Source organism: Adiantum capillus-veneris, chromosome 22, assembly GCF_014529385.1.
Source record: "Adiantum capillus-veneris isolate H3 chromosome 22, ASM1452938v2, whole genome shotgun sequence".
Taxonomy (NCBI): domain Eukaryota; kingdom Viridiplantae; phylum Streptophyta; class Polypodiopsida; order Polypodiales; family Pteridaceae; genus Adiantum; species Adiantum capillus-veneris.
In genome coordinates, this window is record NC_140952.1 from 143,023,345 (window position 1) to 143,167,523 (window position 144,179).

A 144,179-nucleotide genomic window follows, 5' to 3' on the forward strand; every position below is an offset into this window, starting at 1 on the left:
TTTTGTGCTTTGGATACTTAGTATGTGGTAGTTTTCTTGTTTGAAACTTTTCATATTGATTATTTTGTACTATTTACTGTGTATTAGACTGTTGTGTTCTGGTAGGAGCATGATATACTTAACAAGTACTTTAGGTATTGTTTGCTAGTTTTGCTACTTACTATATTGGTTATTGTTTTCTATTGGGTACTATTCAATGCTTATTAGATTATTGTCCTTTGGTACTAGTTGGTCCTTTATGTACTCTGGAAATTTGGTATAGTTTACTATTTGTTACATTTGGTACTGTGTGCTATTTAGTACTAATAATTGTCATGACATTTACATTTGCTTTTGTTTATTTTTCTCTAGGATATTACTTTGGTAATATTCACTATCATGAAGTTTCCATATGTGATGTGCAGAGGGAATGTGATGTCCTTGAGACTGAGTGTGAAGAGGCTCAGATCTAGAGTGAATTTGTTAGAATGATGATTGCAAAATTCAACAAACGAAGAAGATTCACATTATTTCCAAGGTCCCATGTCATGGATGAAGACAACACAATCTATGCTTTAGGATCTTGTGTTGCTTGTGGGGAGTGCTTAGGCTCCGCCCATGTGGTTGGTTCTTTCATGCTGGCCTGCAAGCACCAGTACCACCCTCTCTATTTTGCTGCCACTCTAATGAACAAATACATTTGTGCGAAAGTTGGATACATCCAAGCTCATCTCCGAAGTGGCCAAGACTTGGGCTCACAAGGGACATGTTCAGAAGAGTAAGCAACTGTTCTGCTTCTTTTTTTTAGCACAATTCTGGTTTTCCTTATCATAAAATGTCTTTTTGTTGTTGAACTATGTAGAATACGAGGTCAAAGAGGAGTATATGGACAACCATGTTGCAGACAAGCACTCCAAGACTGGACATATGTTTGATGAGGAAATGGTAGATGGTGGTAAGTTCTGCTATGTGGAGATGCACGAGGTAGCTACACGCACATTTCAAGGCATGTCTAATGAAGTGCAATCAGACAAGCTAGATGAAGACAAGGACACCACCACAGGGGCCTATGAGGGAGTAAATGACCGCAAGGAAGATCCGGACCATGAGGTGCTACCAAACCATCAGGATGTAGACAAGGACCAGCAAGATATAGATAGGGACCGGCAGGTTGGAGCCAAGGACCAACAAGATGGGGGCAAGGACCAGAAGGGGGAAGTAGATGATGACAAATCGCTATTAGAGAAGAAGGATTGAGACAAGGATCCCATTATAGAGGACCCAAAGGTGGACACGGTGGGAATAAAGTGTTAATTAAAGGAAGAGGACCCAAAGGTGGATGATACTGGTGTGAGCAAGGAGCTGCTTGAGGAATGCTTACCTCTTGATGATGCAATGCACAAGGCCCAATTTTTGGGAGACAAGGACCTCCCTATAGGGGTTGATGTTAATGAGCATATAATAGGTGATGATGACGCTCCTCTAGCAGATATATTTTGTATAAAAAAGAAGCTCTCTTGAGTGCATGTGCCTAAGACACGTGCGTGCAAGATGTAATGCATGTGTTGTGCCACATTGTATTACCAACCTTATTTCAGCCATTTGTTCTAAGCCAAATATGCCTATTACTTTCTAGTGTTTAATGAGCAATTATATGTTTTTTGTCGCTTTGCCTATTCTTGTTTGTTAGGGTTCAAAGCTTGGTGGTTAGATGAGCCTATATGTTATAGAGTGTAATGCTCCAAGGGATCTTCCTGCATCAAAGGGCAGACTGATTATTCTTGATGTCAATGGGGTGGTCTTGAAGAGTTGCTCTAGGTTACCAAAAGATGAATGGGAATTCGAGCAAGAATTACAAGGAATACGTGTCAATAATTTATGTTTTTGTAAGTTGAGGCCAGGTGCACAAGATTTCTTGGAAGTACTGGCAACTCGAGCAAGCATTATGATTTGGAGTTGTTGCATGAAGCCTAAGCTAATGAAAATCTTGAATATTTGCTTCCCAAAAGTTATGAAGAAACCAAAATTCATAAAAGGTAATGTAACTTGGAGTAAGTCAGTAATAAGCTGATGTGAAGCCTTGTTTTGATTAAGTGTAATATGATTTCTTTTGTATGAGCATACATATTTTCTTAGGAGGATTGTGAGATTTGGTAGGATAGTTTTAAATGTGTTCCATATGTTGACAAGAAATTTTGGTAGAAGACTATTTTCCTAAAGAAGTTGCGAGCAGTGTGGAAAAAACACCCACAATTCAATGCGACAAGTCTTTGAACAATGATTATGAAAATTTCTTGTCGATCCATTCTTTTGATCCAGGAGTGGAGCCTGAGGGTTCATCATATCTCATCGATATAGTACAACCTTGGTTAGTTGAGTGGATTAGAGATCCCTACCCACTTGCCTATTGTAGGAAACACCCATTGTTTGATGTTGAAGATGATTTGTCCCCACTGGTTGCTGATTATTTTGTAGAGATGGAAGGCTATTTGTATCGGTTTGACCCCCCAAATATATGATGTATCTCAATTGGCTACGAACATACACAACATTGTCACTACTTTCACCTACTAACTAATTTTTAGTATCCAACTGTTAATGTTACTACCATTTATAGTGATTTTGTTATTTCCAACCACTTGTAATGTGTATTTTTTAACTTGTTAACTTCAATTTGGTCTTCTTGGGTACTATTTTGGTACTATACATGTTAGGCCCTGCAATATTTTGTTCTGTAACTATTTGGTACTATACAATAGCAATATACAACACCAATTTTGAACTTCATAGTACCAATTTTGGTACTATGGACATTAGCCATCAAGAGTGGATGCACTAAAATATCATGCGGGTAGGTTACAGTTGGTGCAGTACTAGTTTGGTACTAGGTACTATTCATCTTTGGTACTACAACATTTGGTTTGGTAACTATTTGGGATTGTACAGTACCAATTTGGGTACTATACAGTGTCATGTTTGAAACTATATATTAGGCAATGAAAAGAACATGGTTGGTTTTTTGGTAATTATTCTAAGTTATTGGGATAGGGTGATTAATCCAAGTTATTCTTTGGTACCTGCTATCAGAACATAAGAAAAGAAAGAGAGGAAACTCAGAGAGAAACAAAAAGACATTATTAGGCTATCAAAAGAAGTACATGGTTGAATTTTTGGTAATTAACCCAAGTACTGTCAAGCATCGTAATAGAAATCTATTGGTACTTTCTGCCTCTGTGTTTGGTATTGTTTGTTACATGATTATTGCATCTTGATCACTCTCATCATCATATGGCATGCTATTGTATATGTTTTCATAAGTTTCAATAGATAACCTGAATCTATTCTAGCATTCAGGGATAGGCTCCATGGAAAACCGTATTGCTCTTACAAGGTGTGAGTAGATCATAACTAGAGGTGTATGATCTAGAAGGTTGTATGTATCAAAACTGCCTAGTACAAGCCTTCAACTACTTTCTCCCCTCTAACAATTTTTTTGTGCCATGCATCCTTTTGTGCCTTCACTGTCTGGTACATCTTTTTGGTGCATTTGATCAGATACAAATCATGTCCTTTCTCTATTGCCTTGACTGCAAAGTTGTCATCAATTGACAACAATTCACACAAACAGTCAGGGTTCCCTTCATACATGGGGAGGTCAGAGACATTATGCATTGGCAAATTGAAATCAGAACTGTTATTTTCTTCAGCATCATCATCTTCATCACTGCAAGGATTATTTGATTCCAGTAATGGTTGGACTATCAAATATTTCCATTCTTCTATATGTTGTTTGCTCTTGCATCTTCTCCATTGCCCACAAATACATGAATAACAAAAACACGAGTGTCCGATATCGTAGAGTGTATGGATTATACTGTGAATATCCATCAATGCAATGAAATGATCATGAGCCTGTAATACACTGACAATCACATTGGAAATTGCGTCATACATCATCCTTGGAAACTAGCTAAAAAACTCTTTGTGTATTGGATCTATGCTGAAATGTTTCATTTAAATAGTTGACTACATCAGCTACAGACTTCATAGGCCAGCCATCTAGTTTCAACTCCTCATGAGTGAGGGTTCTCTTTATGACTACCCCTGCTCCATCATGCTCACCTTTTCCATGTCATGATGTTGAAAAGTTATGCATCAATCTGCAGATCTATCAACCGATAATATCTAGCCACAAAGTAGAAAGGTCTTCATGCTTTAAACTGAGATGCTGCACCATCTGACCACGCCCAATGGCGTCATAAAGAATGGCCTTTCTATTTTAACCGCTTGTCATGAAGAAGAAAACAATGATGTACAAATAGAGTGTCATGCAACATATTGTCAAATACGTAAAAATGGAGTGTCTTTTCAACACCACCTCCTGAGTTTCTCACATAAGTCCTGATTAGACCACCAAATCATGGACTGTATCTCATTTTGTAATTTAAATCGATAATTCTCGGTAAAGTCGATGACCGAAACAACAACATCTGATGGAAAGTTGAGAGCACTCTTTAAATTGTTGTTCCTGCCCACTGAAAAATGTAGTTATGCTTGATGAAGCTCTTAAGGTGAGATGAGAATAGGTCAATAAAAGTAGAGCTTCTTATTTATTGCACTACCAAGTTCTTTCTTTTCTTCTTAGACCCACTCGCATCAACTTGCCCAGTTGAAACATCTGTGAAGATCTTCACAGTGACCTCCCCACTATCCACCACTGAAATCTCATCAGGACACAATGTCAACCTGTTTATGCCACATCTAAAGCAATCCCCAAGCAAGGATTTTTTTGCATAGTATTCTTATTGGTTTGCAGTACCTGAATCATCATTGCAGCAAATGGAACATGTGCAGGCATGATCCTTTCCATCATGCCCAAACTTGTTTTGTCACATCTGATTAAAATACCTCTTTAAAATATATCATTTGGACATGGTATACACAGCAACACGTATATCGCTCCTTCAATTTTTGGACAAAGTAGATGGGCCTCAAAACATCTAAGAGAAATTTGCCCTCTTGAATCTTTGGTACAACTCAACCTGTGACATTAAAACAAAATAGCTTATGAGAGTAAAATATTAGCCATTTTGTATAGTACCATTTGGTACAGTATAATAGCAAATGTGGGGCTATAAAATATTAGCCATTTTTAACAATACCATTTGGTATAGTACATAACCATTTGGTCCTATATAGTACCAATTTTGGTACATTTGGTAGAGTATAGTAGTAAGTGGATTTTGCACATTACTAGATTTAGTATAGTAAGACATTAGCTATTTAGTACTTTACCATTTGGTGCAGTAGAGTACCAATTTGATATTGTTCAGTACCAAGTTTGAAACTAGTTTGGAAATGTATTATAGAGTACGTTAAATGGTGGTACAGGGTGGTTGTCATAAAGTACCAATTTTGGTACTCCAAGACTTTATCAATGAGAGATGTTTTTGTTTTGTACTAGGAAATGTACTGTAGAGTACCTTGACTAATGATATAGAGTGGATGGGGATATTATGTAGCATATAACATGGAATTATAGGGTACATTTTAGGGTGCTTTATATAACATGCTATTATATGGTATATAAATGTACTTTGGCTACATCACAAGGTTTTATAGTGTACTCCAATCAGATGGAATGTACTATAGTTTACCTTATATGGTATTATAGGGTAGATGAAGGACCTATGAACATTATTATAGGGTACTCCAATCACATGAAAAATGCTATTGAGTACCTAGCATGGAAGCATAGGGCATTTAAGGTATAACAATGGAGTACCTTCATATTAATATAGCTACTATTATACCTTAGGCTGCTACATGTATCAAATGATATACCTCCAGCAAGTTACTAGAAGTATTATATGAGGTAAAAGAAATGGAATACCTTCAAGTACTATAAGTAGAGTACATTACACCTAAGAAAATAGAGAGGCACAAAAGAAATTAGCAACGGTTTGAATTTACCTAAGAGTCATTGAGAAGATGCATCGGATGTTTGACAACACTTTTTTTTTTCCAATCCTCTTCCGCCGACATATGTCCTTTTTGTTGGGCAAAACTCGAGTCTGTGAGCTCCAAAAAACATAAACTAGATCTCTTACTTCACCTGTGTCAATGTTACCTTGAGGCAATTGTCTTTGACAAGCACTCAATGGCAAAACTTTCTCATCATCTTTAATCTCAAGACGATAACTGACTGCAGCAATGTTTCTCCAATAACACCCAAAATACCTGCTATCCTTGTATGGTTCATTTGTGTTGTGCCATCAAAACTATTCATTACCATCCTCAAAGAAGATCTCTTCAAGAAGAGCTCATGTGTTGAGCGGGGCACCTTGAGCTTGCTGAGGGTGTTACGGATGTTAGATAGAAGAGTGCTTTCAACAGTAGCTGTTGATGTTTGCAGATTCTTAAAAGTAGGATGAAGCAAAATTGTTGGAATAACTATGTCTGGATACTTCTTGTAAGCCCTAGTGTCTACGTGCACCAAAACTTTTTCAGATAGCTGAACAAATCTACTTTCTTGATTTGGCTTCATCCATTATAGATGGATCTTGCAACCTGCTGCTTTCTTTTTCTTTCCTTCTCTGTTCTCATTTCTTAACAGCCCAATACTCATGCATAGAAGAGGTGTCGATGCTGTGAACACTTGCATTTCTCTCCATAGTCCAATCCCTATTTAGGCAACCTTGCAGAGTAGTCCAATCCCTATTTGGACAGCCTTGCTCAGGATTATCCATGTTTACGCAGCCTTGCATATTCTCCATGCTAGGAAAACCAGTTGTATTCTTTGGCCAATCTTTGAATTCCATGCTAGAAAGAGTGTGGGTAGTGTAGAGAGGTAAAGAGCTACAACTACAGAATCGGCTATGTCGTGAACACAGAGGAAGAAAGACAGAAAGACACACACACACACACACACACACACACACACACACACACACACACACAGGGAGAGAGAGAGACCACGACTCATCTATAATTATTACATAGAACTATGTTGTTACAAACCAAACGTTTCTTTTTACATAAAAGAGTTCCCCAATAAAAGATATAAAAAAATTCCAAATAAATTGGATAAAAAAGACTTCCCCAAAAACGTTAATATTCTACCCAAAAAAAGTAGTGTTCTCGACAATGCTGTACCACTAGACCATGCTTTCAGCCTATTACATTATCTGCATTCAATGGTCTTTCCTTTTGTACTGGCCTCTCCATTACAATTTCAATTATGACTTCTATTTCTTGTGTAGAATTTGGCATTGAAGTAGTGATTTCCTTCAGTTTAATTGTTTTGGAGTTCCAACTCCAATTCAAGGAAGTCCTCAGGAAAGTTGACATCCAAAGAAGTGTTTTGGGCTAATATCCTCCAGCCTATCCATGCTGGCTAGGAGAGGTGGGGCTTCTTCTACTGGTCTTGAACGGTCCTGGCGATGCTTTGTCTGAAGCTCGCTTGCCACTTTCTTTCCCATGCTGTAAAGCTTTGAAAGCTGAGTATAAGCATCCATAGTTTTCTCTTTTCAATCTTCATGCAGTCTTCTTTGAGTCCTCTTCTCATTAATCAATTCTTTAGTCCTTTGATAATCCTCTTCTCTTGATCTTTGACTTGCTATCTTTAATCTATTCTTTTTAGGAGTTCCTGCAGTTGACACAATTGGGACTTTCATTAAGCCAACCAAGACTATTTCTTGTGTCCTTGTGGCTTGCAGTCGCTCATCTTTTTCCTCCATAGGCATGGTCTCCTACTCTTCACCTTCTTCAGGTACACTTGAACTTGTGGCCTTGCTTCTGCCATGGAGTTCGGCTCTATTGTCTCCTTTCACCCAAGGCTTCTAGAATATCTTGGTCAAAAGGAATCTCCTTGAGATCCTCCCTCATTCTAAGCACCCTGTATGTTATGTGGGTTAGAATAGCCCCATTTTTTATGTAGCCTGATTTTTTGTAAGACTTTAAGTGAGCAGACATTTTAATTACCTTAAGTACCTGTATGTTATGTGGGTTAGAATAGCCCCATTTTTTATGTAGCCTGATTTTTTGTAAGACTTTAAGTGAGCAGACATTTTAATTACCTTAAGTACCTTGTTTCTCCAATCTCCCTTCATGGCTTTCTTTCTCTTATGAGCTAGGGTGATTACATAATGGAAGGTTGCGCGCTCATGGGTACATTGCTCTCTCTAAAGCTCGTAAGTCACAATGACTTGATTTTTCCTATACCCTCATTTTGATTTTCCTAACCACTCGTGGACACTTACCAGTGAGTTAGTTAGTTCTTGAAACCCATAATTGACTGGTTGCATGATTATCTTTGCAATCCATCCTTACCTGATTGAATCTTCTTAACTACCCTTGATTCCCATTAAATACGCTTCTCGTTGATCTGTTCTCGTTTCCTTCCAGACTTTTTTTGTAGCTCCACCATCAGTTGATATTTAGCCATTTTGTTCCTATTCTTGAAGCCAAGCTTGAATGTAATTTTTCTGATTTTTAAAAGAAAATTTGTAAAATAAATAAAAATAAGAGAAAAATTCAAAAAATAACCCAAAAATACTAGAAATATATTACTAGGTTACTAATTATATACTCAATCTCATGGCTTGAATTGATGATCAATGAGCCTTGTTATTAGCATTCTTCCCAAATGCTCATTACATGTATCTCATACACCAAGTTTCATGCAATTTGGATAATTTGAAGCCACCAGATGGAGCAAAATTGCACAGTTAGAGTCTTCTGACAAGATTTGGCCTCACCTATAGAAAATGGATTTTAAACCCAGAGAAAACTCACATATGGCATGTCCAAGGCATCTACTTGATACCCAAATGCTTAAAAGCCCATTTTCTCATCTTAAACATCATAGGTGTATAATGTCTAAACATGTCAAACTAGAGTGTTGTCAGCATATTGAGCATCCAGATTTGTTGTGCACCTCATGAAAGCCACCTCACCAAGTTTGGATACATTTGGTCAAGATTTGCCTACAATTCACATCATTTTTCAAAACTTTGAGTCTGAAACACCATCTTTGATCTTGGGCACATGCACTCTCAATCAATTCCGCTTTTGAGCACATCAGAGCATTATACACACCATGGGGAAGCTACTCCCCAAGTTTGGGCCAAAAAGAGTCACAGTAGACATCATATACGTATGATGTCTACTCTTCATAAATTGACTTTCTGCTGTGAATTTGAAGTAACCAACACCTTGTTCACATCCTCATAAGCTTTTAGGAGAGATTTCAGGCCCGAGTTTTCCTTACTAGAATACATGAATCGGATCTCTCGCCGCCAGGAGTCCATGAATGGAGACTGGCTCTGTCATTACCTTAAGGGAGATCACTTGAAAGTCCATGGCAACCTTTGCCAGCAGGTATCTTGCTAAGCACGGGCCACCAAATCCCTTTGGTCGGACCTGTGCAAAAGTCCACAACAAGGAGCATAGTGGCTGAAAATGAAGATGATATGCGAGGTGGCACACTAACTCCTTGACAGAGTTCAAACCTGAATTCTCACTCTAGCAGAAGAAAATAGTATACTCCGCACAAGAGAAGAAAATTTAACCAGAGAGCATGACACCCTGCAAAGAAAATTACAAAGATATATGCACTAAGCTAAAGCTGCTAAGAAGGAACAAGAAAGTCAATGAAAAGCGTGGCAAGAAGTCGAGGCAGAGACAGACAACCTCACTCTACATATATTTGAGATCTCTAAAGACATAAAAACTCTGCAAGCAAGCAAGGAGCAAACTGAAGAAGATCTAGAGTTGGCTTGTGATGAGATAATGGAGCTCAAAGATAAATTAGTGCTCCAAGAGATTACCATATAGAGACTGCGAGGAACTCCAAGAGCGGTGAGAGCCAGCACAAGAACGAAAAGCGAGGCTACACAAGCCTTGGAAGATCAAATAGTAGCACTTCAACGAGAGTTGAGGCTGGAGCAGAGACAGAGAGTGCATATGGTTGAAGGCTCCCTAGCAGTAGAGAAAAGGTTGAGTAAACAGCAGCAAGTGCCGTAAAAGGAGAATGAGGAATTGACCAAGCAACTAGAAGCACTACAAGAGCTTTTGTTGAGCAATGTTGAAGAAGCAACACAAAGAAAGAATGAAGTGCAGAGGCAGTTTGAAAGCCTTGGGCAACAAGTAGAGCAAATTGGGGGCCGACTAACAGATCTGGGCCCAAGTGACATTGGAGTCAATGCTCACAGTAGGAGCCATTCGAACTCCCAGAAGGAGGCAAAGAGCCGATGCTGTTGGATGTTCCCCCACAACCTCGAGAAGCAGAGCCTACACTCAGAGCTGAAGAAGAGGGCAGATTAAGACACTTAATAGAAAAAGCAACACAAGATAGTGCCCGGACAGCCATCGAATGGGAAAAGAGAATGCTCTGTTCCGTAGGAATCGTGAAAATCGACATAAACGTGATTAGGGAGGAACGAATGCAACCATCCCTGCCATACCCACTATTGCGATTTGAAGTGTTAGCAACGAAGAAAAGGATACAAACAAAGGAGATGACGTCAGTCTTCGATGACGATATTAAAGATGAATTAGTTTCTAAAAAGATAATCGACTCACAACCGAGGTGGAGAAAAGGATGGTTAACAAAGTTCCGATCATACCTCGTATGTCTGGTTGAAGTGCCAAAGACTATCAGAGATGATATCTCTTTTTGCCCTGTACCTAGAATGAGACAATGTTCAAAACATGCCAGGCTAATACAAAAACATCCTACATGGCTAAATTACTCTTAACTTCCAGTACCTAAGGCAAGAGAGAGAATAAGTGGCACTTATATGATGAAAACCCTAATGAGCACCATTAAGCTTTTCACTGACTCTCCTGACCTGACATGTGTGATGCTCAAAAAAATCTTCAAGACCTTATTAGCTTGCATCAAAGTGTTCGCACCTTATAAAGCCACAGACTCTAGTATGCTTTCAACGGACGACACTATCACCAAGCTCTCTTATGATCTATCCACTCAACCATTACCACAAGTGTTACATCATTTTTACCAGCGAGTGATATTTTTGCCAAGTTATCACATGCAAGCTTTCGAGGAAGCTCTTTCTGCACTGGTTTTTTTACCTATGACAGTAAAATTTTTGGTCCAACACTCAATATTGACAATATTAGGTATAGAATCACACTTAAAGATAATTACACCACCTAGTTTTCACTAGAGATAGACGGCCTACGAGAAGAGGAACCGTCATGTCAGGGATGACATGGACGCGGAGGGGGGAGCGTTGACGGTTGAACATAGAAGAAGCGTTTTCCAATTTTTTATTTTTTGTATCACTTATTTTAGAAGCAACATGACATTTTGTAATGGGTTAAGCGGCCAATATTCTTTGTGAGAACAAGCCTGCAAGGAGGAATTGTATATAAGCCAATTTTTGTAACACTAAGGGAGACTTTTGAATTTTCCGTTTACGATACGCTATGTCTGAGAGTGAAAGAGAGAGAGAGAGAGAGTGAGGTTCTTCTCTTCTTTACACCCTCTACGGAGCTTCCATTGTAAAAGTGACACCACCAATGCTTAGCAACAACGGGGGCTTCAATCCAATGCCAAGCTTGCACGATTTCGGTGTCATCGCAAAGCAAGCTCGTACGAATTTTCGAGTGAGTTTTCTTGCAAACCGTGTGTCCGGTTGGTGATTTCTTTATACCTGTGGGCTCACGGCGAGTAGAGCTACACATTACGATCATACGTACCGAAAAGTGGTGTCTGTATTGTAGACATGTAGTAGTGTTAGTGTGTATACGCGCTTCACCAGGGGCACTTTTCTCCCACTGGGTTTTTCCCCCTAGACATCCGGTGTGAAAGGACACCTTATCTCTTAGGGTTTCATATAAGCTTTGTTGCTCTGAGTTTGTACATATATTATTATTCCAATACAGAGAGAGAGACTACAGAGATCTCGTACACAAGCTCTGTGTCTTCTCCTTCTCCATCTTCTTCCTACTATGAGTTGCTGTCTTCCTTCTGTTTCCTGTTTCATCATCTTCAACAATTGGTATCAGAGCGAGGTGATTTCCAGAGCCTCTACTTGCGTTTTCGCGTCCGCGCGCGCAATCGCAGTTTTCAGGCAGTTTTCGGAAAATTTGCTCGTGAGAGCATCCTCGACGTTCCGGGAGTATTCTGATAGCTGACCTGGGGTTTTACCCCCCTTTCGAAGCCGTTCGAGCCCTCAGAATTTCGTTCTGAGCAGCGTAGTAGAAGTTACTTTTTGGAGGCGTTTAGATCAAGAGGGTGTGCTTTTTGACAGATTTTCTTCAGGTAAACAGTTCTTTTGGGAAGCAGCTTGTCTTAGCTTTGTGCTGAGATTTTGTGTAGAGTTTTGCTTGGATTGGAGAGGAGATTTGTGAATCTCTTGGAGGTTCTTTTGCTCTCTTGTGTGCATCTACAGTATGGCTCAATCTACGGAGAAAGAGATTTTTGGTGCGTTTACATCCGAAGACAAATTGGATGGTACCAACTATTCTCTTTGGTCTTTTATGGCCAAAAATGTTTTGGTTGGTAAAGGATTGTGGGATTATGTATCTGGAGATGAAGTTCGTCCAGGTAGCATTGCACCTGCCACGCCTAGTCGTGGTGTAGCTGTTGGTGCAGGACCCTCACAAGTCACTCCAGAGCAAAAGAGATGGGATACTAAAGATGCACAGGCTATGGCTGTGATTGCCTTAACCATAAAGAGGACAATCACACCACATATCAGATCTTGCAGAACTTCTGAGGATGCTTGGAACACTCTGCAAGCTATGTTTGGAGGAAGAAACGCTGCCAGAATAGAGTTTTTGAAGAAACAACTTGACAAAATACAGATGGACGAAGGTGACGATATTGTCGAGCATCTTACAAAAATCAGGGATCTTAAAGAGCAATTGCTTAGCATTGATGAAGTGATTCCAGAGAAGGACTTGGTTTCCAAAACACTCAATTCACTACCACCATCTTATTTGACTTTTCAGACTTCTTTGACTCTGTCTTTGCAAGCTAATTCTGACCCTCTTCATTTTGAAGAGTTAGTGGCTTTGCTATTGCAGGAAGATCAATCACGTAAGAACAAGTCTTTACAGGTGGATGGTATGGATCATGCTCTTGTTGTACAGAACAAAAACAGGGGTAAAGAGAGTGCTCATCACTCCAAGTCTAGTGCAGGACAATCTTCAGAGAAGTCTAAAGGTGATTCCGACAAGTCCAAGAAGAAAGGTAAATGTCACTACTGCAAGAAACCTGGTCACTACATTAGTGAGTGTAAAAAGCGAATTGCTAAAGAAAAGAAGAAAGAGTCAAGTTTGGTTGTTTCAGCTTCTGGTGATTCTTCTACAGCTAAAGAAGAGTCTGCAAACTTTGTGCAGGATTCTTATGCTTTCGTAGTATGTTCAGATTTTTCTGCTTACAGTGTTGACAAGACACAAATGATTTGGTACTTTGATAGTGGTGCATCCAGGCATATTACTTCAAGGAAGGATTTGTTTTGTTCATTGGATGCAGGTCCAGCAGGAAAGAAGGTGACATGTGCAAATAATGCTTCTTATCCAATCAAAGGCGTTGGTAAGATTTTGATTACCATTTCAGATGGTTCAGATTTATGATTGCCAGATGTCTTATATGTTCCAGGGATCAAGAAGAATTTGTTGTCTGTATCCTCTCTTGCAAAAAATGGTCTTCGGGTCATTTTGAGGATGACAGATGTGTTGTACGAGATCGAGAGAATGGTTATTCTCTTATCACTACAGGTACGCTGGACAATGGACTATTTGTGCTAGATCGTTATGAAAAGCAGATTCAGGTATGTATTGCAGAAACAAAGACTCAGGCCATGCAGGATGCTGAGTTGTGGCATGCTAGATTTGGGCATGTTGGTTATGGCAGTTTGATGACTTTACAACGTCATAATATGGTGCATGATTTGTCTTTATTGGAGATGCCACCAAGACATGTATGTGAAGGTTGCGTTCTTGCAAAGATGCACAGATTTACATTTTCGTAGGATGGTTCAGTTAGAGCGACACAAAAGTTGTAGCTTGTACACAGTGATGTATGTGGTCCTATGAGGACGCCATCTATAGGAAATAGCCTTTATTTTGTGACCTTCATTGATGACTTTTCCAGGTTTTTTTGGGTGTATCCACTCAAAGCAAAGTCAGATGTGTTTGCAGTTTTTCAACATTATGTCGCCATGGTTGAAAATGAAACAAGTTGCAAAGTACAGACTCTTCGTACCGATCGAGGAGGTGAATACATGTCAGGTGCATTTAAGGATTTTTTGGGAAAGAAAGGCATTAAACACCAATGCACTATGCCATACACACCACAACAGAATGGTGTTGCAGAAAGGAAGAACAGGTCTTTAATAGAGACAGATAGATGTATGCTCAAGGCTAAGAGTTTGCCTCATAAGCTATGGATGGAGGCAGTTGCTTGTGCAGCACATCTTTTGAACAGGTGTCCTACTCGTGCCTTGAAGACCATTACTGCATATGAAGCTTGGTATGACAAAAAACCTTCAGTCAGTTATCTTCGTGTTTTTGGTTGTCTTGCTTATGCTCACATCCCTCAGCAGTTACGTGGAAAGCTTGATGATAAGGCAATCAAATGTATATTTGTGGGGTACAGTAGTGGAAGTAAAGGTTATAGACTTTACAATCCTGCTACAAACAAGATTTTTGAAAGTCGTGATGTAATTTTTGCAGAAACTACTGCTCAACCTATGGTTGCTTTTGATGTACCTCATATGCAGACACATGATGTATTTGAAGGTTTGCTTCCTTCTTTTGTGGAGAATCAAGAATCACAACAGGTTGATAATCCTGATCAATCTTTTGATCAGCATGTGACACCTCATGATGTAGAGGAAATTGTGCGTGAAGAGCAAGAAGTTCTCAGGGAAGAAAGAACCTTGCCTAAATGGGTTCAGAAAACTTTGCAGGATAGCAAGTTGGATGCACCGTTGCCACGAAAAACACGTGTTGGTACTACTTTTGGTAGAGAGCAAGTAGATTTGGCTTGCTTTAGCACTCTTTGTGATGCAGATGAGCCTAATTCATTTGAACAAGCTTTAGAGTGTGTTCAGTGGAAAGATGCTATGCAGCAAGAAATTGATTCTATTCATAAGAATCATACATGGGATCTAGTGGACTTGCCTACAGGTAAAAAGCCTATTGGTACAAAGTGGGTTTTTAAGGTAAAAAGGAAACAAGATGGTACTGTTGACAGGTACAAAGCAAGGCTTGTGGCAAAAGGCTATGCGCAACAGAAAGGCATAGATTATGATGAAACCTTTGCTCCTACTTCTCGTGCGTCCACAGTTAGATCACTAGTTGCAATTGCTGCTCATCATGGTTGGAAAGTGCATCAGTTGGATATCAAAACTGCTTTTTTGAATGGTGATTTGCAGGAAGAAGTTTATGTAAGTCAACCAAGTGGTTTTGTTGTAAAAGGTCAAGAGCAAAAGGTATGTAGATTGCGTAAAGCTTTGTATGGTCTCAAACAGGCTCCAAGAGCATGGTATGAGAAGATACATACTTATTTGATTGGCCAGGGATTTCAGAATAGTCCAACAAAAAGTACTTTGTATGTCAAAAAGAGAGATGGAGTTCTCATTATGCTAACACTTTATGTGGATGATATGCTTCTTACAGGCAATACTGCAGATGAAATTGAAACGTTTAAAGATGCTTTGAGAAAAACCTTTGAGATGTCTGATCTTGGTTTGCTACATTATTACTTGGGTATTCAGTTTGTGCAATCAGAGGATGGCATATACATGTTGCAGGCAAAATATTTGCATAAAATTTTGGACAAGTTTGGTATGCAAAATTGTAAACCAATCTCTACACCCGTAGAAACTGGATCAAAGTTGAGCATGCACGATGCTGGAGAACCTTTTGATGTACATACTTATGCAGCAGCGGTTGGTTGCTTGATATATTTGGCAGGCAACACTCGTCCAGACATTCAATTTGGGGTTTCACAAGCAAGCAGATTTATGCACAGCCCAGGTATGCATCATTGGCAGGCTGTGAAGCGCATACTTCGTTACCTTTGAGGTACCCCTAATCTTGCCATGTTCTTTCCAAGGGGGGATATGTATGGAAAGCACAGTTCTATGCAGCTTCTTGGTTACAGTGATTCAGATTGGGCTGGTGATTTTGACACACAACATTCCACAAGTGGCAATTGTTTTTTCTTGGGAAATGCATGTATATCTTGGCTAAGCAAGAAGCAACCCACAGTGGCTACATCAACTTGTGAAGCTGAGTACAGGGCAGCTTTCACGCAGGTTATTGGCAGATCTTTGTGAGTGTCAACAGGCACCCACTACCATTTTCACTGACAGTCAGAGTGCTATGGCAGTTGCAAGGAATCCAGTATTTCATGCAAGAACAAAGCACATAGAGGTTCACTACCACTATGTCAGGGAAAGGCTACATGCAGGGGAGATCACACTAACTTACTGTCCTACACAGGATAACATTGCAGATCTATTTACGAAGGCGTTATCACGAGGAAAGTTTGAAGCTTTCCGAAAAGCTTTGGGCTTACTCTCATACACATGATGATCTACTACCTTGTACGGATTCACACTATCACTACAGGGGGGATTTGTAGACATGTAGTAGTGTTAGTGTGTATACGCGCTTCACCAGGGGCACTTTTCTCCCACTGGGTTTTTCCCCCTGGACATCCGATGTGAAAGGACACCTTATCTCTTAGGGTTTCATATAAGCTTTGTTGCTCTGAGTTTGTACATATATTATTATTCCAATACAGAGAGAGAGACTACAGAGATCTCGTACACAAGCTCTGTGTCTTCTCCTTCTCCATCTTCTTCCTACTATGAGTTGCTGTCTTCCTTCTGTTTCCTGTTTCATCATCTTCAACATGTATGTCTGTCTTCATATGCGATTGTCGCACGGGGTGGTTCTAAGTAGGATATCAAATTAGAGTCCATAGAGTAATAACATCTCGATGAGAAGACTATTTTCTATGAGTTTCATGACTTTTCGTATGCGTTTGGTCTAGTTTCGGATAGCATGAGCATTATAGGTTGAGTTGCATTCACAAGCACATAGGACGTGTAGATTTGGTTTCCTTGAGTAAAGATTATCTTAAAAGGTTAAATAGGTGATTGACACCCATCTCCTTGTTTCCATATTCCTACGGGTTGAATTTCGTCCTTGGCTGACATAGAGGGCCAAAAAGGAGTACAAGAGGCAAGTAGAGACATGCAAATAACGATGGGGGGAAGCAATGAGGCAATGCAAAGAATTGCTCCTCTTTTTTATTTGAAACCAAACAATTCTTGCTACAAAGGGGGCTCTAATCTCTAATTCATGATGCTTTGATTTAAAATAGTCAAAATATTCGCCCAAATCCTATCTAATCATGTAGCTTGGAATATTCTTGATTGACATTTGCAAGAAAGTCATACGCACGAGGTAATACCATCTAACATGTACGGAGACAAGATGATTCTTAAGTCCTCACCACCCTTTGACACAAGAGTTAAGAAGCCATGGAGAAACTAATATATTATTAATCTGAGATTAACCAATTGACAACCAAAGCTTATCCAATCACTTGCAAATTTCACACACTCATCCCAAAGCACTATTAGAAGCAAGGTGTGCAATCAAACTATTTTAAATTCCACTAAACTATGAATTAATCATTAATTAAAGAACTAATTAAAGTCTCAAAATTAATGTTTAAATCAAATAGTTAGCTATTGGGGCACAAGAGCTTGAACTTTGTTTCACAAAAACCTCACAAAATCAAAGATTACAAGCCTAATTAAGCCACTTTTGGTCGTGGCACTAATTACTCAAAATCACAAAAATTAATCATAGAATAAAAGAGCATGAAAATGTGAATTGAATGCAATGTTTGAATTGGACATACAATTGATGAGTAGCGATCAGTAGAAGTTATCTCCACTCTCTTCTTCTCACGTTTTGTATTTCTTCTCAAAATAATGGCCCTTACACTTACTAAAATCACTTATACCCCTTCTTGGGCGGTCGGACATTTCCATTTGGTTGTGACTTAACTCTAACTGACTTAGATACAACTTGGAGGCAATTAAATCCTAGATAGGCATTATTAGAGTTAGATACAACTTGGAGGTAATTAAACCCTAGATAGGATTTGTTAGAGTTAGATTACATCATCCTTTATGATCTAGATGGGATTTTTAAAAAAAAATGTAGTACAAATTCCTATCCTGTAAAAATTAAAAAAGATGGTCCCGTGGGTTCTTCTTCAGCTCTTGTTGATCATGCATCCTGCTTTACCTCAAACATTCCCCCCTCATCGACTTTGTTGCATGTCCTTGTGCAAGTTACTGTTGAGGAGCCCGGTCACGTCTATTAAGTAGCACATGTCGGTATTCTTGGACTCTTTGCTCTAGATCTTCATCTTTGAGATCTTTTCTTATAATATTTAATTAGACAAAATAAAAAACATACAGTAAATAATGCCACAAATAGCAAAACTAACTCAAACAAATAAAAACAAATAAGTTAGTGGCTTCGTAATTAGTGTTTTTTATGGCCTTTCACCCATCACTTTTGGTTCTTTTCTCATCTTTTTGAGTCTGAATTTGTCAAAATTACGTAGTGTATGTACATACAGACTATGTTTAGCCTAAGAGGAGTTAAAAATTGAAAAAAATTATTTGTAATAGACTCCTCCTATCATTCTCTGCTCACCATGTATCCCTTACCATGTGCACGCAATCTCCCCCCCCCCCCCCCCCCCCACCCACCTACCTTATTCAAGTACAGGGGTTGTGCCTAGGATTGAAAGAATTGTGTTTGTGCATGGTCATGTATTTGGCCTTATCATATGCTTGAATGCATGGGTACATGTCATGCAAGAGTGGTTCCTAGGCCCTTAGCTTGTCATTTTTTTGCAGACCCTTACTATGGTGTGATAATATTTGAAGTCCTAAAGCTTTTAGTAGATGTGATATGGCTTGTCTGTATCGGTCTTGACTGCTTGTGATCTGTATGTTGTTTGCAGTGGTTATTGTGGATTTATTTGTCGTTGTGGACTGTGAAAAGTTGCCACCTACTCAGAGATTATCTTTCTAATTGGATGTGCTTTTGTTGGACTTAGTAGTGGTTTTTTGTCTTGACGGAAACATTCTTTGGTACCCACTTGTATGTAGTGTTCCATTTTTCTGGATTGTATCTTATTGAGTCTTCCTTTTTTGGTTGAGCTCCTTTCTACGACTTTTTTGGAAGAGATGTCTTTGTTGACCTTAACATCCTTGTTGAGCTTTGGTTTTGGTGTTGTTAAGGTTCCTTGATTGCCTCAGTCTTGTTGGGGCTAATGGGTGTGTGTGTGTGTGTGTGTGTGTGTGTGTGTGTGTGTGTGTGTGTGTGTGTGTGTGTGTGTGTGTGTGTGTGCAGACATAGCTTACACAGCTAGAGAGAGAGAGAGAGTACTCGTGATTTTGACTCAAAAGTGTTACATTAAAAGTACACACCATAGCATAAAAATATGTATATAGAGGGATTTATAAGCCTGTAGTAGATATCTAGCTGGAGCTCCTTCCTTTCTACTTATCTTACATATAGCCTTACAGCACATAGGCCAAATGCCAATAGCAAATGGTATACACATGTAGAGGTGTTTCCCTTAGTCGCTGAAGAAGGACATGCCTATCTCAACAATGCTTCCCTTAGGCATGGACTACACTGAATGAAGCTGGATCGAGACCTAAAGCCACAATAGTCACACAGACGGAGGTAGTCACACAGATTAAAGTCACACATACTGAGTGGTCTCAGTATATGGTGTCACATAGACTAAGAAATCCTCCCCTTAAACAAATAAGGTGGAAGACCATTTACAGTACATCAGTATACTCGCAAAAGTAGTTGGAGGTGGCACACACATGGAGACAATTCTCTGCCTATTGAGCTGCATCTCCGTCCTCTTCTTCTGCAAGATTGACTCTTCTTTTGTCTTTGTTGTTGCTTCCTTGGCATTTTGATGGGGGATGACCTTTGATGTTGCAATTGCTACAATACTTGTTCTTGTAATAGTCCTTGCCACACTCATAAAACTTCTTGTTATTTAATATAGGTGTGTGTGTGTGTGTGTGTGTGTGTGTGTGTGTGTGTGTGTGTGTGTGCCCCTGTAACATATTGTAGAGAAGGTATGGGTTCCTTTTGCTCTAAGACTATGACTATGTTGTCAAAACTTTCATGTAGAGCATTCAGGAGCACAACGACTTGATCTTCTTTTGGGACTTGGCATTGAATGTAGGTGAGCTACGTGATATGCTCATTAGTCTGTTAACAAGGCTTGAAAGTACTCTCACAAAAATGCTCACTTTAATTCTCCTCATTTCACTATTCTCAAAGTTCATAGGCCATTTTCATTACAGTTATTGGTTTCTCTTTTCTTACTAAAGAAGAGAGGTCCTTAAGTTTTTCATGAAAGGTTGGACATGTTTATTGCAAGAGGGTAAGTGGGGTAGGGATCTATTATCTTGGTTGAGAAGGAATTATTTTGAGGTACATTGTTATGAACTATAGTCTCAATAACGGAGCCTCTCGGGGCTTGCCTTTGGCTTAACCATTATTGAGCTTCGAACAAGCTCAACAGGAACCATAATCAACCGAGCAATGTTACACCCTCTCCCCACTAGCATTTGCAATCAACAATGTCTAAACCATAGGTGTGGCTGCTTGAGAACTAATTATCAAAGGTGAGGAAGAGTAGCAACTAAGGTTTTAGAGGGTACCAAAGCACAAAGTATAATTAGCATGATTGACAATAACCAAGAGAGTAGAATGAACATTAATAACTTTGATTTTGCACATGAAGGTGCTAATGATGATGCCCCCATGTTTGTCAATTATCTTGTTTCTAGGTTGCAGGAAGCTATGGGCAACCCTACTTTGCAAGCTAAAGTTACCCAACAGCTTTGTACTTATGCAATTTTCCTTCCTTTCCAAGAGGAGAGAGAGCTTAGGAGGCCTCTTGATGAGACCCCCAAAAGAAAACTCTCTGCCATAAGAGAGGAGGAATCCAAAGAACGAGAAAGAAAGTGAATCCCTAATTTCCTTTGAAGATGTGGCTCCACAAAGATGGCGGTCTAAATGATCGCCAACTCCTCCCAAGAGGAAACGGTTGACCCACATTCCTTCTCCTCATAACATTGAAAGGGAAGAGAGGAAACATAGGAAGAAAGGGAAAGTAAGACGTCACCCTCTTCTCCCTCTTCTTCACCTTCCTCCTCTTTCAAAAAAAGCTACAACTTTTCATTCTCTGAGAGAATACAAGAGGGGAGGACATTACTAATCTTACCCTGCATGGCGAAGGTCCCAAAAGCTCAAGAAGCTCAAAGAGAGACGAAAGAGTATCTCTTTTCTCACCTATGATGGCACCTTTGGTACCACTAAAAAAGTATTGGCCTTCATCCAGCAATTTGATGCGGCCTTTGGAAACAAGGGCTTCACAGAGTCCTCCAAGCTACACCATGTAGCTATGCACGTTCAAAAGTCTAGTCGCCAATGGTGGCTAGCCTTTGTGGCAACAGAAAATCCCCAAAGACATGGAAAACTCTACAAGTTTCCATTATGAAGCAATTCCTTGCAAGCGATACAAAGAATAAAGTTCTTGCTGAATGGCGGAGTTCGAAGCTTCTCTCCCATGAGTCTATCCACAAACATGTGGACAAGTTTTGGAATTTACATTACAATGCTACTACTGTCTTTCTAAAGATAGACATCGTCGAGCAAAAGCAACAATTCTCTGTGGGATTACCTGAAGAGATAGCCGAGTATGTCAACTCCCAACAGCCTGGTTCTATCACCGAAGTAATCCACCACACTATGGTTGCTTTGTGTATCAATTTCCACAACAAGGAGCTAGAAGGAATGTCAAGCCCATGGAAAGCAAAGTCAAAAGTGATGTAAAGGAGAAAACCAATGCCCAAAATTCTTCCCAAGGCAATTCCAATAACAACAACAACAATCAGTCCAAGGAGAAGGGAGTTTACAAAGGTACAAATAAACTCTCTCCTAAAGAGCTTGAAGCTTTTTGCAAGGACCACAAATGTTTTAACAAAGAAGAACGTTAAGTACTCATGGACTACTAAGGAGAAAAATGCTTTTGACAAGCTCAAAAAGAAGCTTACCTCCCAACCAGTCCTTATGCTTTCGGGTCTCTCAAAGCCATTTGAGGTCCAATGTGATGTTTGTGGTGATTTTCTTGGAGCAGTCTTACTTCAAGAAGGACATGCCATGGCATATGAGAATCGAAGGCTCAATACGGATGAACGTGTCTTGGGCATTTTAGATGTTCTACATGCCCTAGACACATGGAAGCACTATCTATTAGGGATTCCATTTATTTTGCGAACAACCACCAAAATATTAAGTACTTCATGACACAAACCAAACTTTTTGACAAACAAATGAGGTGGGAAATTTTTCTTTTGCAATTTGATTTTCATATTGCTCACATTGCTAGTAAGCACAATCAAGTGGCTGATGCACTTTCACGAGACGACCAAAAGTTAATGTGGTGTGTAAAGCAACTCACAATGATCTATCTTCTAAGATAGAGGAGCATGCTACTGACCTCGACTTCAAAGACATAATACCAGCCCTTGCTTTGGGGAAGGAAGAAGAACCATTCACCTTGAAGCATGGTTATCTTCTCCATGGCAATAGGCTATGTGTTACCCACTCCTTTCGTGAGAAAGTCATGTATGAATCTCATGCTCCTCCCTATGTGGGGCATAGAGGCATTCAACCTACGCTTTGAGGAGCAGATACATACTTCTATTGACCTACCATGAAAGTGGACATACAAGAGTATGTTTCAAAATGTGTGGTATGCCAAAAGACTAAGTATGATAGAGGGAAGCAACCTTGATTACTCTAGCCATTGCCAATCCCTAATTCACCATGGGAGAGTATATCCATGGATTTTATCTTTGGATTACCCAAGTCTATCTATGGGAATATGTGAATATGGATAATAATCGAGAGGTTTAGCAAGCAAGCACACTTTATTCCTGTCAAAAAGACTATGAAGGCACACCAAATGGCAACTCTCTTCATATCTCAAATTTTCAAACACCATGGATTGCCAACATCCATCGTGTCAGATAGAGATCCTAGAAAGATCAGTAATTTCTAGAAAGGTCTCTTTGAAAACTTGGGTACAATATTGAATTTTTGTTCAGCTTATCACCCACAAATAGATGGCCAAAGTGAGATAGCACGATGACTCAATCCTCCACTTGATTGTGTTGTTCTATCCACACTGGTTACGATGGACACAATCCGATCTAGAGAACTCAAGGCTTGAGATTTTTCGATCTCTTGAGTGCATTGCGGAGGGACTTCTTGCGACGTAGTACCATAAACCTCATCCACGGCACCATTATTTTTGGATTGATTTCTTGTTCTCATACTTGGGCTAAAGAATTAAGGAAGATAGATATAAGTTTGGCTTATGAGTATAGCTAAGAGTTTGAGAAAGAAAAGTGAGCAAAAAAGAACTTGACAGAGAGAAATCTGTGTAATACAAGAAAGTAGAGATGAGGAAAGATAGAGAAATGAAAAGAGTTTGTCAATGCTCTTTATAAAGCTTTTAAATTCTATTAATTAAATTCTTATGAGTATAGCTAAGAGTTTGAGAAAGAAAAGTGAGCAAAAAAGAACTTGACAGAGAGAAATCTGTGTAATACAAGAAAGTAGAGATGAGAAAAGATAGAGAAATGAAAAGAGTTTGTCAATGCTCTTTATAAAGCTTTTAAATTCTATTAATTAAAATTATTTTTTAATTTAATTTAATTGAAATGAGTGTGTGAGAGAGGTGGGTGAGTGTGTGTGTGTGTGTGTGTGTGTGTGTGTGTGTGTGTGTATGCGTGTGCATATGTGTGCATGTGCGTGTACGTGTGCGTGTGCGTGTGTGTGTGTACACGCACATGCAGGCCTCTGTGTGTGTGTGTGTGTGTGTGTGTGTGTGTGTGTGTTTACACACACACACGTTGCACACACACGCCAACGCGTATGTGTGTGTGTATACATACACACACACGTGACAGTCCACGTGGCCACGGAGCGGCCACAGAGGCCGCCTCGTGGCCACGTGGATTTGCCACGTATACTGTTGCCCAACGACGGTACACATGGCACGCCACATGGCTTGCACATTGTCTATGTGGTAGTCCGCTTGGCCACGTGGCATGCCGACAATAACGTGGCAAATCCACGTGGCCACGAGGCGGCCTGCGTGGCCGCTCCGTGGCCACATGGACTGTCGTGTGTGTTCACACACACGCGCGCGTTGGCGTACGCGCGTGTGTGTGTGGACTATCGTTGGCCACGCGTTGGCCAGGGGCAGACGCACGCCTTCGCGTGGGGACGTGTGGCCATCCATGGCCAACGCGCTGGCCAGGGACGCGTGGCCGCCCACACACACAGGAACCCCCCCCTTTACAGGCCGCCTGCACACAGACCCCCCACCCTTATCGGGCCTCGCACACAAGCCCCCGTCCTCGGTAGCACCCGTACACATGGCCCCACCCCCGATAGCCCCCGCACACATGCCCGCCCCCCCCCCCCCCCCTTCCCCTTCTTCCTCATCGCCCGCATGGGGGGAGACGGGGTGTACATTTCACCGCTCACATGCCCCTGCCTCCCGGTAGCCCGCCCACACACGCCCCCCCCCCCCCCCCCCCCCCCCCCCCCCCCCCCCCCCCCCCCCCCCCCAAACGGTCGTTAGCACACCCGACCGCTCACACGTCCCCTCTACAAACGTTCAAAAGAAAAGTTTTAAAGAATTATTCGGACAAAATTTTTCCTTTTATCCATTGCACTAGACTAATATTCACGTGCTCACACAGTCACACACAAATATTTTTTAAATTAAATATTTTGTATATTTTTTACATAAATTTATTAAAATAATAAAATATTATTAACTTTAAATTTATAACGGCTATATTATTAGACGTGAGTATATAAACAATTTGTTAGTTTATATAATGTGATCTTGTGCTTAATTATTTGTTCAGCTTATTATTATGGCTTGCTCTTTATTTTTCCTGGGTAAAGAGCTTTCTTATTCTTTTTACAATGGTAAATTTATAATATCAGAATCATTCCTTTTAGAATTAATTTCTCCAATGCAATTTACAACTTTAGTTGCAGTCATCAAAGTTAGTGATATTGAAATGAATTTGCCTATTGAAAGGACGCTCAACAATTTGGGTGAATTCATCTATGTATTGGATGAACATCCTTCACGTAAATACAAAGTCAACGCATCCCATCAAACACAAAATGTAGGCTCACCTAGCACGACTCCCATTGCCATTGTGGATAGTCCGTCGCAGGTGCAATTCACCCAAAAGGAGTTAATAGATCTATGCACCACCCCACCTCGAGTTTTTCTCTCAAATAGCTTCAAAAGGAGTACAAGACAAAAAGTCCTATAGGCCGAAAAGAAGGGCACATTGACAAAGCTTTTATGCAAATACAACAAGTGGAACAAGTTACAGAGATTCCAAGGTCTTACATTGGTGATCTTGTTTTAGAATTTCCACCTATCATGGGAAAGTTGCACCACATGGATGCAATGGAGCATAACTATGATCCTCATTTGTGGTCGAAGCCACAAACATCCAATATAGTTTTTCCAGGTGTAGTGCATCTTAGTCATTGCATAGGATCTCTCAAGTGCATGAATGAACAATGTGTCTGCTTGGTTAATTATCGTATTCCCAATACAAGTCATTTCAACGGGTACATACAAAAGGCAACTGCACCCGGACAATATTGTAAGATTGGAGATAAGAGCCTTACATGCCACTTTTGTAAGGCAATTGCTTTCTGTATTGCAACATGTGATTGTGTAGTATACTATGTCATTCCATCTGATGAGACCGCCACTAGAGTCATGATTCATCGTGGCACACATAGACATGATGTGCGTAGCGGCACATCTAAAACACTAACGGACAACACCAAGGTGATGGTGCAAAGGATTTTGACTGTTGACCCACACGCAGGAGCCAGGAGGTTCAAATGTGTTTGGCAAAAGAAATTATAAGTACAACACTTCTTTGCAACAACACCAACGAAGGAATTGTAGGCGAGCAACAACTATTTGCAATCGCTGAGGAGTTGGGGCCATTGGTGCGAGATAATTGGTATGAGCATTTCTTAGATTCTTATTTCGATGCAAAACTCTATGCTAAATTATTTTTTCTCTAAACACTTTGAACATTGTTAGGTTTCGAAGGTCAGTATCTATTTTACAAAGAGGGGTTGACAAAGAATCTTTCGGCGTTGATGCACTCCTAAAGCTGAAACGAGACAGCACATTTGACTTTTTCCATGGAAGCCGGTTTCCTAGTCAAGGTACAGAGGGGGAGAAATGTTATGTCTTCAAAATGTCCACAATTGGTCCAGCATCCGTGGTCCAGCATCCGGTGTGAACCTGGTGAACCGAATGAGACAAGATCGGGATGGCGATCTTCGACGTGCGTGGATCCAGTTTGATCACACCAGACATGTTGACGAATGGGTGACTATGGCCTGTCATGTTTATGATCCAAGGTACATGGTGCACCTTAACAGCTTTGTGGGTTTCCTTTGACTCTCTCTAAAACAATTTGTTTGCAGCATGTAGGACCTTTTGACTATTGCAACTTGTGAAATGAAACAAGAAGACATGGAAACACAATGTTTGTTTTGGGAGTGCCTCAATGATGTAATGATATCATGTGGGTGTGACAGAGCTAATTTCTTTGGCTTCATGGTGGATGAAGCTCAAGCAAATTGGAATGCAGTTCAAATTGTTTTCAAGGGTGGTGACAAGACCAATACAATGAGCGATCGAGAGCGTCGTCTTTTCCATTGGAAGCAAAGCTTGAATCAACACACAATGAAGTCTGTGGTGCAAGTTTCTCAACACACACACAAAGAAATGTGTGAGAAGTGGAGGCAAGCACCAACAAAAGAGGCTGCAATAGCAAAGGCTCGTCTGATACGCCAATGGTGGCATAACGGTCATTGCATAGACCGTAACATTCCATACATGGATTCATGGCTTAGTTGGTGGGAAATTCGTATTGCACATTAGGGTGGCATTATGACATGCGTAGAAAGTAGCTCTGTTGGACCAAACACTCCACGCACAAACCTTGCGGAGAGCAAGCATGGCAGCTGGCTATCAGGGGAGGGTTTTCGTAAATGCATTTCATTATATGATGCTTGTACAACCGACCTTGTAAATTCCATCTTACAGAGCACAAAGGCCATTTCATACAGCCATGGAAAACACATTGGGAAGGGTCCATCAATACAAAAGCTTGCTGAACGCCATGAAAAACGTCCCAGCCAAGTGATAACAGTGAATGAGGCTACTGAGGGCACTCCAATGTATAAACAACCAGCTTCATTGACAGGAGATAAGGAGACAACAAGGCAAAAACGCAAGCCAAATGAGGTTATCAATGTGGAAGATGATGCATCGCATAGGCCTGAGTACAACTCGGTCACCAAACATCGTAAGAAGTGTGGAAGACCACGTAAGATCAACCTTGCAGAAGAAGGGATATCACAAACTCCAAAATGAAGTATAGGTTCGGGTGGGCAGTATGTAGTTGAGTGCAAGGTCAATGAGGCAATGTGGGCCATACGCCGAACTCCACAAGGTAGTAAAGTCACATGTAGCGGCACGCCAAGAGGACGACGAAGGTGTGGATGCAATATTGCAGGTTCTAGCATTGGTATACCGGCCCCATCTTTTGAAGGATATCGAAAGCATCCGAATGGTGTGGTGCGTCAATGGTTTTGCTTTTGTCCGGATCATGTCTTGCATTGCCATATAGTAGACCAGAACATTGAGCCGCAGCCTCAGCATCCACCACACACTTGGCCCGTGCATGTGGGCACCAACCTATCAGAGGATGAGGTGCAAATATTGCATGAAGGAGCCCTATCAAGTGGAGCTCAGGAAAGAAGGAATATCTAATGTAACACCGGTTGTTCCTGCACAAAATATGACCAACTCTCCTTTCAAGTCAAAAGATACATCCACTCCTGAAGGCAGTGCACGAGCCACAGTGCGAGGTGGTGTGTGTGTACAGTATCGGACTTCCATTTTCGAGGACACTGCTCGCAAGATTAGTTTAGCACTAGCGCTGAGAGTGAAGGTCGTAGAAGAGATATGTGCAGCAGATGGTGTTAATGAGGTCTTCAAAGTAGAGACCAAAAGTGAAGATGGTCACGTCGGGCTGTACAAAGTTTGTATTTGCAACCAGCCATCATGCACATGTCCAGACTTCATGGAACGGGTGTCAAAGAAAAAACCATATCTTGCATGTAAACATTTGTATTTTATTTATTTGTGTGTGCTAGGGTTAAGCCAAAATGAGAACATGTTTATCCATCAACCAATTCTGGTAGATGCTGATATCTTCAGGGCACTGAGCCGAAGCCGGACCTATCCACGCATGGATGCATAGCATTTTTCGTTTCTCACTTTTTGTTTGTATGCTTCACAAAATGGACAACTGTACCAGTTTCTAATTTTATCTTATGATGGCCACATTTTGGTACATTGATTTGCAAATTTTTTTCAAATTTGGGAAATGGTTGTTTATTTGTCAAATCGTAATGTAATATTTGCACAATGGCTATAAATTACCATTGCTTGAATTATTTTTGTGAAAGCGTCCAGTAGCTTCCGTAGCACACCTCTATTACTTTTCACGATGTCCGACGGTCTTGAATAAAATCAAGTGTGTGTGGGATGCCATGGAAGCCATTCCCAACGGAGAGGAGTTTAGGGAGGCTCTAAAGGCAACAGTCAATGTGTATCGCCTCTATCATTGCCGCACGTAACTCAATATGCGGACCTTACTCAGCTTGAACGAGAAGGGACAATTCGCTTTCTCTTGCTGGAAGAAGATCGGGTTCATCACAAAGGAGGATGAGGAGGAAATGACACAGCATCTAGGGAACGTGGTGAATCTTCTTTTGCCACTTGAAGGCGTGCTACATCTACTCCTAAAACCGGGTCTTCTAGAAGATGAACGCTTCTTGCTTATGTAATGCAAGTGCAATAAAATGTAACTTTCTATTATTTGTTTAGCTCGCATATCTTTGTCTATGTCTCAACCTCCCTAATACCTCTCTCTCTCTCTCTCTCTCTCTCTCTCTCTCTCTCTCTCTCTCTCTGAGAGATAGAGATCTGAAAAAGGCGAAAGAGTCGACAAGGAGGAAGAGAGAATCTTTTTAGGAATACACTCACCTGATTCCTAAAAAGCGCTCACCAAAAATTGATCGCCTGGAAATATCCCCCCCTTGCTATGGCCATCACATACATAACCCAAAACATACATATACATAAACCGCACACATTTCCAAACACATACTCTTTTTTCGAGCACCACACACATTCCATCCAAGCGACCGGATCCTCGTATTCATTGCATATTTTGGAAGGCTCTACATGGTGGTGGCGATGATCTCTCTTAGCTTGCTGTTAAGAGATGTTGAGGAAGGATCACAATAAAGAATCTCTTCTTTAGAGCACTCTGCAATAGTGGCAGGACTCTCCCACTACGTACGACACAAAACATTGGCTCCACTTGGATCCATAACTCTGGAGAGAGGTAGATACCTAATCATCCCCCTCTCTACCTACACCTAATTATCCCTCTCTCTATATCGATGAAAAGAGGGGTAAGTTGAGCGCAATATGATAAAGAGAGAGGGTAGAAACTAGAGAGATAGGGTAGAGAGAGCAATAGGAGATTTATCTACTATTACTCTCTCTAGTCTCTATCTTCTTTGTCTATATTCTATCTAATTTTAAAGCCTACATATACATATAACCCTATATCTAAACCTTGATCCTAACCTTAGATTTAAACCATATTTTTGAAGCTAAGCTTAAATATAAAAACTAAATCCTAATTGAAACCCTAATCCAAAAGCTATATATATCCTAAATCCTAATCCTAATCCTAATCTTAGAATTAAACGCTAATCCAAAAAGCTATATATATCCTAAATCCTAATCCTAACCCTAGTCCTAAATCCTATTCCTAATTAATTCTCTGCCTCACGGACATTGATAATGATCATGATGATGATTTTAGTCTTTCACTTTACTTCTTTTTTTTTAATGCCGAGACATTATTTTAGATCCACCGAGATTGTATCAGTTTGGTCTCATAGGTCATTTTGGCCTTTTGATCTCTCTCTCTCTCTCTCTCTCTCTCTCTCTCTCTCTCTCTCTCTCTCTCTCTCTCTCTCTCTCAATGTGTGTGTGTGTGTGTGTGTGTGTGTGTGTGTGTGTGAGAGAGAGAGAGAGAGAGAGAGAGAGAGAGAGAGAGAAGGTGAGGGCATTACCTTCGTCATCGTCGCTTGCCTGAGAGCGCCAAAACCCATATCTAGATCTGTGTTTTGGCGTTCTCGAGTAATTTTTACCCCCCACTGTCGGTGTTGATATATATAGAGACGCTCATAGCGACGTTGCTAGTTTTGAGCGTCGTTAATCTTAAGAGGCTCTTATAGTGATTAAACTTAAAATAATTCGTGAAATTCGGATCATTCAACTTATATATTCTGTAATTATTTAAAACCTTCCCTTCTACAGAAAACCTCAGTGCAAAATGTGACAAGCTAGTGATATGAAGCAAAGACAACTTTTTCTACTCCAAGCAAGAATGCTCGATTCTCGCTTCTCAAGCTTTGCTTTGCCTGAAGAAACCAAAGCAGCTTTCAAAAGCTTCTTGTTTTCACATAAAATTTAAACCCAAAAAATTTCACTCCATAAGCTTTAATTGCTTACAACCTTTCACAATCATATGGATAATAACCTCGCTAGCAGCTACGAATAAAATAAAACTCACTATCACCACGCTTTTTAGATTCCACAGCCATACTTGAAATAGCATCGGCACATTCAATCCGTTTTCTTGTTTTTGAAAATAAGCAAGAATACACCCCTTGGAAATTATTAAACAACAGTTTAAACTCACCCATTTATGATGAAAAGTTCAAAATTTGATATTAGCACAAGGCTTAAAAAAGATGAATTAGAGAAAGAAGCAGAGAACATAATCACTATGTGTGGATATTTTAAAAATGGTTAGCTTTGTTAGAAAATTGAAAGGTTTCAAATGATTCAAACCTCACAAGATGTCTAGGACCAACACATTTAGCATGCATGCAAATCACCACAGAAATCACACTAGCTCTGATTGAGAGAACCTTTGAATTTACTGACAGATGGGTGGGATGCAAAGGAGTAGTAACTTGGTAAACACACATATAAATGAGTCAAGTGTTTTATTTTGAGAAGTTGTGTACTAAAATGGATGAATTCAAACAACTTGAGATAAAGCAAATGCAAGCATAATTTCTAAATCGGAGTTTGTTTGATAGCCAAGCGTGGTAGTGGTATGATTTTACTAAAATTCTTTTCGGGTGCAAGGAAAAGCCACGAATAGAGCACGTGGAGGTGAAATTTTTGTTTATGGCAAGAAAGCTTTGCGCCATTATGACCAAATACAAAGTTAGGTTTTCTTGCTAGACGATGTCTTTTGACCTTCTTTGGAAAAAAAAAACTATTTTTGTTGGACGCAACACGAGGGCATCCCACCAATTGCAATTGCTTTTCTTAGTGTGCTCAAGATCTACTAGATGAGGATTAAATGCTTTTTTATAGTATGAAGGGATTGCAATCACTACATTTTACTAGACAAAGAGCACTACACTAGCATGGTTAACCTTTTCGAGTGGACAAGGTATTTTCACAAAGTTGTGATAGTAATCAAGATTATAAAATCATATGACTATCCTCGAATTTTAGTGGTTCTATTCTGTTCTTGTAGAAGTGTATCTATTGCTCGGGCCAACAGAGATAACGTTGCCTTGAACTATAATGGTGAGTAGTTCCAAATGAAAAACTCTACTTTCATTTGATTGACAATCTACCTTGGAATGATGATTCTATTTTGAGCTCTGGTGAACCAACCTATGGTTATTGTAGATGTTTGTTCTATTGTTGATCCTTACATATTGTTGGTTATGGCCATCATCACAGACAATGGCTATGATTGACCCTTGGCCATTGGAACTAGCAGCTTGTTTACATGATTGTGCTCGATATGTGTGACCACATGGACACAAGGTAGCGTATTTGTTGCTGAATATGCTATCCTTGATTGTTTTCTGGATGCCTATAAAGTTTTTATCATAGGTTGTACACATCATAACCACCAATTCTTGCTCTGCCTCAATGGCCATGAGGAAAGGAGCACCTATGTTTAATTTGTGTGCTCATATTGCTATAGCTCTGCCCTTGAGCATTCAAGCGACCTGTCCTTCTTGCTTAAGGAAAAAAGACTTGTTCATATGTATCTTTTTCTCTAGCATACGTCTATAAAAATGGTCATGTGGGATATGCTCAATATAGAATATGCATTTGTGGTAATGTAAAAGAAGAGCACTTTTGTTTTCAACTCTAATGCTTCTATAAGTAACAACTTATCAATGTAGTTTTTCTTCAAACAACATTAAGTTTGAGAAGCCTAATGATAAAGGAAAGAAGAAGCTAAAATGCAATTATTGTAAAGCAAATAATTACCTCATGAAAAAATGCCATAAGCTGAAGGCTAAAGAGGCTCGTAAGAATGAGACAACTATAGAAATGGCCTTCGAGAAGCAGTGTCTATGTGGCCCATACATCTATGTGGCCCATACATCCATAATACATCTATTGCAAAGTCTGTGGATCATGTTTATTACTTGACAATGATGCAACCAAGCACATATATATATCATCATGATTTTTTCACTTGTTTTGAGATTATCCCTAGTGGAAATAATGTCACAAGTGCCAATCCTTCTTATGTGTCAACAATGTTTCATATACAATTACGGGGCTAGAAAGATTGTGATTACTACTACATGTGGCAATTATTTCACAATTGATGCTTTGTATGTACATGGATCAAGAGGACCCTTTTTGTTGGTACCTACACTTTCAAAACTTGGTCAATGTAGTCAAGTTTGTGGATGACATATATCGTGCACAAGATTTAGTTTTGGCGATACTAATACGACATGCTCAATGCTTATTGTTGTTTATAAGTTCGATGCTTACGAGAAATGGGGGGAAAATTTAGCATGCATGGTTTTTTATTCTAAGGCTTTTTTAGATACAAAACTTTGGAAGTACATTTTGGCCATCTAAACGCACTGTGCCAATTTGTCTAGACTTATATAACTTCAAAGACAAAGTGAAATCATAGAAGGCACACAATCAACCAAAACAACTGAGCCCTCCCTCAAAACTTATCTTATTCATGGGAGAATTGTGTATAGTACCACGAGCAATCCAATGCAAAACTTCCATACTTGCGCAAGTGAAAATTCAGCATTGCTACAGCAATCCAACAGGACACTATACCTTCTCTCGACTCCCTCCTACATCTCTCTCCATTTGCTTACAATTATCTTCCCAACAAAGACATCACTAACTATGCAACCACATAGGACCAAGTCTTCCGTGATGAAAATTCTTGGATGGCTAAAATCTTCCATTCTTATAAGACTCTCCCCGATGAAAGCCTTCACTGATGACTTATGACTCTCCTCGGTGAAAGCCTTCACTGATGACATAAGTCACTGCTTCCCCAAGATCTAGACCAAAGAGGGAGGCCTAAAATTGAAAGAGAGCTGAAAATTAAAGAATTATGTAAGGTAATAGACTGGATTGATTAAAAAAATAACCACATTTAGTGAGGAAAGTGGAGAATGATGGAAAGAGACGAGGCTGCTTATGGCTATGTGAAGCTTCAAAATGAAGAAAAATGATGCAAAACCAGAGTTTCGGGCCCCAAAAGTGCCCTAAAACTCAACCTCCAAAGTTTTCAAGTCAAGTCATCTTAGACTACCCACTTGTCACAATCCAACTTTTAGTTCCCACTACTGTTGCTTTCTAGTCCAGGCAATATTTGTTTAGGAAAATTACAAAAATACCCCTCAAATTTGTGGAAATTACCAAAATACCCTTGCGTTAGCTCCAATTTCCCTAAAGAGTATACAACAGCATAACCACATAATCAAAAAGTTGTTAGCCAAAGATATACCCAGCATTTGCATATGTTAATATTGAGCTATTTAATCTGGAGTCCATAAACCATCAAGAATGCTCTAGAGCCCATAATACCATCGAGAACACACATTTTGACATGCTCAACCTGTTGAATAGAGTGCTTTGTGTAGAAACATATAAAAGATTGCCGTTTTTGCCATGTTTTCTATAATCATAAGGGGTAACAAACAAAAACTTGAAATCCGTTCGTAGTCATCATGGATAACAGCCTTAAGATTTGAGTTCAGTCTAATGAGCTGAACCACAGGGCTTGCTTTAGTAGGGAGCTCAGGCTCTAAGCTCAATTTCTGTTTCTTGTTCCTCAAATCCTTCCCAGTATGCATTTGTTTTAATTGTAGCTTTAGTAGGGATCCTAGGCTCTCAACCCAATTTCCATTTCTTATCACTCAATCCATCAGGAGTTGCTGGCAACAAATGCAAAAAGACATCAAGGGAAAGCTTTCCGCCCACCTTTGCTGTTCTCACTTGCATTTGCATTACCTCCAGCCAACTGTCTCCTACCAAATCCAAGAAAATTGCCCAACTCCAAAAAAGGCTGGCTTTCTCAAAACATCTGTACAGGCTGTCTTAGTAGGACCCAAACGTGCTATTTCAATACTTTTGATGCTCTAGAGGCACCTGGTGCACCAGGTTTTCCTTCAAACCAACCTTCCTTTCCCAGAAACTAGTTCACTCTGCAATATGGAGTTTCCTGTGAACCAAGTCGAAAACTTCACCAGATAACAACAAAACCACTCACTTTTTTTAGCATCTTGCACTAACACACTCCAGATTAACATGCCCTGGTACAACATCAGAAGTCTAGACAAGGGGCTTTCTGGCTGACAACTGCCCGTAGTGGCAGCCCTTTCCTTCAAGACCAGACAGAGCACACTTAAAGGTTATTCCCACTTCTTGTAATTTACTCTGCAATGTGACTGAAGTTGTCTCTCAAAGACCTCGCACATGAACGCAAACGAAAGCAATGCCTTTGCTTGCCTCTTGGCAATAATTCTGGAGGAGCTAAAAACAGTGGAAAGCGAAAAAAAAATTATGCTCCATAGTCGAAGACACTACCCTTTTCCCAACAGCAAAGCAAAATAGTATATCCATAAAAATTAGGAAAGAGAAATACCATTGAGGCACAGTTTGGAAGGCCGAGTTTCAAACAAAAGGGGTTGCCTCTGCATCAGCCAAAACTCTGTGCACAGGGCTTCAGATAGTATAATCTGACTAAATACAAGTTGCCACAATCTCAGTATTATAAAGTTCTTTACTTTAGCATATGATTGCATCAGTATTAGCAATGCTGTCATTTAATACGACTTGCCTCCCCCATGTTTGCAATTGACATGACAGAAGCCAACCGCAGTATATGAGATGTCGCTGATATTACAACCAACAAAGAGGGCGGTGCGCTCCACCAAAACAAAGTGTAGTGGGAGGCACTCTTTTGGCAATATAACGAAAAGGAAGTGTGTTGCCTTAAACCTACAGCTGAGTGGGAGTATATACAAGAATTACTGGAGGTAAAGGAGCACAATGTCATGAGACTGAAATAGCAGCTGCAAGTGTGGAAGTAGGTATCACAAGTAGATCCTTTCGATTCGCTACTGGCACAACAGGACCAGGGGCAGGCAAGGCTACATGGCCACCTTTATGCTTTGCAACAGCCGCTCTGAGTTTGTTGATCTGCTGAGTGAGAAAATTGTCAATTAGCTTTACAATCCTTTACAACAAAACCGACAACCATGCAGAACAGTACAAAGTCACCTGGCATACAACTATTGATCCTATCTTTTTAACATTCATCCATGTGTGCAAACACTACCAACCTTTGTCAAAGAGCAGGAAAATGCATCAATGCGGCCCTCCTGTCCTCGATAGAAGTGGAAGAATGGTAGAATGTTCACATTTAAACTTCTGCACAAGGCATTGTTTTCATGAAAGTTCACCTTCAAGACCTCCAAGTCGGGATTATCTTCTGCAATCTGGCAGATCTGCATTAAACAATAAAATGCTGTAAATTTCAGGCGCAGCAACTGCAACAAGGGTATTACAAAAGTAATTTCACAAGAGGAAAATGACCTTGGGGTGCAGTGCTTTGCAAGACCGGCACCCCGTCGAATAGAAATCCACTAGAACCAGCTTTTCACCAGCTTTTGAGATGGCATCAACAAACTCCTGTGCTGAATTTATATCCCGCATGTTTCGTTGGTTTCCTTTCTTCCACCACGCCATAGATGCTGGATAACCCACAACTGCTGTCACCTATGGTACACATGCTTGTCAGAGCAGAGAAAAAGGCATTGAGAAGCTGTATTACTGGAGCGAGCTCCTAACTCATCATGCAGGACATGCTAGAAGCTGGAAGAGAGGGATGGCACACCTTGCCAGCCCGGGGGGGGGGGGGGGGGGGGGGGGGGGGGGGGGGGGGAAGATCACCGACAGAAATTCCACACACGGCATCACATACAAGTCATTCCAGATCCTGGAAACAGAAACTTGTGAAGAGATCACCTTGAGAGAAGCGTATCGAGGATGAGAAATATGTAGTGATAGGAGCGGCGCACAACTTGACAGGGACTTTTGGAAGGAGAGAGATGACTTCAGAACGCGCTGTCCACGCAAGCAAGCCTTATTAGCAGCTTCACCAATACTGGATGATGATACACCCAATTTTGCGCACACAGCCTCGGCCATACCTTTGACCCTCCCTTCAGAAAAAGGCACCCTCCTCTGCGACCAAGCACAGAAGGGAAGGAAGCCAGCAAAGAACAAAGGCGAAGGGGGGTGGCTGCAGAGTATCAGCAAACGCAACAACAGAAAACCCAGGACAGCACGCACGCGTGGACCTTGTTGCTCCGCGAGAACCTAATAATAAGATGTGTCAAGCGCTCTTCATAATGCACAGCACTTACCAACGTGTCAACTATAGATTCAGGGCAGCAACAAGGTGAGTAATTAGAATGCTATGCTATTCTCACGAGAGCCTGCCATAGAAGGGGGGGGGGGGGCTGTTGTGTTAGATTGCGCACACCAAAGGATTTATGGCTTCCTGCAGTTCGGGGAGAGCCTGCCATAGAAGGAGGGGTTTAGATTGCGCACACCAAAAGATTTGGGAGGGACGTAATGCCTACATGGCTTCCTGCAATTCGGACAACGCCTCCCCCCTTGAAAATCTATAAGAGCCGGGTTGCGCTCGTGCCAGTGGGGGGAGGGGGATGCACAGGGTCGCACCCCGTTTCATTTCAGCGCAGAGAAGGTTATTGCACATGCCTTGCTCTCATTGGCTCCTGCAACTCTACGATGAAGGTGGAAGCAGAGCTTCCATAACCTTCGCTTAGCCCCCCCTTTTTCAAAGTGGTAGTAGGGTTACTGCTCCTTTCGGGTTTCGTGCAAATATTTGCGGATTTTCTTAAAATGGTAAACAACCTCCCCCTACTCCCCCTGGGCACTACCGTTCCACACCTTTTTCAGCACAAAAAGCGAAGAGCCGTTGAGTTGTTGGCGCTTACATAGGAACAATGAATGGTCGTCGTAGATCATCAAGACTTTAGCTCTTTTTATGTGCTAGTTCAATGCAGTGTGAATGAAGGACGAAAGCAAAGCTCTTTGTGTCATGTGTTCAATGTGAATGTAAAGAGTGAGACAGAGGAGCCAATTATGAGACATGCATAAGCCTCTACCCACCCCCCAATTTAGAGGCAGTATTAAAAATATTATGGGAATTTTTCTTAGGTGTCACTTTGTGATTTGCTAAAAAAAAGGTAGTAGGTCTCGATTGTCTCTAATGCCTCGAGAACCCTCAAACGTTGAATTTCCTAAAGTAGAGCAAGTCCAAAAAATGTCAATCTTGGGATTATTCAATTTGCCTTTTCACGACGGGTCTAACATAATTTTCACATTTCAAAATGACCATGTTTTCAAAATCCCCCCTAAAATTACTAGACCTTAGTCAATCACATGTACACATAAATGGATCCATGAAGAACTCATCCTAAGAACTAATAATGACTAGCTAGTCCTTAGTCAATCACAGGTGCACATAAATGGAACCATGAAACACCTAGATCCAAATCTAAAGGAAAATGCAAGCCATATACGACCAAAAATGACTAGATATACTCATCCACAATTAACATAAATACCCTCTAATACTTCGACATTCCAACTAATGTTGTTAGTGCTCAATAAACGATGTAAAACTTGGTATCCATGTATACACTCCCCCACACACAACACACATGCAACCACAATAGAAAGATCTTTGTACCAAGTTCTTGTCACAAATGTAGAGCTGCATTAGAGAGTCCACAGTCTTACCGCTATCCACAAAGGGCATCCATAGCCTTAAGCATGGGATTGACCTTGTGAGAGGGGACCAAGTTTAGAGAGAAACTTGCAACAATAAAGAGACAAACAACTTTACACACAACAATTTTCTCAAAAAAAACTACATAAACATCTATCTATTGTAACCCAAAAATTAGGGGTGGAATGTGCATCAATAGGCAAGGTTATCCCTTTGTCACCTTTTGGCCGCTTAAATGGTAATTGCAATCCAAATGTTATGCTTGCAATGATATTTTCTCATGGGTTGACATCGTTAGGTATTGAACTTTTTGAGTTGATGCACAAAACTATGGGACTTGGCTTTCTAACAAGATTTGTGTTCACATGCACATCCCCTCTCATATTAAACTGATCACTTAATGTGGGAGAATAAATGGGAACAATGGTTAAGATACAGATATGCTTATAGATCTATTTCAACACGGGGCCAATGGCAAAGGGGCCCAAATGAGAGATGGTCTATCAAAGAGCAAGGTTAACAAATGGAGCAAAAGACCTTAGGGTTGGCTTCATTAAAGCCTCCAAAGGTAAGTGTTGAAAGCCTTAGGACATAGTCTTCAAATTTTAAACTTTAGTCGAGTATAGTCCAAGCAGGTAAGGGGGCATCTTGCTTAAGCAAGGGTTGTGCTTAAGCAGGGGCTTGCCTGCTTACCAAGATCAAATATCTTGCTACAAAGAGGGGGGGCGAGCCCTACAAAGGAGGGATGTGTGTAGTAAGTATGCACCTTACCAAGGACCCATACTCTTATGAAAGGAAAGGGGCCACATGTCAAGTGTAGAGACACATTGCTCAAGCAGGCAAGGGCTGTGCTTAAGCAAGGGTTGTGCTTAAGCAAGGGAGGTGCTAGCTTAACCTCACAAGAGGGAAAGAAGGACGGTTGTCAAGAGACTACACATCTTGCCCCAAAGGAAACCAAGCCCTCATTGGCTAGAGGGCTACATGGACCAACGAGCTTCAAGGAAAGCCTAAGGAAGGGGTTCGACCTAGCTACCTCTCTCTCTCTCTCTCTCTCTCTCTCTCTCTCTCTCTCTCTCTCTCATTTGAGCATCCCACGAGATCTCTCTCTCTCATTCTTCTCTTCACACACTCTTGTGAAGCAAGGACTCCATCTCCTTTTCCAAGCTTGAGAAGTTGAGCGCCTACTACCACAAGCTCTTGGCTATGGATGCAAATCCACACAAGAGAATATTCACTTATGCTTGCTATCAATCTCTCTAATCTCCATTAACACTATGCTAATCTATGCTACAAGAGCTATGAGAGATTATGTGCAAGGGGTTATTGCTTTTTCATAGATCTACTTCTACTTCTCTCTTCTTCCTCACTCCTTGCTAGCTCTCCTCACCTTTCATGGTGTTTGAGGTCTTGGGATTGAGGCTGGGCATTCTTCAAGTTCATGCTAATCATGTTTATTGTTGTTACCAAGCTAATGCTTGGTGAGTGAAGTTTACCATCTTCACCTCATCAAGAAGATTTCAAGGAAACACAATAAGTTGTATTGTAAACAAGTCTTCCGTCATGGAAGAATCTATAATACAAATGCCTATTGAAGGGGGAACCAGCTCCAACTAATCCGGTCCTCTATTGGTGTCAATTTCTCTAAACTCTCACTCTCTTTACAAGTATTTTCATGCCATGTTAATGAAGTAATGTGTTAGTGTTGTGCTCTCTCTATCCAAGTACTTTCTTTCTCACTCTACTTGTACACACAAAGGAATGCTCAAGGAAAATCCCAATATGTTATTCACTTTCCGCTCCAACTCAAGTTCAAAGGCTAATTCCATTACATTGGTATCAGAGCATTTGGTTTCTCTTTTCTTGCTTAAGAAGAGAGGTCTTTAAGTAGCCTATAAATGGTTGATGTTGTTAATTATATTAGGGTAAGTGGAGCTGGGATCTATTGTCGGTTTTGTTGAGCCCACTATGTGGGGTATGGTGCACACCTCAGGAGCTTTGGACTTAATAATGGAGTCTTTTTAGACTTGCCTACGGCTTTACCATTATTGAGCCATAAGAAGTCCGAAAGGAGCTAGCCCTCGGCAACTCTGCTATGTTAGACCTACTCCTCTACTCTCTATAATTAACCACTTCGAGCCGTGGGTGTAGATACTTAAGAGACGATTTTCAAAGGCTAAGAGGAGTGGCAACTAAGATTTTGAATTGCCAAAGCATACACTAAGTACATACATAAATTTTGTTAACATGGTTGACAATAATCAAGAGAGTAGAATGAACATTGATAGCTTTGATTTTGCACATGAAGGTGCTAATGATGATGCTCCCATGTTTGTGAATTATCTCGTCACTAGGTTGTAGCAAGCTATGGGACACCCTGCTTTGCAAGCCGAAGTTACTCAACAACTTCGTGCTTATGGAATTTCCCTTCCTCTCCAAGAGGAGAGAGAGCTTCGGAGGCCTCTTGAAGAGACCCCTAAAAGAAGACTCTCTCCCATACGAGAGGAGGAATCCAAAGAACAAGAAAGCAATGAAAATTTCAGTTCCTCTGACGATGTGGCTCCACGAAGACAGCGGTCTAGACGATCGCCTACTCCTCCCAAGAGGTAAAGATCAACACACAGTCCTCATCCTTGTCATTCCGAAAGAGAAGAGAGGAAACAAAGGAAGAAAAGGGCTAGGAAGAGGTCACCCTCTTCACCTTCCTCCTCTTCCGATGAAAGCTATGGTTATTCTCCTAGAGAATACTAGAGGGGAGGACATCGCAAATCATTCCCTGCATGGAGAAGGTCCCAAAAGTTAAAAAATTTCAAGGAGGGAGGAAAGAGTATCTCTTTTCTTACTTATGATGGCACCTTTGGTGCTACCGACAAAGTGTTGGCCTTCATCCTGCAATTTGATGCGGCTTTTGGAGAGACGAGGGCTTTACGGAGTCCTCCAAGCTACGCCATGTAGCTATGCACTTTCAAAAATCAGCTCGTCAATGGTGGGCTAGCCTTCATGGCAACGATGAAGCCCCAAAGACATAGAAGACTCTACGAGTTTCCATCATGAAGCAATTCCTTGCAAGCGATGCAAAGGACAAAGTGCTTACCGAATGGTGCAATTTGAAGCTTCTCTCTCATGATTCTATCCACAAGTATGTAGACAAGTTTTGGGATTTACATCTCAAGGCTAATGTCTTTCAAAAGATAGACTTTGCCGAGCAAAGACAGCAATTCTGTGTGGGATTACCTGAAGAGATGGCCGAATACATCAACTCTCAACGGCTTGGTGCTATTAGCGAAGTAATCCATCACACCATGGTTGCTTCGCATATCAATTTCCATCAAGGGGCTGGACCTAATGTCAAACCCATGGACAACAAAGGAAAAAATGATGCAAAGGGGAAGACCAATGCTCAAAATTCTTCTCAAGGCGCTTCCAACAACAACAACAACAACAACAACAATCGGTCCAAGGAGAAGTGAGTTTACAACTCTTTCCTGAAGAGCTTGAAGATTTTTGAAAGGATCATAAGTGTTTCAAGTGTGGGGAGCAAGGACACGGCTATCGTTCTTGTCCCATCTCGAAAGCTTGAATGCCCAACTTGGTGATGATTGATGCAGCTTTCAAGGGACAGCAATTTTTCGTTACTCCCTTGATTGGGAAGTTGAGGCATCATGTCCAAAGCTATGTCGACAAAGAAGACTTCTTCATCTCTCCTCTCCAACATGAGGATGCTATCCTAGGGGCACCATGGTTTGATCGCATGGCTGTCAATATGAAGTTCCCTGAAAGGAGAATCTACTTCACCTACAGAGGAAAGAATATGTATATAGATGTTAGTGAGCGTGGTCGCACTATTCCACTTGTAAATTCTCCTACTTTTGATAAATCAATGAAGAGCTCAGTTTCTGCGTACATGATTTTTGTCAAAGAGTCTCTAAAAGATCTTAATGTTTCATTAAATGTAGATGGGAGGAATCAAGAAGAGTTAGACTTGTCTAATTTTCTAAAAGGATTCCAAGATGTGTTCATCGATGATATCCCTATGGACTTACCTCCAAAACGAGGGATGATGACCATCGTATTGAGCTCCTTCCAGGAAGCTCACCGCCTAACAAGCCTCCTTATCGAGTCTCTCAAGCTCAACAAGAGGAGATCATGAAGCAAGTACAGGAATTGGTAGACAAAGGGATGGTGAGGCCTAGTTCCTCTCCCTTTTATTCTCCAGTCCTTTTAGTGCAAAAGAAAGATGGTACATATCGTATGTGTGTGGACTATCGAGCACTAAACCATATCATTATCAAAATCAGATTGCGCGTACCTTGGGTAGAAGATCTGTTTGATAAGCTACAAGGCTCTACCTACTTCAGTAGGATTGACCTTAAGAGGGCTATCATCAAATAAGGATAGTGGATGAAGATATCCTAAAGACCGTGTTTCGCACAACGTTTGGTCTTTATGAATATTTAGTCATGCCTTTTGGTTTGACTAATGCACTAGCTACATTCAATTGTCTAATGGAGAAAATTTTTAGACCTTACTGCAAATTCGCTGGAGTGTTCTTTGATGATATCATCATCTACTCCAAGTCTTTGGAAGAACATAAGCAGCATCTCCAAGAGGTTTTTCAAGCATTGAGGGAGAATAAGCTTTTCCTCAATCAAAAGAAAAGCGAATTTTTCCTTCAAGAGATTCAATACCTAGGTCATATTATCTCTCAAGATGGTATCCGTATGGATCCATCAAAGTTAGAGGTAATAAAAGCATGGCCTAACCCAAAGAATCTACATGAGCTAAGAAGCTTTATTGGTATGTGCGCATACTATAGATGTTTCACAGCAAAGTTCTCTCAAATAGCAGGACCACACATGACTTGACTAAGAAGAACATTAAGTATGTATGGACTGCTAAAGAGCAAAATGCTTTTGATAAGCTCAAGGGGAAGCTTACCTCCCAACCAATCCTCATGCTTTTGGATCTCTCAAAACCATTTGAGGTCCAATGTGATGCTTGTGGTGATTGCCTTGGAGCAGTTTTGCTTCAAGAAGGGCATGCCATAGCATATGAGAGCCGCAGGCTTAATACCGATGAACGAGTCTCTGGTATTTATGAGAAAGAGCTTTTAGTTGTTCTACATGCCCTAGACACATGGAAGCACTACTTATTGAGGACTCCATTCATTCTACGAACTGATCACCAAAGTCTCAAGTATTTCATGACGCAAACCAAGCTCTCTGACAAACAAATGAGGTGGGAAAATTTCTTTTCACAATTTAATTTCCATATTGCTCACATTGCCGGTAAGCACAATCAAGTGGCCGATGCACTTTCACGATGACCAAAAGTTAATGCGATGTCTATAGCTACTCACAATGATCTATCTTCTATGATAGATGAGTATGCTATTGACCCTGACTTTAAAGACATAATGTCAACCCTTGCTTTGGGGAAGAAAGAGGAACCATTCACCTTGCAGGATGGTTATCTTCTCCACGGCAATAGGCTACGTGTTACCCAATCCCTTCGTGAGAAAGTGATGTATGAATCCCATGCTCCTCCCTATGCGGGGCATAGAGGTATTCAACCTACTCTTCGAGGAGTAGAGACGTATTTCTATTGGCCTACCTTGAAAGTGGACATACAAGAGTATGTTTCAAAATGCATAGTATGCCAAAAGACCAAATATGATAGAGGGAAGCAACTTGGTTTACTCCAGCCATTGCCTATTCCAAATTCACCATGGGAGAAGTATATCCATGGATTTAATCTTTGGATTACCCAAGTCTATCCATGGGAATACGGGAATATGGACAGGTTTAGCAAACAAGCACACTTTATTTCTGTCAAAAAGACTATTAAGACACACCAAATGGCAACTCTCTCCATATCTCAGATTTTCAAACACCATGGATTACCAACATCCATCGTGTCAGATAGAGATCCTAGAATGACCAGTAATTTCTGGAAAGGTCTCTTTGAAAATCTAGGAACAAGATTGAATTTCTCTTCGGCCTATCAACCATAAACGGATGGCCAAAGTGAGATAGCCAATCTTACGATACTCGATCTACTCAAGACTTATGTTACCGAAGTATATCAACGCTCACAATGGAAAAAATACTTACCTCTTGTAGAGTATGCTTACAATAATATTGTACATATTTCTACGGAAAAAGCATCTTTTGAGATCATTGAGGAAAGACCTAAAAGTCCCTTGCTAACTGGAAGTACATGGGAAGATCTTCGCCCCGCCGATGAGTATAGCCATGACCTCAAAGAATCTTTTCAAAAGATTAAGGAGGCTATATCCATCTCTCAACAACGGCAAAAAACTGCACTAACAAGCACAGAAGGGCCTTAACATTCAAAGAAAATGATTGGGTCTTACTCAAGTTTGCTAAGGCTCGATTAAGGCAAACGACGGGTAAAAATCGTACGGGCCATCAAAAGTATTATGCTAAACTAGCAAAAAGATACTATGGTCCTTTCCAAATCTTGAAGCCCATTAATGAGACGGCCTATCAACTCAAGTTGCCCAACCATTGGCTCATACACAATGCTTTTCATGTGAGCCTACTCAAGCCCTACAAAGGAGGGCCACCAAGTGAACCAATTATTGAAGACCCTCCCGAAGTTCAAGACCAAGAAGAAGTGCTACAACACGAAGCTATCCTTCGGTATAAAGACAAGGTACTACGCCATGGTAAGATTATCCGATGGTATCTTATTAAATTCAAAAATCATCCTTTTGAAGATACAAGATGGATGTAAGGAATACAGCTTAAGGATAGTGTGAACCATGTCAATGCTTACAATACTACATTAGAATAAGCAAATGTACAAATTTCCTTTAAATGATCCATGTTTTGTGTCATAAAATCTAATATCTAATATCTAACCAACCCAAATGATTTTCTCATATTAAATTGATCACTTAATGTGGGAGAATAAACGGGAACAAGTGTTAAGATATAGACATGTGCTTATAGATCTATCTCAACACAGGCCAATGGTAAAGGGGCCCAAATGAGAGATGGTCTATCAAAGAGCAAGGCTAACAAATGGAGCATAAGACCTTAGGGTTAGCTTCATTGAAGACCTCCAATAATGTGTGTAAAAGGCCTTTGACCTTAGGTAAGCTAGGGCTGAGCTTGTTGAGGCGCGGGAACCCGACCCAGCTCGAGGTGCTTGTCCTGCTTGTCATGCTTGATGACTAAGGTTCTTGAGGTGCTTGATGATTGAGGTGCTTGAGGTGCTTAATTATTGAGATGCTTGAGGTGCTTGACATGCTTGAGATGCTAGGGTTGCACTTGAGATGAGAACCCAGCCCAAGCTTAAAGTGCTTTATGAGCCAAGCTTGTGGTGGGAACTAGGCCTATGCATGAGGGGCTTGAGGTGTCAAAAAGTCAAAGATTCAATGCGAGCCCTACATGAGGGGGGATGAGAGAGAACACCCACACACTCACACAAGGCATGCATGGTACAAAGAAAGCAAAAGGGACACTTGTCAAGTTCCTCCTCATGTTGCCCTCATGGTGTGCCTGAAGCCTATTGGTTGACCACCCAAGGGGTCCAATAATAATTTAAGAGATTTAATTTATTGATTTAGCATTTATCTAGCCCTCTCTCTCAAAGGGGAAAGGGGGACACTTGTCTCAAGGCTACCCTTGCTGCTTGTAATGCCTCCTGCTTGTGATTGGCTAGGCCTGGAGGGGTCCAATGAGCTTCAAGCATGAGCTACAAGGGGGGGTCGACCCAAGCAAGCTAGGGGGTTGCTTAGGGGGTATACTCACCCACACACACTCATAAACACTCTCATGGTGTGCTATGCAAGGTGCAAGAGCCCCCTCTCCTTCTCCAAGCAAGTAGAGGTTGACAGCCTACACCAACACTCTTGGATATGGAGTGCAAATCCAACCAAGAGCCATGCTTCAATGCTTAAGCTTGCCATATTCTTCTTCTTCATTACTATGCTATTATGTATGCTAGCAACAAGAGTTATGATAAGTGAGGAACTAATTCTTTCTCCTACGAAATGTTTCTTCTTCCTCTTTCCCTACCCTCATTCCCTGCTAGCTCTCTCCACCTTCGAAGGTGTTTGAGGTCTTGGGACTGAGGCTTGGGATAGTTAAATCTTTCTTCAAGTTTATGTTATGTTTTTGATGCATGAAGCTTTCCATCTTCATTGCATCACCTAGGTCACAAGGAACACAAAGATTGTATTGTAACAAGTCTCTCTTAATGGGAGAAATCATAATACAAATGCCTATTGGAGGGGGGACTGGCTCCACATAAATCCGGTCCTCAACTATTGTCATGTTCTCTAAATTCTCTCTCTTGCAAAAGTATTGTTCATGCCAAGTTAACTAATTGCTATGATTATGTTGCTTCAATTATGTTCACCCCTTATGCTCACAAAGTCATTTCTCAAAAGTACTCTCATTAATTTTCGCTACTCTCAAATTAAATAGGCCAATTTCATTACATTGGTATCAGAGCATTTGGTTTCTCTTTTCTTGCTTAATAAGAGAGGTCCTTAAGTAACCTATAAATGGTTGATTTTGTTAAGTATATTAGGGTAAGTGGAACTGGGATCTATTATCGGTTTTGTTGAGCCCACTATGTGGGGGATGGTGCACACCTCGGGAGCTTTGGACTTAATAATGGAGTCTTTTTTTAGACTTGCCTACGGCTTTACCATTATTGAGCCATAATAAGTCCGAAAGGAGCTAGCCCTTGGCAACTCTGCTATGTTAGACCTACTCCTCTACTCTCTATAATTAACCACTTTGAGCCGTGGATGTAGATACTTAAGAGCCGATTTTCAAAGGCTAAGAGGAGTGGCAACTAAGGTTTTGAATTGCCAAAGCATACACTAAGTACATACATAAATTTTGTTAATATGGCTGATAATAATCAAGAGAGTAGAATGAACATTGATAGCTTTGATTTTGCACATGAAGGTGCTAATGATGATGCTCCCATGTTTGTGAATTATCTCGTCACTAGGTTGCAGCAAGCTATGGGCAACCCTGCTTTGCAAGCCGAAGTTACTCAACAACTTTGTGCTTATTGAATTTCTCTTCCTCTCCAAGAGGAGAGAGAGCTTAGGAGGCGTCTTGAAGAGACCCCCAAAAGAAGACTCTCTCCAATTCGAGAGGAGGAATCCAAAGAGCAAGAAAGCAATGAAAGTTTAAGTTCCTCTGAAGATGTGGTTCCACGAAGACGGCGGTCTAGACGATCGCCCACTCCTCCCAAGAGAAAAAGATCAACACATAGTCCTTCTCCTCATCACTCTGAAAGGCAAGAGAGAAACAAAGGAAGAAAAGGGCACCCTCTTCTCCTTCTTCTTCACCTTCCTCCTCTTCCGACGAAAGTTATGGCTATTCACCTAGAGAATACAAGAGGGGAGGACATCGCAAATCATTTCCTGCATGGCGAAGGTCACAAAAGCTAAAGAAGTTCAAGGAGGGAGGAAAGAGTATCTCTTTTCTCACCTTTGGTGCTACCGACAAAGTGTTGGCCTTCATCCAAAATTTTAAGGGGCCTTTGGAGACGAGGGCTTCACAGAGTCCTCCAAGCTATGCCATGTAGCTATGCACTTCCAAAAATCAGCTCGTCAATGGTGGGCTAGCCTTCGTGGAAATGGTGAAGCCCCAAAGACATGGAAAACTCTACGAGTTTCCATCATGAAGCAATTCCTTGCAAGCGATGTAAAAGACAAAGTGCTTACTGAATGGCGCAGCTTGAAGCTTCTCTCTCATGAGTCTATCCACAAGTACGTAGAAAAGTTTTGGGATTTACATCTCAAGGCTACTGTCTTTCAAAAGATAGACTTTGCCGAGCAAAGGCAACAATTCTGTGCGGGATTACCTGAAGAGATGGCCAAATACATCAACTCTCAATGGCCTGGTACTATTAGCGAAGTAATCCATCACACCATGGTTGCTTCACGCATCAATTTCCATCAAGGGGCTAGACGTAATGTCAAGCCCATGGAAAACAAAGACAAAAATGATGCAAAGGGGAAAACCAATGTTCAAAATACTTCCCAAGTCACTTCCAGCAACAACAACAATCGGTCCAAGGAGAAGGGAGTTTACAAAGGTAAAAACAAACTCTCTCCTGAAGAGCTTGAAGCTTTTTGCAAGGACCATAAGTGTTTCAAGTGTGGGGAGCAAGGACATGGCTATTGTTCTTGCCCCAAGAAGAATACTCGCAATGAGACTCCTAGGGCTTCCACCATCGAAGCTCCAAAAGAGAATGATCATTGCAAAGGATCATCACTTTTCTATGCTTGGGGAAAGGCAAGAGAGCATGATGCCTTCATCTTGTTTGACCCTGGCTCTACTCTTAACTTCATATCAACGGAGTTGGCCACCAAGTTGGGCATTCAAGCTTTTGAGATGGGAGATATAGTAGTGGCTGATGCAGCTTTCAAGGGACAACAAGCTTCCGTTACTGCCTTGATTGGGAAGTTGAGGCTTCATGTCCAAAGCTATGTCGACAAAGAAGACTTCTTCATCTCTCCTCTCCAACATGAGGATGTTATCCTAGGGGCACCATGGTTTGATCGCATGGCTGCCAACATGAAGTTCCTTGAAAGGAAAATCTACTTCACCTATAGGGGAAAGAACATGTATATAGATTCTAGTGAGCGTGGTTGCACTGTTCCACTCGTAACTCCTCTTGCTTTTGATAAGTCAATCAAGAGCTCAGTTTCTGCGTACATGATTTTTTTCAAAGAGTCTCTAAAAGATATTAATGTTTCATCAAATGTAAATGGTAGGAATCAAGAAGAGTTAGACTTGTCTAATTTTCTAAAAGGATTCCAAGATGTGTTCATCGATGATATCCCTATGGACTTACCTCCAAAACGAGGGGATGATGACCATCACATTGAGCTCCTTCCTGGAAGCTCACGACCTAACAAGCCTCCTTATCGAGTCTCACAAGCTCAACAAGAGGAGATCATGAGGCAAGTACAAGAGCTGGTAGACAAAGGGATGGTGAGGCCTAGTTTCTCTCCCTTTTGTTCTCCAGTCCTCTTAGTGCAAAAGAAAGATGGTACATACCGTATGTGTGTGGACTATCGAGCACTAAACCATATCACTATCAAAAACAGATTTCCCGTACCTCGGGTAGAAGATCTGTTTGATAAGCTACAAGGCTCTTTCTACTTCAGTAGGATTGACCTTAAGAGTGGCTATCATCAAATAAGGATAGTGGATGAAGATATCTTAAAGACCGTGTTTCGCACAACGTTTGGTCTTTATGAATATCTAGTCATGCCTTTTGGCTTGACTAATGCACCAGCTACGTTCAATCGTTTGATGGAGAAAATTTTTAGACCATACCGCAAATTCACTGAAGTGTTCTTTGATGATATCATCATCTACTCCAAGTCTTTGGAGGAACATAAGCAACATCTCCAAGCGATTTTTCAAACATTGAGGGAAAACAAGCTTTTTCTCAACCAAAAGAAAAGCAAATTCTTCCTTCAAAAGATTCAATACCTAGGTCATATTATCTCTAAAGATGGTATCCGAATGGATCCATCAAAGTTAGTGTCATAAAATCTAATATCTAACCAACCCAAATGATTTTCTCATATTAAATTGATCACTTAGTGTGGGAGAATAAACGGGAACAAGTGTTAAGATATAGATATGTGCTTATAGATCTATCTCAACACGGGGCCAATGGTAAAGGGGCCCAAATGAGAGATGGTCTATCAAAGAGCAAGGCTAACCAATGGAGCATAAGACCTTAGGGTTAGCTTCATTGAAGACCTCCAATGTGTGTAAAAGTCCTTTGACCTTAGGTAAGCTAGGGCTGAGCTTGAGGCGGGAACCCGGCCCAAGCTCGAGGTGCTTGTCGTGCTTGAGGTGCTTGTCATGCTTGAGGTGCTTGACCTGCTACATGCTTGAGGTGCTTGACTTGCTACTTGATTAAGGTGCTCGAGGTGCTTTAACATGCTTGCCTGATATTCTTGTGGAAACACCCCTAGTTCAAGTGCATTGTCATGCTTGATGACTAAGGTGCTTGAGCACCAAAAGTCAAAAGTATCCCTACAAGAGGGGGGGCGAGCCCTTTTCCTAGGGGATAGAGAGAGAACACATACTCACACACACAAGGAAGGCCCAAGCTTGAAGAGGCAACAAGGACACATGTCAGACCCCTACCTATGTTACCTTCATGAGATGCCTGAAGCCCATTGGTTGGCCACCCAAGGGGTCCAATAGTAAATTAGGAGATTTAATTAATTGATTTAGCATTTATCTAGCCCTCTCTCTCAAAGGGGAAAGGGGGACAGTGGGTCGACCCAAGCAAGCTAGGGGGTTGCTTAGGGGGTATACTCACCCACACACACTCACAATCACTCTCATTGTGTACTATGCAAAGTGCAAGAGCTCCCTCTCCTTCCCCAAGCAAGTAGAGGTTGAGAGCCTACACCAACACTCTTGGCTATGGAGTGCAAATCCAACCAAGATCCATGCTTCAATGCTTAAGCTTGCCATCTCCTTCTTCTTCATTACTAAGCTATTATGTATGCTAGCAACAAGAGTATGATAAGTGAGGAACTAATTCTTTCTCCTACGAAATGTTTCTTCTTCCTCTACCCTACCCTCATTCCCTGCTAGCTCTCTCCACCTTCGAAGGTGTTTGAGGTCTTGGGACTGAGGCTTGGGATAGTTAAAGCTTTCTTCAAGTTTATGTTATGTTTGTGATGCATGAAGCTTTCCATCTTCATTGCATCACCTAGGTCACAAGGAACACAAAGATTGTATTGTAACAAGTCTCTCTTAATGGGAGAAATCATAATACAAATGCCTATTGGAGGGGGGACCGGCTCCACATAAATCCGGTCCTCAATTGTTGTCATGTTCTCTAAATTCTCTCTCTTGCAAAAGTATTGTTCATGCCAAGTTAACTAATTGCTATGATTATGTTCCTATCTTCAATTATGTTCACCCCTTATGCTCACAAAGTTATTTCTCAAAAGTACTCTCATTAATTTCCGCTACTCTCAAGTTAAATAGGCCAATTCCATTACAGTTAGAGGTAATAAAAGCATGGCCTAACCCATGAAATCTACATGAGCTAAGAAGCTTTGTTGGTATGTGCGCATACTATAGACGCTTCATAGCAAAATTCTCTCAAGTTAGCAGGACCACTACACGACTTAACTAAGAAGAACGTTAAGTTTGCATGGAGTGCTAAGGAGCAGAATGCTTTTGAAAAGCTCAAAGAGAAGCTTACTTCCCAACCCGTCCTCGTGCTTCCGGATCTCTCAAAGCCATTTGAGTCCAATATGATGCTTGTGGTGATTGCCTTGGAGCAGTTTTGCTTCAAGAAGGGCATGCCATAGCATATGAGAGCCGAGGGCTAAATAATGATGAACGAGTCTTGGGCATTTATGAGAAAGAGCTTTTAGCTGTTCTACATGCCCTAGACACATGGAAGCACTACCTATGGGGGGACCGGCTCCAACTAATCCGGTCCTCTATTGGTGTCAATTTCTCTAAACTCTCACTCTCTTTTATAAGTATTGTTTATGCCATGTTAATGAAGTAATGTGTTAGTGTTGCTCTCTCTCTCTCTCTCTCTCCATCCAAGCACTTTCTTTCTCACTCTACTTCTACACACAAAGGAATGCTCAAGGAAATGCCCAATATGTTATTCACTTTTCGCTCCAACTCCAGTTAAAAGGATAATTCCATTACACTCCAGCCATAGGCTCATGAACATACATGGCACACTACAGTAGGGCTAGAAGACCACAAAATCAACCATTGAAATCCTTTGTGGTGCTAAAAAGGTGAATGTAAAAGAGACGTTGAATGCAAAGCTCTTGTGATAGTTTTTGCGAGAAGGGGCAAATGAGCATGGAGATGAAGGAAAAAAGTGTGTGGAATACTTTCCTCTTGTGACAATAATTGTGCTTAGACCTTAGGTGTCTCTCAAAATTCATACAACCCAAACCAACCCCCCCCCCCCCCCCCCCCCCCCCCCAAAAAAAAACAAAAAAAAACAAAACAAAAAAAGAGAGACAAAGAAAGAATCAACTTGTTGATAGCCCATAGAAAATAATCAATATCAATAAAAAACGCTTTATAATTAGCTATCATTTTTTAGTGAGGATGTAGGATGTGAAGGTGAGAATGTAATTGTGGCAGTAAAGTCATTGCAAATAAAATGGTCATGTTTGGTAAGAGGATATTATTCAAATATGTGATTAAGTCAATGAATTTTCTTTCATCCATGCCACCCACTTATTAGATGCATGGAGCCCACTTTCCTCTTTGACATTGGCCATGCATTGGGTTTATGTATTATTGAGAAAATCCATGTGCACTTGTTGAGCCCTATGTTTTTTTCCTAGGACACTTTCAGAAATGCAAAGATAAGACCATTACAACCCATATGGATGTATGTGTGTGTGTACACACACACACACACACACATATGGGTGAAAGTGTCATAATTACTAATATCTAATTCTCCTAAATGATTTTCTCATGTTAAATTGATCATTTAATAGGGAAGAAAAGGTAGAATATTGATTAAGCTGGCAAACCGGCCACAGTAGGGATCCAAAGGAGGAAAAATAGGGATCCAAAGGGAGGGCCATCTGCAAAAGAGCAATGTGCAACAATGGGTTTCAAAGACCCTAAGGTTCAACCCATTAAGACTTCCAAACTGCTAAGGTTCCAAAATCCAAAGGTTAAGTTCAATGGTCAAAACCTAGGAAAGATTGGATGCTTGTGGGAAGACTCAAAAGTCTTCCCACATCCCTATCTTGGAGGGGGCGAGCCCTTTTATTAGGGGATGAGAGAGAAACACACACACACACACACACACACACTCTAGCAGGCTGCCTTTACACAAAGGGAATAGGGGACGCATGTCAGGTCCCTAGGCCAGTTGCCCCCAAGATGCATTCGATTACTATTGGATGGCCATAGAGGTGGACCAATGAGAATTAGGCTAGAGTGCATTTAGTCTAATTCATTTTAAAACACTTGATAAAATAACCAATAGAAATTAAGCTCTCTAGAAGACTATTGGGCAGTCTCCCAAGGGGTCCAATGAGCATTCAACAGCCCAATGGCTTACATGATTCCTATTGGCTAGAAGACTAAGGGGTCCAATGAGAGTTTAATTGCTCTTACAAAAAAGGAAAGAGGGACACATGCACAAGGCTATCACTTATGCTTCTTAATTATCATTGGGTAAGCTTTGTAGGGTCCAATGGGGTGCCAACATGAGTAAAGTTCAAGAGGGGTCGACCAAGAGAGAGAGAGAGAGAGAGAGAGAGAGAGAGAGAGAGAGAGAGAGAGAGGGATGATTTTGGCAAGGCATTATCACACACACACTGACACAATCTCATGTGTGAAGCAAAGAAGACTCTCTCTCCTTCTCAAGCTTTAATGGAAAGGTCATCATCTACTCCAAGCTTGTAAGAAGGGAGGCCTACACCAACAACTCTTGGCTTTGTGTGCAAATCCAACCAAGAGCCAAGCTTCAATGCATGCTCATCTCCTCTATCATGCTAATTCCTAAGCTATGCTAAGATTTTATGAGTGATTATGTGAGAAGATATACTTCTTTCTCGTAAGAATATTCCTTCTTCCTCTCAATCTACTCTCATACCCCGCTAGCTCTCACCATCTTCAAAGGTGTGTGAGGTCTAGGGTATGAGACCATGAGGGAATTGATGTTGTGTTTTATAAGTGTGTGCATGGTGCTTGAAGCTTTCATCTTCATTGCACCAGCAAGTTATTGAAGGAACACAAAGTATTGTATTGTAAAATGTCTCCCTTGATGGGGGAAACCTATAATACAAATCCTTTTGGACGGGGGACTGGATCCATGTAAATCCGGTCCTCAACTGTTGTCAATAGCTTAATTTCTCTCTCTCTCTCTCTCTCTCTCTCTCTCTCTCTCTCTTGCGCGCGTGCGCATTCATGTACCACAAGAGAGACCGCCTCTGTCCTCGCTCAATGACAATCACAAAATCAGCTTCACCGGCCCCTTCTTCCTTCCATCCATCATCAATTTTCTTCCCTCTGTCTCTTTCTCTCTCACTCTCTCTCTCTCTCTCTCTCTCTCTCTCACACACACACACACACACACACACACCAATTTTGATAGAATACAGCTGGTTAGAACTGATGTTTTTCGAGCATGTTCTTCTTCAATGGGAGAATTTGGGAAGGAAGTGGACCAAAATTCTCCCTTTACAGATGGAAACATCAAGGATGTCTCCGAAGAGGTATTAGTTGCGGAGCAAAGTTTAGCACGCTTGGCACTGGCTGGCCATATGTCTCCACTCCATTTAGGCCGACATCAATGGAAGAAGGTTGCCCTTGTCAATGTAACGAACGGATTTCCTTGATGAGCATGAAATCTTATCAGTGAGTAAGTATGAATGTATAGCCAAGCAGGAGTACCAAAGAAGACACTACACATAGAAATGAGTGTAAATTGTTGATCTTGAAGATGCAAATCTTGAAACAAGCAAGAAGGAAGATGCCAATCAAATTGTCCATGTCATAATAACTAATACATTGGAGGTCATGCTTGAACAAATCATATGTGCAAAAGTGGTCACACATAAAGTTCAATATTGATCCTTCATTAGAAGGAGAGCAGGTAAATGATGCGGATGAAGAGTCCCATGACATCCCAATGTTTGAGGGATCCTTGTGTATGCTAGGTGACCTAGTTAATGTGGGAGACAATTATGTTGTAAATGTTGGAGTTGACAACATAGAAGGTCTAGAGTTTTATGTACTGAAGTGTGTAAGTCAATGTGGAAGACAAACAAAGTGTTAAGGGATGCTTGGAAAAATACATGAGCAAGAGGCACATATGTACTTATAGGTTATTACTACAAGCAAGAAAAGGACAATACCCAACATTACAAACTGATTGACAATATGGGTGTTAGCCACATGTACTATCATCTTGTAATGGCAATCAAATTTGAGATGCCCCTAGTAGATGCTGCGACAAAAAAATATTACATGTCCCCTATGTGGAGTGAGTTTCCATATGCGGCTGCTTGAAATCTTTTTCCCATCTCTTCCTTGCTTGATGTGTTTGTGACCTATTTTGATTTATCCTTTCTCTTTTCACTTGATAGCAAACTGAAGTGCTTTTTGAGATCCCACGTGTCAAACTTTGAGCATCTAGTTTTTTTGGTTATGTTACCAATTATATTAGCCTTGAGAGCATATTGCTTCCAGCCTCATCAGTGCATGCACAAGTCTCAACAGATCTTAGCTTAGCTCATGTCTTTATGTTATGAGTCATGACATGTGTGTGGCTTGATGCAACCTTGTATAAGTGTTTTATAAACCCATGCTCTAAAGATGAGATACATAGCTATAAACTCATGCTATATGGTTGAGTTGTTGAGCCATCCAATTACATAAACAATGGAGGAATGTATTACAAAATGGGAATTTTTGAAATAATTTAGGCACACTTCCTAATATCCATAATTGTCAAGAAAAAAATTTACATATATACAACATGAGTGACAAAAGACCACCAGCTTTCCAGGTCTCATCAGACAAGCTATCTAGCTAGCATGATTTTTTCTTTGTAGCATTGCATGATTCTCTAACACTCTAGACAAAAGCCTGCCCCTCAAGTTTGTAAGCATGTGCTTCCTAGTTTACCTTCTTCATACATTAGCCGTCCTCCATGTGGTCAAACATCAGGAATAAGACATCTAACAAATAAGTAGGATTCTGACCATAATAATCCAGGTCAAATGGCCCCAGGTATATACAACAATCCTTTGGGTTTAGCATGCTCTTGTAAAGGGTATCATCAACTATTTCTTAGGATTCACAAGTAACCTGTGATTGCGTAGCTCTTCAAACACAATGTTCAAGTGACGCCTATGCTTCTCTTCATTCTTTGAGTAGACTAAGATTGTCTTATCCTCATTTAAGATGGGAAACCCTGACCAAATATCAAAGAGACACTTAAGGAAAATACTCAATTTTGTGTTCCCCCCAATTGATGCACTAAGCAGTTCCCTAAGAGTAAATTGTGCAGTCTTGCAATGCTTTTGGCTCATAACTTCAAGGATTTCACTTGCTGACACTGATGGAAAACATGCCTCCATAGCTAATTGCATGTTATGCTCCATCATGTTGCTCCACATGACCACATAGAAATGTTTGAGACAGGTCAAGAGAAAATTTTGCACATCTTTCTTGACAACATATTGAACAAATGGGCACAGACTCAATCCTTTTTGCTCAATTAGTAGGTATTGATCTTCAAAACCTAATTTCATTCAAGACATTCCGCTTACCTCTACCACCCTTAAAGAGCCTATTCTTGGTCAACAACATGCCATTGACATCCAAAACCACACAATGGCTCTTCACCACGAGGGTCATAGCCATAACTGTCATTGGCTTTGGCACATCATAATGAGAATGTGCTAAATATTTGCGAGCAGTTGGGGGAGCATTTGTAACCATGTGCATAAACAAGCAAACTCAAAAAAAAAAGACGGCATAGTTCTGATAATATTTTGGTTATATCTAACCATAATGACTGTACATGACATATACATTCAAAAGACCATGATCAAATCATGGGCAAAATCTGCACTCAATAATACATGGGTTGCACCTCCATATTTGCAAAGCGTAATGCATATGCATGTGCTCAAAGAAGTGTGATGACAAAACTTGCAATCCAGCTCGTCGATCGTCATCAAATCAGCCCCACATATCTACATACATGAGAAGCGGCGGGGAGGATCATGAAAGCCAATTTTGGGCTAAAAGCATGAAAATAGTATGTACTTGAGAGTTCTCTAGCTCTACCAGTGCACTTCACAAATAACATACATCAAGGAACCAACACCCCCTATGCAAAGATCCTACACTCTACCTCCACAACCACAAAATTCAATAGCCCATGCTAGCTCAGTTGAGACCAGGTAGCTTCACCAAAACAACCCCTTGTGAGTGCTCAAACATTAGCTCCAAACGAGGAGAGACTTTCTCAAAACCTGGCTACATAATGCTCTAAAACAAAAGGCTATGTTGCGTATCGACTCACTTCCTTGTGTAACTAGCTCAACCTACACCAAGGGGGAACACTACCACAACCCACTGCGAGCGTATATCTGCACAATCAAGGGTGCGATCCTTCCACCTAGCCTCAAAAAATTACTTGAGAAAGAGTAGCTTGCAACCTCTTTGAGAATAGCACATGACTCTCAAATAAACCTATGTAGGGTATGCTGGTAAAGAGTTCGCAAAGGGGTGCTACCCCAATAAGGAAATGTGCTCCCTTAGCAGCGGTGCCTATAAGGGAATTCAGTGGAGCTAGCTCTACTCGCCTCAACTCTATGCAACTCTACACATTGTGTAGCAATTTTGCCAAGTTCTTGTATTCAATACACTACAAGATCTTGTATACTAAACCAATCGAGGTTCAATGTGCACGCGGAGCAAACATACATCTCTCCACTCCTGCCTTAAAGTTTGGGAGCCTAGCGTCTCTTGAAACTTGTGCACAAGATGTTGGAGATGGTGTCGCTATGGAGAGTGGTAATGGTGTGTGGCCATGGAAGCTTAGGGGTGTGCATGTGCAGAGATTGAACAAAAGAGAGAGAGACGAGCCGATACAACAACAAAAAGACACACTTGTAAATTAACTTGAAAAGCCTTTTATATATATAAGAGAAACTGCCATGCAAAAAACTCGACTTCTAAGTGCCCTTAATGGCATGCCATAAGGGCATGTTCTCACGGGCAGGGCTTGACACCTAACAATCCCCCCCTCAAGCCCGAACTAGACAGACCACTCTCATGCTACCTCGAGTTTTTGGTGTACTCGTGAATCATGAGTTTTAGGTTATCTCACAACCAAGGGTTTTGGTATACCCATAACCTGGTGCTATTGTTAAGCTACTGACAAATGGAGTTTTTGGTTGACTTTCAAACCTTGGGTTTAAGGTGTACGCAATAACCTCATGAGAAGTGGGACAAAATAGGACTTGAACAAAAATTGGTATGTTTGGGGAGGTCTTACCACTTATGTGTCGCAGTGCATATACCCATACATTTTTTTGTCACGGCATTAACTAAAAATTGACATCCTAAAAACAAGGCTTTTGATTGAAAAAGGTAATTGCGTTGAAAAAGGACAAAACATAACAAATCTATGACACTGAATAGGGGAAAAATGGTTGGGAAGTTTATGTTGATGGACTGAGTTCTCAAAGAAACTTTTAAATTTGGGATGTGATTTTGTACCCCAATTACCTGTCAATTCTTTTGTAACCTTGCATTTGAAAACCCACACAACTTGCTCGAAGAAGATTTGTATCGAGTTATCCATGAACGTGCTTGTAATTTTGAAAGCCTTTGGAGACATGGCAGCTGAGAATTCTCGAAATCACTAAACCTTCAGCTCCGCTTTGAAGCTCTAGTAGCATTTTGACATTCTTGTAGACCACCTTCCTTATGTTGCACCATCGCCTAGTACCACTAAGAGCATTGGTAACAATGTTTTGATAGGCAAGAAATTCTTGGCAAATAGAGTTTTTAAAACGCTCAACACAAATGCCTTGTTGCTCTGATCACTTATGAGCTTTCAGGTAGCATTTTGAAACACTATGCATAGAGAGCATTGCCTAGAATTCCCACAAACACCTTGGCATTTTGATATTTTGTCGTTTGTCCATCACTAAGCACCCACAATGAAGCTCACCTAAGCCTGCGTCTTGGCAGCAAAAAGTGGCATTTCAATAGGCAATGACCAGCACCGCCTAAAACTTCTGCCTGCCCAAGAATGTGACTTTGACTGTGTTTTGATATGCAGTTCTTCCTTGTTTCATGCAGCATTTAAAATGCTTCTCTACTAGTGCTTGGAGCCCTCACCTGTTTTCATGTAGTGATTGCTTGTTCACGTCTTGCTAGTGATGATGTCCACCAATCCTGAGGTACCATTTTGAGAGGCTATTGTCAGTGCCTTGTTGAAGCTCTGCTCAACTTGGGCTTTGTTGGAGATGGCGTGGCTATGGAGGTGGTAACGATGTGTGGCCATGGAAGCTTAGGGGTGTGCAGGTGTAGAGATTGAATGAGAGAGAGAGAGAGAGAGAGAGAGAGAGAGAGAGAGAGAGTCGATACAACAACAAAAAGGCCCGCTTGTAAATTAACTTAAAAGCCTTTTACATATATAAGAGCAGTTGCCATGCAAAAAACTCAAATTTCAACTGACCTTATATGCATGCCATAAGGGCATGTTCTCACGGGAAGGGCTTGAAACCTAACACAAGATTATTGCCGTAGTTGTGCCACCAACCAAAGCTCTCATACCACTTGTAGGATCGAGATGCGTGCATGATCAAGAGTGCAAGAGAAGAGAAGATGGAGAGAGGATTATCGAGACCTATGTTGCTTGGACAACATCTCACACCATGTGAGTCCCTTATTCTATTATTATATAAAAGAATAAACAAAGAGGGTAGGTGCTTGGCCTAACTAGTTGACATCAAAACTTTTATAAGACGATATAAAATTTCTATTGTTAAGATTTGAAACAAGTCATTCAGGTCAATTGTAGTTGGTAAAGTTGCCAAGGAGTTTTGATTTCATGATTTTTCTTTGATCATAAGGTGATGAAGCCCAAGAAGTCAAAATCTAAGGCAAATTGACAAGGCCAAGCAAAAGGTCTTTGAAAATATAAATCGAATTCTGTTACAAAATTTCGGAAAAACAATAGTTGATGTCGAGTCAAAAAATTTACAAGCAAAATAACTTTCAAGTTGTCTCACTGATGAAGTCTATACACCTGGTTGTGACGAGGCTCTTGATCAAGCGCAAAATCCAAAGCCAAATTGAATGTGGTGTGAACACAATATTCAAGTCGGCTATACAATTGTCACTGATGAAGTATATACACTTGAATAAGAGAGCTTGGGTGTGAAGGGGCTCTAGATCAAGCCCAAAAGCCAAAGCCAAATTGAATATGAACACCCTTAAAAAAATCAAGGGAAAATTAAATCCATGGCGAGCTTCTATGGGAAGTGCTCTGTGTTGACGACCATGACACTTTTGATCATGGCTGATTATAGAGGCTGAATCGAGGGCACCTACTCATATGTCAAAAATTGTTGCACAACATTGGGCGACCCTTTTGAGGGAATCTTTGCACAATTTTGAATAGGTCAAATCTATTCTTGCCTCTATATACGAGGGTCTTCCCATGTAGGTGCCTTGTCTCCTCTCAATAGATCTAAGATGTGAGAGTGAGCAATGTGTCAAAGATATATGATCAGTATGTGGCATTTTGACTCAAATTATCACATTGATGAATGAGTTGGGTGATGATGCTCCAATAGCTGATGGAGCAAATGAGGAGAGACATAAGATAGGCAAGTATGGCCTCTCAAAAGGTGGAGAAAGTCAATCTGTGTGTGAGCATAGCTTAGGCATATCATAGCAACATCTTGACACGAATCACAAAAATTCTAGTCTTGCATCTCGCAGTATCCTTTTCCATGCCCCTTTCTCAATGTAAGATCTCTATAAAACAAGAATCGATATATTGTATATCTAAGCCCTTGAAATCCCTATGCAAAATCTGACTTTGAAAACTCTTTTCCAACCATTAAAAGTAGTGGTGCATGTCTATCACACTTTAGAAGTTTATTCTCACTAGAGATGGCGTATGCTAACACTAGTTGCAGTTGCGCTTTGCCCAATATCTTATTAGTTTTTCTTTCAACATGTGTTTGTTCTTTAGTGTCATCCCCGCCTTCGTGGCCCTCATCATCTTCAGTGTTAGATTGATCCATCTGATAATCGTCTTTCTCTTTTTGTTTATCTATGGTGTTTGATGCAAGAGGTAGGTTGCTAACCATTCCTAAAGCATGATAGAAAATCCTTGTTGGGGCTTCCTCTCCTCCAATATATGACACCTTGTCTCCTTTGAGTGTTGGCATCTTCATCATATCCAACACACGAGTGAAGGTATTGGCAACTACATGATTGACTGTCGCACCTTTTGTAGGCCTTGCCTTTGCAAAATGAAGATGTTGGAGTGTGAATGGTAGCTCTAATTCTTGCCTCTTCAAGTCATTAAATATAGCTACTACTCTTGCTTTGGTAAATGCATCCACACTTAATTTTTCCCGTGCCCTCGTTACCTCTCCTACATCTATTAACTTTAAAGCATCTACTATCACATCCTTGGTGATTTGGACCTCAAAAGTTTGAAAACTAGACTCTGAAAGTTGGGATGTGCATCCTTCAGTAATGGTCGATAGCATCATATGCACTCTTTCAAAGTCTATTTTGCATGCTAGTTGTTCAAAGTGTGTCTATAAATCCATTCTCTAGGAGACTCTCTTCACTTATGGAATCTTTGGTATGCCCACCATCTTCTTTGGCATTATTTGCACCTCAACCATCCTGCCTTGAGAATATTTCAATTCCCCCTAAAAAACTATTGTGGAAGAGAGCCTTAGCTACTCTTTATCAATCAAGTAAGTGAAAGCTTGATGTATACTTTTATCTTCTCGCTAATATAGCTCCATCTTAGCCGTTCTTTCTTTTAGAGTCTTCTTTTTTGGGTGTCCCATTTCTAGCTTTTGACATGGTTCTTGCATTGGTCAAATAGTCAACATCTTATATGAGTTCAGTTGTGTCCAAAAATTTCCTATTGATTATGATTACTCTTGTTGAGTGTAGGTTATATTTTAAGTACAAGACATGTTTAGACACTTAGGGAAATTTACATAAGAAAATAAAATGAAAATTTGTAAGCTAGGTTAATAATCATGATTATGAAGATTTCTACATGATCCATACTTTTGACTTCATATCATGAATGCATATGCATGCCCTTTGTGTCCCTGAGTATGGCATTGCTTGATTGGAACCCATAAAAGTTGATGAATAGGCCAAAATAGGTCTAGAAACTTTGAAATAGGCTATCTTGATGGTATTTGGTGATTTTGATGTCCAACACATGATTTTGAACAACCTTATAAGGTCAAATACCCCCACTATGAAGAAAATCTAAGAATCATGATTATTTATGTTCTTCATAATGTACACTTTTGAGGGTACAACTTGGTTCACCATGTTAAGGTACATGCCATGTGATATTTGAACCTAATTTGGATCACAACATTTAAGTTAAACCCATGTTTTAGCTTAGTGTCTTTGAATTTTTGGTATTTTCTTGGTTGACTTAAGTGGTTTGGTGGTCCAAATAAGCTGAAACTTCATGTGCTAGTATAGAAGTGCATAGGGAGTAGAATTGTGATGTCAAAACATGTACATATGCATAGATATTAATAATCATGATTATTAACATTACTTAAAAATTTACATTTAGCTACTAACACGAGTTTCCTACATGCCCTAAATTTTGAATACTCAAAAGTAAACGTGGAGTTGGTAATGTGCACCTATGTAGCAGATTTGGCTGGAAGAACTTTCTGTAAATTGATCTTGGATGGTTGTTTTTTATCCAAAGTGATCCCAGTTGCCATAGACACCCATATATCATTTGATAAAAATCTATTGGTGAGAAACATTCCTTCTATTGTGATGATCAACCCTTTGTTGATTTTTGACTAAAGTCATTTCTCTTGATTTCCTTGTTTCCTAAAGCTTAGTGGTCATATCTTGGATGTATTTGGATGCTCCCATCATATATATAAACTCTATTTAGAACTTAGGAATCTGAAACTTGGTTTTGGGCTTTGGTGGCGGTTTGATGGTCCAAACTTGACTGTAGCACTTTCCCAGGCTTTGTCATGTTATATTGCGGCTATTGAGCTAAGTTTTCCCACTTTTGTAGAGTCTCAGTCACTTTGGACTCACTTGGATAATTTTAGTGTCACTTTCATCCCTTTTCTTGGTGATGGCATCCTATCGTATCCACGTTGGTGACTCGGTGATACATATTGGTCCCTTCCTTGTCTATGATATTGAAAACCTTTGTAAGGACATATATTAAGAACTTGTTTCTATGTTTAGCTTAGCCATTTCCTTGTGGGTGATAGGGTGCAAATCTTCTATTAAGAACTTGTTTCTATGTTTAGCTTCGCCATTTCCTTGTGGGTGACAGGGTGCAAATTTTCTATGAATGATCATGAGTGTTCCATAAATTGATTTCAAAAACGATTTCCCTTGTCTTACTGACTATATTTATTGATAAGCCACACCATGTGAATACATACTTGTACACTAACAAAGATATTGTCTCAACATCATTCTTCCTTGTGATTTTTTCTTTAGCCCACAATTTCAGATAATCCATGGCTACAATGCTATATGTTGAGTATGGTTTCTATGTACCAAGGTAATATGGGTCCCACAAAGTCTATGCCCCATTTTGTAAAATCTCATGCTCCCATCATTGGTCTCACAGACATTCGATCCTTCCTCTATGCCATTCTTGCCCTTTGAAATGTATCACATCTTTTAACATACTCTTTAGCATTAGTGAATAGAGTCAGCCACCAGATTCCAACCATTATTATCAATATTTACATTTGAATTGGTTGAAAATGACCTATTGTTAGTCCCACATGGGCTTGTTCTAAGATAGTAAAATATTCGTCTTCACTGGCACACAATCAAAGTTATTCATCCTTACCTCTCACTTCTACAATTGATCTCCTATTAGAGCATAATTTTGAGCATAGGTCTCAATACCTCTTTGTATGTGTTCTCATTTTTTCAGGAAAATATTTTCCTCGAAAGGAACTTTACCAAAAACTGACCCCACTTAGGCACCATCATAATTTGAAACAATGTGAAAAATGATATAGGAGATACCTTACATCATTGTTTGTATTGCTCAACATATGGATATCTTGCTTCATTGATGGCCAATATACACCAAGCCAAATATTTGAGTTCCTTAGTGGTATGATCTTTTGTAAAATGCAAACAAGTGACAATTTATACACTTGACCCATATAAAAACTCTACTACGAAGATTCTATACATAAAAGCAATGTTTTATCATGATTTTTTCCAAAAATTATTCATGCTTATAAAAATGGACTCTTGATAGGAGGGCCTTATGCCTAATTAATTGGTGTCATCATCTACCCCTTGTGGTGCTTCACTCGATGTAATTTGGCCTAGTAATCAGCCCTAATATGTGTTGTATCCTTTTTTACCACAAAAAAAAAGTTGAATTCCAACAATATTATAAACCATGTGTTACATGGTTTATTAACTAAGTAGAGTAGGGCTTGCTGATCTAAAAATAGTGTGAACTTATTTTCCAATAGATTATGCTAAAATTTCTTTGCACTGTGTATCATCCCCAATCCTTCTCTCTCAATTGTATTTAATTTTTCTTTGTTTCATTAAGCTGTTTACCATCATAATAGGTTGGAAAAGTCATTATACCTTCACCTGGTTGTGCCAATACACACACAATAGAAAAGTTTGTTGCATTGAAATGCACATGAAAAAACTTATTCAAATTTGGTGTCCTAAGTATAGGAGTTGAAACCAATGCGTCTTTCAATTTTTGAAATGTCCACAACATCCCATGAATGCTTGTACTTCACAAAGTATTGTGAATTTTTAAGATCCTTTTATGTCCCATTCTTTGGAACTGTATGTCTAAGGATTTTACCTTGCCATACCATGAATACCAACTTATCAAGATTTAATAAAATTTTGTTCAATTTACACTTTTCAATATTTTTCATAAATAATTTGCATGATCACTTCTTAGTGAAGAACAAAGACATAAATCATCCATACTTTCAAGAATAACTATTGACACTCTTTGAATGCATGACTTGTGAGTCTTTGAAAGGTTGCTGAAGCATTAGTCAATCCAAACAACACAACTCTATAAGAAAATATGTCCCATTTTGTAGCAAAGACATTATTATATTGATCTTCTCAATGTAAAGCCAATTGTTTTTACCCCAAAAATCATCTAAGAAGTTGTAAGCTTCTTTGCTCATTGCCCTTTTTAAAGACATTTTTAGTGATGGAAAGGAAGAGGATATTTAGCTTGTATAGTAGCCACGTTTTTATTCTTGATATTGGCACAAAGACTTAATTTGCCATTTTTCTTGGGCACTACCACAATTGGAGATAGCTAGTTAGTTTTTTTAAACTCACATATACTCAGCTTCTTTAAGCTTTTCTATCTCCTTCTTGATCTTCTTTGGAAAGGTTTCAATGTATGTGTGTATGATCTTTGGCATGTAGGCTTTGTGTCATCTTATGTAGGAAATGTATGTATCTATGTTACCACATACATGTGGTAGTGATGTGTGTGAACACACACCAAGGCATTTTTTCCCGCGTGCATTATATATAGCCCGTCATTCTAGGGCTATTTATCTTTCCATTGCACACCAAGTAATACACTCTTTGTTGTGTGCCTTGAGCTTCCTTCGTTTGCTCCAAGCCATGTGTGTTTTCTTGTACCCTAATTCCAACAATTGGTATTAGAGCCGGTTGCGTCCTCTCAGGCTTAGTCGCCAGCAGCTCCAACACACACTTGCTCACTTTCTTCAATTTTTGTGAGCTTTGGTGAGCGTTCACAGGTCGACAAATATTTTGGGCGAATTCGTAGAGATCGGTCCGCTGAGATTTCTTATTCGGGCCACTTCGGCCTTCGTTTCCACTATAGGTAGTACTGTGTAGGCTACTTCGTCATTTTGTGCAAAAATTGTGTCAGTGCCGTTTTCTGCATAACAGGTCCCTTACGGTCTTCTACGGTTTGTGCTATATAGCACGTGTTGTTCTCGCTTTTCTTCTCCTCTTTTTGGGCATTTTTCATATCAGGTGCAACATTTACCATGACTGACAACAACACAGATGTGTTCAAGATGTTTGCTGCTAAGGACAGATTGGATGGGAACAATTACCCTATGTGGGCTTATATGATGCAACATGTTCTTGTGTCAAAGGGCATTTGAAACATTGTGCATGGCATTGATGTACGTCCTAGTTCTGAGGATATAGACAATGTTGAGGATGTTGCAAGTCTTGCTACAAGGATTGTTGCTATTAGAGTTGTTTTGCCTACGACAAAACAAGCTCGTTGGGATGTAAAAGATGCACAAGCTCATGCATTGATTGTATTGTGTGTGAAGCGCACTATTACTCCTCACATTCGTTCAATGAAATTTGCAAAATAGGCTTCGGATATTCTGGCTGGTCTTTATGCAAGTCGCAATGAGGAAAAAATTGCATTGCTACGTAAAGAGTTGGAGTCGAAGATTATGCATGAGGAAGATGACATGGACACTTTTCTTGCTGGTGTCAAGGATATCAATGAGAAACTTATTTTTGCAGGAGAAGTCATTTCAGATAGTTCCCTTGTGCAGATTGTTCTTGATGCCTTGCAAGATTCTTACCACACTTTTGCTAGTACTTGGAGACTTTGACCCAAGGAAATTTTGAAGTTGTCAAGTTTGATGCATTATGCACATTGATGTTGCAAGAGTCACTTTTAGAAAAAACAGGACTAGACAACGTACATTTGAATAGGTCTTTATTGTTGCTCAAAGAAAAGGTGGTAACAATAATGCAGCCACTTCTTATGGTTCTTCAGCGAGTGGAAAATCACATGTTCCTAATGCTTCTCCTGGCAGCAATTTGTTTGGAAATTTTGGTGACAAGGGCAAAAAGAAGATGTGTTGCCATTATTGTAAAGCTAATGATCACTTGATCAAGAAGTGTCCTAATTTGAAGGCCAAAGAGTTTAAGAAGAAAGAGGCTGGTTCCACTAGTAATGCTGGTTCCACTACAAATATAGCTATTGTTGAGTCCTTTGTGAAAGGAGACTATGATGCTGATGTTGATATAGAATGGGCTTTTAGTGCAGAGTGACTTATAATTTTAATGTCCATGATGCATGCATGTATTCATATGTGTGGTGTTTTGACAGTGGTATTTGTTCACCTCTCTTGAATTTGTCCCTCATGAGAATTTAGTTACTTGTGCCAACAATGCCTCTTATCTAGTTCAGAGAGTTGGAAAGATTGTGCTTATTGTTGCAAATGGCAATTCTTTCACACTTGTTGATGCACTTTATTCACCTAGGATCAAGAAGAATCTTTTGTCTGTATTTTCACTTGCTAGACTTAGTCTTGTAGTCAAATTTGTGGATGACAGATGTACATTACATGATCTCAATTGCGGTGATAAAATTGTTGTATCTGGCATTTTATGCCGCGGGCTGTATAAACTCACTTTGTATGACAAGTGTAGGCAAAATTTTACAAATGCAGTAGTGGATTCTAAGGCTATTTTAGATGCAAAACTTTGGCATGTACGTTTTGGACATCTGAATTTTGCAAGTTTGCTGCGTTTGCAAGAATCTGATATGGTTGCTTCTTTGTCACCTCTTGAAGCACCTATTGAACATGTTTGTGAAGGTTGTATTTTGGGTAAGATGCAATGTTCAAAGTTTCCAAAGGATGGTTCAGTTAGGGCTACATGTAGGTTGTAGCTTGTGCATAGTGATGTTTGTGGGCCCATGCAAACTCCATCCTTGGGGAAATTACCTTTACTTTGTGACTTTCATTGATGATTATTCCAGGCATGCATGGGTATTTTCGCTTAAAGCGAAGTCCCTTTGTAGGACATTTATGACACTTTGTTGCCTCTTTTTAGTGGTGGATGTTCAAATGTAAATTCCAATGAGGCAAATTTACAGTCTATGTTACAGATCAGCCTATTACTGATGCAGATGTACATGATGTACTTGATGAGGAAAGGGATGAGAATGAGCAAGTTAGAGGTATGCCTAAATGGATGGTGCATACTTTGCGTGACAGTAAATTGGATGCACCTTTGTCTACTCGTACTTGTTTAGGTCTTTGCCATACATCTTATGTATCAGATTGTTACGATTTGGCTGTGTCTAACTTACACGATGTTGAGGAACCTCTACCTTTTGATGAAGCACATAATTCAAAAAATTGGATGGCTACCATGCAATCATAATATGACGCACTTATAGAAAATGACACATGGACTTTATGTGATTTGCTTCCTGGAAAAAAGTGCATCATAATATTATGATGCACTTATAGAAAATGACACATGGACTTTATATGATTTGCTTCCTGAAAAAAAGGCCATTGGTACAAAGTGGTTTTACAAGTTGAAACGCAAGCCGGATGGTGAGATTGATCACCATAAGGCTCAACTTGTTGCAAAAGCTTATGCACAACAAAAAGGCATAGATTATGAAGAGACTTTTTCTCCCACTTGTCGTATGACTATTGTGCATTTTTTATGTGCATTGGCAGCTCATTTTGGTTGGGATGTACATCAATCCGACATTGTTATTGCTTTCTTGAATGGTGACATATTTGAGGAAGTTTATGTAACGTAGCCTCGTGATTTTGTCAAGAAGGGACAAGAGGATAAAGTGTGTAGATGTAAAAAATCTTTGGATGGGTTGAAGCAATCTCCTCATGCTTGGTATGAGAAGCCTAACACTCATTTGATCAAATGAGGCTTTCATAATAGTCCAATAGAAAGCACATTGTATGTAAAGCATGAAGGTGATGTACTTCTCATTGTGGTTCTTTATGTGGATGATTTACTAATCACTAGACCAAATGAGAGACATATTGCTGAATTTAAGGTTGATTTGAATGCTACTTTCAAGATAAAAGATTTGGGGTTGTTGTATCATTACTTGGGTGTACAAATTAAGCAGTCTAATGGTGGTATTGTCTTGTGTTAGAAAAGTTACATAGAGGCATTGCTATGTAAGTTTGGACTTGAGGATTGCAAACCTATTGCCACTCCCATGTAAACAGGTTTGAAACTGAGTCTTCATGATGCTAGTGATCCTGCTGGTGTCACTCTTTACCAAACTGTTGTTAGTTGCCTCATTTATGTATGCAACACGAGGCCGGATATTTAGTTTGCAGTCTCACAGGTTAATAGATTTATGCATAGCCCAGGGTCTAAGCATTGGTAGGCTGTCAAGAGGATTTTTTGCTACTTGAGTGGCACTTTACGTCTTGGCTTGTTTTATCCCAAGGGGGGATCATTTCTGCTATACTTACATGCTTTTTCAGACTCAAATTGGGATGGTTATTTTGACACGCGAGTGTCCACAAGTGGTTTTTGTTTCATGCTTGGCAATTCATGTATATCATGGTTGAGCAAGAAGCAACCTACTATGTCCACTTCTACTTGTGAGGTTGAGTACAGGGTAGTCTTCATAGCTATGATTGAGTGTGTATGGCTCAGATGCCTTATGGATGATTTGGGTGTTGGGCAGGACACTACCAACACTATATACACTGACAGTCAGAGCGCATTGACAGTTGCGAGCAACCTAGTTTTTCATGCTCGCACAAAGCACATTGAGGTGCATTACCACTATGTTGGGGAGAGGCTCTCAGTAGGAGAGATCAGCTTGGCTTTTGTTCCAACACAGGACAACCTTGCAGATCTTTTCACAAAGGCATTGTCTCATGAGAAGTTTGAAGCTTTCCGCAAAGCTTTGGGCTACTCCCCTTTGTGGACTGATCATGTCCTCAGGGCATGGCACTTCCCTTTACTCTATGTGCCATCTCTCGTTCACTGCATCACTCCAGGGGGGATTTGTTACCATATACATGTGGTAGGGATGTGTGTGAACACACTTAGGACCTCCGGGGCATTTTTTTCCTCACTAGGAGGTTTTCTCCCCCGTGCATTGTATATACGTCCATCATTCTAGGGTTATCTATCTTTCCATTACACACTACGTAATACACTCTCTGTTTGTGTGCCTTGAGCTTCCTTCGTCTTTTTCAAGTTGAGTGTGTTTTCTTGCAACCCTAATTCCAACAAACTAATCTTCAAAGTCACCCCTTTAAGATCGTTGTAGGACCAAGAAAATTCATCTCTATATCCGTTTAAGATATTGATTAGAATCTTTTCCTCCTTTGGTCATAAATTTGTAGAAATATATGCATGCTTTGGGTGGTCACTTGGTTGGGGAATATTTGTTTGCTTAAGATCTTTTGATCTATCATATGGCTTCCCTAGTTCCTTCATCCCTCACATATGTTGTTGCACCAATATCTTCCTATTTTGAAGCATCTATTTTATGTAATGGATGGAACACTAATGGTATCACTTTGTCTATCCTCATCTGACTCAATTTCTATTAAGCAAGCATTCTTTAGAGTTTTCTTTAACTCTTGGGTACTTTGCTTTTTTTTTTTTGTCTTTGCTATTTTAGATTCTTGCTCAACATCAGTGTTCTTGGTTTATTTTATTTTCATCTTAGTTGATTTTTCCCTTCGTCATTGAGTCTCTTTCACTTAAGAAAAATAACATCTTTTCATATTGTTTTTAACACAATCTTTTGAATTACTAACATGAGATAGTGTGTTGTCCATTTTAGTATTGGCATAGGATGCCTCCATGTCTGTTTTTCCCTATGCTTCTTTCAATATAATGCAAAAAATTTGAGCAATCAATTGCCACTATCACTTGTAAATAATCAATATAAATATAAGTATTGCATAGCGAAACATGATCAAATTGATAAAAGGAGACATTTGCATGCATGAACAACTACTTAAAGAGATCTAGTATGGGAGGGGAGAGAAAGAGGGAAGACACAACATTGAGGGTTAAAATGCTCCATATGACTTTTTGTATTAGAGAATCTTATAGTAAAGCTAAATACAATCATGATAGATTCTCTTGACAAGAAGGTGGCCTTTTCATTGTGAAAACATAATGGTCTTCTCTAATCTAGCCAACAATTTTGGCGTTCTCAATTCAAAAACATAGACTCACAAAGTCATTTTATTGAAGAAGCATTGTCTTCTTCCTTGTTCAACATCTTTACTTCATCATGTACAAGCATCATAAGAACATACAAAGCTCTTAAAAACATGTGCTTCTCTTTAGAAGAGTTTTAGTTACACAACTCCATGCCCGACAAATTAGTTTCCCCATCGTATTCTCTGAAATTGGCAAGAAAAACTTGCAATAATATTGCAAATAATATCAGGCATTGCTATAATATAAAAATGATACCAAAGGGGTGTAGAGCTCAAAGAGAGATTTCTTCTAAGTCTTGGGTTTCACAATTGTGACAATCAAAGCTCAAGTTACCATCATTTCTATTGAGGTTTGTCATGCACATGCAACAACCTAGTTCTCTAATCTAGAGAGTTTAATTCATGAAAAAACACACTTGCCCCCCTCTTTTTAGAGTTTTTGGCTTCTTTGAAAAGCCTCCTCTCATCTTTGTTTGAACAAAATTGAGCCTACATGCTATAATTAGCTAAAAAGGATACAAAGTACCTAACCTTAGAAAGTAAGCAACTAACCTTCACAAATTTCACATCCAATGAGAGATTCTTGATTCTGAATTTGTTCTCTTCTAAAAAATGTTAAAAAGCATACTATGAATTTTTCTTTTACAAGAAAAATAACTTCTAAAATACATTTTAATCATAACTCTCATAAAAACAATTCTTTAACCCTAAAAAGCATATCATAAAAAGAAAACTTGATGACATACAAATGAAATATTGGATGGCTATTAAGATGGAAATAATCTAATTAGAACTATACTACAAGGATTCTTCCAATCTCCATGCATCAATTTGTAATTACGACGCACAATAGGACAGTAATCAAGCATCATTGTACAGGTCCAACTATTCCCTAATCACATTAAAGAGATCTCAGGTGTTGACTATTACTTACGTACCATACACCACTAGTGACTATTTAGGAAATATTTTGAAGAGCACAAAGGGAGGGAAAACAAATTCTTCACATCCTTCCTACCCAAAAACACAAATGTCTTTGATTGTGCAATGTTGCAACAACTGTCGAGTATGTAGGTAATATATTTCTCAAATAAATCACCACAGATTCCAATTTGTTACTTGGTAATTGAAAAAGTTCACATAAGCATTTATAGAAAGATTCTATCTAAAACCACAAATGTCAAGTATGTAGCCATATTAAATAACAACTAAAGAATGTTACTAGAAATGTATTCACAAAATTATAATGCAGTGATTTGGATTGTTGCCTAGAAGATTCTTATGAAAAGAACACAGAAGAGAATATTGTCCGGATTGGCAATAGCCTCCTGAGATAAATAGAGAGGAACGATACCACTTCTAGAGTGTACCGAGAGATAAAAGAATTTTTATTACCTTCTTGTAGTTGCTAATTACTGAATGAAATTAAGACATCTTCTTTGTGATTATAAAGTTTCTCTTTCTTATCTCAAATCATCTTCCAATTAAGAAAGAGAAAATCCTTTGACAATTTGAAATCTTACCTTGCAATGGTGAACTTGCTTAGATTTGGCCGCTCCATAGAATAACAAGCCAACCTAGGCTTTGATACGACTATGACACAATTTGAGTAATTGATTGCCACCATCACTTAAAAATAACCAAAATAAGATACTACTATTGCATAGTTGACGCAATCCATGTACCCCTGAGATAGAATTGGGCATAACAAATAGCAATTGATAGATGTTGACTTCATTTTACTAAAACCAAAATTTGGGATCAAATTTAATTGAAAAAAACACATTCAAAAGAAGGAAATTGTGAGAAACGCTCAAAGTTGGTCCATCTGATCAAAATGCGGGAGTTTTCAACTTTTTCTTATCCAAATCAAAAAGATTTTGAGAATAGCTTCCAAATAGCAGAGACTAAAAGGTGACAAAATTTGATGTCATAAGGAGGTGGAACATGGATTGCGATCCATGTACCTCATCTGACATTTGGCTGAAAATTGAGCAATAAGTAGTAAGAGCATATAAATATATGTTTTCAAAGTCAAATGTGCAAAAAAAATTAAAAAGTGACCAAGAGGGTCTAAAATAGAAGATAGCCAAAAATCGCTAAAACAAACTTAAGATTTTTCTTTTGACTGAATTTATCTTGTCCAAATCCAAAAAGATTTTGGGGATAGTCTAGGTATGCTCACTTATAAGTGTTCAATTTTGGGGTCACAAGCTCTCCAAACATGGACCGCAATCCATGTACCTTTCCCAATTTTTTTGAACCTAGCCACTTTGATCTATTATTCAAAGCCTAATCCAAAATTTTCATCTCATTTGGACATCAAAGCCCAAGTGAAAAGCCCAAAATTATCCAAGTACTCTGAGAAAGCACAGAAGTTGACTTGATTTCCAATCTAGAGGTCCAAACCCAAATTTTTTGATACCATAGCATCTAGGAGTCAAGTTGATCTTATTGGTACCAAGAAAACTCAATTTGGCCTCCAAATATGGATCGTGATTCATGTCTCCACGGTGACAACTTGACCTAAAATTTTCCTAGACTATAGTGTATATATTAAAAACATATTTTCAGGTCTGAGTTTGGAAAAAAATGAGTAAATCTGGGTCAAACGGCATCAAAATAGAAGACGGACTAAAAAACGTAGATCAGATCTAGGGTTTGGCATTTTACATATAAAAATAATTCCAAATTCAAAATGATTTGAGATTTAGCTTCTAGAAATGGAGTGTAACAAGATCTCCAAAGATCAAGTCCAAATGTGGTGGAACATGTAAGGATCGAGTGAAGCTCGAACTACATATGTAGACTGGATAGTCTGTTTAATCTATATTCATACTCAACCGTCTATCAGATTTAGACTCAACAATTTATCAGATTCAATCTCAACAGTCTTTCGTTTCAAGCTCAACCATTTGTAGACATCAGTTGCAGCAGAATGTACAATCAGACGTAGCACTAAGTGAGATGCACTGAATAGAAGTTAGAGATGGAGAGGATAGCTTCGACACATCATTTGTGGATACAAAAGAGTTATACCTCTTTAGGGTGCAAACATACAACCACCCATTAAGGTTGCAGACGGGCATGTGGCCCTTTATCCCAACAACCTCCCACCTAAAGGGTGTGTGCCTGAAGTGGAGAAAAGAATCAGCTATGTACAAAGCTAAAAGCACCTATATTTGTCCAACCCCCATCATCTGTCAACAATGAGCAAACCTCTCATTTGAAAGACCCTTCGTGAGAAGGTCTACATGATTATCATATGTATGTACCTTGCTTGCAAAGGAAGAGTTGATGAGTGGCCAAAGTTGTTTCCATATGCTTTGTGGGCTGATTGTACAAGTCAATGCTCTTGTTGTCAAGTACATCGCGGATAAAGTGATACTTCACCTATATGTGCTTCGTCTTTAATACTTGATTCCAAGCTAGCATGATAGAAGTCTAACTATCAAATGGAGAATCAAAATCTTTGAAATGCCAAGCTCTCCCACCAAGCTGAAAGACATAAAGCCTCCTTGCATGCCTCTATAGCAACAACATACTCTACCTCTATTGTAGACAATGTAACACACTTTTGTAGCATGGATATCCAAGAGATTGCTCCCCCTGTGAACATGAAAACATACCTTGAAGTAGACTTCCTGTAGTCTACATGCATCACCTAGGTCTCAAGGAAACCAAAGATTGTATTGTATCAAGTCTCTCTTTATGGGAGAATCTATAATACAAAAGCCTATTGGAGGGGGGACCGGCTCCACATAAATCCGGTCCTCAATTGTTGTCAAGTTCTCTAATTCTCTCTCTTGCAAAAGTATTGTTCATGCCAAGTTAATTAAGTATAATGGTTATACTGCTATCGCTAATTAATTTCACCCTCTATGTTCTCAAAGTAGTGTCGTAAAAATGCTCACTCAACTTCTCTTAATTCCGCTATTCTCAAAGTTTATATGCCTTTTCCATTACAATGGCATCTAGTAGGCCAGAGTATATAGGAAAGGAAGATGTGAAGGATTGGATTGCTAACTTTTGAGTGGTATACCCTTAGTATGCATATTGTAAACAATGAAGCAAGGATTCATGTGTTTCCTCTTGCACTAAAAGGAGAATCTTATGAGTGGTTTGAAGGATTGGAGGAAGACAAAAAGTAGACATGGGAGCAGGTAAAGTAAGCAGTTTTTGACAAGTTTGGAAAGAAACTTAAAAAACGACAGAAGCAACAACAAAGTTGAGGGGTTTACAACAAGATGTCCATGCTAGCTTTTAAGAGTTTTTGCAACACTTCAAAGGACTTTGAGTGCAATTAGAGGCAGCATCCCAAGTAACAGTAGGGGATTTCTTCAAAGTGCATCAATTTATGGATTTTTTTCATCCAAGTGTAAGGGAGAAGGTAGATCAAGAGGAGCTTGCTACGTTTGAAAGAGCAATGGAAATTTTTGAGGCCAAGACAAAAAATATCAAGCAAAGGTGGGAGCAAGGTATGATGCATGTTGAGCCAATGGCGGTGCAACCAGTGGTTCCCATGGTAGTGGATAATAGAGTGGAGCGGGTGGTTCAAGGTCTTGGGATAGCTAAAGAAGTCAAGATAAAAGTATTGGTGATTGAGTGATTGGTCGATTGCTATGTGATGCAAGCATGTGAAAATGCATACCCGATCATTTTAGGGAGGTGAAAATGCATACCCAATCATTTTAGGGAGGACATGGCCTATAACCCTTGGTGCTACACAGTATTGGGGAATGGATTTGATCACTATCCCTAACCAAGAGAAAGGAAGAACTATAGTCTACAACATGAAGAAACATGAGAGCCATACACAACATTTGGTAGACATGCAAGATACGGACTCAACAGAGTGCCACACAACTGTTACAGACGTCCATCCTTATGACCCGCTAACACGAGATAAGAATACGCACACTTATTTAGACTCTAGAGTAAAGCCACTAGTCCAAAACATTCGATTATGGATTCAACAAAAAATAGAAGATGTGCACCATTGACACATCTATCATATTTGAACACACACACACACACACACACACACACACACACACACACACACACACACACAACATGATTAAAAGGGTTGCACAATTGGCTGTGTATCCCTTTTAAAGTAGGTTTGTGTGTGTGCGTGCATGTGCAAACATGACAAATGTGATGATTGTGCAAATCTTCTATTTCTCATTGGCTGTGTATCCCTTTTAAAGTAGGTTTGTGTGTGTGCATGTGCAAACATGACAAATGTGATGATTGTGCAAATCTTCTATTTCTCATTGAGCTTATAATGAGTTTTTTGGACAAGTGGTCGATTACTTCACTGCAAATAAGTGTGTGTATCGTTCCTTAAGCTCTCTTTGTAGTGCAATGTGATGGTATGCATAGCCAAAGATAGAGTGTTTTCTTATACATAACCCCCCCCTGTAGTGCAACACGGTGGTGTGCATAGTCATAGATGAGGAATCTTACACTCCCTAAACCCTCCTTGCAATGCAACACGATGGTCTCCACAACCAGGGACAAAGCGTTTTTTTTAAAACCCCCATATAGTGTGACACAAAGTTCTACACCCTAAACCCTCCGTACAATGTGATGATGTGGTCTATACAATGAGGGACATGGTACTAACATGTAAACTAACCCCAAGGTGTGAGATTATGCTCTACAACAATAGGGTTAGGGAATTTAGGTGTTAGTTGTAATTAATATACAAACTTAGAGAGCTTATAAATCACCTCAAAGAGAAAACAAAGAAGGAGGTGCTAACAAGTGCTCTGACAAACTCACAATGGAGGGCCCCCAGCAGTTTGTTTGAATTATTAGCACCATTTTTTAATATGAAATGTAACATTTAATGGCCTAGTAACTTGTGTGCCCGGGGGATTCACCATGGAAAACTTACTGCACCAGTAAGTGCAGGGGAGGGGGTTTTTTTACAAGTTGCATAAGCGTATAAGTTGGGGACAGGCCCCCAATAATTTATCTTCCAAGCTTCAAAATAAGGGAGGGGGGTATCATATTTAGAGAGGGGGGGGGGGGACTTGACCCGGGTTGATTACTTGTAACGATTGGTCCCTGGTATGCACTATAACTTAGATGAATTTAGGGGAAGTTTTTTTTCAGGTCACACATCAAATTTTGCATCAAGTCGGTCATAGATAAAGACTGATTTGGAGCAGGTCAAGGATTGATTTACACCAGCTTTGGATGGGAGGGGGTTTTTTTACAAGTTGCATAAGCGTATAAGTTGGAGACAGGCCCCCAATAATTTATCTTCCAAGCTTAAAAATAAGGGAGGGGGGTACCATATTTAGAGGGGGGGGGGGGGGGGGGGGGGGGGGGACCCGGGTTGATTACTTGTAACGATTGGTCCCTGGTATGCACTATAACTTAGATGAATTTAGGGGAAGTTTTTTTCCAGGTTACACATCAAATTTTGCATCAAGTCGGTCATAGATAAGGACTGATTTGGAGCAGGTCAAGGATTGATTTACACCAGCTTTGGATGGGTCAAAATTTGACGAGTATCCAGAATGCAGGTTGATCAGGCATATAGATGGAAAGTCAAACTAAGACACATTGAGGGTACATCTAGTTATCAACATAAGTGGTTCCTTAGTACATTGCCAGTCACTATGCTACACACTCTTTGACTAGTTTGATTCAATTAGATCATGTGAGACCTAAATTTTATATGTAAGATACGGATATGATAGTTTTCTTCATTGATTGTTGTATAAGTGTAGAAAGGGGGGGTCATATTCCCTAATATGAGTCGTATATAGGGGTTTTATCAAAGTTGTCCACTCGCAGGTGGCATTCCATTTTGTATATAGAGTGAATCCCCTAGGCTTGTGTGTAGCGAAAAATAGCATGAACATAGTGAGCATTTCATTAGAGTAGACTCCTAATGAGAATAACAAGAGTGCTTGTGTGGAGAGAGCAACAAAAAGTATAACACCTCGTTAGATAGCATGAACAATACTTCAAAACAGAGAGAAATTAAACTATTGACAACAGTTGAGGACCCGATTTACATGGAGCCAGTCCCCCCTCCAAAAGGCTTTGTATTATGGTTTCTCCCATCAAGAGAGCAACAAAAAGTATAACACCTCGTTCGATAGCATGAACAATACTTCAAAAGAGAGAGAAATTAAGCTATTGACAATAGTTGAGGACCGGATTTACATGGATCCGGTCCCCCCTCCAAAAGGCTTTGTATTATGGTTTCTCCCATCAAGAGAGACATTTTACAATACAATTCTTTGTGTTCCTTCAATACTAGCTAGTGCTATGAAGATGGAAACTTCAAGCACTCGGCACGGCACTTATTAAACACAACATCAATTCCCTCACAGTCTCAGACCCAAGACCTCACACACCTTCGAAAATGGTGAGAGCTAGCGGGGTATGAGAGTAGATTGAGAGGAAGAAGGAGTATTCTTACGAGAAAGATGTACATCTCCTCACATAATCACTCATATTAGCATAGCTTAGCTTAGTAATTAGCATGGTAGAGGAGATGAGAATGCATTGAAGCTTGGCTCTTTGGTTGGACTTGCATCACAAAGCCAAGAGTTGTTGGTGTAGGCCTCCCTTCTCACAAGCTTGGAGTACCTAGGTGGTAAGCTTTCCATTAAAGCTTGAGAAGGAGAGAGAGAGAGTCTTCTTCCTTCACACATAGATTGTGTGGGTTTGTAAGTGAATAATGCCTTGAGAAAAAAATCAGCCCCCTCTCTCTCTTGGTCGACCCCTCTTGTTAATTGCTCATGCTCACACCCTATTGGACCTCCCCATGCTTAGCCAATGGAAATTAAGCAGCAGAAGTGATAGCCTTCTGAAATGTGTCCCCTTTCCCCTTTTATGAAATATTATCTAATTAATTAATGCAACTAAACTCTCATTGGACCCCTTTCTCTCCTGGCCAATAGGAATCAGGCAAGCCATTGGGCTGTTGAATGCTCATTGGACGGACCCCTTGGGAGACTGTCCAATAGTCTTCAAGAGAGATTAATTCTTATTGGTTCTTTTATTAAGTGTTTTTAAATTAATTAAACTAGGTTTACTCTAGCCTAATTCTCATTGGTCCACCTCCAAGGCCATCCAATAGGATTTGAGTACACCTTGTGAGCATCTGGGCTAGGGAGATGACATGTGTCCCTCTTTCCCCTTGTGTGCAAAGGAAGCTTGTGAGTGTGTGTGCTTGTGTTTCTCTCTCATCCGCTACTTCTTGGGCTCGCCCCCTCCTATGTAGGAGTTGTGAAGACTTTTTGGGACACACACAAAGCATCCCATTTCCTAATCTTTTGACCGTTGGACACAACCTTTGAATTTTGGAACCTTCGCATTTTGGAAGTCTTAATGGGCTGAACCTTAGGGTCTTTTAAGCCCATTGTTGCACATTGCTCTTTTGCAGATGCCCCCCCCTTTGGATCCCTACTTTCCCTCCTTTATCCCTACTGTGGTCAGTCTGTTAGCTTAACCAATATCCTAGCTTTTTCTTCCCTGGCACTTTCCCATATTAAATGATCAGTTTAACATGAGAAAATCATTTAGGAGAATTAGATATTAGTTATTATGACATTACCTCTCTCTCAAAATCATAGTCATCCTCGACTATGGGGTAGAGAAGATAAAGCATATTCATTAGTCCTTTTCTTAGCGGGCAGAGGATCCCTATGTTACCCTTCGACATCGTTCCAGAATGGATGACTAGTCCATTTGGCGCTTGAGAGCCTAAGCTGCTGCAAGCATGTCTGCACATTAGTCCTATCAATCTTCCATAGTAGAGTGACAAGTTCTACTTGGTGTTTGGGAGATGTCGTCTCCGCAAACTTGATCTAAGCATGCATACTACTTCATTTTTGTGCACATTAAAGAAAAAGAGAGTCTTATAAGACAAACTTTGTTCATTTTTAACATTTGTACATTTGCTTACTCTTGGGAAGCATTGTAAGCATTGACAAGGTTTAGTTTATCCTTTGATTGTATGCCTTGCATCCATCTAGCATCTTCAAAAGGATAATTCTTAAACTTAATAAGATATCGTCGGATAGTTTTACCGCCTCTTAGTACCTTATCTTCATGTCGGAGAATGGACTCAGGCTGCAGCACCTCTTCTTGGTCCTCGATCTCCGGTGGGTCTTCAATAGTTGGTTCTTGAGGTGGCTCTCCTTTGTAAGGCTTTAATAGGCTCACATGGAAAGCGTTGTGTATGAGCCAATGGTTGGGCAACTTGAGGTGATAGGCCATCTCATTGATTGGCCTAAGAATATGGAAGGGACCATAATACCTTTTTGCTAATTTAGCACACCACTATGGAAGGGACCATAATACCTTTTTGCTAATTTAGCATAGTACTTTTGGTGTCCCGTAGGATTCTTGCCCATCGTGTGCCTTAATCGAGCTTTGGGAAGTTTTAATAAGACCCAATCATTTTCTTTAAAGGCTTGGGCTCTTTTGTGCTTATCAACAGCAGCCTTTTGCCTTTGCTGTGAGATAGAGATAGCATCCTTAATCTTTTGAAAAGATTTTTGTAGGTTTCGGCTATACTCATCTACAACGAAGATCTTCCCGTGTACCTTAAGTAGCAGGGTACTTTTTAATCTTCCCTCAATTACCTCAAAAGGTGCTTTTTCCATAGAAGTATGTACAGTGTTATTGTAGGCATACTCCACTAAGGGTAAGTACTTCTCCCATTGGGACCCACTAAGGGTAAGTACTTCTCCCATTGGGACCTTTGATCTACTTCCGTTACATAGGCTTTTAGTAGATCAAGAATTGTTAGGTTAGCTATTTCACTTTGGCCATCCGTTTGTGGGTGATAGGCCGAAGAGAAATTTAGCCTTGTCCTTAAATTCTCAAAGAGACCCTTCCAAAAATTACTCGTCATTCTAGGATCTCCATCTGACACTATGGACATTGGCAAGCCATGGTACTTGAAGATTTGTGAAATGAAGAGGGTTTCCATTTGATGGGCTTTGATAGTCTTTTGAACAAGTATAAAATGAGCTTGTTTATTGAACCTGTCTACTATCGTCCATATTCCGGTATTCCCATGGATAGACTTAGGCAATCCAAAGATAAAATTCTCTCCCATGGTGGATTAGGGATTGGCAAAGGTTGAAGCAATCTAGGTTGCTTCCCTCTATCAAACTTTGTCTTTTGGCATACCACACGTTTAGAAACATACTCTTGTATGTTTGCTTTCGTGGTAGGCCAATAGAAATATGTTTCAATACCTTTTAGGGTAGATTGAATCCCTCTATGCCCCGCATAAGGAGGAGCATGAGATTCATAAATTATTTTCTCACGTAGTGAGTTAGTAATGCATAGTCTATTGCCATAGAGAAGATAAGCATCTTGTAAAGTAAATGGTTCCTCTTTTTTCCCTAATGCAAGGGCCAACTGAAATCACATCTCTAAAATTGGGATCAATAGCATACTCATCTATCATTGAAGATAGATCATTGTGAGTTGCTATGGAAACCGCATTCACTCTCGGCCGTCTTGAGAGTGCATCGGCTACTTGATTATGCTTGCCAGCAATGTGAGAAATATGAAAATGAAATTGCGAAAGGAAATTTTCCCACCTCATTTATTTGTCGGAGAGCTTGGTCTGCATCATGAAGTACTTAAAGACTTTGGTGATCAGTTCGCAGAATGATCAGTGTAGTCTACATCCATAAAGCCTGCCACAAATGGCTTCTGCTTGCCAAAGCACCCCGCTTTTTTCCAGGATTTGCCATGTACCTGCTAACCACTTCCACAACAAATGAAATATTGGGATGTGTAGCCACCATAGCATACATCAAACTACCAACATCTGAAGCATAAGAAATCATGGCCAGTTCAACCTTTTCATCATCATCTAGATGTAGGGGTATCTATTGCACTAAGTTTCACTTATGGAGGCAATGGTACACCAATTGCTTTCCCCCCCCCCCCCCCCTCCATATGAAAACGCTAAAAACCTTGGATACATATACTTGCTACAAAAGATCCTTTAAAGGAGACCTTTTGACCTGTCCTTGAATATATGCATTCCACGAATATGATGGCCTCATCAAGATCCTTCATATGAAAACTGTTGTGTAGGCTTTTCCTCAACATGTCCAATGCATGAACATTTTGGCCTGCAATCATCATATCATCCACATACAAAACCAAGATAATCAGACTGCCATCTTGGTATAGAAGCAGTGATCAATCTGACTCTTGTTGAACCCTTGAGATTGCATGAACGTATCAAAATTTTGATACCATTCTTGAGGTGCCTATTTTAGCCCATACAAACTCCTTTTGAGTTTACATTCCTTCCCTTTTGCGACAAAACCTTTACGTTGTTGCATATAGATTTTCTCATGCACATCACCATGTAAAAATGCATTCTTTACATCCATTTGTATGAGTTCCCAATCCCTTGATGAAATCAAGCCCAAAATGATCCGCAAAGTAGTCATCTTGACTACGAGAGAAAAGATCTCATCAAAATCAATTTCGTGTTCCTGCTTGTATCCTTTGACAACCAGCCATGCCTTGTACTTTACCGAGGAACCAAAAGTGACTTTCTTTTTGTAAACCTATTTGCATGGAAAAACTTTGTACTTTTGGAAAATGCACCAAATCCCAAGTATCATTCTTCTCCAGAGATTCTATTTTTGACAACATGGCATGTCGAGACTAGCCAATGCTTCCTTGAAGCAAGACGGTTCATCACAATCTATCAACAGGACATAATCAACACCATGAAAAAATATGTATGGCTGCCTTGATGGTCGGGTTGAACTTTGAACCAAAGGCTCTATATTTACAGCTTGCTGTCCACCTGTAAATCTGTAGCTTGCTATCCTACCATTTCAGAGTGTCAGACTGACCAACTGATTTAAACTGTCCAAAGTCTGACTGTCCTTTCTTGTGTCCTTCATGCGAGTCTCTCAGTTTTGATTGTCCTAATTTGTGCTTCTTCAATTGTGGACTATGATGGGAAATTTTTGGCTGAGCATTTTTAGCACCATTCCCTGTACTTTTTGGAACATCATCAGTAATATGCTGCTAATCATTGGGCATACACTGCTACCCAAAAGGTAGATCTTCTTTAAAAAATAACTCTAATGACTTCTTCAATCCTTTGAGGTTGGTTGTGCATGCGATCCTCCGAAAAGATTACATCATAGCTGTGGAAAATTATCCTCTTTTCGAGATCCCATAATATATACCCCATTTCACCATTGTCACCATATCCTAGGAATACACGCTTACAAGACTTTGGCTCCAACTTGTTGCGATCTTCCTTTCAGATGTGCAAAAAAGCTTTGCAACCAAGCACTCTCAAATGAGCATATGAAGGTGGCTTGCTTGGCCACGCTTTCAGGGGAACTCCCCTACCCAAAGACCTATGTGGTGACTAATTAATCAAATGTATGGCTATCATAACAACTTCTACCCAAAAACCATTGGGTAACACATCATGAGACATCATACATCATACTTTTTCTTGAATAGTCTATTTCACCCGCTCTACAACACCATTTTGCGGTGGATTATGAGGTGTGCAGTCAACTTCCTCTTTATCCCTTTACTATCACAGAAATCTCGGAAAGACTTTGACACGTACTCAACCCCATTGTCAAAGCACAACCACTTTACCTTATCTTGACCTTTTTTTCAGCAAAAGCCACAAAGTTTTTGAACTTATCCAGGGACTCATCCTTATGTTGGATCGGATATACCCACACCTTGTGGGTAGCATCATCCACAAAGGTAACAAAATACTACCTTCCCCCTAAAGGTAGCCCTGGCATCTAATATACATCATACCAAAGGAAACATTTTTAGGGATAAACTAATTGGGTAGGATTTTAATTGCATGTTGAAGATGAAATGACGTTGGCAAGGAATTGAATGATTTAATGGTTGAGGAATTCGGAAACAAGCACAAGGAAACAAGAACTACTACCCAATAGAAAATATGTAGAATGCTTTCAGATTACAGCAAATCAAATGGTATCTTGAGAGGGTGTGTGTACTAGTTAAGCAAGAATACATTTCAAAGGAGAATTTTGCAATTTTACATGCACCAAAAAAAGGTTTCTGTAAAGATAAGTTGGGAAAATCTACTCTTTCATAGGTTTCATTGAAATATGTCAAAAGAAAAAAAGAAAGACATAACAAAATATATTTTAGACTTTTTAATTTCTTTACAATACCATGTGATGGGAATGAATACATTGATGGCAATGAGGAATTCCAAACCTCAAGCAAGTTCTTACGAGACTGATCAAAACAGAGGAAGTTAAAACTTAGGAAATTATAAAGCATTGAGAGTAATTTTCAATACTTGTGCACGCTATAATGAGAGGGTGAAAGTATGTGTTTCTATATAGTTCAAACATTGTAATATCACGTTATAATTTCAATAGTGCCATTACAGTGTGTATGAAGCTTTGCTAAAATTTATGCATTAAATCTAAACTTTTATTTGTGTTTGATATGGCTTCTCTACCTTTAAAGCGCTCGCCATGTGGAGATAATTTTTTTTTAAAAAAAAATGAACTTACCAAATTTATGGTAATAATGTTAAAAATTAGTGGTTGTTGCTAGCTCTATTTGAGAAGCTTTATTGGAGGTGTGTTTTGCATTGTCCAAAATGCTACCTTCTTGCTCTTCTCTCTCTCTCTCTCTCTCTCTCTCTCCTTCCTTCGCCCTGTGATCGAACTTGCCTCCCGCAATACTAAACATTCAATGTGGTTGCTCTCTCTCTCTCTCTCTCTCTCTCTCTCTCCTTCTCCTCCCCCCCCACCCCACACACACACACACACACACATTAAACAACTCTCTTGGGAGTGTTCTTGAGATGTTCCTGAGAGTGTTCATGTGATCAAACTTGCCTCCCACATTACTCAATACTCAATGTGGTTGCTCCCTCCTCTCTCTCTCTCTCACACACACACACTCACACACACACACACACACACACACACACACACACAAACGCCTCTCTTGGGAGTGTTGCTATGATGTTAAATTTTCTCTTGCTCTTCTCTCTCTCTCTCTATCTATATGTGTGTGTGTATATATATATATATATATATATATATATATATATATATATATATATATATATATATATATATATTCATCATTCTTGTAGTCAATAATTCAAATACAAATCACCAATCACCAATCATAAAAAATCAAACACTTTGTAGCAGTCTATGCCGACAAGGATAGCTAGAGATAACTCTCTCTCTCTCTCTCTCTCTCTCATTCACACACACACACCTCTCTCTCTCTCTATCACACACACACACACACACAATCCGTTATGGGAACCTCTACTTTGACTCTTGGCTCAATGACCGTAATAGATGTAATCTGCTTCACCACCTAAAAGGAGCTATGAAGATCAATACCCTCTTTTGCACTCACAGTTCAAATCATTCCCATGTGTTGGTACAAGACTTATGGGTGGTGATGTGCAACACTTTGGTGGGCATTCTCACAAGTCCTTTAACTTTTAGCTTCTTGTATGTTGAGCCTCAAGCAAGTTTAGCACATGCTTTTTCAATATTCTTGATAGTCTTTGCTGACAAAGTAATTCGGATTCTATAAACAGGTTCTTCAGCTTCCTCAAGACCGGCCTTACTAGCCTTCATGGGATTCATAGTCATTGTCATTATGTCCAGACAAACACCAGCTCCTCTGTTGGCCTCTTTTTGAGAGGACGATGCTCACATACTTTTGCCCCAATTTTTTTCTCTATGCGAGAAACTGTGTGTGTTTGTGTGTGTGGCAGTTGATGTTGACGTGGAGAGAGAGAGAGAGAGAGAGAGAGAGAGAGAGAGAGAGAGAGAGTAATTAAAAAAAGGACATTTTGACTTGCAACCTTGCGATAAGGATCCAGGACTACTCGTCGATGGCGAGCTACTACTGGAATCTCTCTCTCTCTCTCTCTCTCTCTCTCTCTCTCTCTCTCTCTCTCTCTCTCTCTCAACTCTTGACTTCTGAATAGCCGTTACAACTTCAAAAAATGCAGGGCATGGTGAGATGCCCAAAATAATATACACATTTTCATGCTCTACAGGAAAGAACCCATCGCATGTTAGGTAACAATCTTCCATTGTACATCTTGTCCAAGAGGGGTCTCTACTCTGGCGTTCGCAGAAGACCCTTGTTTGCTAACCCAGTGGCAAAACAAATAGGAAAAAGCAACTTATGCAACTTGCCACGTCGATAATAATTTTTACATACGTCCTTCTGAGGCATATTTTCTGCATCTCAAGCTGTATTGCTCTCGTTCCAACACCCAAGCATATGGAGGAGAGAAACCCCCTACGTGTAAAAGTAGGCACCCCCATTCTCTTGCAAGAAGGATCACCAATATGCTACAAGGAGGAGCATCTTTGGGTTCATCGGCTTGAAAGCTTTCAAGTTGGTGGGTTTCGTAGGAATGGAGGCATGGACGATCGATGGTGTGAGTGCATTTTGTAAAGAGAGAGGCATATTGTGAAGGGAATGAGGCATATTATGAAAGGAATATCTTTGAAGGAGAAGTTCAAAGTGAGTGAAGGCTGAGAGCAACGGAAATGAACACATGGTGGCATTGAGAATGCAGAAACTCTTTAAAATGCAAGCGAACAGGAGAAGCATAGGCACTCCACGGTAGCACAAAGTGAGAGAGAAACTGCAAGGAAATGGAGAGAGAGAGAGAGAGAGAGAGAGAGAGCACAAAAGAGTTACGTCCAAGCTCGACCGTAGGATTGGTACTCCACGCATAATAGGTGGGCAACAACTGGAGGCAAGAAGAAGACATGGCGCAAGAAAAGGAAATTTGAGCTGGGTCAACAACCAGCCATAACAAAGATGTCCAGTAACAAGACATGGGGTTCAGAAGCAACGACTAGGAAGACCCGTATCTTAGATTTTTTCTACAATGCATCCAATAATGAGCTAGTTAGGATGGCGCAAACGCTTGCAAAATCTGCCATTGTTTAACTTGATGCTGCACCTTTCCACTAGTGGTGTTCCCAACACTTATATGGGGTGGACTTGGGCAAGAAGAAAAGAGTTGTCAGTCCCAAGAAGGAAGCTGAGGACACGGATGCTACCGTAGGTGAAGGGGAGAAGAAGCAAAGCAAGCTACATGTCTAGTGGAAGATATCTGCTCGTAATGAGGATTGCAAATTAGATCCTCATCTCGGGGATCAAATTGTAAGTGGACGCTTTTTGGCTTGCATTATATCTCGTCCTGGCCAATGTAGGCAAGCCGATGGTTACATTCTTGAAGGAGAATTATGCTCTCTCTCTCTCTCTCTCTCTCTCTCTCTCTCATTCTTGAAGGAGAATTCTGCTCTCTCTCTCTCTCTCTCTCTCTCTCTCTCTCTCTCTCTCATTAGGCCTAGAAACGTGAGTGCACCCACAGAAGCTGCAGGGGCAAAAAATTCAAGATTTTTTAATCTTTATTCCTTTTTGACAATTGAGATCCGTTTTTGCGTGCTTAGCATGTAATTTGTCATAGGTTACCTTGCAAAAAAAAGGCAATTATGTCTACAGATAATGAAGCAATTCATCTCCAAAGCCTACATAATCAACCCAAATTCTTACTATTTAGCATCTTATATTAATAAGCAATGAGTCTTCTTATGAAAAGCTACGAACTTTTTAATCTTTGGAGAAATTTAATTTCACAACCAGGGGTGTTTTGGGAATTTTGGAAAATTTGAAGGGCATTTTGGGAATTTATGACAAAGTATTAGGGGTATTTTGGGAAATTTTGAAATTTGTGGGGTATTTTGGGAATTTCCACAAATTAGAGGGGTATTTTGGTAATTTTTCCTTTAAACATTTAACAAACTAAAAAGTCACAATGTCAAGGATTGGCTCCGAGTCATCACTTCTAAGAAGAACAGAAATGTGTACGAATTGAGATACTTCAATATTGCAAAATGAAAGAAGAAGAAGAATAAGATTGTTTTAACATCGTAGGAGACTATCCCGAGAGACCTTAAAGATCTATTCGACGTGTGTGTGTGAGTGTGTGTGTGTGTGTGTGTGTGTGTGTGAGAGAGAGAGAGAGAGAGAGAGAGAGAGAGAGAGAGAGAGAGAGAGAGAGAGAGAGCGCAGTGCTCACAAAAGACATTTTTAGAAACTAATGGGAAAAGGAGAGCATTGGAAATCTCTTGGTTTTTAGTGAAAATTTTAGGGTCTTTACCATTAAAATCCTCTAGCTTTAGCAGAGTAGAAAAGGGTAGATAAAGATCAATAAAGGGAGTATAAACTTTGAGCCATATGCATTGGAATTTTTCTTTGGTGCAAGGTTAGGTGACCCTCCAAAGTAGCCGAGAATTTTTAATTTTTGTCCTTCAAAAATACAATAAAGGCGGTCTGCTCGTTTTTGGTTGTTTAGCTTATGCTTTGGTGCCACAATGCAATGCAAAAAATTGGATGATAAGACTATCAAATGCATTTTTGTTGGTTCCAATCCTGAAAGCAAAGGTTACATGTTAACCATTCGCAAACAACACGTATCTTGGTTTTACGAGATGTTGTATTTGTGGAAGATTCTATTCAACCTTTGTTATCATGTAACAGAGACAATTTTATAAGCTTACAAGACGTTTATGACACTTTGTTGCCTATTTTTAATGGTGAAAACTTGAATGTAAGTTCCAATGAGGCAAATGTACAACCCATGGGGTTTTTCATAAAAGTTATAGACCAACGGATAATGTTTCCTAATTAATCAACCAACTAATGTGCATCCAATTTACTATCACGCAAGTTTCAACTTAGTTACATTAAGTTTAAAAGGATGTGTTGAGCATATGAGTTATTTGTGTAGACTAAAGAGCAAAAATGGATTAGATTTGGTTACCAAAAAACTATATTGAGTCACGAAAGCCGTGACAATGGAAATATTCAGTCTTAACAATGCTTAAAGGGTTACAAGATCTCGCAACCAAAACACCATCGACCTTCTGATCTATCCACCAAGCCCTTTAACGCTCCTGATTTTAACTTGCCACTTTTTAAGTATAACATTTGTGAACACACATCCTCCGGGCAGCTTGATTGGGGGTAGTGCTCCCGTGCAATCTGAACAGACCATTAGGCATCTCAAGAATGACAACGTTGACCAAGACACTACCACGCCCCTCGTGATGGAATGCCTCCAAAGCAAGCTGCGTAGGAACATTGCGCTTCGCAAGCGGCCTCATCCAATGGATGGATGATTGGATAAGGCTGCCAGTTTTTGAGCACGTCGCGCGCGCGCGCACGGGAAAAAGGTAAAGCGCAAAAGGGCGGAGGACCAATCACGTTAGAAACTTTTAGAGCCTAGGCCCTTTTGGGGCGACCTTGTCAGCAGCCGACTCTCCTGACTCCTCAGCCGAGCACGCGGCATGACCTGGTTCGCTACGAACTTTCTTCCTATAAACGATTCCGATTCTGGTTGGGGTATTTGGGATGTAGGAAGAGAGGAAGCTTCAACCGAGCGAAATTCCTGACATGTCGACCGTAGCTGTGGCGGATCCAACCTCATCATCAGCATTCTCGATGAATAGCTCCCGGGTCAAAGATGCAGCATCTCCTTTCCCAAGGCACACAGATCGATGTTTCCTTCGGTCCCTGATCAAGACCTATACTTTTCCTCAAAGGCAGAAGTTTCTGCAGGTAGATCAGTGGCAATCAAGACTTGTGAGTCCGTATTGTGTGTGTGTGCATGCGAGAGAGAGAGAGAGAGAGAGAGAGAGAGAGAGAGAGAGAGAGAGAGAGAGAATTAGCAGGTTTGTACAGGTGAAGGCTACCCTCGGCTACCCAGCTTCTGTATCATGGTGGAAGAAGGGTGGGCAACACGGCAACATGCTGGAGATAAGCTCAAGCGACCAGTTCTACGATGCCCTTGGTGCAGCTGCTTGTCAAGAGAAGCTGGTTCTGGTGGATTTCTATTCAGTTGGCTGCCGTTCCTGCAAAGCATTATATCCCAAGGTGTGTGAAAGGATCTCCTCATTTTATGTTCAACCAAGTCAAGCTTTTGTCTTTCTGCACCTGGCACAAAGTGGTGATTGTTTTCTGCAAATGTGTCTTTGATGTCTTTTTTAATCAAAGTCTGATTCCAAGCAAGACATGCCTTGGGAGCTATATGCTCTGAAAAAGAATTTGCTATCATGACAATCTATAACATTACTTGACCACAATTAAATCTGAACCTGGCCTTTTAAACCAGTCACATTGATATCAGTGTATGTACAGAGGCAGATAATCTCCAGAGGTTTATTTGTTTACAGTTTGGCTATCCTCCTTGTGATTATGGAAGAACGTGAAATTTTTCCTGCATTCCATGGCAAACTTTGCCAATGGCCAGGGAAGTCCAAAGAGAGCAATAGATACTGGGACCAATAAGTATCTACAGAGTGAGACTGGCAGATTGTGCATAAAGGTCAAATGCATGTTCTCGTAGCACGTATCTAACATCTATGTCACATGTAGCATGAATTTTTGGCCTATTAGTCGGTGTTAAGTCTGGGGATGATGTTGCTTGTCTAGGAAGTAGTGGTTATGGTTGATGATTGTCTCCTATTTTCCTGCCTTTTGCATTTAATGTGACATTTTCTAACAAAAATAAGTCGTATACTTGTAACTTATTTCCTCTTTTTATTTTTTGCGATTTGAGCAGATTTGCCAGCTTGCTGCAGAGAATCCAAACATAGAGATTCTTACAGTTAATTTCTATGACAACCTTGCATTTTGTAGGAGTCTCAACATCAACGTACTCCCTTTCTTCCATTTCTATCGTGGCTCTGAGGGCCGCATTGATGCTTTTTCATGTTCTTTGTCTAAGGTACGTTATGGCTTTGAAATTTGTTTTTGTTCATTCCTTTATTAAATACCATTTACATTTCAAAAATGTGATGCCATAAATGATGCCAAATTACTTGTACCTCCTGTGCTTGCTGTGTTGTGGGTTATTTTGTAGCCAGTGACATCTTCAGCCTTGTGAGTGAGTACTTAGAATTGCACTGCTGAGATTAAATTATTTCACACATGTGAGTGCATGTGCGGCTGGGCTGTATGGGTATGACAGTGGAGCCAAGTGATGTAATGGGACTGCATAATTCAGCAAAGTCGTGATTATGTCCACTTCAAGAAAACATCTTCATAATGTTGTTAGCTGTGGCTTAGAGTGGAATGGTTGTCGGGTCTGTTGTTAATCTTTTAGGCAAGGCTCAACCATACAATGTAACCCCCTGTTACTTTATATGTGCAGATTGATAAGCTAAGGGCAGCTGTGGCAAAGTATCAAGCTGATTCGCCTTTTCTCACAAACAAAATTGGTTCCTCCTGTTCTGAGCTACCAAAGGAGCTCGTTCTATTGTCATCACTAACGAGTGTAGGGGCAGCTGCTTGATCACATGGACCAGCGTCTTTACACAAGTATTCATCAACAAACCATTCTTTGGCCAACTTTGACAGCCACCACATTTCATCTAGGTAGCTGGCCACCATATTCTTCAACTAAATTGTTCATAGTTGTATAAAATGCTCTTGTTACACAGACAAGCACAACATATCATGGCCTTGTACATAAGACACCCCCAGTGGGATTCTCTGAAGTAAGATTGTCAAGGGGGGAAATGCTACAGGGCTTGACCAGTCAAGTGTCATCCATTGGTGGTGTCTCTTTGCTGGAAATATCCTTCTGCGGCCTTTGCCTAAAGTTTCTGGTCGATGTTTAGGTGAAAGAATCCCACCACTTTCTCTTGGTGCAGGTGCATTTCATGCTCCTAGCTTGTAACATTTTCAACTTCAACCGCAGCAATCCCATCCCCCCAATCCCTCCCCCAAACCTGTTAGCATTGATATCCCCCTTCTTGTGCTCTACAGTTGTATAGATTGTATTGGGTGCCTATTATGTGACAGTGATCCCAGTTTGGTTTCCTTTGCTCTTGCTTTAACAAACTTTCATCAACAAGCCAGGGAGTTTTGGCTTTTTACAAAGGCAAGGGCACTTCTTGAAGGATCTATCCTGATGACCTTTATCTCACACTCGTTGATTCAAAAAAAGGAAACCAGAGAGATTGTATTGTATGTGTACATTCTTTACATTGGCGGGCTTTGTCATTATTTTGATGTAGCAATGTAAGGAATTTGACGCTAAATTTCATTCTTCGGGAGGGGATAGGTCAGGAGTTTAACAATTGTTTTCGGATAACGATGAGAACTGAACGAGTGAAAAGAGCGCAACATTACAACCTGGTGGTAACGAACGGAAAGGAGACAGCTGAGGCCAGAGCCGATTCAGCATACCACCGAGGAAAATTGACATAGAAGCGGAGGGATTTACATATCATCCAGAGAGATGATTACAAAGCGATGAGGAGGGATCACTTGACATTGGTTCTCAACATGTGACCCCCATACAGTGCAATTGTTTTCGAACACTTCCCATGCCCATTGCCATTCTCATTCAGCAAGTAACAAGCTTTCTTTAAGGGCATCGATAATAAGAGTTTTTACACTTGAAAAAAGACCAATTGGCATATAGAACAATGATTTTAGATACCACTACCTTCTAGAGTATCCCATATTGAGGCACGATCCATTTAACAATGTCTTTAGTGATCCTTAATGAGGTAAAAAAAATACCAAGCCAAGTATATCTATTACATATGTTGGATTATTCATGGCTTTTAAGTTCAACTTGAGTGTGTAAGTACTGCTGGCATATAGAGCTATTTATGATTTTAGATATTAGAGTTTTCTAAAGTATCATGTATTGAGGTGAAGACTCATTGGCAATGTACTTAGAGATCCCTAATGGTGTAAAAACTACCAAGCCCAATACATCTTTTTCATATGTCTAGTTGTTCATGGCGTTTAAGTTCAAACCCAAGTGGCTTGACCTATAGGACACCCGGGTGCAGTAGATTAATTATGGTTGTTCTTCATTGGCCCATAGAGTAGATCTTTATCGAACCTTAAAATTGTACGAAAAATTGTTCCCTTCTGTTTGTGTGAAGTGTTGATCAATGTGTAATTTGTCAAGGATAGTTGGTTGGTTATCACAATGCCCTCTACAATATCACACGTTCATTTAAAGATTCATTGAAGGACCTTTGTGACTAATAAAATTGCTCCAAGCTCCTACATCCTTGTTCTCCACCCCATAGATCCTTGAGGCCTTTTGGGACTATTTGTACGACATTAAGAGTCATCTCTTCTCATGTTTGAGTGAGTGTATGTGACGACAGGAAACTTGAAATACCCTTTCTACCACCAAGGTGTAGTATATATATTGGTTATGTTAATACCATTTGAAGCATGTTGGAGCTTTCTTGAAGCTTCATAAAACAAGATTTGTTTCTTGTAGCCCACACTCGCTCACATGCTTGGATATTTGGTTTCAAAAAAAATTGTGGTAGAAACAAGAACACCTTTAGCATCTTGTGAGACAAACCAAGAACCCCAATGGATTGCACGAACATTCCACCATGCTAGCCAAGTTTCAACAGATGGTATCTAACTTGCTATAGCATATCCAACATGCAAAAATTTTCTTGTTTCAATCTTGCACTACTCTACGGCTAGCTCACTTGGTATGTGATTCCATTTATGGAAAAGTGCCTCACTCTTCTTGAAATGAAGGATGAATAAGTTTTTGTTTATGTCACACCATGCTTTGCTATGAAGGAAAAATACACGATGTTTCCTTTTCAAAACTTCAAAATTTTAGGCCCATCAAAGTAAACACAAATTGCAATCCAATTTGTGTTTGCTTCATCTACCATGAAGCCTCTAAATTTGGTTTCTCATATCTATATTTCTGAACAACTTCATTCAACATATTCAAAAATGCAATTTACACAGTTTTATCCTCGACTTTGAATTTATAAGTTGCAATTGTTTTAAGTTCTTACACGCATGGATCATATATATGTGCATACATTGAGGGCCACATTGATTCCATGTGCATATCTCCTCCAAATTTTCACATGGCATTGTCGTATTTATAAGGTTTAGTCCACTTTTTTGGTCCCAAAGTTGTCAGTTTGAAGACATGAGGTTGGAGATGTGATCCTAATTGTCTTCATAATAGCACACTACGAATATATAAATATTTGCACCTTTTTTGGATGGAAAGTATAGCCTCCAAACTAGTCTTTTGATGTCATCACGACACCTTTCTATTCTCCTTTTACTTAACAATGTCCAACAACTCAATAAACTCGTTTTTCCCAATTTTGTTGTTTGTAGATGTTTCATGTCCCATCAATGCATCAAAAATTACATCTTTTGTCACCCTTTTTTCAATTAATTGGTCGTCATGAAAGGGTTCTACTTACCATACTCATGTAATTAATTTATTGTCAATAATTTTCTCATTTGCTCAACAAAACCCCTCCTCATTTGGATGCTTGTGAAAACCAAGGTGGATTGCAATCTAGAGATAGTATGATCCCTGGGAGAGGCAATAATAAAGAATTGTAGGACATGTTGAGACACATTTATGCATTTATCCACAATGTAGATATTTCAAATTTCCTACTCTATAGTCAATAATCCCTTGATACAAACATGTTGCATGCAATCTCTTCAATATGTTGGATTATAAACACCTAGCTTTGAATAATACAAACAAGAAATATTTAAACATCAAAGATGTCCATAGCATTGGCTGAATTGGATGGCTCATGGAAAACAACAACAATTGGAAGTAACATACTTTTACCATGTATGGTCGCATTTGTTGTTCCATACCAATTACGAGTGAGCATGAACCACATGGAGGAAGCTCAAAAGCTATGTCTCCATCATACCGTTTGGTCCACCTATAAAAATTTTGTCAGGTTTTTCATTGTTGCATGTAAACTAATGTTCAATGTTGCAAGGTTTATCAAATTAATGACCGTGTATGCATGCTCACAATGATTCAAATGGATTGGAGAAGTTTTAGAACACATTTCCATTGAGCAACTTCTATACTTTTCATAACTATTTTTAGTGCAAACTTGATAGAATTGACTTCTCTCATGATCAAGAATAAACCTTTTTTGACCAAAACACAACGTAATGACCGCTAACTTCTCTTTGATTTTGAAAAGTTTCCAACATCTTAATGTAACTGCATCCAATGGAATCTTGAATTGTTGGACTACATATCTATCATAAGATAGAAACACAAGCTTTTGACCTTCGCCTAGTCCAAATACTATTGTGTATCCGCTCATTCTAAACAGGTAGAGAGTTGGTGAGAGTAAAGAAGTTGCATCAAAAGAAAGCTAGTGAGAGAGAAGTTGCAATTCTGGGCTTGCAAAAGGATAATTTTTTTGAAAGGCTCCATGCAAAGCATCATAATTTTGACACAGACCCCAAAAGTCAACCTCTGTGAGGAAAAATGCTACTTTGATTAAAGAAATCATTTTTAGAATGATTTACAAATAGAAAATATTTCTAATCTTTTTTTAAGAGCCAATATTTTCAGATGACACTTGTCCAAAATTTTTGTCCCTCTTGCACCTGAGGATTAATGATCAACATTGTGTAAGAGCGATGGTGGAAAAATTATTGTGGCATTCATCATTGAGTAGGCACCATAGCAATAGAGAGTGAGTAGATTAGAGTGTACTTGATACAATGGAATGAAAACTTGCTTGATTGATTAGGGAATAGAGAAAGGAATTAAAGCTTTGCATAGTGGTCTTATGTAGGCTCAAGACAGAAGGTGGAAATAAAGTTCAGAGGGATATGCAACACATGTGGTAGAGGGAAAGTAGCATGTGGGCTACAATTTGTAGCATGTCTTAGGGAACTCTATGTAGGAGGTTGTAATCATGCACATAGGGGTGCATGATAGTATGATTGTCTTTAGGGATTGGTCAAATTAGAGTGTAAGCTAAAGGCTTACCCCAACAACTGCCCCCATAATCTAAAGCTTACACTAGAAGCATGGATTCTAATCATGGAGTCCAATATGGGTTAACATTGGGTCACTAATTAGGGCTCATGAAGATGAATATAATGCAAAAGGGTGGATCTTGCCACCAAAATTTGGCTTGGGATAGTCTCTCAGGGAGGTCACTCTGTATAAATTGTGTATATTCAAGGACTATTTATACAGATCCTTATCGGCAAATATCTGACAAATAAATTACACCCTTTTCCTATTTAATCTATAAATTTGTTTTCCATTTTCCTTTTACAATACCCTTCTATATGTGAAATAGACATCCTCATAGTAGATGGTATTGGCACCCCCTTCTTCTTCTTCTTCTTCTTCTTCTTCTTATGCTTCTTCTTCTTCTTCTTCTACTACTACTACTACTACTACTACTACTACTACTACTACCACTACCACCACCACCACCACCACCACTACTATCACTCCTGATGCTACTGCTATTGTTGTTGCTATTACTATTACTAGTGATACTACAAGTACCTTGCCTTTAGAATATCTAGGATTATTTTGATTCTTAGTGTTATCTTTGAAGAAACACTTGCTAGGTTCATGTCCCTTCTAGTTGCAATGAGGACATACTTGCGACACAATCTTGATATTTATGGTCACTTTTGTCACATTGTGAGCAACAATCTAGTGATTTATGGTTGCATTTTCCACAATGTGAGCAACCTTTACCTTTGGCAACCATTGCACTGTTTTGAGACCTTGTGTAAGTGCCAAGCCTTTTTTCTTCCTCTAGAAGTGAATTGATTACATCTTCAAGTGCATGGATGGGATCTTTCTCCTTTAGCATAGTTATGATGTTATCAAAGCCGTTTGGTAGGGCTTTAAGGAGGATGACTATTTATATCCTCTTTTGGATCTTGTACCTTGATATGAACAAGTTAGGTTGAGGTACTCTTAAATTTGTTAACAAGGCTAGAAACATCATCTTGATATTGCATAGTGGGACCATAAAGCTGAATTTGAAAGCTCATTTTGGAGTAATTACATTGAGCACCAAATAGACACTCTAGGGTTTTCCAAGCATGAAGAACGGATGTAGCATCATCAATTGTTGGGGTGTGTGACACATACACACCACTATCTGGTGAGAACCCCCTCTACTTTGGAACCCTACACATTTGACATCATTGCTTATGTCATCAAATACTCTTTCTTCTCTATAAAGCTACACACTTTGTATCCACTCATTGCCGATCGTTGTAGCCTACTTTGTACTCACAATTTGCATCTAGTTTATCATTAATCTATCCATGTTTTGCTACTTGCATTAGTGTTGATCTCTCTGTCCTAATAATCAATGTCTAATTCTACTAAATGATTTTCTCATGTTAAGCTGATCATTTAATATGGGGAAGTGCCAAGGGAGAAAAGGCTAGAATATTGGTTAAGCTAGCAGACCGGCCATAATAGGGATCCAAAGGAGGGAAAATAGGGATCCAAAAGGGGTGCCATCTACAAAAGAGAAATGTGAACCAATGGGCTTAAAAGACCCTAAGGTTCAGCCCATTAAGACCTCCAAACTGCTAAGGTTCCAACATTCAAAGCTTAGGAAAATTGGATGCTTTGTGTGTGTCCCAAAAGTCTTCAGCCATCCCTATATAGGAGGGGCCGAGTCCTAGAAGTAGGAGATGAGAGAGAAACTCACACATACACACACAAGCTCCCTTTACACAAAGGGAATGAGGGACACATGTTAGCTCCCTAGCCCAAATGCCCACAAGGTGCACCCAATTCCTATTGGATGGCCTTGGAGGTGGACCAATGAGAATTAAGCTAGAGTAAACCTAGTTTAATTAATTTAAAAACACTTAATAAAAGAATCAATAAGAATTAAGATCTCTAGAAGATTATTGGAAAGTCTTCCAAGGGGTCCAATGAGCATTCAACGGCCCAATGGCTTGCGTGATTCCTATTGGCCAGGAGGCAAAGGGGGTCCAATGAGAGTTTAGTTGAATTAGATAATTACCTAAAGCTCTCACAAAAGGGGAAAGGGGGACACAATGTCAGAAGGCTATCACTTATGCTGCTTAATTTCCATTGGCTAGGCCTGGGGAGGTCCAATAGGGTTGTAGCATGAGCATTTAGCAAGGGGGGTCGACCAAGAGAGAGAGGGGGCTGATTTTTGGAAGTCATTATCACACACACACAATCTAATGTGTGAAGCAAAGAAGACTCTCTCTCCTTCTCAAGCTTTAATGGAAAGCTTACCACCTACTCCAAGCTTGTGAGAAGGGAGGCCTACACCAACAACTCTTGGCTTTGTGATGCAAATCCAACCAAGAGCCAAGCTTCAATGCATGCTCATCCTCTCTACCATGCTAATTACTAAGCTAAGCTATGCTAATATGAGTGATTATGTGAGGAGATGTACAGGTAATATCTCAGGTTCTAAGAGAGAATAAACTTTATGTTAATCGAAAGAAAAGTGAATTTTTCTTACAAGAGATTCAGTATTTAGGTCACATTATCTCTCAAGATGGCATCCAAATGGATCCATTAAAGTTAAAGGTAATAAAAGGATGGCCTAAACCAAGGAATATTCATGAGTTAAGAAGCTCTATAGGTATGTGCACATACTATAGATGCTTCATAGAAAAGTTCTCACTAATAGCAAGACCATTACATGACCTAACAAAGAAAAACGTTAGGTACACATGGTCTGCCAAGGAGAACAATGCTTTTGAAAAGCTTAAAAAAAAGCTTATCTCTCAACCTGTGCTTACACTACCGGATCTCTCAAAGACATTTGAGGTCCAATGTGATGCTTGTGGTGATTGTCTTGGAGCTGTTTTGCTTCAAGAAGGGCATGCCATAGGCTATGAAAGGCGAAGGCTTGACCCTGTTGAGCAAGCTCTAGGCATATATGAAAAGGAACTCCTCGCAGTTCTACATGCCTTAGACTCATGGAAGCACTGTTTATTGGGGACTCCTTTCATTCTACAAACGGATCACCAAAAGTCTTAAGTACTTCATGACGCAGACCAAGCTCTTCGACAAACAAATGAGGTGGGAAAATTTCCTTTCACAATTTCATTTTCATGTTGCTCACATTGCTGCAAGCATAATCAAGTAGCAGATGCACTCTCAAGACGGCCGAGAGTGAATGCGGTTTCCATAGCAACTCACAATGATCTATCTTCTATGATAGATGAGTATGCTATTGATCTCGATTTTAGAGATGTGATTTCAGCCCTTGCATTAGGGAAGAAAGAGAAACCATTTACCTTACAAGATGGTTATCTTCTCTATGGCAATAGACTATGCGTTACTAGCTCGCTACGTGAGAAAGTAATGTATGAATCTCATGCTCCTCCTTATGCGGGGCATAGAGGGATTTAGTTTACCTTAAAGGGGATTGAAACATATTTCTATTGGCCTACCATGAAAGCAAACATACAAGAGTATGTTTCTAAATGTGTGGTATGCCAAAAGACAAAGTTTGATAGAGGGAAGCAACCTGGATTGCTTCAACCTTTCCCAATCCCAAATTCACCATGGGAGAGCATATCCATGGAAATACGATAATATGGACGATAGTAGACATGTTCAATAAACAAGCTCATTTTATACCTGTCAAAAAGACTATCAAAGCCCATCAAATGGCAACCCTCTTCATTTCACAAATCTTCAAGTACTATGGCTTGCCAATGTCCATAGTGTCGGATAGAGATCCTAGAATGACTAGGAATTTTTGGAAGGGTCTCTTTGAGGATTTAGGCACAAGGCTAAACTTCTCTTTGGCCTATCACCCGCAAACGGATGGCCAAAGTGAAATAGCTAACCTAACAATTCTCGATCTACTAAAAGCCTATGTAACGGAAGTAGATCAAAGATCCCAATGGGAGAAGTACTTACCCTTAGTGGAGTATATCTACAATAATACTGTACATACTTCCACGGGAAAAGCACCTTTTGAGGTAATTGAGGGAAGAAAAAAAAGTCCCCTGCTACTTAAGGTACACGGGAAGATCTTCTCTGCATATGAGTATAGCCGAGAGCTACAAGAATCTTTCCAAAAGATTAAGGATGCTATCTCTATCTCACAGCAAAGGCAAAAGGCTGCTGCTGACAAGCACAGAAGAGCCCAAGCCTTTAAGGAAAATGATTGGGTTTTATTAAAATTTCCCAAGGCTTGATTAAGGCACACGACAGGCAAGAATCCTACGGGACACCAAAAGTACTATGCTAAGTTAGCAAAAAGGTACTATGGTCCCTTCCAGATTCTTAGGCCAATCAATGAGATGGCCTATCAACTCAAGTTGCCCAACCATTGGCTCATACACAATGCTTTCCATGTGAGCCTACTAAAGCTAATCTTACAAAGGAGAGCCACCTCAAGAACCAACTATTGAAGACCCACCGGAGATTGAGGACCAAGAAGAGGTGTTGCAGCCCGAGTCCATTCTCTCACATGAAGACAAGGTACTAAGAGGCGGTAAGACTATCCGGACGATATCTTATTAAGTTTAAGAATTATCCTTTGAAGATACTAGATGGATGGAAGGCATACAATTAAAGGATAACCTAAACCTTGTCAATGCTTACAATGCTTCCCAAGAGAAGAGTAAGCAAATGTACAAATGTTTAAAATGAACAAAGTTTTTGTCTTATAAGACTCTCGTTTTCTTTATTGTGCATAAAAATGAAGTAGTATGCATGCTTAAATCAAGTTTACGGAGAGAACGTCTCCCAAACACCAAGTAGAGCTTGTCACTCTAGTATGGAAGATTGATAGAACTAATGTGCAGACATGCTTGCGGCAGCTTAGGCTCTCAATTGCCAAATGGACTAGTCATCCATTCTGGAACAATGTCATGAATATGCTTTATCTTCTCTACCCCATAGTTGCGGACAACTATGATTTCAAGAGAGAGGTAATGTCATAATAATCAATATCTAATCCTCCTAAATGATTTTCTCATGTATGTTAAACTGATCATTTAATATGGGCAAGTGCCAGGGGAGAAAAGCTAGAATATTGGTTAAGCTAGCAGACCGGCCACAGTAGGGATCCAAAGGAGGGAAAATAGGGATCCAAAAGAGGGGCCATCTGCAAAAGAGCAATGTGCACCAAATGACTTCCAAAATGCTAAGTTCCAAAATTCAAAGGTTCTGTCCAAAGGCCAAAAGTTTAGGAAAATTGGATGCTTTGTGTGTGTCCCAAAAGACTTCAACCATCCCTACATAGGAGGGGGCGAGCCCTAGAAGTAGGAGATGAGAGAGAAACTCTCTCTCACACACACACACACACACACACACACACACAAGCTCCCTTTATACAAAGGGTATGAGGGACACCTATTAGCTCCCTACCCCAAATGCCCACAAGGTGTACCCAATTCCTATTGGATGGCCTTGGAGGTGGACCAATGAGAATTAAGCTAGAGTAAACCGAGTGTAATTAATTTAAAAACACTTAATAAAAGAACCAATAAGAATTAAGCTCTCTAGAAGACTATTCGACAGTCTCCCAAGGGGTCCAATGAGCATTCAACAGCCTAATGGCTTGCCTGATTCCTATTGATAGGAGGCAAAGGGGTCCAATGAGAGTTTAGTTGAATTAGATAATTACCTAAAGCTCTCACAAAAGGGGAAAAGAGGACATGTGTTAGAAGGCTATCACTTATGCTGCTTAATTTCCATTGGCTAGGCCTGGGGAGGTCCAATAGGGTTGTAGCATGAGCATTTAGCAAGGGGGTCGACCAAGAGAGAGGGGGGGATGATTTTTGTAAGGCATTATCACACACACACTCACACAATCTAATGTGTGAAGCAAAGAATACCATCTCTCCTTCTCAAGCTTTAATGGAAACCTTACCACCTACTCCAAGCTTGTGAAAAGGGAGGCCTACACCAACAAATCTTGGCTTTGTGATGCAAATCCAACCAAGAGCCAAGCTTCAATGCATGCTCATCTCCTCTACCATGCTAATTACTAAGCTAATCTTTGCTCATATGAGTGATTATGTGACGAGATGTACATCTTTCTCGTAAGTATATTCCTTCTTCCTCTCAATCTACTCTCATACCCCGCTAGCTCTCACCATCTTCGAAGGTGTGTGAGGTCTTGGGTCTGAGACCGTGAGGGAATTGATGTTGTGATTAATAAGTGTTTTGCTTAGTGCTTGAAGTTTCCATCTTCATTGCACTAGCTAGTATTGAAGGAACACAAAGAAATATATTGTAAAATGTCTCTTTTAATGGGAGAAACCATAATACAAAACCTTTTGGAGGGGGGACCGGCTCCATGCAAATCCGGTCTTCAACTGTTGTCAATTGCTTAATTTCTCTCTTTTTAGAAGTATTGTTCATGCTATCTAACTACGTGTTATGCTTTTTGTTGCTCTCTCCACCCAAGAACTCTTGTTATTCTCATTAGGAATCTATTCTAATGAAATGCTCACTATGTTCATTCTATTTTCCGCTACACACAAGTTACTGCCATTAAATGTTACACAGCCTCTCTCTAATCTCTTGTAGTTAAATTTCCAATCACACTATGAACGGCTCATTAAGGTTTTTGAAATAAACCCCATTCCCTTTCGTGTGGTATTAGAGCCAACGATTCACACCTAGGTCTACCATTTCCTCTATAATTTGATCATCACTAATAGCTTAACTAATTTCACTCAGCCCCTCTTCATTTAAACTAATTGCCTTGCATCATTTGCATTTTTAATCATTTAGTTAGAACCCTTAATTAAGCTTCATTTTACGCAATAAAGCTTCATTTTGAGCCAATTTGAGTGACTTAGAAGTGGGCCATTCCTTCTCCATCTTGTATCAAGTATTATTCTTAGTTTTGTCCACTATTCCAAATTTCAATTTCAGTCTCTTATCATGAAGTAAAATTGAAATAATTTTCTATGCCAAGCATTTGGATAACGTATTTCTCTCCATTGTACTTTATGTTGATGACAGACATGTTGCTCATTGGACAAAGTACATTGAGACTTAAAGATTGTAATCCTATTGCTACTCCTATGGTCTTCATAATGCTAGAGACGACTTTAATGTCACCGTTTACTAGTAGGCTATTGGTTGCCGAATTTATGTATGCATTAGGAGGCCAGATGTTCGATATATACACTCAAGTGAGTAAAGCCTAGGATCTATGCATTGGAAGGAAGTTTATTTGATTTTTCTCCTACTTGAGTGGCACTATAAATATTAGGTTGTTTGATCCCAAGGAGGGGAGAATTTGCACTAGATTTACATGTTGTTTTAAACTCAAAGTAGGCTAGCTGTTGTGACCCATGCCCGACCGGTTTTGTTTTATGCCGAAGTACTCATCATAATCATGGCTAAGCAAGAAGTAGCCTATGGTGGCTAAGACTTCTAGGCGTGAGACTAAGTACAAGGTAGCATTCAAAGCTCTTTTGAGTTTTTTTGGGCTTAGATGCCTTTAAATTGAATTGGGTGTTGCTGACACCACTCTCTTGGCTGGTAGTCAGAGTGCTTTTGCAAATGTAAGGAAGCTTCTCTTTCTTTCAGCTTGAGTTTGTTACCTTGCTACTTATTGTTTTGTGCATCTTTTTAAACATGTTAACTACGCTTGTGCAAACTACGACAATGCTGGCGTGGCAAGTATGTGCACTACGAGGATTTGTGCCGTCTTTGCTGGTACATTGTGAAAATCTAATGTGAAATATCATTTTGCAACGAGTTTCGTGCATGCATTTTGTTTTTGAGTACTGATTGTATGTCTTCGTGTACCTTCGTTTGAGTGCATTATAGGGACGGATTATGTAGTACCTGTGTGTTGCCACCGTTATCTTTTTTAATCAACCGAGAGCCCAATTTGGAGGAGTTATGCTTGCTACACCTAGAAATTGCTAGGGTGTTCTCGTGAGCCTTGATGCAAAGAGTGAAGTACTTCTACTCGTGTACGTAAGGGCTTAAGGGGGTGGTGGAGACATCCCATCCTATGAAAAAACGTTTTTTTGTCACTCCAAGGGATATGTCACAATCAGACAGGGTCATCCTTGGACTTGGAGATTAGCCAGCTACTATCATACACTATTTTGGATGGAAAGAAGTTTTGTTTTTTACACAACTTTGAGAAAGCTGCGCATGGATGGATTTTTTGCAGGCCCCATTAAGACCCAAACCTTTTGCCCCACACGGTGACTTTTCCATAAAAAGGATCCCCCTTGTGCAAGAAGAGGTCATGGTAGCTAACCAATCAGATTTGTTAAACTTTAGCCTTGTTCCAAAATTACCCAAGTGCTAGTTGTGGCTGCAAGGCAATCTGTATAAGCAAATCCCTTGCCCCCCTCCGGAGCCCTTCTTTGGCAGATATCTCTATTGATTTGAGCAAGGGGAATTCCTAGGAAGAAGGAGGACAAGGAGCAAGAGACAAAAATTTGGATCGTGTTTGATAGTTGTGCATAACCCTATTTGCCATGTTTTTGCCAATTCAAGCCTCGATTGTGCTTGAACGTTGTGGAGCTCTATATGTGGTAGGGGCATATGAGTGGCACTTGGTCATGGGCTTTGGACCATAGACCCTCCTTGGCACGCTACATTGGAATCTATCCCCATGCTCGTCACCATTTTGCACAAATGAGTTCAGTCCCCAAGGTCATGCATGAGCAAGATCGTACACCCTGGCACTGTTTTTCAAACCACCCAGGTTTTTATCCTTGTGCACAAAAAAAAGCCTAGCATGAACGTTAGGACCGGCTCTTGTGGCAAGGTACTTGCACAAACATGCATGCACTATTCTATCACGTAGCTTTAAACATTGCATCGTCTGTCTTGGCCGTGGACGTTGCATGATACCCAGCATAAAAAGTAAGAAATGATAAAGAGGATTTTGGACATTCTCGGCGAGAGATATAACAGCTGCTCTAACCAAACTCTGGTATATCTCACCTTATCTTAGTTTTGTCCACTATTCCAAATTTCAATTTCAGTCTCTAGAGTATCATGAAGTAAAATTGAGATAACTTTCTATGCCAAGCATTTGGATAACGTATTTCTCTCCATTGTACTTTATGTCGATGACAGACATGTTGCTCATTGGACAAAGTAAGTACATTGAAACTTAAAGATTGTAATCCTATTGCTACTCCTACGGTCTTCATGATGCTAGAGACGACTTTAATGTCACCGTTTGCTAGTAGGCTATTGGTTGCCGAATTTACGTATGCATTAGGAGGCCAGATGTTCGATATATACACGCAAGTGAGTAAAGCCTAGGATCTATGCATTGGAAGGCAAACTAGTTTATTCGATTTTTTTCCTATTTGAGTGGCAGGCACTATAAATATTAGGCTGTTTGATCCCAAGGAGGGAAGAATTTCCACTAGATTTACATGTTGTTTTAAACTCAAAGTAGGCTAGCTGTTGTGACCCATGCCCGAGCGGTTTTATTTTATGCCGAAGTACTCATCATAATCATGGCTAAGCAAGAAGTAGCCTATGGTGGCCAAGACTTCTAGGCGTGAGACTAAGTACAAGGTAGCATTCAAAGCTCTTTTGAGTTTTTTTGGGCTTAGATGCCTTTAAATTGAATTGGGTGTTGCTAACACCACTCTCTTGGCTGGTAGTCGGAGTGCTTTTGCAAATGTAAGGAAGCTTCTCTTTCTTTCAGCTTGAGTTTGTTACGTTGCTACCTGTTGTTTTGTGCATCTTTTTAAACATGTTAACTACGCTTGTGCAAACTACGACAATGCTGGCGTGGCAAGTATGTGCACTACGAGGATTTGAGGAGGTTGCTCGGAGAGAATTGGGTGTTTTTTGGAGAGCGTACGACGTGAGGATAGGCTTCTTTGTGATGTGGAGAGTTTCAATTATTGGGATGCATTATTCAAATGGTTGTACCTCCTTGTGCATATGATTTTACTATGAGCGTTATCTATTTGACCAAGCTTGGGTTGTGGATTCCCATTTGCATTGCTTTGAGGAAGATTTTGATTCCTTTGAGGTTAGGGTGAAGATGCCGAGTGATGTGCCAAAGGTAGTTCAATTGAAGAAGCATTTGACCCTTGTGTAGGAATATTTGGGCATTATGAGCTTTGAGAACCTTGGGCATGCGGCTTGCACCTCCAAGGTCACAACGTGGGGTTGTCTTCATAGCCATCTTTTGTTTATAGATTTTAATCTCCCTTAGCTCACTTTAAACTAAACTTGTGGGATATCAAAAAGGGAATGAAAGCAACATGAAGGTCCAAGAGAGCTCGAGGGCGGATAAAACCATGTTGTCCCCCCTTATCGACGACATGCCGTTTTTGCTGGTACATTGTGAAAATCTAATGTGAAATATCATTTTGCAACGAGTTTCCTGCATGCATTTTGTTTTTGAGTACCGATTGTATGTCTTCGTGTACCATCGTTTGAGTGCACTGTAGGGACGGATTATGTAGTACCCGCGTGTTGCCACCGTTATCTTTTTTAATCAACCCAGAGCCCAATTTGGAGGAGTTATGCTTGCTACACCTGGAAATTGCTAGGGTGTTCTCGTGAGCCTTGATGCAAAGAGTGAAGTACTTCTACTCGTGTACGTAGGGGCTTAAGGGGGTGGCGGAGACATCCCATCCTATGCAAAAACGTTTTTAGTCACTCCAAGGGACATGTCACAATCAGACAGGGTCATCCTCGGACTTGGAGATTAGCCAGCTACTATCATACACTATTTTGGATGGAAAGAAGTTTTGTTTTTTACACAACTTTGAGAAAGCTGCGCATGGATGGATTTTTTGCAGGCCCCATTAAGACCCAAACCTTTTGCCCCACAAGGTGACTTTGCCATAAAAAGGATCCCCCTTGTGCAAGAAGAGGTCATGGTAGCTAACCAATCAGATTTGTTAAACTTTAGCCTTGTTCCAAAATTACCCAAGCGCTAGTTGTGGCTGCAAGGCAATCTGTATAAGCAAATCCCTTGCCCCCCTCCGGAGCCCTTCTTTGGCAGATATCTCTATTGATTTGAGCAAGGAGAATTCCTAGGAAGAAGGAGGACAAGGAGCAAAAGACAAAAATTTGGATCGTGTTTGATAGTTGTGCATACCCCTATTTGCCATGTTTTTGCCAATTCAAGCCTCGATTGTGCTTGGACGTGGTGGAGCTCTATATGTGGTAGGGGCATATGAGTGGCACTTGGTCATGGGCTTTGGACCATAGACCCTCCTTGGCATGCTACATTGGAATCTATCCCCATGCTCGTCACCATTTTGCACAAATGAGTTCAGTCCCCAAGGTCATGCATGAGCAAGATCGTACACCCTGGCACCGTTTTTCAAACCACCCAGGTTTTGATCCTTGTGCACAAAAAAAAGCCTAGCATGAACGTTAGGACCGGCTCTCGTGGCAAGGTACTTGCACAAACATGCATGCACTATTCTATCACGTAGCTTTAAACATTGCATCGTCTGTCTTGGCTGTGGCACGTTGCATGATACCCAGCATAAAAAGTATGAAATGATAAAGAGGATTTTGGACATTCTCGGCGAGAGATGTAACAGCTGCTCTAACCAAACTCTGGTATATCTCATCTTATCTTAGTTTTGTCCACTATTCCAAATTTCAATTTCAGTCTCTAGAGTATCATGAAGTAAAATTGAGATAATTTTCTATGCCAAGCATTTGGATAACGTATTTCTCTCCATTGTACTTTATGTCGATGACAGACATGTTGCTCATTGGACAAAGTAAGTACATTGAGACTTAAAGATTGTAATCCTATTGCTACTCCTATGGTCTTCATGATGCTAGAGACGACTTTAATGTCACCGTTTGCTAGTACGCTATTGGTTGCCGAATTTACGTATGCATTAGGAGGCCAGATGTTCGATATATACACGCAAGTGAGTAAAGCCTAGGATGTATGCATTGGAAGGCAAACTAGTTTATTCGTTTTTTTTCCTACTTGAGTGGCAGGCACTATAAATATTAGGCTGTTTGATCCCAAGGAGGGAATAATTTCCACTAGATTTACATGTTGTTTTAAACTCAAAGTAGGCTAGCTGTTGTGACCCATGCCCGAGCGGTTTTGTTTTATGCCGAAGTACTCATCATAATCATGGCTAAGCAAGAAGTAGCCTATGGTGGCCAAGACTTCTAGGCGTGAGACTAAGTACAAGGTAGCATTCAAAGCTCTTTTAAGTTTTTTTGGGCTTAGATGCCTTTAAATTGAATTGGGTGTTGCTGACACCACTCTCTTGGCTGGTAGTCGGAGTGCTTTTGCAAATGTAAGGAAGCTTCTCTTTCTTTCAGCTTGAGTTTGTTACGTTGCTACCTGTTGTTTTGTGCATCTTTTTAAACATGTTAACTACGCTAGTGCAAACTACGACAATGCTGGCGTGGCAAGTATGTGCACTACGAGGATTTGAGGAGGTTGCTCGGAGAGAATTGGGTGTTTTTTGGAGAGCGTACGACGTGAGGATAGGCTTCTTTGTGATGTGGAGAGTTTCAATTATTGGGATGCATTATTCAAATGGTTGTACCTCCTTGTGCATATGATTTTACTATGAGCGTTATCTATTTGGCCAAGCTTGGGTTGTGGATTCCCATTTGCATTGCTTTGAGGAAGATTTTGATTCCTTTGAGGTTAGGGTGAAGATGCCGAATGATGTGCCAAAGGTAGTTCAATTGAAGAAGCATTTGACCCTTGTGTAGGAATATTTGGGCATTATGAGCTTTGAGAACCTTGGGCATGCCGCTTGCACCTCCAAGGTCACAAGGTGGGGTTGTCTTCATAGCCATCTTTTGTTTATAGATTTTAATCTCCCTTAGCTCACTTTAAACTAAACTTGTGGGATATCAAAAAGGGAATGAAAGCAACATGAAGGTCCAAGAGAGCTCGAGGGCGGATAAAACCATGTTGTCCCCCCTTATCGACGACATGCCGTCTTTGCTGGTACATTGTGAAAATCTAATGTGAAATATCATTTTGCAACGAGTTTCCTGCATGCATTTTGTTTTTGAGTACCGATTGTATGTCTTCGTTTACCTTCGTTTGAGTGCACTATAGGGACGGATTATGTAGTACCCGCGTGTTGCCACCGTTATCTTTTTTAATCAACCCAGAGCCCAATTTGGAGGAGTTATGCTTGCTACACCTGGAAATTGCTAGGGTGTTCTCGTGAGCCTTGATGCAAAGAGTGAAGTACTTCTACTCGTGTACGTAGGGGCTTAAGGGGGTGGCGGAGACATCCCATCCTATGCAAAAACGTTTTTAGTCACTCCAAGGGACATGTCACAATCAGACAGGGTCATCCTCGGACTTGGAGATTAGCCAGCTACTATCATACACTATTTTGGATGGAAAGAAGTTTTTGTTTTTACACAACTTTCAGAAAGCTGCGCATGGATGGATTTTTTGCAGGCCCCATTAAGACCCAAACCTTTTGCCCCACACGGTGACTTTGCCATAAAAAGGATCCCCTTTGTGCAAGAAGAGGTCATGGTAGCTAACCAATCAGATTTGTTAAACTTTAGCCTTGTTCCAAAATTACCCAAGTGCTAGTTGTGGCTGCAAGGCAATCTGTATAAGCAAATCCCTTGCCCCCCTCCGGAGCCCTTCTTTGGCAGATATCTCTATTGATTTGAGCAAGGGGAATTCCTAGGAAGAAGGAGGACAAGGAGCAAGAGACAAGAATTTGGATCGTGTTTGATAGTTGTGCATAACCCTATTTTCCATGTTTTTGCCAATTCAAGCCTCGATTGTGCTTGGACGTTGTGGAGCTCTATATGTGGTAGGGGCATATGAGTGGCACTTGGTCATGGCCTTTGGACCATGGACCCTCCTTGGCACGCTACATTGGAATCTATCCCCATGCTCGTCACCATTTTGCACAAATGAGTTCAGTCCCCAAGGTCATGCACGAGCAAGATCGTACACACTAGCACCGTTTTTCAAACCACCCAGGTTTTGATCCTTGTGCACAAAAAAAAGCCTAGCATGAACGTTAGGACCGGCTCTCGTGGCAAGGTACTTGCACAAACATGCATGCATTATTCTATCACGTAGCTTTAAACATTGCATCGTCTGTCTTGGCTGTGGCACGTTGCATGATACCCAGCATAAAAAGTAAGAAATGATAAAGAGGATTTTGGACATTCTCGGCGAGAGATGTAACAGCTGCTCTAACCAAACTCTGGTATATCTCACCTTATCTTAGTTTTGTCCACTATTCCAAATTTCAATTTCAGTCTCTAGAGTATCATGAAGTAAAATTGAGATAATTTTCTATGCCAAGCATTTGGATAACGTATTTCTCTCCATTGTACTTTATGTCGATGACAGACATGTTGCTCATTGGACAAAGTAAGTACATTGAGACTTAAAGATTGTAATCCTATTGCTACTCCTATGGTCTTCATGATGCTAGAGACGACTTTAATGTCACCGTTTGCTAGTAGGCTATTGGTTGCCGAATTTACGTATGCATTAGGAGGCCAGATGTTCGATATATACACGCAAGTGAGTAAAGCCTAGGATGTATGCATTGGAAGGCAAACTAGTTTATTCGATTTTTTTCCTACTTGAGTGGCAGGCACTATAAATATTAGGCTGTTTGATCCCAAGGAGGGGAGAATTTCCACTAGATTTACATGTTGTTTTAAACTCAAAGTAGGCTAGCTGTTGTGACCCATGCCCGAGCGGTTTTGTTTTATGCCGAAGTACTCATCATAATCATGGCTAAGCAAGAAGTAGCCTATGGTGGCCAAGACTTCTAGGCGTGAGACTAAGTACAAGGTAGCCTTCAAAGCTCTTTTGAGTTTTTTTGGGCTTAGATGCCTTTAAATTGAATTGGGTGTTGCTGACACCACTCTCTTGGCTGGTAGTCGGAGTGCTTTTGCAAATGTAAGGAAGCTTCTCTTTCTTTCAGCTTGAGTTTGTTACGTTGCTACCTGTTGTTTTGTGCATCTTTTTAAACATGTTAACTACGCTTGTACAAACTACGACAATGCTGGCGTGGCAAGTATGTGCACTACGAGGATTTGAGGAGGTTGCTCGGAGAGAATTGGGTGTTTTTTGGAGAGCGTACGACGTGAGGGTAGGCTTCTTTGTGATGTGGAGAGTTTCAATTATTGGGATGCATTATTCAAATGGTTGTACCTCCTTGTGCATATGATTTTACTATGAGCGTTATCTATTTGGCCAAGCTTGGGTTGTGGATTCCCATTTGCATTGCTTTGAGGAAGATTTTGATTCCTTTGAGGTTAGGGTGAAGATGCCGAATGATGTGCCAAAGGTAGTTCAATTGAAGAAGCATTTGACCCTTGTGTAGGAATATTTGGGCATTATGAGCTTTGAGAACCTTGGGCATGCCGCTTGCACCTCCAAGGTCACAAGGTGGGGTTGTCCTTATAGCCATCTTTTGTTTATAGATTTTAATCTCCCTTAGCTCACTTTAAACTAAACTTGTGGGATATCAAAAAGGGAATGAAAGCAACATGAAGGTCCAAGAGAGCTCGAGGGTGTATAAAACCATGTTGTCCCCCCTTATCGACGACATGCCGTCTTTGCTGGTACATTGTGAAAATCTAATGTGAAATATCATTTTGCAACGAGTTTCGTGCATGCATTTTGTTTTTGAGTACCGATTGTATGTCTTCGTGTACCTTCGTTTGAGTGCACTATAGGGACGGATTATGTAGTACCCGCGTGTTGCCACCGTTATCTTTTTTAATCAACCCAGAGCCCAATTTGGAGGAGTTATGTTTGCTACACCTGGAAATTGCTAGGTTGTTCTCGTGAGCCTTGATGCAAAGAGTGAAGTACTTCTACTCGTGTACGTAGGGGCTTAAGGGGGTGGCGGAGACATCCCATCCTATGCAAAAACATTTTTTGTCACTCCAAGGGACATGTCACAATCAGACAGGGTCATCCTCGGACTTGGAGATTAGCCAGCTACTATCATACACTATTTTGGATGGAAAGAAGTTTTTGTTTTTACACAACTTTCAGAAAGCTGCGCATGGATGGATTTTTTGCAGGCCCCATTAAGACCCAAACCTTTTGCCCCACACGGTGACTTTGCCATAAAAAGGATCCCCCTTGTGCAAGAAGAGGTCATGGTAGCTAACCAATCAGATTTGTTAAACTTTAGCCTTGTTCCAAAATTACCCAAGTGCTAGTTGTGGCTGCAAGGCAATCTGTATAAGCAAATCCCTTGCCCCCCTCCGGAGCCCTTCTTTGGCAGATATCTCTATTGATTTGAACAAGGGGAATTCCTAGGAAGAAGGAGGACAAGGAGCAAGAGACAAAAATTTGGATCGTGTTTGATAGTTGTGCATAACCCTATTTTCCATGTTTTTGCCAATTCAAGCCTCGATTGTGCTTGGACGTTGTGGAGCTCTCTATATGTGGTAGGGGCATATGAGTGGCACTTGGTCATGGCCTTTGGACCATGGACCCTCCTTGGCACGCTACATTGGAATCTATCCCCATGCTCGTCACCATTTTGCACAAATGAGTTCAGTCCCCAAGGTCATGCACGAGCAAGATCGTACACACTGGAACCGTTTTTCAAACCACCCAGGTCTTGATCCTTGTGCACAAAAAAATCCTAGCATGAACGTTAGGACCGGCTCTCGTGGCAAGGTACTTGCACAAACATGCCTACACTATTCTATCACGTAGCTTTAAACATTGCATCGTCTGTCTTGGCTGTGGCACGTTGCATGATACCTAGCATAAAAAGTAAGAAATGATAAAGAGGATTTTGGACATTCTCGGCGAGAGATGTAACAGCTGCTCTAACCAAACTCTGGTATATCTCACCTTATCTTAGTTTTGTCCACTATTCCAAATTTCAATTTCAGTCTCTAGAGTATCATGAAGTAAAATTGAGATAATTTTCTATGCCAAGCATTTGGATAACGTATTTCTCTCCATTGTACTTTATGTCGATGACAGACATGTTGCTCATTGGACAAAGTAAGTACATTGAGACTTAAAGATTGTAATCCTATTGCTACTCCTATGGTCTTCATGATGCTAGAGACAACTTTAATGTCACCGTTTGCTAGTAGGCTATTGGTTGCCGAATTTACGTATGCATTAGGAGGCCAGATGTTCGATATATACACGCAAGTGAGTAAAGCCTAGGATGTATGCATTGGAAGGCAAACTAGTTTATTCGATTTTTTTCCTACTTGAGTGGCAGGCACTATAAATATTAGGCTGTTTGATCCCAAGGAGGGAAGAATTTCCACTAGATTTACATGTTGTTTTAAACTCAAAGTAGGCTAGCTGTTGTGACCCATGTCCAAGCGGTTTTGTTTTATGCCGAAGTACTCATCATAATCATGGCTAAGCAAGAAGTAGCCTATGGTGGCCAATACTTCTAGGCATGAGGCTAAGTACAAGGTAGCATTAAAAGCTCTTTTGAGTTTTTTGGGCTTAAATGCCTTTAAATTGAATTGGGTGTTGCTGACACCACTCTCTTGGCTGGTAGTCGGAGTGCTTTTGCAAATGTAAGGAAGCTTCTCTTTCTTTCAGCTTGAGTTTGTTACGTTGCTACCTGTTGTTTTGTGTATCTTTTTAAACATGTTAACCACGCTTGTGCAAACTACGACAATGCTGGCGTGGCAAGTATGTGCACTACGAGGATTTGAGGAAGTTGCTCGGAGAGAATTGGGGTTTTTTGGAGAGCGTACGACGTGAGGGTAGGCTTCTTTGTGATGTGGAGAGTTTCAATTATTGGGATGGATTATTCAAATGGTTGTACCTCCTTGTGCATATGATTTTACTATGAGCGTTATCTATTTGGCCAAGCTTGGGTTGTGGATTCCCATTTGCATTGCTTCGAGGAAGATTTTGATTCCTTTGAGGTTAGGGTGAAGATGCCGAATGATGTGCCAAAGGTAGTTCAATTGAAGAAGCATTTGACCCTTGTGTAGGAATATTTGGGCATTATGAGCTTTGAGAACCTTGGGCATGCCGCTTGCACCTCCAAGGTCACAAGGTGGGGTTGTCTTCATAGCCATCTTTTGTTTATAGATTTTAATCTCCCTTAGCTCACTTTAAACTAGACTTGTGGGATATCAAAAAGGGAATGAAAGCAACATGAAGGTCCAAGAGAGCTCGAGGGCGGATAAAACCATGTTGTCCCCCTTATCAACGACATGCCGTCTTTGCTGGTACATTGTGAAAATCTAATGTGAAATATCATTTTGCAACGAGTTTCGTGCATGCATTTTGTTTTTGAGTACCGATTGTATGTCTTCGTGTACCTTCGTTTGAGTGCACTATAGGGACGGATTATGTAGTACCTGTGTGTTGCCACCGTTATCTTTTTTAATCAACCGAGAGCCCAATTTGGAGGAGTTATGCTTGCTTCACCTAGAAATTGCTAGGGTGTTCTCGTGAGCCTTGATGCAAAGAGTGAAGTACTTCTACTCGTGTACGTAGGGGCTTAAGGGGGTGGTGGAGACATCCCATCCTATGCAAAAACATTTTTTGTCACTCCAAGGGACATGTCACAATCAGACAGGGTCATCCTCGGACTTGGAGATTAGCTAGCTACTATCATACACTATTTTGGATGGAAAGAAGTTTTTGTTTTTACACAACTTTGAGAAAGCTGCGCATGGATGGATTTTTTGCAGGCCCCATTAAGACCCAAACCTTTTGCCACACACGGTGACTTTGCCATAAAAAGGATCCCCCTTGTGCAAGAAGAGTGTAAGGTCTCTACTTTCGAATTTCACACAAGTTCTATTACGAAGTTGAATTTTCTTTAACCATCACTCATTATTTGAGATATTCAATTTCAAATTATGAATAGTAGGTTAAGAAAACTTAGAAATTTACGCTACAAAATTCTGACATGTTTAGCTACATGAGTCACTAACTAATTTATTGCAAGACTTAGTTACTGATTGTAGAATTTTCTTTTACTACTATAAAGTTAATATAAGACTGTAAAGTTTAACTTAAAAATGTAAAGTAAATTATCATTAAAGAAATAAATAAAATAATTATAAAGACAAAAGAATACAAAGGGATGACAAATGAAGGCACATGGATCACATAGGAAGGGACAAAGTGGGACACACTGTCACATGAAAAAGGAGAGGCTACTTTTGACTAATCTTAATGAGAGGGGGCTTGTGTGGCCTTATCTTTTGATGATAATGACAAAGTGGTCAAGCTCATGGGTACCATAATGGTACCAAAAACGCGGGTATGATTTTTGAAAAAAAATTAATTTGAAAAAAAAGTTGGACTTTTTTTTTTTGCTATAAATAGAGCATCCATGCTCACACTTTAGACATAGAGATTGTCTCTATAGTGCTCATGAAGTGATGCCACTTTTCTTAGAGAAAAGGCGTACACAAACCACTAAGAGAGCAAAAACTCTAGTGGACTAATAAGGTGCGTATTAATCAAGCATTCAATTAACTTTAGGAATGATGTATGTGTGCTATCTCTTACTCTAATCTCTCTAATAGATTAGTAAGATTCAATTAGCTATGTGTATGTGTGGTATCTTTTACTCTAATCTCTCTAATAGATTAGTAAGATTCAATTAGCTTTAAGAAGGTTATGTGTGTGTGTGTGCTATCTCTTACTCTAATCTCTCTAATAGATTAGTAAAATTCAATTAGTTTTAATAAGGATATGTGTGTATGTGTGCTATCTCTTACTCTAATCTCTCTAATAGATTAGTAAGATTCAATTAGTTATGTGTGTATGAGTGCTATCTTTTACTCTAACTCTCTAATAGATTAGTAAGATTCAATTAGCTATGTGTATGTGTGCTATCTTTTACTCTAATCTCTCTAATAAATTAGTAAGATTCAATTAGATATGTGTGTGTGTGCTATCTATTACTCTAATCTCTAATAGATTAGTAAGATTCAATTAGATTTAAGAAGGATATGTGTGTGTGTGTGTGTGATCTTTTACTCTAATCTCTCTAATAGATTGGTGAGATTCAATTAGCTTTAAAAAAGTATGTGTGTGTATTCTCTTTTACTCTAATCTTTCTAATGAATAGTAAGATTCAATTAACTTTAGAAAAGACGTGTGGGTATGTTTTCTCTTACTCTAATCTCTCTAAGTATACCTACTCTCTCTAGTTAGTACATCTTCACTATTAACTTATATATTGTTAATTGAAAGTTAATACATAAGAGAATTCATCATATTCTTATTATACATGATGAAATTCTTATTCACCAACTTTATTGTCAATTAGATTAAGTAGAATTTTGAATAATACTAAAAATTGATTTAGTTGAGGTATAGAAATTGAAGTTAGAATTGGATTAGAAATGTGAAACATAAAAGTAATGCATTCCTAAACTTTCACTCGTAATTTACACACTTAATTTTTGATTAATTAAGATTAACAAATATTTGATGTATAGAAATTAGATGTAGAACAACAACACTAAGTGTGTATCCGAGTTGGCGAGGATTCAAATTACACACTCTCTTTGAAAACAAGGAGATTACTAAGGAAATTGACCAATTTAAAGTTCTAAGTGTATAACATAAGTGTAGTACAAAAAATGGCTCCAAAGCGTGCTCGAACACAAGGCGCTAATGATCATGAAGCCGGTACAAGTAACGGTGGAACTCTTGCGGAACATGCTATGTCTCCACCAATCGGAGCTATGGTACAGGTTAGTATTGCAGTTTCAAGTTATGCATCATTGCATATGCGAGACCATAGGAATATATTATTTATCTTATGAAAAGAAAACACGGACCGAAACCACGGGGCTTAACCCTAAGAAACTCGTCATATGTTTGACAAGTAGGAAAGATTGTCTGGTTAAACTGGTTGCTATAGGAAAGAATGTTTGTCCAAAACCTTCGGTATGGTTTCTCTCAAGTCTCTCTACTTATTAGCGCTGGTATTATGTGGCAGTTGCCGAGGTGTGAGATGACGCCCAGGATGGCACCGCTGATGCTGTGGTGGGAGTACACCCACATTAGCCCAGCTGGATACTGCGGTTTTGTTTTGCCGTGGCGTGAGGATGACGTCCAGATTGGCATCGTTGTTGCTATGACGGGAGTACGTTTAGATTAGCACAACCAGTACTTGTCGAGCGGTATGGGACGCTCATGAGGACAAGGGTTTTTATGAATAATGTATACACCGATCGGACATAATAGCACGAGTAGAGATTCTTGAGTGAACCTAATCCAAGGGTTGTTTGTTTAAAATTGGACGACTTTTTGTTTGACTATTGTCTGTAATACTGTTTGAAGGGCTGTCTGTTTTAACGAACCAGTATCATAAATAAAGTAAAGAAACATGTATGTTTAAACAGTGTGGTAGTAATTAGATAACAAAAGAAGGTTGAGTGTGGTGTGGAAAGTGGGAGAATGATACCCCGACGGGAATGATACCCCGACGGGATCATTCTATGGACGGGTGGACCAGATGTGTCGGGTAACTTTCCAACGCTAGAATTTTTTTTTAGTCATAAATCTTAAAAGAGACAATTCTATCACGTTGACAAAGCTTTAAACATTGCATCGTCTGTCTTGGTTGTGGCACGTTGCATGATACCCAGCATAAAAAGTAAGAAATGATAAAGAGGACTTTGGAAATTCTCAGTGAGAGATGTAACAGCTGCTCTGACCAAACTCTGGTATATCTCACATTATCTTAGTTTTGTCCACTATCCAAATTTCAATTTCAGTCTCTTATCATGAAGTAATATTTTTGTATGCCAAGCATTTGGATAACGTATTTCTCTCCATTGTACTTTATGTTGATGACAGACATGTTGCTCATTGGACAAAGTACATTGAGACTAAAAGATTCTAATCCTATTGCTACTCCTACGGTCTTCATGATGCTAGAGACCACTTTAATGTCACCGTTTATTAGTCGGCTATTGGTTGCCGAATTTATGTATGCATTGGGAGGCCAGATGTTCGATATTTACACGCAAGTGAGTAAATTTAGGTGTAGCCTAGGATCTATGCATTGGAAGGTAGTTTATTTGATTTTTTCCTTCTTGAGTGGCACTATAAATATTAGGTTGTTTGATCCCAAGGAGGGGAGGAATTCCACTAGATTTACATGTTGTTTTAAACTCAAAGTAGGCTAGCTGTTACCCGCGGTTTTGTTTTATGCCGAAGTACTCATCATAATCATGGCTAAGCAAGAAGTAGCCTATGGTGGCTAAGACTTCTAGGTGTGAGGCTAAGTACAAGGTAGCATTCAAAGCTCTTTTGAGTTTTTTTTTTGGCTTAGATGCCTTTAAATTGAATTGGGTGTTGCTGACACCACTCTCTTCGCAGGTAGTCAGAGTGCTTTTGCAATTGTAAGGAAGCTTCTCTATCTTTCGGCTTGAGTTTGTTACCTTGCTACTTATTGTTTTGTGCATCTTTTTAGACAAACTACACTTGTGCAAACTACGACAATGCTGGCGTGGCAAGTATGTGCACTATGAGGATTTGAGGAGTTTTCTCAGAGAGAATTGGGGTTTTTTGGAGAGCGTACGACATGTGGATAGGGTTCTTTGTGATGTGGAGAGTTTCAATTATTGGGATGCATAATTCAAATGGTTGTACCTCCTTGTGCATATGATTTTACTATGAGCGTTATCTATCCAAGCTTGGGTTGTCGATTCCCGTTGCATTGCTTTGAGGAAGATTTTGATTCCTTTGAGGTTAGGGTGAAGATGCCGAATGATGTGCCAAAGGTAGTTCAATTGAAGAAGCATTCGACCCTTGTGTAGGAATATTTGGTCATTATGAGCTTTGAGAACCTTGGGCATGCCGCTTGCACCTCCAAGGTCACAAGGTGGGGTTGTCTTCATAGCCATCTTTTGATTATAAATTTTAATCTCCCTTAGCTCAGTTTAAACGAAACTTGTGGGATATCAAAAAGGGAATTAAAGCAACATGAAGGTCCAAGAGAGCTTGAGGGTGGATAAAACCATGTTGTCCCCCCTTATCAACGACATGCCGTCTTCGCTGGTACATTGTGAAAGTCTAATGTGAAATATCATTTTACAACGAGTTTCATGCATGCATTTTGTTTTGAGTACCTGTGTGTTGCCACCATTATCTTTTTTAATCAACCGGGAGCCTAATTTGGAGGAGATATGCTTGCTACACCTAGAAATTGCTAGGGTGTTCTCGTGAGCCTTGATGCAAAGAGTGAAGTACTTCTACTCGTGTACGTAGGGGCCTAAGGGGGTGGTGGAGACATCCCATCCTATGCAAAAGCATTTTTTGTCACTCCAAGGGACATGTCATAATCATACAGGGTCATCCTCAGACTTGGAGATTAGCCAGCTATCATACGCTATTTTGGATGGAAAGAAGTTTTTGCTTTTACACAACTTTGAGAAATCTTTTGGGGTGCGCATGGATGGATTTTTTGCAGACCCCATTAAGACCCAAACCTTTTGCCACACACGGTGACTTTGCCATAAATAGGATCGCCCTTGTGCAAGAAGAGGTCATGGTAGCTAACCAATCAGATTTGTTAAAGGCCTTGTTCCAAAATTACCCAAGCGCTAGTTGTGGCTGCAAGGCAATCTGTATAAGCAAATCCCTTGCCCCCTCCCCCTTCTTTGGCATAAGTATTGATTTGAACAAGGGGAATAGGAAGAAGGAGGACAAGGAGCAAGAGACAAAAATTTGGATTGTGTTTGATAGTTGTGCATAACCCTATTTGCCATATTTTTGCAGATTCAAACCTCAATTGCGCTTGGACGTTGTGGAGCTCTATATGTGGTAGGGGCATATATGTGGCACTTGGTCATGGGCTTTGGACCATAGACCCTCCTTGGCACTCTACATTGGAATCTATCCCCAAGCTCGTCACCATTTTGCACAATGAGTTCAGTCCCCAAGGTCATGAGCAAGATCGTACACCCTAGCACCATTTTTCAAACCACCCAGGTTTTGATCCTTGTGCACAAAAAAAGCCTAGCATGAACGTTAGGACCGGCTCTCATGGCAAGGTACTTGCACAAACATGCATGCACTATTCTACCAGGTTCACAAAGATTTAAACATTGCATCGTCTGTCTTCTTTGTGGCACGTTGCATGATACCCATCATAAAAAGTAAGAAATGATAAAGAGGATTTTGGACATTCTCGGCGAGAGATCTAATAGCTGCTCTAACCAAACTCTGGTATATCTCACATTATCTTAGTTTTGTTCACTATCCAAATTTCAATTTCAGTCTCTTATCATGAAGTAATAATTTTGTATGCCAAGCATTTGGATAACGTATTTCTCTCCATTGTACTTTATGTTGATGGCAGACATGTTGCTCATTGGACAAAGTACATTCAGACTTAAAGATTCTAATCCTATTGCTACTCCTATGCATAGTCTTTATGATGCTAGAAACCACTTTAATGTCACCGTTTATTAGTAGGCTATTGGTTGCCGAATTTATGTATGCATTGGGAGGCCAGATGTTCGATATTTACACGCAAGTGAGTAAATTTAGGTGTAGCCTAGGATCTATGCATTGGAAGGCAGTTTATTTGATTTTCTCCTACTTGAGTGGCACTACAAATATTAGGTTGTTTGATCCCAAGGAGGGGAGGATTTCCACTAGATTACATATTGTTTTAAACTCAAAGTAGGCTAGCTGTTATGACCCATGCCCGAGCGGTTTTGTTTTATGCCTAAGTACTCATCATAATCATGGCTAAGCAAGAAGTAGCCTATGGTGGCTAAGACTTCTAGGTGTGAGGCTAAGTACAAGGTAGCATTCAAAGCTCTTTTGAGTTTTTTTCTTGGCTTAGATGCCTTTAAATTGAATTGGGTGTTGCTGACACCACTCTCTTCGCTGGTAGTCAGAGTGCTTTTGCAATTGTAAGGAAGCTTCTCTATCTTTCGGCTTGAGTTTGTTACCTTGCTACTTATTGTTTTGTGCATCTTTTTAAACAAACTACACTTGTGCAAACTACGACAATGCTGGCGTGGCAAGTATGTGCACTATGAGGATTTGAGGAGGTTGCTCAGAGAGAATTGGGGTTTTTTGGAGAGCGTACGACATGAGGATAGGCTTCTTTGTGATGTGGAGAGTTTCAATTATTGGGATGCATTATTCAAATGGTTGTACCTCCTTGTGCATATGATTTTACTATGAGCGTTATCTATCCAAGCTTGGGTTGTGGATTCCCGTTGCATTGCTTTGAGGAAGATTTTGATTCCTTTGAGGTTAGGGTGAAGATGCCGAATGATGTGCCAAAGGTAGTTCAATTGAAGAAGCATTTGACCCTTGTGTAGGAATATTTGGGCATTATGAGCTTTGAGAACCTTGGGCATGCCGCTTGCACCTCCAAGGTCACAAGGTGGGGTTGTCTTCATAGCCATCTTTTCATTATAAATATTAATCTCCCTTAGCTCACTTTAAACGAAACTTGTGGGATATCAAAAAGGTAAGGAAAGCAACATGAAGGTCCAAGAGAGCTCGAGGGTGGATAAAAACATGTTGTCCCCCCTTATCAACGACATGCCGTCTTTGCTGGTACATTGTGAAGGTCTAATGTGAAATATCATTTTGCAACGAGTTTCGTGCATGCATTTTGTTTTGAGTACCGATTGTATGTCTTTGTGTACCTTCATTTGAGTGCACTATAGGGACGGATTATGTAGTACCTGTGTGTTGCCACCATTATCTTTTTTAATCAACCGGGAGCCCAATTTGGAGGAGATATGCTTGCTACACCTAGAAATTGCTAGGGTGTTCTCCTGAGCCTTGATGCAAAGAGTGAAGTACTTCTACTCGTGTACGTAGGGGCCTAAGGGGGTGGTGGAGACATCCCATCCTATGCAAAAGCATTTTTTGTCACTCCAAGGGACATGTCACAATCAGACAGGGTCATCCTCAGACTTGGAGATTAGCCAGCTATCATACGCTATTTTGGATGGAAAGAAGTTTTTTCTTTTACACAACTTTGAGAAATCTTTTGGGGTGCGCATGGATGGATTTTTTGCAGACCCCATTAAGACCCAAACCTTTTGCCACACACGGTGACTTTGCCATAGAAAGGATCACCCTTGTGCAAGAAGAGGTCATGGTAGCTAACCAATTAGATTTGTTAAAGGCCTTGTTCCAAAATTACCCAAGCGCTAGTTGTGGCTGCAAGGCAATCTGTATAAGCAAATCCCTTGCCCCCTCCCCCTTCTTTGGCATAAGTATTGATTTGAACAAGGGGAATAGGAAGAAGGAGGACAAGGAGCAAGAGACAAAAAGTTGCATTGTGTTTGATAGTTGTACATAACCCTATTTGCCATATTTTTGCCAATTCAAACCTTAATTGTGCTTGGACGTTGTGGAGCTCTATATGTGGTAGGGGCATATGAGTGGCACTTGGTCATGGGCTTTGGACCATAGACCCTCCTTGGCACGCTACATTGGAATCTATCCCCAAGCTCGTCACCATTTTGCACAATGAGTTCACTCCTCAACGTCATGAGCAAGATCGTACACCCTGGCACCATTTCTCAAACAACCCAGATTTTGATCCTTGTGCACAAAAAAAGCCTAGCATGAACGCTAGGACCGGCTCTCATGGCAAGGTACTCGCACAAACATGCATGCACTATTCTATCAGGTTCACAAAGATTTAAACAATGCATCGTCTGTCTTGGTTGTGGCACGTTGCATGATACCCATCATAAAAAGTAAGAAATGATAAAGAGGATTTTGGACATTCTTTGCGAGAGATGTAACAGCTGCTCTAACCAAACTCTGGTGTATCTCACATTATCTTAGTTTTGTTCACTATCCAAATTTCAATTTCAGTCTCTTATCATGAAGTAATAATTTTGTATGCCAAGCATTTGGATAACGTATTTCTCTCCATTGTACTTTATGTTGTATACAAAGAATCCATTATGTTAGAATTTAAAACCCATAAACCCTAAACTATCAAACATAAAGAGCAATGCAAAAACACTTACAAAATCGGCCTCAATTGATGCCCACCCGCCACTCCCCAATTGGTGCGAGCTCCCTGCCTCTACTCGCACTCTGGCTGCCTCCTTTTGTTGCTTTCACTTGTTGGGATTCTCGCGCGCTGCTTTCTTTGCATTCTTCCAATCTTCTTTGGCCAGCCAATATGGTCTGTTCCACCCATGCTTGATTTCTTTTTGCACTTCAGAACGCTTGTGCTTGGGTCCTGGTCTTTGTGAGCTAGAAGTAACATAATACTGATGTAGCGGTCCCCCAAAGTATGTATATCCTTCTAATTCTTTCTTGCCCATTGTTGAGTATTGCCTCCCATACTTGTCGTAAGCGGCAATTTTCACTTCCGATCCCTCTGTGTAGGTAAAGACATAAAGTCTTTTTTGGTCTGTCAACTCTCTAGTGTAGGGTTCTTCACATCTATAATAGAGATCTTGCTCCCCATTATTATATTTGTATAGCCCCACATAGATGTTATCAGTGTTGATCCTTGTAGTTTCATTCTCTCTTCTTAACCTCGCATCAGGGAAGTTCATTATTGGTGCTTTCTCCTCAAGTTCTTCATCTACTTTGGCTTTGGTGCCCATCAATCCCCACATGTCCACAATGTTAGGGTTTAGGACTACCAAATACATGGTACCCTCGTCATCTAGATATCTATCTCCGCTATAGCTCACAGGCACTAAGTCCTTGAACTCACTAGGTCTATCTTCTATCTATACACAATAGCGGTCCATTCCATCTTTGTAGATCTTGGCACCTTGCTCATTGTCGTACTGGTATTTTATGAACAATAGCTTCATTGTGGCGGAAGGGTTTGATGGTCCTGCTGCCATATTTTCTCTGTTGTTCAGGTTCAAGTGTTCCAAGTGTTCGGTGAAAATCTCGTAAGATCTCTCCGAAGAAGTATCAGAAACACTTCCTTCAAAGATCGGCTCTAATGGTTGCCCCCAACTTTGGCTTTCATTTCCTGATTTTTGAAATTTTACCCTCTTTTGTTTACCATAAACACAATCTTCACAGAACTCTAAGTCCACTTCTTTCAAACCTTTCATGGGATCTACCTTTCCTTCGTTGCTCAGCACGTATGGGGTGATGGCGACGCGTCTGACCACTCCCAGTCTCTACAGACATGTTGCGTATTGGACAAAGTACATTGAGACTTAAAGATTCTAATCCTATTGCTACTCCTATGCATAGTCTTTATGATGCTAGAGACCACTTTAATGTCACCGTTTATTAGTAGGCTATTGGTTGCCGAATTTATGTATGCATTAGGAGGCCAGATGTTCGATATTTACACGCAAGTGAGTAAATTTAGGTGTAGCCTAGGATCTATGCATTGGAAGGCAGTTTATTTGGTTTTTTCCTACTTGAGTGGCACTATAAATATTAGGTTGTTTGATCCCAAGGAGGGGAGGATTTCCACTAGATTTACATGTTGTTTTAAACTCAAAGTAGGATAGCTGTTATGACCCATGCTCGAGCGGTTTTGTTTTATGCCGAAGTACTCATCATAATCCTTGCTAAGCAAGAAGTAGCCTATGCTGGCTAAGACTTCTAGGTGTGAGGCTAAGTACAAGGTAGCATTCAAAGCTCTTTTGAGTTTTTTTTTGGCTTAGATGCCTTTAAATTGAATTGGGTGTTGCTTACACCACTCTCTTCACTGGTAGTCAGAGTGCTTTTGCAATTGTAAGGAAGCTTCTCTATCTTTCGGCTTGAGTTTGTTACCTTGCTACTTATTGTTTTGTGCATCTTTTTAAACAAACTACACTTGTGTAAACTACGACAATGCTGGCGTGGCAAGTATGTGCACTATGAGGATTTGAGGACTTTGCTCAGAGAGAATTGGGGTTTTTTGGAGAGCGTACGACATGAGGATAGGCTTCTTTGTGATGTGGAGAGTTTCAATTATTGGGATGCATTATTCAAATGGTTGTACCTCCTTGTGCATATGATTTTACTATGAGCGTTATCTATCCAAGCTTGGGTTGTGGATTCCCGTTGCATTGCTTTGAGGAAGATTTTGATTCCTTTGAGGTTAGGGTGAAGATGCCGAATGATGTGCCAAAGGTAGTTCAATTGAAGAAGCATTTGACCCTTGTGTAGGAATATTTGGGCATTATGAGCTTTGAGAACCTTGGGCATGCCGCTTGCACCTCCAAGGTCACAAGGTGGGGTTGTCTTCATAGCCATCTTTTCATTATAAATTTTAATCTCCCTTAGCTCACTTTAAACGAAACTTGTGGGATATCAAAAAGGGAAGGAAAGCAACATGAAGGTCCAAGAGAGCTCGAGGGTGGATAAAACCATGTTGTCCCCCCTTATCAACGACATGCCGTCTTTGCTGGTACATTGTGAAAGTCTAATGTGAAATATCATTTTGCAACGAGTTTCGTGCATGCATTTTGTTTTGAGTACCGATTGTATGTCTTCGTGTACCTTCGTTTGAGTGCACTATAGGGTTGTCGATCCACGGATTTGGTAATTTTGTGTGGGTTGCGATTATGTCATGCTACAATGTCTCCCTACAATTGGCGCCATTGCCGGGGACAATAGCCTGCTCTAGTGTAATTGTGGCATAATCGAATGCATTCCCTCACTAATTATACTACTAATTCACTTGTGTGTTTATGTTTTTGTGGATTTTTAATGTGTGTGCATGAAGCATTGTGTTCATAATTTCCTAACGTGTAATCGTATCTTGCCAACTGTGTGTTTACACACTCTAAAACATCACTAACCCCTTGTTAATTTCACTAATATTTTCTAACTTACTAATTTGCTATGAAGGATTGGAGCATTCGACCATTCAATTGATCTTCAATGGAAAGGTAATTAAGGTGGTATTCTTAACCTCCCTAGAATCTAAGGATGTGTAGAATTGTGTAGAGATCCCACCATGATGCAATGTAATGTCGATGCAATGTAATGCTATGCTATGTTGATGCAATGCAATGTTGATGTTATGGATTGAAAATTTTGCGATTATTCATTTTCATGCCGTTGTAATGCCGAAATTTTTAAGAATTGGTGGCGCATGAATTTGACAAGTTTCAATTGTTAATTGGTGATTGTGTATTGCTAATTGGGTGCCTAATTGAGTTAATTGCATGCTTGGATGGTCAATTTCAAATATGTGTGCACTCTAATTGAGTGTGTGTATGCTAATTTTAGGTGTTTGTGCACTATTTTGTCCATGTTTGAGCACCTAGAAATCAATGTGTGCGTTATGATTTTTCAATTGTGATGATTGATTTGTGTTGTGCTCATGCCTAACTAATGATTTGTGAAGTCACATTGCAAATCCAACAAGTTTAACCCTTTTGTGTGCGCACCTAAAGATTGGTAAAAACTGCCAATTTTTTAGTGTGTGTGTGCGCCTAAAAAAATGTTTAATTTGCATGGTTAACTCAATGTTTTGATTGCATAAATGATGTGTATAATGATTAAATGCTACGTTTTTGTGCTCAAAACAGGGATTTACACACTCTAATTGCGTCAATTTTTGACCTAATTTTGTCGGTTTAATTGCCTAGTTTTGATTTTATTGATAAAATTGTTGGCAATTGAATTGATGTGATTTGCGTGATTTTATTTGGCTCACTATTCCCCAATGTGGTGGAGAATTTGTAGAAAATTTTTGGATATTTTTGTAATTTTTGAAAAAAGTTTTGCTAATTTTTGTAATTATTTTTGGTTAATTCCATAAAAATTGATATTTTGCAATCTTTTCGAGTTATTTTGTGTGTGCGTATTTACGGCATCATTTTGTTCGCATTTGTGCTCTCCGTGGTTGAGTTTTGAGGTTTTGCTATTTCTGGGGACCGGGTGGATAATTTTATCGAAATTGGTGTTTTTGAACAAATTTGCTATTTTCCGTGTGTTTTTGCGTGTCGTAAATGCTCTTGGAATGTCGGTGATTTTTTAAGATTCCTAGAAATTTCCGGGAATTTTTGGACTTTTCTGGCAAATTTTGGATTTTTTGGCGATTTTTTGGAGTTTCGACTAATTTTCGATCAAATTCTAGCATTTTGGAAATTTGAAAATTTAAATAAAAATAAAAAATAGAAAGGCCGGTTCGAGCTCGATGCCTGTGCCTTGCGGCGCATAAAATACTTCTCTTCTTCTTCCTCTCGCTCTGTGTGAACCAACCCCACACCCTCACTCTCTCTCTCTCTTCCCGTCACACTTCCGCTCTCATCTCACTGCCAACTCGTGATCAATGTGTATTTTTACCGGCAAAAATCATAAAATCTCGGTTAGATTTTGAGCTTGCCTTGAAGAAAACCGGGACAAGTTTTTGTGTAAATATCGGCAAAAGCTTCAAATTTTGACCTAAAAACTGGTAGAATTTCAAGTTGCCCTTATTTTCTCAAAAGAAATGTATTTTTCTAGCCGTGCCTCTCTCTAACCTCTCTCTCAAACTTATTCTCTCCCCCTCTATCTCTAATTTTCTCTCTCTCCTCTCACTTACAATCTCACACTTCCTCTCTCTTTCCCCCGTTGCCCCTAAACCCTGCGTGAACCCCTCTCTCCATTCTCTCTCTCTCTCTCTTCTGTCGCATCCTCACACACCCACACACACACACACACTCACTAAAGCAAGTGGCGCCGTCTCTCTCGCTCTCCTTTTGTTCCGTTGTCAGGAGCGCATGCGTCCGCTTGTCTTACTCAGCTCTGTCCCACGCGCACGCTCTGCCACATCATCCGTGCTCTGGTCTCCTCCGTTTGCTCGCGCTGCCAACAGCCCTGCAATGAAACGGGTCAACGCCAGGTAAGACGTACACGTGAGCATTTTTTTTAAAAAAACTAAACAAACAAATTTTTTTTTAAAATAAAAACAAAATCCCAATAAAAATCACAAAAAAATAAAAATAAAAATCCAAATAAAAAAAGTGTTTAAAAATTCTAGAAAAATAGAAAAATAAATAATTAAAAAAACATAGAAAAAATCAAAAAATAAATAAAAAAACAAAATCAAAAGAAACATTAAAACATTCACAATAAAATAGAAAAGCATAAAAATTCACTAAAAAAAATCTATAAAAGTAAAAAATCACAAAAAAAAAGTAAAAAACTCAAAAAATCTTAAAATTTACAAAAACAAATTAGAAAATTTCATAGAAAAATAAAAAGCACATAGAAAAATCATTAAAAATCCAAAAATTCAGAAATAAATCACAAAAACACTCATAGATAAATCATTAAAAAAACATTAAAAATTCAAAAAAAATCATCAAAATTTCTGTAAAAGTCAAAACTTTTCCATTGGAAAAAAAAAGTCGTAAAAATTTATAAAAAGACCAAAAATTTAGAAAATTCACAAATTCACAAATAAGTAGGAAAAATAAAGAGAGAGTGGTCGTAAGCATAGAAATAGCCCAAAAAAAGCCAGGAAGTGTCAAAAAAAGACCGAAAGAGCCTGAAAAAAGCCAAAACGAGCCCGAAAAAAGACCTAGAATAGCAAAAGCAAAGCTGGAAAGTGTACCGCACAGGGCAAATTTTGCAGCTATACGGCTACAATGGAGATAAAGTCTTATATGGTCCATAGATATCTAATGAGCAGCAAAAGCAACACAGGAGCCAAGATCCTATTGATCATAGTAAAGGCAGATTCAGAGAACTCCTAGATGTTCACTGACTTCAGTGTAGCCAGGTATTGCAAGCTTAAAGATGAAGTGCAGATAGAAGTTTAAAAAGTCAACCCAAGTGGTTATCCAGAAACCTGCACAAGTCCGCAAAGCATTCATTTAGTGCATATGCAATCAGGGTCATTGTACATGGATTACAGTGGTCAGATCTATAATCGAGAACCAGAAATGAAAGATCCAACAGATCAACCAATTGAAGCCAGTCTAATTGGAGAACCGAGCCAAAGACGGTAGAAAGGTCAAGATACAGCAACCTACAACTTGATGCTTAGTGTTTTAAAAGAAGATGCCGACAACTTGGTCAACATAGAAGCAGAAACTTCTCAGCTAGAGCAGAACCAATTGAGATACCACCAGTCATGGCGTATTGCTTAGATTGTGGACAAAAAGGTGGACATTTTTTTGAAGACTGTCCAAGAAATCCAGACAACGGGGACATATCAACTGCCAAGCAAGGTACATGGCAAATTGGAAATGCGAATCTCAATGTAAGTGCATCTAACTTGTCACTTTTAATGCAATTAGATGATTATGCATTACCATTAGAAGCACCAGCAAAAACACTGCAAAGTCAAAACCAGCATAAAGATGCACATGCACCTAAAAAGCTTAAAATTGATTCTTTGAACAATAAATTCTTGCATAAATTTAGTCAAGGTGTCGAGGTATCACCGAATGTTGAAAAGATTGTTAGGTTTGCAAATGATTCTGCATCCACTGCCACAGGTGTGCAATCATTCACGAGTCTAAGAGACACATCAGAGGGAATGATGTTAGCCTTGTATGGTACACATCATTCATATGCACACTATGTAGACCAAAAAGGGAAACTATACAAAAAGGATCAACCAGTGTTTGAACGGCCCACATGCCAGCTCATAGAAGTGCGTCCAGTGATAGATAAAAAAGGATGGTTTATTTCATAGGAAAGAATCTATTATAGCCTATCCTCTCTAGAGCTGAAGGATATTACCCGAGTGAAACCAGAAACCTGTTCAGAGCCAAACTCTCCTCCATCGGAAATCAAGCTTCGATGTTGTGATCAAACGAACATATACTTTGACCAAAACAATCGTAGATATAGACGAGAGTCTAGCATCTATTATGCCTTGGGTCCTGAAACCACAAAAGCTCATACCATAGGAGACCCATGGGATCGACAATATCAGGGAAAAGATAATCTATTTATAGCTTGACTTGGGGAATAAGCTTTCATGTTTCAAATGAGATACATAGGAAACTATGCAGAAGGATTACAGATGCCAAACTTCAACAATGCTACCCAAAGTGTACCTTCATAGTCCCAAAAGGTGAGACTAAATCAGAGCCATACAATTTTGAACTCTTACTATGAAGCATGCTATAGTGATCACCCTAGGAAGGGGGAGCTGTAAATCCAAAAAATCAAGCTCAGCTTATGTACTAGGAAATGCTACACCATTCTGAAACCCTAGGGTTTCTAGTGAGTAGGCCCCTTCAAGGCAAAAACCATTGAAAGATCATATGGTTGTTGGAAGTTTCCAATTGACCCAGATTCCATCAGAATCTGCAGACAAATGCTTACATGAAGATCATCAAGGACAAAAGTTTCAGCTAATCTCCTAGGATATTGTCGAGGTTGATACCTTGTGGGCCTTCTTTCTTGGGAGGGACTTGACATTACTTCATATGCTCTAACTTGCGGTTTTGGTACCCATATCTGTCTGTTACCTCCATATTACTCCTGTTTTTTTAAACTCCATTGTGATGCTATCCATCCCTTGTGGGATTATTTACTAATAGATATGGAATTAAAAAGGCAGCAAATATGAGAGGGTAGCATGATAGAACATTGGTTTGCCTATTGTAGTCCACTCAAGGTGCATAGGTGGAAGCAAAAAAGAGTGTCTAATGCATATGTCCAATGGTGGGACATCCTAAATATGCATACACAAAAATGCATGGGAAACGATATGCTGTGCAAAAAAGATTTTGAGGGGTTCTTCAGAAAGATGGTGTAGCTGTAAAAGCATATGACATGGATTTGCAAGCTGGCACCTCTTTAAGAATGGTTTTTGTTGACGAGGATATGTGCTCTCATCTTACTGTGCACTCTGCGTGAGTGTTGGACTTTACGACACTCCACCAATTGTAAGTTAATAGACTTCGACTCTTATGCTCATCTCATCCAGCATGAGCGACACGACTTAGATATGCTCAACTCTTCCAGCTTGAGAGTAAGCCTAATAACCACGACATTTAGCACAGATTTTAATATGACTTGAAGCTTTGGGACTAATGCTTTGCTCATTTTATGGCTCGGCAGCCCGACTCTGACTATGCCAAAGAGTGTTTTTTGCACCTAGCGACTTGACTTTTTACATTCTTGTGCTTACTACAAACATTTCTTCAGGTAAAAGTAAGCTTGAATCCTCAAAAAGAGGATTAGTAAAGGACCAAGTTGGCATTGAAGGTTTCTTTTGCCATACCTGTTTCATCTTCTTCGAATCTATATTCGCATTGGTTGTGTTGTCCTTCTTTGACTGTGAAGACTCCATTATCTGTTTGATTCTCCAATTAGGCATGTTGTTGTAAGGAATCTTTGATGTTGTTGTAGGCCTCTATTGATCGTTGAAATTTGACTTTTGACTAGGAGCATTGAAAGACTTAGGAATCCAAATCTCTTGATGACCTTTGTTTCTCCATTGTTGACTTTGCTTCGGTCTAGGTCTTGTTGATTTCTTGTGATCTTCATGCACGTCTGGTGTAGTTGCAGTTAGCTTGTGGTTGATTGGTAGCCAAATCTTTGTATACTCTGTGTAGAATCCTTGTCCAAGAGGAACATTCTTTGAGATCCGTCTTTGTTTTGTATCCTCTTGTGAGTTGTGGTAGACTTCAGCATCTTTTGATGTTGTTCTGTTGTATACTTGCTTCTTAGGTATCCTAGGATATTGTCGAGGTTGATACCTTGTGGGCCTTCTTTCTTGGGAGGGACTTGACATTACTTCATAGCTCTAACCTGCGGTTTTGGTAGGCATATCTATTTGTTATCTCCATAGTACTCCTGTCCTTTTAAGCTCCATTGTGATGCTATCCATCCCATGTGTTTGTTTTTCTGTGTTGATTTCCTGTCTTTAATCCAAACCGGATCATTGACTTTGACTAAACTGCTCGGAACAAACACTTGCTTGATTTTCCTTTGCTTTCTTGAGTACTTTGGGTGATATACCTTTGCTTTTCTGGGTGTCTCCTTAGAGGTTTTAGTTGGGTCAGCAATTGACTTGAAGTTTCAAAAGCCTGACTTACTTGAAGAAGCTGATCCATGAGGGTTCTTTGATGTAGAGGCATATGTTGTCACAACTTCTTTGCTAGTCGGTGGAGGGTCCACTTTAGCTTTACCTTTGTCTACAAGATTTGTCTTTTTACCTCTGGTCTCGATGGAATTCTCTCCTCAATAGCTATCATGGTTGTTCTTTGCTCTATTTGATCTGCACTTGCTATTGCTTGATTTGCTTTAAGCTCTTTTGAAGTTTTGTTTGATGGAGATAAATCATCTTTAATAGGATCTGCTTTGATATATGTCTCCATTTTAACTGTGCTTGAGGACTTTGTGTTGTCGTCCACGAGTGACCAGTCTTGGTCTTCATTCTTTGTTGTCTCTGAAGACTGCATCTTCATTGAACTCTATATGTCTAGGATCTTCTGGGCCATTGGCATTCCCATTATGATATTGTCTAGCATATCTTTTGCTGCGATCACGTGGAATTGAGCTATGATGATCTGTGAGCTTACTTCAACAGTGGTGGAGATGATTCCCCAGCATTCTGCTCATTTGGTTCCTGATATGCTCACAAATTCAAGAGCATCTTCCAATTGTGGTTGGCCACATTTTTTCCAAGTGCGAAAGGACATGAGGTTCTTGTCTAGCTGAAAATCTAGCTTTACTTCTCTTGATAGCTTTTCTTCGTTTTCACCAACAATGTTGCACTTGATCTTTTCAAGATGTGTGTCTGAATTAACTTCTTTTACTATGGCAACGTCCTTTGGTTGAACTTTATCTGCATTTTCTTTGCTTTGACCACTTGCTTCAGTCAATGTTTGCTCCATTGGCTATGACATTGTACTTTTTTACAATTGTTGAGCATTGTCCTCCTGCATTTGAGTAACCTTTGACCTTAATGAATCCATTGTACTTTCTGGCAGAATCTGTCTCTTCGGAGGAGATTTTGGTGGTGACCTTTGTGCAGCTTCTTTTGACTTTGACTTTTGTGCCACCTGTTCTGGTAGCTTGAGGCTTTGCATCATCTTGAGATAGTCTTTGACTTCAGTCGGGCCATCCATAGGGGTTTGTACAAGGTTTTGATCTTGCTGATATTCGTTACCATGTGCATCTTGATATGCATATGTGAGCTTGATCACATGTATCTGTTTGAACACTATTGGATTTGTCAATTTTTTACTTTGATTTGTGGAGATTAGCTGAAACTTTTGTCCTTGATGATCTTCATATAATCATTTGTTTGCAGATTCTGATGGAATCTGGGTCAATTGGAAACTTCCAACAAACATATGATCTTTCAATGGTTTTTGCCTTGAAGGGGTCTGCTCACTAGAAACCCTAGGGTTTCTAACTGGTGTAGCATTTCCTGGTACATAAGCTGAGCTTGATGGATTTACAGCTCCCCCCTTCCTAGGGTGATCACTATAGCTTGCTTCATTGTAAGAGTTCAAAATTGTCTGGGTCTAATTTAGTCTCACCTTTTGGGACTGTGAAGTTACACTTTGAGTAGCATTGTTGATGTTTAACATCTGTAATCCTATGTATCTCCTTGAAACATGACAAATTATTCCCCAAGTCAAGCTATAGAGAGCTTTATCTTTGCCCTGATATTTTCTATCCCATGGGTCTCTTATGATATGAGCTTTTGTGGTTTCAAGACCCAAGGCATCATAGATGCTAGACTCTCGTCTATATCTATGACTATTTTGGTCAAAGTATATGTTCGTTTGATCACAACATCGAAGCTTGATTTCCGATGGAGGAGAGTTTGTCTCTGAACAGGTTTCTGGTTTCACTCGGGTAATATCCTTCAGCTATAGAGAAGATAGGCTATAATAGATTTTTTCCTCTGAAATGAACCATCCTTTCTGATATCTCCCAAGACCCACATTCTTGCCAATCCTGTAAGTTGCAAAGCGTTGGTCCACCCGCACCGTGCCTTGCCTTAGTATCCAAGTTCCAACAACCGCCACTTGTTGCTGGCATTGGCACCTTTTGCATGGAAGAAGATTTGTAGAAGTGAGTCAACTGGGCTCCATTATCTTCTTAACTGCTACACACAAACAACCTTGAGCACAACACCCTCCCGCTCCTGGTTCTCAAATCCTATTGCCAGGATGCCACACAACTCGCGAGCCGACCTGCCTCAGTTCTTGCAAAGCCATGAGTCGCTCATCTGCTTGCGATCAAGGATGAACATTTATATATATATATATATATATAAAGGACTATGGGGGCTTGTTCCCGCCATCTTCTCCCTCTAAAAATGAAAAAAAATGATGACACTTGGCTATCCATTGATATGATGAGACATGATTGCGCCATGTGAAAATAAGTAATTAAGGGGGATGTAAAAATGTGATGGCTCATCAAAATTAAGTAAAAGTGTGTCCTTGAGATGGCCAAATGGAGATGCATACAATAAAAAGATGTGATTAGTTTTTGTATGATAATGTTGAGAAATTGTCACTAATGATATGGTCAAGCAATTTATGCTCATACTTTGTTTGTTTGACATTTTTGCTTGAAGCTCCCATCGGGCCGCATTATCAAATATTTACATTTTCCAATGCTTATCACTTTGTTTTTGAGAGGAAAAAAAAACATAATTTGCAATGCATAGCACTAATGATTCAGTTGTTTTTGAAGGTTGTGGGTAAATAGGGATTCCATTGCAGATACAGGTGTTGGCATTGCAATATAGTGCACAATTTGGCTATTGAGAGCCATTCATTTTCATTTCATCAAGTCGAAGTCATCTCTAGCTCATTAAATTGAAAATTTCACATAAGCTAGTTGTCAGCCAACTTTTGAAAAAGCTTTAAATTGTAAAATTTCGCTATCGAGAGCCACTTCATTTCATTCAAAAGTTGCAGTATTTTTAGCTCTTGGCTTGTGTTTTCCGTATTTCATTGAGCTAGAAATTAATCAAACTTTTGAATCATGCATGAGAGACTTTAAATTGCAAAATTTGCTTATGAAGAAGCTCATTTTATCTCTCATGGTTGTTATGTATGCATAAATTTGCTACTTTAGAGCATCATGTGCATAACCAAAGGCATTTCTTTCCCTTGGGTTTTTTCCCTTTGGCAAATTCGGGTATGCAGGACCCTAGCCTTAGGTTTTCATTAATGTTTTCTTGTGTGTTTTTGGTTTTCAATAATTGGCCTTTGGAGCTTGTGTTCACACTTAGCTTCAAATTAACTTCTTTTGCAAATAAAAAAGATCAGGAGACTTCTCTACAAAGGGGATGCTTGCTCAAGGATGCACAAAGAGCATGAATAGGTGTAATCCTTCCATGATTTTGCTCTTTTGTTTATCTCTCCATTCTCTATACTTGGCTTCAGTGAAATTTTGCTTCTAAGCTATGGCTTTTTCTAATCAAAAGCTAGGCATCCTAAAGTTTCAACAGTTTGCTTTGTGAAAATTAACTCATCAAAAAATTAGGTTTTATGTGTGCTAATTATAGGTAATTGGCCTTTGACCTTAGGTTAATGTAGGTTCATTTCTCATTAGTCCTAGACTCTCAGTGATAGTCTTAATACTCCATTCATTCTTAACATGACCTAGGGCTATGATTAGGCTTTAGTCCTTTAGTCTAATTGCCATAAGCATCTCATGTTGGAAGCACTAAAGAAGTGCTAAAAAATGAATCAATGAAGTAAAAAAGTGCTACTAGACACATGAAAAGAAAATCTTTCTATTATGTTGTGTCCATGTAAGGCCTAGCACCTTATTGGCACTTGGCCGGCAAGGGGAATCACCTTGGCTCGCTTGGTCAAGGCCCTAAACTGATGCACTGGTTTGATAGTGGTTAGTTGTCGCCTTGGTAGGCTAGCAAATTCTTGGAACACCTTCTTGAGGGTTCAAGGAACCGAGAGTCGTACCTAGACTTGCCTTGGGGTAGTAGCCTCGTATTGTGCTTTAATTTTTTCAATGAATGACAAAAACAAAACTTCCACGAGCTTCAAAAATCTGTGACAATGTACTACTCGATTAGGAGCTTTTTTATAGCCCGTAGACATGATACACTTGAATGATTTATTAAGATTGTTCACATAGTTTTTAGGCTAGTAGGTTTATGAACTTGCATTAGCTTAGGGTCATAAATGATTGCTTGTGTTTCATGCATAAAACTGAAATTTCAAGTGGTTTAATCTTCATGATAGTTTGAGTGTTTTTTTGCTTTATGTTTTCTAGTTTTTTACTATGATTCACCCATCTTTTAGAAGCAAAAAATTTACTTTGCATGATTGTTCATTGTGCTTAATGTTTTTATTCATTCTTGGTGGCCTTTGATGCTCATTACTTGTTCTTATGTTTTGCAGCTCAACATTTCTTCCATGGACTTGCTTTCTACCATGTCATTGTGTCTTGCTTCACCGGCACACGAGGACATGCGCCAAATTAGGAAGGGGGGAATGTTATCAGCGGGCTAAAACATGCTACACCAAATGTACATCAAGCGGGAGATATGCTATGGATGTCACAATATTTTCCACTCACTTTGTATAAGTCTTGGACTCACTTGGAGTTCCAAAGTTGTAGATGGTAGTTTGAGGGCTCAAGCTTAAATCCATAGTAGAAGGGATTGTGGTGAAAGCCCTTAAAAGGAAGCCTTTAGGCAAGGAGGCTGCATTCTTGAGTATCCACTCTTGAGGATCCACTTTTGAGAGCTCCCTCTCTCTAGAGTGTTCACTCTTTGGCCTAGCCTTGAGCTAGCCTCTCAAGAGTGTTCACGCTTGAGAGGCTAGTGCTAACCATAGTAATTAGTGTAAGCTCTTCTTGATTAATCAAATTCCTATTTTCTCATTAGTCTTATCTTCTCTACATTTCATTGTCATGAGGTAGTATTACACTCTCACTATTCTAGATTTGAGAGATGTATTTCTTGCTATTAACCACTCTTATCTCTCTACGAGCAATTGATTTGCGATATTTAGCATCACAAATTAGGTTGATTAAGTTGGGGTCTTAATCTTGTAATTTGTTTGTGTGCCCTATTCTTTGCTTGTGTATAGATAGGTTTTATGAAGTTCTAGCACCATTCACTTCATGTGTGTAGCTATTGATGAAGTACCCTGATTGCATTGGTAATTAGTGTGTGCTTATCATTATTGTGCTTGGGGTTTCTAGTCTATGGTAAGTCGAACTTCGATGGGCTTGATGTGTGTAGGAGTTGTTTGATTAGTGATTAGAGTAGGTTTAAGTTATTCTTGCCATGGATAATCTCTACTTGCAATGGAGAGGTGATATCTTGAATCCTCTATTCCATTCATTCGATTCTCGTGATTTCACCTAGCCGGGTTGTCGATCCACGGATTTTATAATTTTGTGTGGGTTGCGATTAGGTCATGCTACAATGTCTCTCTACATATGTTTACTACCAAGGATGGTTTGGGGCAGAGGTCCACCACTTGTCCAACCTACTAACCATTGTGTTATGCAGGTTTTAGCCCAAGGTTGTTTGAAGGTCCACCGCCTGTACAAGCTAGCTCTTTTCAAAGAAGCTATCTCTATTGTTTGAATATCAATGTGTATATGGAGTGTAGCTACTATGTTTACTACCATGGATGGTTTGGGACATAGGTCCATCACTTGTCCAACCTACTAACCATTGTGTTATGGAGGTTTTAGCCCAAGGTGGTTTGAAGGTCCACCACCTATCCAAGCTATCTCTATTGAATAGTCCTATCTCTACTCTGATAGCATGGATGGTTCTAGGTAGAGATCAATCACTTGTCCAATTTACTATTTTTGTGTTATAAAGGTTGTAGTCCAAGGTGGTTTGAAGGTCCACCACCTGTCCAAGCTAGATGTATTGAAAGAAGCTATCTCTATTGGTTGAAGGTCATGTCCAAGCTAGATCTATTGAAAGAAGCTATTTCTATTGTTACTACGATGAATGTTTTGGGGTACAGCTCCACCATTTGTCCAACCTATTAGCCATTGTGTTATTGAGGTTTCAACCCAAAGTTGTTTGAAGGTCCACCACATGTCCAAGCTAACTCTATTGAAAGAAGCTCACGGACTATTGTTTGAAGGTCAAAAGGTGAATGGAGTCTAGCTACTATGTTTACTACCATAAAGGGTTTGGAAAAGAGGTCTAGCACTTGTCTAACCTACTAACCATTGTGTTATGGAGGTTTTAGCCCAAGGTGGTTTGAAGGTCCACCACCTGTCCAAGCTAGCTCTATTGAATAATCCTATCTCAACTCTGATAGTGTGGATGGTTCTCGGTAGAGGTCAATCACTTGTCCAATTTACTATTTCTTGTGTTATAAAGGTTTTAGCCCAAGGTGGTTTGAAGGTCCACCACGTGTCCAAGCTAGAAGTATTGGAAAAAAAATCTATAATGTTTGAAGATCATGTCTCAGCTAGATCTATTGAAATCAGTTATCTCTATTGTTTGAAGGTCAATGTGTGAATGGAGTGTCTACTATGTTTACTACCAGGGATGGTTTGGGGCAGAGGTCCAGCACTTGTCCAACCTACTAACCATTGTGTTATGCAGGTTTTAGCCCAAGGTTGTTTGAAGGTCCACCACCTGTACAAGCTAGCTGTTTTTTAAGAAGCTATCTCTATTGTTTGAAGATCAATGTGTGTACGGAGTGTAGCTACTATGTTTACTACCATGGATGGTTTGGGACATAGGTCCATCACTTGTCCAACCTACTAACCATTGTGTTATGGAGGTTTTATCCCAAGGTGGTTTGAAGGTACACCACCTATCCAAGCTATCTCTATTGAATAGTCCTATCTCTACCCTGATAGGATGGATGGTTCTAAGTAGAGGTCAATCACTTGTCCAATTTACTATTTCTTGTGTTATAAAGGTTTTAGCCCAAGGTGGTTTGAAGGTCCACCACCTGTCCAAGGTAGATGTATTGAAAGAAGCTATCTCTATTGTTTGAAGGTCATGTCCAAGCTAGATCTATTGAAAGCAGGCATCTCTATTGTTTGAAGATGAATGTGTGAATGGAGTGTCTACTATTTTTACTACCAGGGATTGTTTGGGGTAGAGGTCCAACACTTGTCCAACCTACTAACCATTGTGTTATGCAGGTTTTAGCCCAAGGTTGTTTTAAGGTCCACCACATGTACAAGCTAGCTTTTTTTAAAGAAGCTATCTCTATTGTTTGAAGATCAATGTGTTCATGGAGTGTAGCTACTATGTTTACTACCATGGATGGTTTGGGGCATAGGTCCATCACTTGTCCAACCTACTAACCATTGTGTTATGGAGGTTTTAACCCAAGGTGGTTTGAAGGTCCACCACCTATCCAAGCTATCTCTATTGAATAGTCCTATCTCTACCCTGATAGCATGGATGGTTCTAGGTAGAGGTCAATCACTTGTCCAATTTACTATTTCTTGTGTTATAAAGGTTTTAGCCCAAGGTGGTTTGAAGGTCCACCACTTGTCCAAGCTATATGTATTGAAAGAAGCTATCTCTATTGTTTGTAGTTCATGTCCAAGCTAGATCTATTGAAAACAGCTATCTCTATTGTTTGAAGATCAATGTGTAAATGGAGTGTCTACTATTGTTACTACCAGGGATTGTTTGGGGTAGAGGTCCAACACTTGTCCAACCTACTAACCATTGTGTTATGCAGGTTTTAGCCCAAGGTTGTTTTAAGGTCCACCACCTGCACAATCTAGCTCTTTTTAAAGAAGCTATCTCTTTTGTTTGAAGATCAATGTGTGCATGGAGTGTAGCTACTATGTTTACTACCATGGATGGTTTGGGGCATAGGTCCATCACTTGTCCAACCTACTAACCATTGTGTTATGGAGGTTTTATCCCAAGGTGGTTTGAAGGTCCACCACCTATCCAAGCTATCTCTATTGAATAGTCCTATCTCTACCCTGATAGCATGGATGGTTCTAGGTAGAGGTCAATCACTTGTCCAATTTACTATTTCTTGTGCTATAAAGGTTTTAGCCCAAGGTGGTTTGAAGGTCCACCACCTGTCCAAGCTAGATGTATTGAAAGAAGCTATCTCTATTGTTTGAAGGTCATGTCCAAGCTAGATCTATTGAAAAAAGCTATCTCTATTGTTTGAAGGTCAATGTGTGAATGGAGTGTCTACTATTTTTACTACCAGGGATGGTTTGGGATAGAGGTTCAACCTACTAACCATTGTGTTATGCAGGTTTTAGCCCAAGGTTGTTTGAAGGTCCACCACCTGTACAAGCTATATGTATTGAAAGAAGCTATCTCTATTGTTTGAAAGTCATGTCCAAGCTAGATCTATTGAAAGCAGCTATCTCTATTGTTTGAAGGTCAATGTGTGAATGGAGTGTCTAATATTTTTACTACCAGGGATGATTTGGGGTAGAGGTCCACCACTTGTCCAACCTACTAACCATTGCGTTATGCAGGTTTTAGCCCAAAGTTGTTTGAAGGTCCACCACCTGTACAAGCTAGCTCTTTTTAAAGAAGCTATCTCTATTGTTTTAAGATCAATGTGTGCATGGAGTGTAGCTACTATGTTTACTACCATGGATGGTTTGGGGCATAGATCCATCGCTTGTCCAACCTACTAGCCATTGTGTTATCAAGGTTTTGGCCCAAGGTGGTTTGAAGGTCCACCACCTATCCAATCTATCTCTATTGAATAGTCCTGTCACTACTCTGATATCATGGATGGTTTGGGGTAGAGGTCCCACACTGGTCCAACCCTCTATCCATTGTGTTATCAAGGTTTTAGACCAAGGTGGTTTGAAGGTCCACCACCTGTCTAAGCTAGATGTATTCAAAGAAGCTATCTCTATTGTTTGAAGGTCATGTCCAAGCTAGATCTATTGAAAGCAGGCATCTCTATTGTTTGAAGATGAATGTGTGAATGGAGTGTCTACTATTTTTACTACCAAGGATGGTTTGGGGTAGAGGTCCACCACTTGTCCAACCTACTAACCATTGTGTTATGAAGGTTTTAGCCCAAGGTTGTTTGAAGGTCCACCACCTGTACAAGCTAACTCTTTTTCAAGAAGCTATCTCTATCGTTTGAAGATCAATGTGTGCATGGAGTGTAGCTACTATGTTTACTACCATCGATGGTTTAGGGCATAGCTATGTCCATCACTTTGTTGTGTGCGTAGTGCGAGAGTGTGCAAGAGAGGGTAGGAGAAGGGGGAAGGGGATGAAGCACAGCACACAACAGGTTTGGGGTTAGTGGAGAGGAAAGTGAGAGAGTAGTCAACTCTCTCCCTATATTCATTTAGGTGAAAGTATAAATAGGGGCGGTTTTCCACGGCCACCTGGCCTACACCCCAACAACCTCCCACTTGAAGGTCATGGTGGCCAATAGTGGCATTAGTATAGTTAGTCTATACAAAATTGATGAAGCATTGCCGAGGCTTCATCCTACACGCGTAAGTTCTATACAATGTGTAAATCGCTCCGAGGCTAGGCTCTTTGTGAGAGCATCTGCGGGGTTGTCGTCAGTGTGAACCTTGACAAGCTCGATATGCTTGCCAGCCAATGCATCTCGTATGACATGGTATCTGACCTCTATGTGTTTCGACTTTGAGTGAAACAATGGATTCTTTTCCAAAGCAATGGCATTCTGACTATCACAATGTAGTACTGGAACCTCGTGAATGCCCAAATCTCCCACTAGACGAGCCAACCATATGGCTTCCTTGCTGGCGTCAGACGCAGCAACATATTCTGCCTCAGTGGTAGATGAAGACGTGCAATCTTGGAGAAACGATCTCCAAGAGATAGTTGCTCCAGCAAACATGAACACATAGCCAGATGTGGATCTTCTACAATCCACGCAACCCGCATAATCCGCATCCATGTAACCTACAATAGATGCATCACTGTTTCCGAATCATAAACACTTGCTAGCTGTACCTTTCAAATATCTGAGGATTTTCTTCACTGCTTCACAATGCTTCTTGCTAGGGTTTGCCATGTACCTACTAACCACTCTCACTGCATGTGCAATGTCTGGTCTTGTGGCTACCATAGCGTACATCAAACTGCCAACTGCTGAAGAATATGGTACTTTCACCATTTCCTCTTTCTCAGCCATTGTCTTAGGAGAGTCTTCCTTGCTAAGTTTGGAGTATGCTTGCATTGGGGTACTCAATGACTTCCCCCCTGCATACTAAAATGTTGCAAGACTTTGTGAATGTACTTTTCTTGAGATAATTCAAGAATTCCACATTGCCTGTCTCTCTTGATGTGCATACCAAGAAAGTGATTGGCATCTCCCAAATCCTTCATGGAAAACTGAGTGATTAGCATCTTTTTCAACTGATTGATTTCATCAATTGATTTGCCTACGATAAGCATATCATCTACATACAAGATCAAGATGATGAAAGAACCATCGTTCAACCTTTTTGTGTATAAGCAGTGATCCTCCTGACTTCTTATGTAACCCTGAGACTGCATGAATTTGTCGAATTTTTTATACCATTGCCTTGAACCTTGCTGGAGGCCATAGAGTGCATTTTTAAGTCTATAAACCAATTTTGTCCTCGTTGGTTTTTGGGTTTCACATACGAATCCCTCTGGTTGTTTCATGTAGACATCTTCATCTAGATCCCCGTGAAGAAATGCTGTGTTCACATCCATTTGGACAAGTTCCATGTCCTGGATAGCAACCAAGCCAAGCACGGTGCGAAGTGTAGTCATCTTGACTACTGGAGAGAAAATCTCATCAAAATCCACACCTTTTTGCTGCTTGAAACCCTTGGCAACTAGACGAGCCTTGTATCTAGGCTCGAGATCTTCCACTGTATACTTCTTCTTATATACCCACTTGCAAGGTAAAGCATTTTTGCCTTTTGGTAATTCAACCAAATCCATGTCTCATTAGCCACAATCGAATTGTATTCTGATTGCATAGCATGCTCCCACTTAACGCTATCCTCCATTTGTATAGCTTCTTTGTAGCACCACTGTCAGTGACCAAAATGTGGTGTATACCCGGCTCAAACCGCTTGGGCGCACGTGATACTCTCTCAGAGCGTCTCAGTGCGTGACTGCTAGACTCCGCTCTCTCCGGAGCAATAGTAGTATCTTGCACTTGAGGAAGAGGTGCAACACTACTGAACTGAGTTGGTTCGGAGGCTACATCCTCAAAACGCACACGTTTGTATTCAACATCTTTGATGGGCTTCTTGTGCATTTTTGATTCATTGAAAATCACATGTGAGCTACGAATGACTTTGTTTGATTCTGGGTGCCAGAGACGATATCCCATCTCTCCGTTTGCACCATAGCCAATATAGATGCATTTGTGTGATCTGGGATCTAACTTCCGACGAAATTCTTTGGGCACATGTGCATATGTCTCGCATCCAAATACACGTAGATGCTCATAGCTTGGCCTTTTGCCAGTCTATAATTCCTCTAGAATTTTGAAATTCAAAGGAGAACTAGGTGACCTGTTGATGATGTGCACTCCTAGCAGTCAGAATAGCTTCCCCCCAAAACTCTGGAGTAAGCTTCGCCATAGACATCATAGAGACAACTCGCTCTTGAATCATACGATTCATTCTTTCAGCTACCCCGTTTTGTGCAGGTGTGTATGGAGCAGTAAACTGCCGCCGAATGCCTCTTCTATTGCAAAAATTTTTGAACTCTGTGGAGACGTATTCTCCACCATTTTCCGTGCGAAAAGCTTTGAGCTTTGTTTTTTATTGGTTCTCAACCATGGCGAGGAATTTTTGGAATGTCGAAAAGACTTCTTCCTTACGCTAAAAGAGATACACCCACACCTTTCTGGTAGAATCATCTATGAACGTGAGAAAGTAGTTCGCCCCCCCTAGAGTTTTATGTGGCATTGGACCACACAAATCACTGTGCACCAAGTCTAGAGGTTCGCCTAGTTTCTTATTCAATGGCGATGATGTCAATCTAGTCTGTTTGCCATATAGACAATGCTCACACAATGGAAAGTCCGTGTAATCTAACACAAGTAAGTAGCCAAAATGCTGAAGTGTTTTCATTCCCTTTTGGCTAATGTGCCCTAGCCGGCTATGCCACAACTCAGGAGACGGTAGCTCGACAACATAGATAGAGTGTTCGTCGACACTCGAAACAATACAGGGATCCGTTTTTATTGCCTTTCATCATGATAAGATTGTTCTTGCGGATCATCCAAGAACGATTACCAAAAACTGTAGTGTAGCCAAGAT

At 40.0% G+C, this 144,179-nt stretch overlaps 2 protein-coding genes and 2 pseudogenes across 3 annotated transcripts; 2 read left to right on the forward strand and 2 right to left on the reverse strand.

The window, feature by feature from the left end:
* Positions 1 to 35,250: 35,250 nt before the first annotated feature.
* Positions 35,251 to 37,073, reverse strand: LOC147430357 (thioredoxin-like 1-1, chloroplastic). 2 transcript variants are annotated; one of them, XM_086494829.1, is made up of 5 exons: positions 36,865 to 37,073; positions 36,680 to 36,778; positions 36,248 to 36,430; positions 35,995 to 36,159; positions 35,251 to 35,851 (listed from the first exon to the last, which is right to left on the reverse strand). In XM_086494829.1, exons 3-5 carry the CDS (start codon positions 36,398 to 36,400, stop codon positions 35,705 to 35,707), a joined length of 465 nt encoding a protein of 154 aa, XP_086350955.1. In that variant the 5' UTR covers positions 36,401 to 36,430; positions 36,680 to 36,778; positions 36,865 to 37,073; the 3' UTR covers positions 35,251 to 35,704. The 2 variants fall into 2 exon arrangements, with proteins under 2 accessions (XP_086350955.1, XP_086350954.1); XM_086494828.1 differs by having other exon boundaries at positions 36,680 to 37,073.
* LOC147430358 (small ribosomal subunit protein uS10y pseudogene) lies at positions 36,879 to 85,946 on the reverse strand (annotated as a pseudogene).
* Positions 85,947 to 86,719: 773 nt separating this feature from the next.
* On the forward strand, positions 86,720 to 89,115 carry LOC147430359 (small ribosomal subunit protein eS8-like; annotated as a pseudogene).
* A 521-nt stretch (positions 89,116 to 89,636) lies between these two features.
* LOC147430360 (thioredoxin-like 2-1, chloroplastic) lies at positions 89,637 to 92,355 on the forward strand. The gene is made up of 4 exons (XM_086494830.1): positions 89,637 to 89,940; positions 90,064 to 90,255; positions 90,944 to 91,108; positions 91,535 to 92,355. Exons 1-4 carry the CDS (start codon positions 89,776 to 89,778, stop codon positions 91,673 to 91,675), a joined length of 663 nt encoding a protein of 220 aa, XP_086350956.1. The 5' UTR covers positions 89,637 to 89,775; the 3' UTR covers positions 91,676 to 92,355.
* Positions 92,356 to 144,179: the final 51,824 nt, after the last annotated feature.

Coding starts and splice junctions, on each gene's coding strand:
- LOC147430357 (XM_086494828.1), bottom strand. CDS start 36,862: ATGGCCGAGGCTGTGTGCGCAAAATTGGGTGTATCATCATCCAGTATT. Junction 36,160..36,247: donor GCAAAGCACTGCACCCCAAG/GTCATTTTCCTC, acceptor TGTTTAATGCAG/ATCTGCCAGATTGCAGAAGA. Junction 35,852..35,994: donor TTTCCTGCTCTTTGACAAAG/GTTGGTAGTGTT, acceptor CTCACTCAGCAG/ATCAACAAACTCAGAGCGGC.
- LOC147430360 (XM_086494830.1), top strand. CDS start 89,776: ATGTCGACCGTAGCTGTGGCGGATCCAACCTCATCATCAGCATTCTCG. Junction 89,941..90,063: donor AAAGGCAGAAGTTTCTGCAG/GTAGATCAGTGG, acceptor AGGTTTGTACAG/GTGAAGGCTACCCTCGGCTA. Junction 91,109..91,534: donor TTTCATGTTCTTTGTCTAAG/GTACGTTATGGC, acceptor TTATATGTGCAG/ATTGATAAGCTAAGGGCAGC.